This window comes from Argiope bruennichi, chromosome 1 (genome assembly GCF_947563725.1).
Source record: "Argiope bruennichi chromosome 1, qqArgBrue1.1, whole genome shotgun sequence".
NCBI lineage: Eukaryota > Metazoa > Arthropoda > Arachnida > Araneae > Araneidae > Argiope > Argiope bruennichi.
In genome coordinates, this window is record NC_079151.1 from 52,232,106 (window position 1) to 52,376,284 (window position 144,179).

Below are 144,179 nucleotides of genomic sequence, written 5' to 3' on the forward strand. Positions count from 1 at the left end.
TTAGACATTGTTTACTATGTTCTCCAGATGCATTACTAAAGCTTCCAACAAGAAGAAAAATGTATTTTTGGGAGAAAATGTCGAGTCCCGAAAAGCATGCCATTATTTGCATTGATCTCTAAAGCCATCATTTGAAATTTGTAAAGATATTCAGATTTCAATAGATACATGTCTTTGTTTGATTGTGTTTTAACTCTTTCGTATACGTTACTTGGATGAGTTGATTAAACTTGCGGTTACAGTTTTTTAAAAAAATAAATATAAAAATTTATTTTAAAAGTCACGAGCTTCAGACGGTTTATTCAAATCACATTTACTGACAGGGGATTATTATTCACCACAAAAAGGATTGTTAGAGTAATATAAGGGGGAGATATTTACAAACATGTATATTTATATTTTGTTGAATAAAATAAAGAAAAAGTATTTTCTTTAAATATATCATCATTTATTATTTTCCAGATTCTTTGCGATTTAGAGATGCTTTGAAATTTTTTTATGTTGACGAGTGAGCAAACTATTTTCGAGCTCATTTCATTATGCACACTGTAGTACTGCTCAGTTTTTGGTACAGATAGTATAATTTTGTTTATATATAATATAAACTGCTTAAAAGATTTTAAACTTGCGCTAAGATTTAAAAGAAATTTAACCTTCGACGTAGGAGAAAAATCGTAAAAGCATGAGACAAAAAATGACAGAATAAAGAAATTAAGCTATGATGAATATCATGAAACGAAAATATTTAAACATTCATTAAGAATTAAAATACAGTCGAATCTCTTCAATAGCTTCATCATTCCATTTAAAACTTCGCTAAATATAAATTTTAGAATTAACTTATAAAAAAGAGTAAACAAAGAAATGAGACTTACCAATCCACTTTATTGGATTTGACATATATCTTAAACTATAAAAAAATGAGCAATCCTTTTTATACAGATTTATTATAAATAATTCATTTTTCATAAAATTTTTCCTGCTTTTGTTAATATTTAAGCATTTCATATGTAACATTTTCTTAAATTGTAATCATCTTTGTATTGAATCAAATACTGTTAGAATTTTTTTGTGTGTGTGTGCGAAAGTTTGTTTTAACCCTTTAAAAGACCATTTTTTCTAGCCATGGTATATTAATATTTTTAGGATTGAGATTGGCTTAATAAAATTATTTCATTTAATTTACGAGATAAATTTAATTTAATTTGATTTATTAATTAAATTAAAAGAATAACTAATTAACAAATTAAGACGCATCCTTTTGTATGAGATAAGAAACTGAAGCATTTAGGATTTCATCTTATTGAAAAATTTGTGAAACTTATGCCAATCTACATAACTTTATATAAAGATTGCTGAATTTGGTGGTAAGTATACTTTCCATGGCCCGAGGAAGGGTTAATCATCGTTAGTGCCTTCATTATTCACTGTAGTGTCACAATTTTTGTAATATTTAAAGATGCCAAGTATGCTCAACAATGGTAATGGATCAACATGGGGGATTGGGAATTAATCTTCTTTAACTTCTTTAAAAGCTCCCTTATTTTTCAGATGCTGCCATTTCTTACTTCAGTCGATTCGACTGTGCAAATGTTGCAAAAAAAATCTAAACAGAAAGTCGCAGAACTTCGTTATATAGAAATAATCTTTCATTACATAGGAATTATATAATGTGTAAATGTCTCTCTTAACCAAGATTTTGTAGAAAATTTTTTTGAACAGAAACTTAATGAAAGTTTGTAAAATGGAAACAATGGATTATATTAGCTTTATAAATATAACTTTTATTATAGTAATAAATTGAGAATTATTTTCATTAATTATTTTATACTCTTCACTCTTAAATTTAAAATTGTAATCTTAATATAAATAAAACCATTTTGTATCTGTATGTATATGAGCATGTATGCACCTTCCTCATCTCCTCCTAAACAAGTGGACTGATTTTAGCTCAAATATACACACTAAGTCTTTTCGACAAGCGAAAGAGTATCGTTTACTTTTCAAAGTGGAAACGCTAGTTAAATCTTCATTTAATTAGAAATTGACCGAAATTCAGCTTTTTTTTTTTGCTGTAGCTTTGGAGAATATTATTTAAAAAGATAAATTTTTCAACTATTTTAAAATTCAAAATTTTATCTTTTTATGAAAATCAAACTCCTTTCAGTTCAGTTTTATTTTCGATTTTTATCAATTCTTTTAAAAGTCAATGTAGGCGATTTTGAAATGCAGTAACTTTAAGTTTGTTCTATTCTATCACTATTTTTCAAATTTCTATTTTATATCTTTTAAATTTTTTTTGGGTTTAAAAGAGTATTATGGAAAATTCTCCACGAAAATCTGCAAAATCAAATGACAGCCAAAGTATTCAGTGAAGTGGTTGTATGGCAAAACAGACCAACAGGTCTCAATGAAAAATAAGGATGTTTATTAAATACGAAGACATGAATACACAAACGACAAAATACAACACAAGAATAGTACTAACAACGCACATGAGTAGCTAATAGGTAGTGAACAATCACAACAGTACAAAGTGGGCCAGACAGAACACAGTAGAAAGGGAGACTTCATGCAACCATTCCCGTTCCTCCTAATGTCTTATCATTCTCCACTATATCCTTGCTTTAGCTATATTCAACTTCCAACTCACTACTATACAATTGGCTGCTCAGCGCATGGCTTGATGCTGCTTCAATATTTGACTCCAAAACTCGGAGTGAGGCTCAATTTTCAATTCACTATTCATTCGAGCGCAGCTCAACGCTTGCTCTTCGCTCAATTGATTCCACTTTGATTGATTTAATCTTGGTCTACCGGCTTTTTATGCTTCCGAAGCAGGGTACAGAAAATTCTAAAGATTAAGATCCGAAAGCAGATCGGTATGATTTGTCTCCTATTGGTTCTATCGCTAAAATTCCTAGAATCTTCCATTTTCTCTCCAAAGTCTCCAAATTCATCGCCAAGCCTAGGGGACATTGGTCAGTCATCCAATCAGCATTCATCAGAACTATCTGTAAAACTGTCTTCCTTGCGATGGATCTAACTGTGCTGAGAAGCAATATTACACATTCGTTATAATAGTTTTGTTTCAATATCAGGAGGAAAAAATGGAAAAGTGGATATACTCTTCATTTTCAAAAAATCGCATGTGACCAAGGCTCAGGGGTGTCAATTATGTAGTTTAATTAAAGTATTTGGCTTATTATGATAATTTTTACAAAATAATTATGATTTAAAATATTATACATAAAAATATTTAAATTCCCAGAAAGAAAGGTATATCAACTGATTATAGATAGTAAAGAATAGTCAAAAATTTTTTTCTCAAATTCTTAATAAAATTTAAGTATTTCAAAATATAATTACATTTATTGATAATTTGATAAATACATTCTAAACATATTATAATATTGTGTTGTCACCGAGAATAACATCATTGCAAAATTTCGAAATTTTAACGCATCAGAAAGCAAACAGGAAATCGATTATAAAATTCCATCCTTATAAACAAATTCAAATAAAAGCATGTGGCGAATCAGTATTGAATCAACCAACTTAATTCCAACAATATTGAGAATTTTTAAAGATATTTCATTTGAACTCACAATTGCGAAATTTTAAGCCTAATTTTAAGGCAGCTGTAACAAAGGTAAAATCTCGCCTTTGTAATTGTAGGATAAAATTTATTGAAGATATCTATCTGTGGCAATAGTTAATTAGTTATATAATTATATTTAGTTTAGTTTTATTAACCTCTTATTTTAGACTATCACAAGGGCTATTTTGGGTCGAACTTCGTAATTTAGAGTTGCTGTCAGATGACGAGGATGTTGCCTGAACTGGCTTCTCCTCTCCATATTTCGACCTCAACCAATATACTCTGCTTACGATGATGAATTTCGCGTTCATCAAGCTCACATATTCGACAGATCTTGAATAGTGTAGGGCTTCGAACCTTGAGCCTTCTGGCGCCGAAATAGAGAGCTTACCAAAAGGTCACACACTTGCTAATATATATTACAAAACAGAATACGATTGTCAATTATTTTATATTGGTGCGGTTCTGTTAAAAACCTAGATTTTGTTTAGTTAGCATTCTTCAAAAAATTACGAGGACTATCCTAAAATATTATCTTTTTCCAAACCCTGAGGGTAATTCAGTTAAACAAGTTAACCATTATTTTAGCAAATAAAATATATTATTTAACAATTAATGCCTTAATATCTCATAAAATAATTTCAAAATGATGAAATTTTGCAGTCATTAATAATTTTTGGTGCTGGTTGTTTAGATTATAAATGCAATGCACTTATTTTGATAATATTCTGAATAAGAGTGAAATAAATTTCTGCATTTTCAAATACATTTTTACAATGCCCCATGAAATTCTTAAAAATGTCGAATTGAACGTTTTCAGTTTTATACATTTTCTATTCTCAACTTTTGCCAATGTTCTTAATATTAGAATAAAAGAAATTGATACAAATTTTTTAATATCTAAGTATCAAACCTCTTGTAAAAATGTATCTTTTTCTTTTCACAGAATAAATATATTTCCCTGCAAAAAATATAGCATCAACATATTTTCACTGTAAAAATATTTATGTAATTAACATTTATATCTCAGCAACAGTTTAAAAATAAACACATAAAAATTTGAATAATACTGAACAATTTCATTAAAAATAACAAGCTTTTAAATATTTTCCACCTTTTTTAACAAAGGATGACGACTCGATCGAAATGCATTTGTATTTTTAATGAACTTGGATAATTAGAACTACCTGCCGTCAGCAGATGAACTACAGGAAAAATCCCGAAAATTCATGAATAATGAATTTATTGAATCTAATGCGAATCCTGAGTAACCTTTGGAGATTTTATGGGGTTTTCGGGGGCGGCACAAAAGGAATATTTTATTCCAGCTTGTTTAAAGCACTGGATGCAATAAAATTTAAATTGTCATGGAGACAAATTTTATTAAGTTTAATTGATGTGCATGATTTTGTTAAGAAGGCTCAATTGTGTTAATATTAGTAGATACTTTCATTTGTGAAGCGCATGCGCAAGACATTTTATTACGTTTGTTAGGTGTAGGTGTGAAGGGTACTGTTCAGAAGAATTAAAATCTTGATTCGAAACTCGGTTCTATTTTATCATTAAGAGTTTCGAGTATAGCTGATACAAATCAGATAATTCAAACTGAATTATCATTTAAAAGATTTCAGCAATTATGATTATACATTGAAGTTCTGTCTTAAAGATAGAAACAAATTATTATTCAAAAGAACTGTTATTAGCATTTGATATCGAATCACTTACTTATTAACATCATATTTAATTTGGATAATGATAAATGCATTATCAGTACTTGGTATTAGTTAAGCAGTTAAAAGGTCAAATCGTTTAAGAAAAGGTATGTGAAAGTCACCTCTTATCTAAATAGTTAATATTATCTGTAGAATTTTGTTCTAGACTTTAAAAAGTGATAAAAATGATTAAAGTTGAAATGAAATATTGGAAATGTTTAGTCGGTGGATTAAAATGAAACCAATGAAAGATTTTAAGATTACAGCAGATTTGTAGCAGACCTATCTTGTTGGGCTGGAAAGTTTCGAAAGTCAACTGCAGTATCCTCTCGAGTATCTGGTTCGCGATTATCCGGCTTCCTGACTATCCGACCTAGTTTTCATTTGTCGTAATTAAATGAGGGAAGCAAGGCTTGTATTGGCAACATTGTCAAGGCATTATAAGAGGGCATCTGCTACGATCCTACGTGTCGTGTGCGAAATATAAGTTGTGGCAGTAAAGGAGGAGCTCGTTGTTCATTGTTTCGTCAGTGCGTAACGGACCACAATTGCTGCCTCTGTTCCTGATTATAACTGCTCAGAACGTACAGCATTCGTAAATTGTTCATGTAGTATGCTTAATGTTCTTTAAGTGTACCACAGTGAAGATTTCAAAATGGGTGATAACCAAAAAAAAGTTGTAGTGACTATGGAGGAGAAATGACGCCCTATATAGTGACTAGACTCGGGTATAACAGCAAAAACCGGCAACTACTTCTATGATTCAGCTGTCGCGTTCACATTTTACTTGGCTTGAAATGAATGGAGGGCTTAGTACTCAATAAGAAGTGAGAAAATATATATTATAATAGTGAACTTTGGTATAAAAATTTTGTTTTCTGGCGTTGGTAGGCAAAAGAATGAGTTCATAGATCTCCGGTTTATTCGGTTTTTTTGTTATCCGGCCTACTCTTCCGCCACATTAAGCCGGATACTCGGTAGTGTACTGGACTAATTACAAATTAGAAACATCATCAGCATGAGTATTGGTAATAGCCGCCCAAGAGCCATTTGCAGAAAAAACTAGATCTGTCTTTGGTTGAAAAATAAAATAAAGTGTTTTTTTAATACCTGACAAAAAATGGTAGTTCTTATCAGAATATCTCGAAGAGGACTTGGATTTTGTGGTCCTTTTGTTGAGTCCCTTTAATCCAATCTCCAATATAGAGAAATTGTCTAATGCTAACAATGGGATGATGTGATTATCATGTATTCATCTAATCTTCAAAAGAATTGACTTTATTTTTAGTCATAAGATGTAACCTTAATATACATTATAGTTAAAAGTGAATTTAAGCAAACTAAAAAAATGTTACTGCCACTGGAAATTCATAGAATAAAAAAATTATTAGTAAACATATTATTTGTTATGAAACATATTTTAGAATCTATAAAGTGCAAAACTTGATATCATTTGCAGTCCAAAGGTTTTTATATGCTAGATAGTTTATATATTTTTATAATTTTATAAATATACAGTTTTATCTATAATAGTTTATTATCCCTTAAATATAATATTAATTTTATATAATCAAGCCGTATATTAAATTTAAAAAATTAATTTATATAAATATATAAATTAATTTTTAGCTTTTTCGTATTTTAGTGTTTACCGGGAAAAAAAATATTTTTCAAAATTTGATGAATACAGGTTTTTCCGAAAAAATTGAAACACGCTTTTCCATGTGTAACTTCCTACCTGGCACTGCACATGATTGCACTGTCATGACATCAAGCACTGCTGATGAGTAGACACTTCACACTGAAAAAAAATGTCCAAAGTAAGATAAGAAATTAGTCAATGAAATTATTCTATCATTAATTTTGAAAATATTGTGTTTTCTAAATTATTATACAGTATCCTTAAATAAAATTGTTTGGTTAGATTACTTTTATTTTGCTAAAGCTACAGCATTATAAAAAAAATAGTATTATTACTGTATTTTTAAATTTTATAGTATTATGTTTTATTGAAAATTATAGAGCCGTATATTAAATTAGAAATGAAGGTATTTCAAAATCTAGACAAAAAGTCGACAAGATATAGAATCTTATGAATTTTACCTAGATTCACAAGATATTTATGAATTTTCTGTATTTTTGTTCTGGGACAAAAATACAGGTGCAATTTTAATCGGGAACAAAATGTTTTTATTTGGGTTCGAAACCATCACAAATTTGCGTAATTGAATTCTTAGAGGATGAATTCTCAGATGATTTTTCTTTCAATTATAAAAAAAAAATTATCTCAAATAACTCGAACCCGCAAAGCATATGGAGAATATAATTGAATCAATTAATTCATTTTCACATAACAGATCTAAAATGACTGGATTTTTCGGATCTGCTGCGTGCGCATCGAACAAATTCCTTTCGCAATAGTAATGAAAAAAATGTTCGTTGATTGAAATATCTTTTATTTTATATCCTGTCGGGTAGTTTAATTTCATCTGCATATAAAATTTTAATTTAATTTTGTGGGCTTTTATTAATTCTCAAATTTTGATTAATTTTTAAAACTGATTTTCTGCATATTCCATTCGTCTCTTTCACGTAATTAAGGATTGAATTTAATTTGAACTTTATTGAAATTGTTTTAATTAAAAATGTTTAATTAATTTGATTTAATTCTTAAATAAATCAATTTTTAATTAAAAAGGTTTGTTTTAACTTATAGTGCTAATCAACACACTGGTATATAACTAAATGTAAGAGGGCACAGTTCAAATTTTACAATTCCTGGTAGAATGCAATTCAGTGTTGAATGCCACATGACATTTTACGGTGAATTGCAATTATTTTCATAAAGCTATCAGAATCCACAAAGATCATTACTGGAATTATACGAATGTAGTCACCATTATAGGTATATAGTGTCTCTATGTAATTGTAAATACTGTAAGAGTAAAGGAAACGATCTACGAGAATTGTGTGCATTCAATTGATTTCTAAGGACTCAATTTATGTTTGGTAACTTAATATAATTTTAATAAACATAAAATAACTTTTATAAACCCAACAAGAGTTCAAGAAGCACAGTTAACTCTAACAGATTAAGATTGGACATGACTTCTGGTGAATGGGTCACTGATAATTGAAGATACAATGTTTTATATTTCTCTGTTGTATAACGCAGGCGCAAATCACACAAACTGCTGTTGCCACATGATTCCTTTTTTTGTCATTAAAAAAATTGCTGTTTCCCTATGGTGAGAAAATTGAAATGAAAAATGCTTTAATCCAATTATTTTTAAAGATATTCATATAGCTGAAAATGATGTTCATGTTTTACATTGTCCTGTAACTGATCGACATTGTTGATTTGTATATTGTTCACTTATTCTTTGTTTTAAAAGGTAAAAGAAAATGATAGCAGTCAACTTGCTTTTAAATGTTATTATAATTCGGTTGATTTTTAAAATGTATATATGTATATTTCTGTTGTGATGTATTTTCAGAAAAAGGAAGGGGGGGGGACTTCTAATTGAGCACTTTTATCTAAAAGGAATATATAAAAGCGTGAAAAAGGTAATTTTTAGAGAATTAGCCTCAGGGTCACTTAGGCTAATTTTCAAACTTATTTTGAACATTTTACAATTTACAGCGCTTAGTTATTTCAAATAAGTAATGGGTTAAAGTGTATTTCAATCTTTCAGAAGACTCTGAATAAGTCTACAAGCCTAAAAGTTTAAATAAAATAAAATTAAAAAAAAACGGGAAACGATAAATACTTATTCCTTATATTGTTCTGGATTAAGTTAGCTTTGCATTTTCATATCCATCTAGCTACTTAAAACATCGTGAAGAGTTTTCGATAATTAAATTCGGATCCGTAATCTTCGGAGTGATGCATTGAACTTTTATCAGGAAGTTATTTTGATAACTTTTTTAAGGCCTGTGTGAAATGAAAAAAAAGTCTTCAACGTAATTTCATTGCAATGACGCAACAATTCAATCGAAAGGGACATTCATTCGTATTTCCAATGTCCTTGCAACAGTAGTTTTAGGTATTTCAAGACATCGTTGCCAACATCAGAAATTATTGCTTCCTTATGATGCCTTTATAATAATTACTTTTATATCATAACGAAGTCTTCAGTAAGTGAAAGTTGTTTAAAATCCCCTGTCAAGTAGAAATAGATTTGCCTTTTGCGTGAGTACTTTTATCACTCTTTCCATTCTCTCGAAATATTTAATGATGGAAAAACACTAGGAAAATTAGAGTTAAGACATAATAAACCGGGTGTAGTACGTTTAAATCTGCTAGTCAGAGATAAAAGAATCTATAATCTTATGCCGAAATCTTAATCTCTACTAATAATAAACAAGAATATTCAAGTGCTCTACAAGTTACTGTCTTAACTAGAGCTGCCAAATTTGGTAAAATATACTTTGGAAAGTCGTAATATATATTTCGGAGCGATTGTTTTAAAGTTTTAAATGAGATTTGGACTTTTCTGTGATTACTCCTGTAAATATTATTAAAAAATTTTTTACACTGTTTTAAAATTCAAAATATTATATTTCTGCTGATATCAATTTATTTGTTGTATTAACTCTATTTGTTGTAACAATTTTTTAAAAAAGATATTTGCTTTTGCACAATTTTCAACAATTTCATTGCTGTAATGAAATACAAGCCGTTTTCGTTGTTTTGTCAATTGTTTATTTAATTGCGCATTTCCACTATTATGAAAAATTAAAGAAAAGTTCTGTTTAATATCTGCGCAGTTTATACGAAGCATAAAAAGTGAAATTACGAAAAATGACGTGCAGTTAGAAGGCAGATTACGCTGACAGTTATGTTTTTAAAAGTTCACGCAGTTAGGAAGACTTATTTATATAAATAGTAATAATAAAGAGGAATGTGTGTGTATTAACGCTTTACAGGCCAGATTATTTGACCTATATCTTCCAAATCTGACACATGTATACCTTGGATCGAAAATAAAATTTTAGTTAATTAAAAATTAAATTGAATTTTGAAGTTCTGACTTGATAATTTCGAAAATATTATTGAACAAAAATGAATTTTGAACCATCTCAAAATTTAAAAAAGTATCACTAATGATACCATTTTAATAGTCATGGAAATTTTGCCTGAATGTTGGCAATTTTTTTGAAAAAAAATATTTTTTCCCTGATTTTCTACGATATTGTTACGAAATTTCCGGGGTTCGTTTGGATAGTGGGAGTTGTATGGTGTAAAGAACGCTCAATCAGCAGGCGGCAGTAGAAAATGAAACAACGACGTTTATTTACACGAAGACACACAGGACAACGCAAAGACGACAACTATATACAGCACAGAACACGATTATCTTCAGCCGAGACGTGCAGCATACAACAGACTCTACTGCAGTCAGTAGCGCACAGCTTAGTTCAGCACTAGCTTCACTCCGTCGCTTATCCCTGGAAGGCCAGTTCTTTACCGTCGATCCCGACTACTCTTCGACTCCACTGGTCCACGACTCAATTCGCGACGACTCTGGTTCACTACGACGACTACTCTTTCGCTTCCGACTACCTTCGTCTCCACTGGTTCGTGACTCAATTCACCGTCCACTCCCCGGCAGCTGCAACTCTTTTTATAGGTCTCAGGAGGCTGGACTAGAAGCCTCTCAACCAATCAGGAACGTTCGAGGCGTAACTCGGTTCCTACTGGACGGATCGGGAAAATTCTCGATGTTTCAGGTATAATCTATTTTAACGCCAAAGTCGCCAAATTGTCGCCAAGCTCTGGGACCTCCCATGGAACCAACTATGCTGGAAAGCCGCATCACAGATTCGTAACAATATATTATACTGTTGTCCTGAAAGTAAAACCTTTTGCCTTGTTTCATCGAATATTTAACGTCGTGATTTTCTCACCATTATGAAAGCTATTCTATTTAATATCAGCTTAAATTACAAGACAAATAAAAAAAATGTTACAATATCTTGAAATTTAAAAGATAAATGAACCAGTGGATATTTACCTTTTTAATAGCACTGTGAAGCTATGGGACTGTCTCCATTAGAAAGGTTCATATGTACAAAAAAAAAAAAAAAAAAAAAAACAGAAAAATTAGATTAATAAAGAAATTTCAAAAAATTCGAATAACATGGATAAATAACATTAACATTTTTACAGAATCGTGGACATAAAGTTATATCCAAATGAGTTATCCGAAATCAAATATAACCAACATTCACGGAAAACCAATTTATCACCTGAAATAACTAGTAATAAATATAATTCTATCGAATTAACATGACTCTAATTACAACTGGATGCTTGCAAAAAAGTTTTTGAGAGAAATTTAAAGTTGTAAAAGATTTAAAGAAAATTCAATATCCTTTTAAAGAAAATTAAAAAAAAGTCGAATCAATCTGGTCGTTAAAGGCGGTTAAATAGCTAAGATAAATGTAACTTAATCATGATCTATAATGAATAGAAAATGCAATACAATCAAGGAGTTGAAATTTTTTTTTATGCATACTCCGGTAGCTATGAAACATGCTGTAAAAGGAAAAGAATACATACAGCATTTTTGAAATGAAGCATTTCACAAAATTCAAGTCTATGAATAAGTTTCATGCTAAAAACTTGTGATTTATTTCAGAAGTGAAGAAAGCAGGATTAAAAGTTAGGTGCCCTTATTACGTGTCAAGAGTTCTGTGCTGGAATGGTTCCTAAAAAATTGTTTTGTTTTAAATATTTTTATTACTACACGTAAATTTGAGATAAAGAAATTATTGTGCTGTTCGTTTCAGTATCCCGAGACAATCTTTTTTCGATGATTCTATCTCACTAAGGGGTGAAAAGTGGAATGTCGTTGGAATTTTCTGGAATTTCTTTGTTAAATGTAAACATCTTACTTTCATCTTTCTTCTCATCCCTATTTTGTCGAATTAAACCGATCCTAACACATGCGCAACAGCGCGGAGGATTTTAGAATCTATTGGCAATACACAAAATGCAAATTCTCCACTGAATGTATACATTTTTATATATAGCTACTTTTTGGATATGAGGTGCTTCCTAAGAAAATGTGTTGAAAAAATTAATTTTAATTAAAATTGATCTAAATTTTTACATTTTTCTTCAAAATTTAAGAACATATAACTGCACAAAATCATGTTTACGTTAAAATACAAAAAGAAAAAAAAAACTGTATTTTTAAAATTTCTAAAAATTAATTCTAAACACCATTGTTGTCGTAAAGTTTTCAATTTTGCTGTTTCATCAAACTTTCTTTTCGCATATATTTAATAGTGTTAGTGATGTAATAAACTGCTTTTTTAAAATTAATTTTAAAACAGAATTTTCATTTTCGCATTAATTAACCCGATAATGTTGGTATCTTTCCTGTATATTTTATGATTAAAATTTGTTGCACATAGAACACAGCAGCTGATATAATTCAACCAGATGTAAACAAGACATTTGAATCAAACATAAAACATTATCACAGTACAAAGAATAAGGAGTTAGAAAAATTTTTCTTTAAAAAATCCCCATCAGAATGCCTTTTCTTGAGACAATTTATTTTCAGCAAAACAGCCATAAAAGCTATTTTAACCGTATTTTTTTCAATTTTAGATGCAAATATTAGCTTTTGCAGAGTTTCAGAAAGAGGGATTCAGTTATTGTTTATTCATATTTCATAAAAGTCATTTTAAAAAAAACTTTAACCCAAATCAAAACAGCATAAAGATGCAATTATTTTAATTTAACCATAAAATTCATTACGATATTTTGCCAACGAATTTTTCATCTAACATTATACGCGGCCAAATTCGTTATTTATTGCATTATTAAAATTAAATGTTTTGCTAAAGTATGAAAGTAATTAATCTATATATTAATTTATATTTTTATCGAATTTTGAAGTTCTTGCATATAACTCATTTATTTTATAAAAATCAATCAATTTTATGAGTATTTTATTAAATTATTTTATAAGTATTCGTGTCGAGATTGATTTATGGCGAAAGTTTTTGAATTTATTTGCTTATATTTCCCAACTTGTGCCTGTTTCTTAAAATCATAGTCAGCTCTTATTAAAAGTATTCTCTGTGACTTCTTAGAATTTTGCGCCGTTTTATATCCATAATTTATTTTTTCTTTAGCTTGTCATAAATTATTAATAAAAGTGTTTGGAGTCAATATGTTTGCAGAATAAGGTACTCTGAAAATACTTTGTGTAACAATATTTCGAAATACTTTTCTATTTTAACATCTTGAAATGTTTTATATAGTTAAAAAAAGAGAGAAAATGATTTATATAAACATAGATTTTTGGAGGAAAAAATAAAGAGAGGTTAATAAAGTGTAATTAGCAACTATATTGGTGTGAATGTTTAATACTAAATGCCAAATTCCATATTTTTTATCATTTATCTTGCATTATATTTCAATATTTAGCGTTAAATTAATTCTCTTCTTGGTTTTTATAACTCAGAAAATAATTATTTATTCATTAGTAAGCAATTTTGTTAAGTAAAAGTCAATTATATATTTTTAATGCAACAAGAATGTTAATATTTAAATAAGTATCTTTAAATAAGTTAAGTAATTATTTAAGTATGCAGATTTTAGGTATGTTTTAAACAATTTTTTCAAAGCATCTAAACTATCAACAATTGGTGATTCAATTAATTACAAAAGTTGGACGCATATAAATTATAAAATACAATAATAATTAATAAAAGCATGAATAAATTTATTTATACAATTTTTTAAAACCTCTGCCGACCTGAAGGAAGGCTTTCAATGAATCGATAAGGCATGAAAAAAAAAGCTATCAGCAAATCTCATTACTTTTTGGAAAAAATTAATCAGTACAAGTTTTAATATAAATTTTAAAAAAATCTCAAATATTATTAGAAAATAAAGCAAATTATAATTTCCTTTTTATTGCAAGAAGAAAAGAAATTTAAATAAGTGAAGAGAAGATTAACAACAACCCCCAAAAGCATATACTTCTATTAATTAAATTCTATGTATCTAACAAAAAAAAGCCTCATTAACAATGATAAAAGGATATTATTTACTTAATGCTGTGATATACAAATACAGTCGAAGCAATATCTAAATAAAATACTAATGCATTGTATAAATAAATGTATAGAGTGAGACATTGACTAAGAAAACGCCTCTCTCGATGCAAACACAATAATCATTTTCCCTTCGTTGGAAAGCTCATATTTGATACTGCTATTGAGATTTAAAATTACAGAGTTTAACAATTTCTTTATCTTTATTAGAGACACCCTTTTTATCAATTAAAAAAGGAAAAAAAAAGGAAATTTAAAAAAAGGAAACGTAATTGGTATGTACATAATACAATTGTAGAATAAAATCTCCAACTTTCTTTCAAACCCGAAGACACTCTTTTAAATTTCTACAATGATAAAAGAAAACAGTGATCTACATCTTATTAAAAAATATATATATATAATGAATTAGAATTATTAAAATGGACAAAGTTATATAATTGTAAAACTTAGCGACTGACTAGTCGAATTTTCATTTCAGTTTCTCATATTTAATATTTGAAAAATGTGATTGATGCTGATATATAAATATAGACTTTCGAAATTTGACCCTTCAAAAAGGTTTTGAGATTTTAAATTGCAATTCTTTTGGTGTACATTTTTAAATCTAAAAATATTGAATACATATCACATTTCTTTTTTGATTATAACATGATTTAACACTTTCTTTAATTCCCTTAAAATACGATTCAAAATCAGCTTTAAGAATATGTTGCTATTGGGATATTAGTGCACAAATAGTCATGGCACTTCTACTCTCATATATATAATATTACGTAGAAAAAGTATAATAAATGGCTATCCTTTGCACTATGTATGAAAAATTATGGGCTGTACTATAGCACAATACGAGACACACAGTCTTTAACAAGAGAGAAATTTTTTGGACTTGTCTTGTTCTGGCGTATGGTATCAATGAAATTAATTATTGAAATTTCATTTTTTGATTTCTATTGATTTATTTCAATTTTAATAAAAACAATAAGAATAAAGGGATATTTTAATTCGTAAGGAAAAAAAGTATTTTTTAGAATGATAAAAGAATATAATGAGGATTCAAATTACATAGCCAAACATCGCTCAACAAGAAAAACAAAGTGTGAAATAAGTGACTCCCTAATCGAGTGACGAGAAGAAAGTGACGTCGCATGCTGGATTGACTTGTGTTGAGCACTTATATGAAGGGTGCCCCTGGAAGATGTTTTGGCCGTATAGCGTTGTCGAACGCGACTATGAAGTGTTTGAATAAGTGCCTGCAGAATTTTTGTCGATGAGATTTTGTCTCTAGCCAATAATATGGTGCTGTAAGTAGTCTAGCAATGGCCTTGGCAAACTGGCCGAAGAATTTAGCCAGAATCATCGAAGATCTTATGAAGCTACATTTTGTGCCTGTCAGAAAATTGCTCAGAAGATTAGGAAAAATAATAGATGCAATAAAGCAGCAATATTGCAATGAAATAAGGGACAGGCTGAAAGCACAGGGAATTATTGCATCGTACGTTGAGATGCATCACTCCGATAGACAGTAGCCATGCGCCCTTATAAATTCATTTAACGATAATACTGTCTCAGTTTTGCCAAATTTTGAAGGCGTAGCTAAAGATAAAGGCCTTTAGACAATTTTCTCGTAACAAAAGCATGCATTGTAAATAATAAATTTAATTATTATAAATTTTCGTAAATCCTTTTTTCTGAAATGGGATACATTATCCCATTTTGCATGGTTTCCTATGCAAACAAAAAGAAAGAAAAAAAATTGAAGAATGTTTCGCAATACGAGTAAAGATTCGAGAACGAATTATGCTCGCTAAGCGAGGTTCCACTGTATCTCCTATACAAGAGTGGAAAAACTATTGAAAATCTAAAAAAAAAAAAAATGAATAGACTACTAAATAAATAAAAAAATATTACAAAAGCAAAGTTTTATGAAAGCTTGTATTAGTTGCCTTAATCATGAATAAATATATAGGAATTTAAAACTAGTTCTACAAATTTTGAAAATTTCATTTTTTTAAAGGTATTCGAAATTATATAACTTTTTAACATTACTCCTTTCGCGTATTCGAATTAATGAGTAGCTTAGTACGATAAACAGAACAGGCAGTTTTCTAAAACCTTGAAATAAAAAGGCTCTCTGTCTGTGTTTAGACTGTAGTTTCGACAGTGCACATAAACTACAAACAACCGATGGTGTGGTCTTCCCAAAACCTTCTCGCATATTCCATAATAAAGATGTTATCCCAATACAGGCCTTCAATGGAATCGTCATACAATAGTTACGAAATATTAACTTTTGGCGGGAATTTAGCAGTTTTACTTAATCTATCGTGTTAACCTTGGCGAGTTATTTGGCATATGTTAATAATATACAAAAGTCGAATTTGTGTTTTAGACATATTTTTCTCAGCCGACTGAAACATAAATCTGACACAAAACTGCTCTTGTAATTACAAAATCCTATACCATATTTGATATATATAAATCATTATATTTTTGAATTATCGTGTTTGTTTCTGAAAATACAAATCGACAGAATGTTAACCAGTTATATTTGGCTCAAAATTTGACAGCTGTCTACACTATAGATATTAAATCTATGTACCAAATTTTATCTATTAAGCTATCTCCATTTTGTAATTATCATGTCAACTTATATTCGAACAGCCGGACAGACGGATTTCCTCTGAACGAATTTCGCTCGAAATATGATAGAAATCCACAAACTTGGTGTAAAGATCTTATACCAAATTTCATCCGTCTAGCTCAAAGTGTTTTTAGTTATCTTTGTCACAGACAGACAGATAGACGTATATTTTCTAGAAATGTGTTTTTCGAACTCGGAGGTCTAAAGCGTGGAGATTCGTCAAAGTCTCGAGATCAAATTTTTTGACGATTACAATACTTTCTCTATATTACGTATACGAGAAAGTAATAAATAATATTAGTAAAGATTATGATGAAAAGTTGAAATTGAAAACATTAAATTTATCTCTTTTAGATGCCTAAGAATTTCTGACATTTTTTTGACACTGACATTTCTGACACTGACATACGTAAAAGACATATTCCTCTCAAAACGACTCTTTCATCTTTACAATGCATATTTTGAATGACTGCTTTAAAAGTAAAAATCAATAGTTGAAAATCACCATAGGTAATTTCAAGACATCAAGATTTTAATCTAGAAAAAAAAATCAAACGAAAGCAAATGGATTCATATGAGAGGGAACAAGGTGGAAATGAATCTAATATTGTTTTTAAACTGCCATAATCTGTAAATTGAATAACTAAAAATCGTTCAAAACGCTCAATAGGTAGATCATTGAAATTCGAACGATCGAATTTAATCCATTTTTCTTGGGGTGCAGGTGCTCATTAAAAAAGGGTTTTTAAAAAATTTTATAAAGCTCTTATTTCAAATTAATTGCATTTTTAGTTTCCTTCCTTCGGATTATATAATTGCACAAAAGTAGTTTTCACACCACTTTAAAAGGAAAATTCACTTTTCCATGATATTAATTTTATTTCCAAGCAAATGGGAATGGCTAGTGATATCTTCTTTAATATTAACAAATTTTTCAAAATTTACAAAGAAACGTCTATTGAAAAAGATTTTTTTTTTTTTTTTACTTTTATTTTCTATTGAAAGTTTCAGTTATATTGTTTAATTGCTGAATCGTCTTTCAGGGCATAACTTTTAGCTGAAAAAAATATCATTTTAAATTCAATAACGATATTAAAGAAAATATTATTTGAAAATAAAATTCATGTCACGGAAAAGCGAATTTCCTTTCTTTTTCATTACATTTCAAAAATATTTAATTTTCAGTGCTTGCTTGAGTACTTTTACTCCAATTTTAATGGAAGTATCCCGTGCTTTGTATACTTCCGATATAATTTTACAAAAGGCTTACAAATTTCTTAGATTTGATTAAACATAAGAAAATTTTTAAAGCATTTAAAATTTATTTTTCACATTTGAATTAGAAATAAGGGTAAAATAGCATGATAAAAATACAGACAACAAAATAAATAATGTCTGTCATCGTTATAACATTATCAAGCCATGATATTTTGTACCAAACATTGTAGTTAGTTTGCCCTCCTCCCATAATTATAATTTCAGAGTTCCAGATTAGAAATAAAATTGAATGTCATACTGATTAAAAAACATTATTTTCTTAATCAGATATCTTAACATTTTTAAGAAATATATTTAAAACATTTAAATTTATTAAAAATTTCAGCAATAATTTTAATAATTTAAAAAATAAATTGGAATATTATGAGGGTTTTTAAAAATTTGTTATACCTTATTTTTGAAATCTAATTACTGTTAGAAGTCTATAATTCATAGAGGGGAGGGGTACTAAAATAGTATAAAAAATGAATGCGTTAGCATCATTACTTCTGATTCTAAATGCATTTATTTTATATCTTTATTTATAGAGTAAGAAGAATTCCTGCATCTCAATTTTTTTTAGTGCTAAAAAGTATAACTAGTAATAAAAAAAGAATTTCAGATTTATTATTCAATTATATCCTAAAAGCACCCTATACAAAGATTTATTATATATATGCCCCTTTTTGGCAAAATAAAAATGGACGTATAATGCAGAGGATAGAACAAATCATACCAAGAATACAATAGTTTCAAAAATAACCCAGATATATTTTATCTGGAGGGCTATATAAATGGAAAAACTATTTCAGTGGGCAAGTTTGGTATATTGACAGCTAAATATTTGCTTCGAGCAATCGTTTCACTCGTCTCTTGAAATGATTTAACCCACGGGCAACAAATCACAGCTTTGCACGGTTGCTGGCTCATTTTCTGCGGGATCTTTTGCTTCATCAGAACAATTTTCTCGTGGGTGGAAAAATAGCTGAGCGATCAAACTCCTCCCACCACCTACGTCACGGGATCTGCGCACGAATCGTGCGCTCATGCATTTTCCTGTGTGACAAGCGCAAACTTTTTCTTTCTTTTTTTCATTTTCGAACGCAATTCTTTGGATAGGGTAAAAGCAACTTTCCCCGAGTATAAAAGGGGCCGATTTTATCGAGGAAGTCGCATTGATCAAAAAATCTTTAGCTGCCGTGCTTTGAATCCAAAGAATAAAGGGCAAATTTACATTTGCGCTTGATAAACGGGTTAGCCCTTCTAATTGCATAGAATACAGATCACCAGCGTTGGAAGTTGCACCAGGTAAAAATATCATTTCATTATCTTATTGCGGATGCAATCAAATTATTGTTTAGTTGTTATTAATGAAAACGTGTAGTAATATTTCCAAAATTTTGCAATTTTAAGCAGTTTTTTTAAAATAAAAAATGCTTATATAGAATTCGGAAATAAATGTTTTTAAATTTTATATCGTAGTTTTAAGTACCATGTATGAAGGAAAAAAAAAGTTTAAGCATTTATAATTTCCCTCCTAGATTTATGGAATAAGGTTAATATACCCATAAATCACGTCTTTATACATAACACTTGCACATCTTTTTGTAAATGAAATATATTCTCAGTATTTTATTCCTAAATATTCAATTTCGCAAAGTAGAAATAGTAATATAAAAATCTACTTCTCTGAGTTGTGTGTATATAAATGGCATATATAAATCAAATCGTAGATAATCTAATGGGAAAAAAAATATTAAATTCGACATTTTGTGCAATTTGGGAAAGATAATTGTAATAAAATACTAAGAAATTGTTGAAATATTTCTACTAAAAATTTTCTAGATTTTTATTGTTATTATTTAAGACTGGTCTTATACTTTTTGGACGAGGTTCAAAACGTCATCATAGTGGAATTTGAAGTTTATTTCATCCAAATTATCAACTGGCATTATTCTTAATGTTTTTTTTTAATTTAAGATGTATCAATAAAAAATCATTTTGCTCATATTTAAATCTATAAATTATAAATTTACTATAATGATTAGCTATTGATGTTACAATTTTAATATTTAAATGTCAAAGTAAAATTTTATGACTTTCATTATTTTTTACTTGTAAACAGATCCTTTCTATTGCTCCCGCGAAATATTTCATTCCAATTATAGTTTCGGCGCATTTTTTGAGTAAAAAAATATTATAACATTTATTAATAGGAGCATTAAGTTGACTTCTTCAAACAAAACTTTAATATTAAGTATTATGGATTTATTTTACTGAATCAATTGAATATCGTATTAACGCAACTTTGATTATAAGTTTCTTTTAATAGAAAAACAATTAAATTTGCACTACAAGTTTTAATAAAGTAATTTCGTTTAGTGAATTTGCAAGTTTTATTTATTATAGATTTGTATAAAGTTTTAATGAAGTTTATTATTATTATTAATGAATTTTTGTAATCGAGTGTCTATATAAAAGAGAATATAATTAGTTCCAGATCTCTCAAATTTTTCAAATCTATCTGAAAGATGAATCCTTTAATTTATTCGGTGTTTAAAGTCCATTTCAGGTCTTTAAACGATTTTTGAAGCTATTTGATCGCCAATATGTTAAACAGAGCGGAAAAAGCAGAAAAATCAGCGATGCCTTAATAAATCAAACCTGTCATATAATAAGGATGCTGAGAGAGTAATGAATGAATGAAGATGACAGCCATGGCTAAATTTTCTTTTATGGTATCCTAGTACAATATTAAACATACAGTAATCTAGATAACAACTTTATGGTTGAAATTTAATCATGAAATTGAAAATAATAACCTTAAAAATAGCAAAAGAAAGATTAATTTTACCCTGGAAGGTAAAATGAGTCCTTTGTAAAATGGGTCAAGCTCATATCTTCAAGAAGGTGTTAAATATCATACAGTAAATGTAGCTTAATTGCGGTCGGAATCCATAAACTTCCTATTATTAAAGGATTGAATGAAAAATATAGATAGGATACAGTTATTCAATACAGATCCAAATATAAACCGAGATTTTGTGACATTACAGCTACATAAATTTATTAACAAAATTCAAATAATCATTTCTTCAAAATTAATCACAGCATTAATAATTATCTGCCTAGAAATATGTTCAATGGATTTTGCATTATAAATCCATAAAATGGCAGTTGAGTCCCTGTTGTATAACAGCATTTCTTTGCATGGATCGGATGAAAATTTTGAGTTCTTAAACATGAAGGTCTTGTTTCCAATTAATTTTCTTGATATTATTTAATGAAATTAATTATAATTAAAGGTAGTTTATTCCATCACGTTTTATAAACTTTTTATAAAAAATTTACACTTTTGAGAATACTTACGATTCCTCTGTCCATTATGAATTTTTTTTTCTACCTAGAAATACATAGAATATGTTTTAAAATTATTTTTTTATAATTTTTTATTCAATTGTAGAGCTAAACCTGAAACCGAAACTAAAATTCTAAAAATAAAATAAAGAAACTAAAGGAACTTTCAGGACTCCTTTTAAAAATAAAGAAGTTAATAACATTTTGTTTTAAAACACTTTTTATTTAAGACTTAATTTATTTATATTTCATTGTTCTAAAAATTCACAATTTTTCAACATTTTTTTTTCTTAATGAGTTAAATTGTTCTATTTAGTTCTACCATTACATTGTTCTATCAATAAAAAATGCCGAATGATCCATGAATATTTTTTCTATCCATAATGCTTTATGAATTAAGCAGTTAAAAAATAAAAGTTTCTCTATTCAGGAAAAATAAATGCATCGTTTTTTAATTATTTGCTATATAATTAGAGCTTTCGCCTTCGAAATCATTCCAACTAATGAAACATCTCTATTTTCAATTCAAATGCGAAATACCTATTAATTGTAATAAATTAAATTACTTACTTACATTTTTTTAATTATTCTTATTCTCCGTTGATTCTTTTTATAAAAAAATTATAAAATATTTTCATATACATTTTTGGTTAATGAATTTTAAAGGAAATAGAATACCGAATAATAAAGTATTTTGTTCTTCTTTTGCATGTGTTTTTAAATATAAAGTGCACTTATTTCTACGAAATTTTCTTCCATCTAGTAATAATTGCCAAAGAACAATCATTAATTGAAAATATGACTAAAATCTCCTAGAACAATTTTTCTAAACTTTCAAATATAATTTTCAGGTATAAAGTTTGATTTCAATTTTAAGAGTTTATAAAGAAAATAATGTATAAATAAAAATGTTTAATCTGTTTAATGAAGAACTATTTTTTTTTATTGGAAAAATCTCATTTACTACTTTGATAATATTAATTACTATCGAACGTTTACTTCAAATTCTTTACAGAACGGAAGTTAAAATAAGTATTTTTTATAAAGAATAAACAAAAATTATTTTTAATAAACATATGAGCCATTATTTAGATATTAACAGAAAATTGATAATATTTATTTAAGATCACAAAATGAGAATTTTTTTTAATTTCATTTCCGTATCAATTTTTGTTTGATTAATTGGGCTTAATTTACACTAAAAGTTGCTTTTATATAATTGAGGTATGAAAGAACCAAGTAAAACATTTTATAAATTAGAAATTTAAAATAAAAAAATCGACAATTGCCATTTAAATCGAACAAAATCTTATACCTTAAACTTTTGTTTCATATTACCAGTAGCGATGGTCTAGCGATATTGTCTAAGCTTCGTTTTCAGAAAGCTCCAAGTTCAAACCTAGATTCCAGTAAAAGCCCGTCATACGTGCACATTAAATATGATGCCTGGAGCTAAACGTCCTCCACTGTTTGGTGCGATATATTGGAGAGGAAGTTGGCATTTCAGATGTCGCCTTCAATCCCTGACTACGGCTCAAAGTTACGATGTACTTCCGATCCAAAATGGCTCTTGTGTTGCATCGAAAAGGGACGCTAAAATAACTTAACTAAACCTTACCTTATGTTGTACCATTTATTTTATTTTCAGTTAGGATGTCTTATTATTAACAAGGCTGACATTCCTTATTGATTAAGAAAAATAATGGAATACGCATCAGATAAGTCTGAAGCAGTTTTACCATAGTGTGACATTTCAGTAATTGTTTACAATATTTTAGGAATTCCGAAATGTGACGTAAGAAATTAATGTAACATATTTTGTTTATTAATTTAGTGCTTTCCTTTATATTTTGAATCATTATCATGATTTAATATACTGCAAAACAAAAGAAATGCAGTACTTGAGAAAATTTTGTTATTTAAGTCATGCACAAAAATTTTACTACTAAATATATATATAGGTACAATCTACTATCTGAAAACATCCTTTGAAGTTAAGTGTTAAAAATTTCATAAAAAGAAAATTGTCTTTTTTAACGCTGTTTTTCTGGTGATGAGTGTTTTCTTATCGTTTATTATGTTATCTAAGATGATCCAAACATAATCTTAAATAGCATTAAATAAAACTTCAAACTTTTCATTTTTGTAATAATCCGATTAAAGTAATTAATCGTCTGGAATTTTCAAATACTGATCTCATGGTTTAAAGCACTTTATCCAAACAATACTTAATCATTTAAAAGCAAAATCATATTAATGTTAAAGCAATGAATTAACATCTTTTATTAACAGCTATATTTTTATTTAATAGAAACTGCTGCAAGACTTCGTTTTTTTCCTTTCAGAATGACCATTATACAACAATTTCAGTAAAATTGCCTTTTTCAACTTATTTTGGTAATTATTAAACGGTTAATAAATTTTTTTAATGTAATTATAGCACTTGAAGAAATTTCATGCATATATTATATTTTAGTCGCAAGAAAATTGATTATATTTGCTACAGTGTAAGCATTAATTATAAAATTCGTCGAACTTTGTTCATTTTGCAAATTATTCATTATTATGCAAATTATTCATTTAGAAGCAATTATTATTTAAAACCATAATAATGGCTTTATTTTAATCAACAAGTTTGCTTATTTTTTTGTTTGAAAATGATTTTACTGCGGTTTGAAATTGTCCTAATCTTAACTGTTAGAATGTTGTTTTAACTAAAACCACATAAAAGAACACTGAAAACAATTTTACGTCTTCTATAAAAATTCTTTTAAATAACAGCTTACATTTTTAAGTTCAGATGTAATTTTCTGAACTCAATCAACAATATATTGCAACAAATCAACAAGTAAATAATTGTAAAAAGTGTGTTTTTTCAAAGTAAATCTTTTTTTCCTCATACACTTAAAGAATGACTTGGTGGAAGAAACAAGTTGTTAGACTCAATTAAATCTTTGGAGGAAGTTGCATTTAATTATTCAAAACAAGCTCTTCCAAGCTTTCTTGTGCTTGGCGAGTTGTTTAATATTTAGATTAGTTCGTAAAAAAATGTTTCTTTAATCGAAAATATGCTTTTATTAGTATTTCTATTTTTAATTAAGTGCAACATTCAAAATTCATTTTAAGATTTCATTTAGCGATTTGAATTCTATATATTTTAATTTCATTCTTTTAAGAAATGATAAAAATAAGGACATACAACGAAATTTATCTAGAAAAAGAAACTATTAAAGCATAAAAGTTTTGTCTTAATATGGGCTTATTCTTTCTATCGCTTAAAGGAACTGAAAATATCGATCGGAAATGTTCCATTTTTTTCCGAACTGATGAAAGATAAATGATTGAAAATGGTTTTAGGACTATTACTTTGTTTTAGATTAAGAATTACAAAGTAAAAAAGGCGCCAATCATTGTATGTTGCTCAGGCTGACATTCGTGTTACTCCGTCAGTTTCTTATTGTTTTAAAAGAAATTAGGTAACTGAAATTCCTCATCCACATTTCATCATTAAACATTTAAAAGTACATTTTACTAAAAGAATTCCGCTGCGGCCTGGTGGTATGGTCTCGGCTTCGGAACCGGAAGGTTTCTGGTTCGAGACTCGATCCCACAGAAGACCCATCATGTAAACCTGTTTGATGCACATTAAATCCGTCGGGACAAATTTGCTCCCACTGGTAGGGCTTGGACATTTGGAGAGGGGGTGCCAGCTCAGATGTCTTTCTCGTCATATGACCATGGTTCAAAATTACGAGTCCGCTCAAAAATGGCTCTAATGTCGCTTTAAAACGGGACTTTAATATAACTAAACTTAACTGCTCCACTAAGAGAGAGAGAAACGATGTAGCAAATTTCTGCAACATAACTGAATTTCTTTTTTCCTTTCTCCTACCTATTTAATGTAGTGCTTAGACAGGACGAAAAGTAGTACCGATTTCGAAATACAAAAAAACACAAATGGCGTTACTTAACAAAATACTTTATCTGCTAAGAAATAAGTATGCAGAGGCTACTTTCTATGTGGAAGTTTGTCATTAAGTTGTATGCACTCCCGACTCGTTTCTCCTGGGAAACGTATCGAAAGGAAAGGCATCAAACTTCTGAGAGAGCGAATCGTCTTTCAGATCTCCAATCTAGAGATCAACAAATATTTGAGACAAAGAACTAAACCCGTCCTTCTAAAAGATGTAAGAATCATTTGAAGGCCATATATATATATATTTTTTCAAAAAGTGTATTTAACGTAATACACAAAAACTTAACTATATTCATCATATCTTTATTGAAATAAGGGAAAAGACAATTTCTATCATTCAATTTAAGCAGCGAAAGATATGAGCTTTCATGTTTTAAGAAAGTTGCTATACATCTAGTTTGTTATTATAATAATGAACATCTAGTTTGTTATTATAATAATGGTTAATTTGAGCAAGGGTATAAAATTTATGGCCAAACAAACGCATGTATGCAACGAAATTTTCAGTAAAAATTTTGCAGCATAATTTTTAAAATTCTTATTTATTTTCCTGAATAGATCAATTTTAGAAAAAATGCATTAAAACAAAAAATACAAAAAAAAAAAATAGTCTTAGAAATGAATCTGAAACAAAATCATCTTAAATTCTTCGAAGAAAGGTTTTCTTTATTTTTTTTAAATATATATCTTCTCAACAGATATAGAATCAGTAAACTTAAATTGTGCGAATGGGGGAATCGAGAAACAGTTTTGTTCAAATACGAAAATAAAATTCAGTGAAATTGAAATATCTGAATTCTATAAATATTTGAATCTCAAATTTGAAAAGATAAAAAAAAGTGGCATATGAAATTGTTTTTATATTTAGTAGTATTTATTATTGTGAATCTCAAATTTAAAAAGACAAAAAAAGTGGCATATAAAAGTGTTTTTATTTCGTAGTATTTATCAGTGTCAATATTACTTTTATGAAATAAATGAAAGAAAATTATGCTTCAGATTGCTGGCATTCGCCTTAGATAAGGTTTGAAATTATTCCTCTAGGGCAAGACATCCTTCAAAAGGCGAAAGACAGCAACAGAGTAGAGATTCTAAGTCTCGTGAAGAAAATATTAACTTTGCAATTATACTTATTTCTTATTTTTTTAATAATTATCTAAATAAACAAATTAATGCTTTTTTTAAACATACCAAATCTATAAAATAGTTTCTCCTAACCCCATTCAGATTTAGGTTAGAAGAAGTTATTTTATACTAGTTATTAATATACTAGTTTTAAAAACTAGTATATTAATTTCTTTATTTAGATAATTATTTTATCTTTTTAGTTTTGTGTGTGTGAAAATTTGCAATTGATTTTAAATTATCTTCCTTGTGAGTTAACGACATGGCATGGCGCCATCAGTCGATAATGAAAATTTTTAATCGATTGTAAAATTTGTACTGAACAGACAGACAGTACTGCATTGCCATCCAGTTCTGAGCTATGTTTGAAGTTTCCAGTTTCTAAATCATTGGGAATTTAGCTTAAAGTCTGTTGTCAGATTTGTACTGAATAGACAGACAAACAGAGCAGAAAGTGAGTTAATTAAAATGTATTAATAATAATTAAGAGAAAATGACTGTATTTTATCAATAGACAAACAGCAGAATGAAAATGGAATCTGGGATGGAATATTACTGCAACAATTTTAATGCTTTCGCTAATTATACAGATATGAATTAAGGAGATTTTACAAAATAATTTATAGACTGATTTTTTTTTACATGGATATTCTCGTACTTAGAAAAAAATTCTTTGAGTGGGAAATAATATTTATAACTGCCTGGAAACTTCCAAAACAACTTAAAAGAATTATTACCTTAATTATAGATTTATCATTATCGTGTTTCCATATTTTTCTGTCATTTATGTATTTTTTCTAGAGAATATTTGACACAACTGCTTTTTATATGTAAAAATGACTTCTTTGTAGTAGAATAGCGAAAACGGGAGTCCGTGTTGAGCCAGAGAAAACTGAAAGCAAACTATTTTTACGTTAACTGTGTTTTAAGCTGACGATTATAACAAGAAAATAAACCGGAAATCAAATGTTAAGTGGCATTAAATAATATAATGGTCATTTTCAATGGTCAATCTAATGGTCAAAATATTTTTGACGTATTTTTCGAATTAGAGAAGAATAATAAATTAAGAAAATTAAATAAAACCAAAAAAAAAAAAATCCAAATAATTTTCGATGCGAGATCAGCTATACAATTTATATTGGAATATCGATCTATATATAGTCTATATTAGAATTATAATCTATATATTAATCTTACTTTAAATTCGATTTCTATATCAAGGTTAATATCCTACATTATAAGATGAGAAGCACTACTGCTTGTATATCACCTGATTATTAGCTTAAATATTCTTAAAAATAAATGACAATGACAAACAAGAAATAAATCAATGGAATCGATTCATATTCTCTTGATTCAAATTCAAGTTTGTTGATGAATTTATAAATATTTGAATTTGAAAAATATTTAATGAAATTTGCTTAAATGGCTTTCAAACTGCCATTTTTATAAGTTAGATAAGGATAATGTACACTTATGTGTTGGGAAAAAAATGCCCCATTTCGAATGATAATTGAAAGAAAAGAAAAACAAGAAATATATATTTGTTGACTAATTGTTTTAATTTATTAATATTTTAAAATTAATAAATAATGTAAATATTAATTGATTGGTTTCAAACCAAGGTTGAAAAATTTTTAAAAAGGACAAAAACGAAACTCGTGTGAAATCTGCGAAAGAAAAACTATTTTTACATTTGAAATCCATTTTCAGCATTAATGTAACTAAATGGCTAATTAATTTATGTCGTAATGTGAAATACTATCACTTCTCTATAAATGTTATTTCATCAGTTTTAGAATCATTATATTTAACTTGAAATTACTAAAACTCTGTATATTAAAAATTATTTTAATGTAGTTAATTCCAAAAAATATTTATCTTAAATTTATCAGCAAAAATTGAAACATTTTTTTTATTAATATTGATCTCGCCGATTCTAAAGCTGATTGACTGATTCTCTAATGAACTGGATGCAAACATATCCCTGCTACCTGACAACTACAGACACGTTCGTTTTAATAAGCGAAACAAAGCTACTCGTTTCGTGCTGGTAACATGTAATAAACAACGTCACGCTGGAATGCCCTGAAGAATTCCGTTGTTTCGGACTAGAGTCTCGTAACAAGCACTCACGGGAAAGGTAATTTATTGCGTAGAACTAGTATCGGAATAAAATGATACAACGCACTTACTAGCGAATGTCCTAGTAGTCAAAATGTATTTTAGATCTAAGCTCCAACAGAATCTCTGTTAAAGAAGTATAAACGCTCCTCTCGCAGCAGATAGGTAGTTATGTTTCAAAAGAAATGTTTTTAAACTTTCAAATTCGTACAATCTTTATTTTTCGATATACTTAAATTTTTATAAAAATGAAAATCAAAAATTCCCATAAAATTTAAAAATATATTTGCTAAAACTTTTCGAGCTCCTGTATTTTCTGACGCTATTTGTAAGTTGTTACTTAAATTTACTGTAAAATTTCTAAGAGCTTACAATTTAACAGTCTAAAGCTATAAGTCAGAAAGATGATTCCTTCATTTAATTAAAGAAACGACTATAAATAATTTTAGCACCTTAATATAAAAAAAAGTACTTTGATTTTATAAAAAACACCTTCTAATGTTTTTTGAAAATATTGTATGTACTATATTCATATAATATTCATTTGTCTTATACTAGTAACAATCACTTTATATTCCCGAAAAAATTCAAATAAAATTACTCCAGTTTTGTTTAAAATTTAATAACAGAATTATAAATTAAAATAACTTTAACATTATGTATAATTCTAAACACTTAGTAGATATGCCAGTCTAAATGCTTTTTTATCGTATTAACAATATATTAGATATGATTTAATATTTCTTAACTTTGTCTCATCTTCCATCACTCAATTATCTCTCTTATTAATCTGTTTCCTTGCAGTAAGATCTTCTTTATAAATGATGTTCTTGAATATTCAAATCTAAACTAAACTCTAAAATCAAATTAAAAACAATAATAATTCTCTAATAGAAAATTGCAAAATTAAAAACCAATACAAACTCCAGGTGGTCCGTGAAATGAAAATATGACCAAGCATAAATAAATTGGGCAAATAAAAAAACACCAAGAAAAAAAAAGGGGGACATAAGAGTTAAAAAATAATCGATGCATAACAGTTACTACGTAAATGCGCTCAAATAAATGAAGAAATTGGATCTAGAACAGTAAGAATATTAAAAAAATAATATATATAATGGCTTTCCACACATTCTTCATTTTGATAAGAATCAGCTACTGATTTTTCGCGTGATGTTGAACTCGTAGAGTGAGGTACTAGTTCCTGTGTTGTTCTTATTATTTAATCATAGTTAATTTTTTCTTCAATATTTAATGAATCTCTTTAAACCGAGTTTGCTATTAGTGATTGATAATTCCCAGATAATTTAGCAGGCCATATGGAAATACCTATAGTTGGTAGTAACTGGGAAGGAACCTACATCTGCAATTTCTGATATATTGAGCATTTCCTTCCAGACTATTCAGAAGAGAAACCTGTAAGAGATAAAAATTAAAGTTGAGGATTCAAATATATAATTACAATTACAGATATTCAGTGTAAACCTAATAAGTAAGTAGTAAATATAATAAAAATAATAGTAAAATAATAGCAATAATAATAATAATATAATATAATATAATAGAAATAATAATATGGTAAATATAAAAGAAATTTACATTTTAATATCAAGCTTATCAAATGGGGTATAAGATTAATATTTTTAAAATTTTAATTTATTCCCTTGGAGAAACTTACTGCTATTTAATCAAAGCTTATAAACAGGAAAAAAAATATTAACCTACGATAAGTTTGAAAATATAGATGAAATTTATTTGGTTTATTAAGATCCAAAATGATGCTCATATCTAAGTATATTTTAACGGATATTTTAGTTTAGCATTAAACTTAATGAAAACCATATGCGTTGATTACTGGCAATGTGCGAAAACGAATTTGCGAATAACTGTTAATAATTTTTATTCACTTACCAACTTCTTAAAGTCAAAATGTGACAGAAGTCACTAAATTTAATTCGGTTGAATTAAGTGATTTTCAATAAAACAATCAGATTTACAATATGAAATAAAATCAGCTGCTACTCACATGTCGATGTGTCATATCAGTTGAATTTTCAAACCACTTTTTATCTTTGCTGAAAATGCAAGGCCAAGTTGTTACACCCCATTGCAAGAGAACGAGCAGATAAATATTAGTAAGAGAAATTGCATTAGCTGAGCAACGAAGACAGGATTTTATTTGCTCGCACTTTGCGGGTTGATCAGGTTTCTTTATTTTGGATATTAACTTTATTAAAAACTCGTTTTCCTTTGGAAATAGATTACAGAAAAACCAAATCATCAGAAAGTTCTGCAGTTGATTTTCCCGTTTCCAGGGCATTTTGAGTTTAGAATCGTATTGCAATTAACCTAGTATATTTTGAACCTCAATCAGTTGGCCGATTAGGCTAAAGAGTTGACGGCGTTGTACAGTTTCAGTGGTAAGATCCCATACTACTTACTCGTTCTTTTTTTATTATCGTGTACAAATATACGGATGAACAGACAGTATTAGACAGATTTAGTCCAAAATTAGACAAATGTCCACAATTTTAATGTTATGTACCAAAATTAAATCATTTAACCTCTTATGGTTTTGAGTAATCGCATTCAGATATGTACAGATAAACATGTCAACAGGCAGTGGATCTCTTACAGGATTAACACAAAACTTCTATTCTGGTAATATAACTATAAAATTATACGCTAAATCTTATAATCCTGTTGAATTTTTGAGTTGTTGAATTCACTCTCTTATGATCGAACAAATAGACATATTTCTCCCAGGTTTCACCTCGTAATTTGATAGAAATCTATCATTTTTGTGCAAAGATGGCAAGTCATCGTGCAGTTCGTTCTATTTTTGTGTAATAGTGCCTATAGATTTTCCAGAATCTTAAGAGATCTAAAACATGAAAATTCATCAAATTTAAGTGGTCTAATTTTTGAAGATTAAAATATTTTTTTTTATTTACTTCGTATAGACAAGATGTAGACAAATAAGAGCACGATACTTTACACTTTTGTATTAGTGTACTTTAATAACAAAATAAATAAGTAAATAAAAGAATAATAGATTTTTGTGATTAAATTAAATGAGATGTTATTATCAATAAAAAACGAAATTTACTCAGAAAATTTTAATTTTCAAATAAAATAATTCAGAATCAAACTAAGTTGTACAAATGGTGCTTATCTTCTTTCTACTTTCTGACACCTAATTATATAACCAGGAAGGATTTCAAGGCCAAAATTGCATTTAACAATATTTTGAAAAGAAGCCAGGTGCAGAGTGAACAAAAGTTTGTTACTGTAACAGATTTTAGTTTTGCAAAAACATTCATTAACCTGTTCCTCTCAATGACAAAAAATGAAACTAAGTTTGGGGATTATTATGGTATTGAAAAGGATAATTATTTATATTTTTGTAGCAATTTTTCCTTTTTAGCTGTCCTTTTGATATAAAACAGTCAGATATCTGGACATTTTTGTCAAAGTTTTTCATCCTATTCAATAATTTTAAAAACACATTTCTGACAAGCATATTGGATATTTTTGTTGTCACATGTAAGTAAAAATTTGTATTCAGTATATCAATATCATATAAAGGTTAAAAAAAATTTAAAATGTTGTAAAATTTTGCGTCTGAAATTAATAACAAAAACTAATTTTAAAATCTATTTAATACAATAGAAATATTTTCAATTAACTCTTTTTCTTTTTTATAAAGGGAAAAATATTCCGCATCCATCTTCTTTAAATTTATTAATAAAGATTTTATAGATAAAAAGAGAGGACAAATAAAAAAGTTTTCGGTTTGAATTTTAGCCGAAATTTCCATAGAATATTCCTTGAAACCTTAACATGAGTTATTGAAGAAATTAAATACGCTTTTGCCCTCCAATTCCTGAAAAGTAGACGCAAATAACATCGTCATAAAATTATGTATTAGAAGTTATAACACTGTTATAATACTCAAAGTATGGAACATATATTTAGAAACAGTCTCAATTTTTTAACAAAATAACTTCAGTTAAGTTCAAGAAATTTAGATAACAAAGAGTAGTTTGATACTTATATAGTAGTAGTCGAAATTGTGGAAATCTTTTGGAAAAAGCGTATTTTCGGATTGGCGGATCATAGCAGCAATTATGTGAAGAGAAAAATCAGGTAATGTATGATTTTTAAAATAATTTAATCAAGAATTTAAAAAAAATAATTTTTACAATGAATATTTTTACTGCAACATCAGTTACAAAGAAGAAAATGAAGCATAGTAATGATGGCATAAGTAAAACTTCTCATTTATGGTAGTTAGTATTTAAGTGGGTAACCTATAGCATCAATTACGACTTAGCAGTGCCGTCCCATGGAGTTCAACGTTTTTAGTTGCTCAGCTTTATAATATATCGTGAATAAATTGTTTCTTCAATTAATTGGATTTTATTGCTGGTTGCTTCTGTATAGCAAGTCTCTTTAACCTGCTCCATTGCTTTTCATTGGATTAAGTAAGGCCTAGGCTGTTACCAAACCATTCCAATGATACTTGGATTATCATATAGTGCCTATTCAAGATAAAAGAGAAGTGTGGCGTCTTCTTTTTGTCCCGCTATTCAGGATCATTTAACGTCATGTAATTAGTGCAGCGGCCTCTTTTAAAACTGAAGATGAAGGTGGGATCAGATAAGTGGAGAGCCCTAGATAGCTTTATTGAATATTCAATCCTTCCAAAAGTGGGTGTTAGCATTTTGTGAATATGGAAATCAGGCAGAATGTAATACTTATTTGTATATGACTGTGTGTATGCTCATTATGTTCTCTAACTGGACATTCACCGAGAGAATCAGAAAGATGACAGAGCATGGAAGTCAGTGTCTCTGCTATGTAGATGGGTTAAAAATCGAGTGCCATGGAGCGATCGGGATTAAATGGCCTTGGTCAAGCTTCCTTGGACATCTAAATAGTTCCCGAGGAAACTGACTTAAATAAGATATGCATGAGTAGAGCTTTCCTCTGAGAGGACTTTAAGAAAGGCGAGAATCTAATGCATAATTTTGCTTCGTTTGATAGTTTTTCATCGGATAGCAAAATTGCAGGAAGCAATTTGTTGTTGAAGTGGACGTTGGTTTACTGTTTTTGCTTAACTTTGGTGAAGAGTATAGCCGAAAAACAGACCATCTAACTTTTTTCTTCAACAATGCCACGCCTTAACTCCTATGTCACTATTGGTCTAAGAAATAAATCGAATAAGCAATTTTTAATTCTTAAATGGTTTGTTAATGATCAATAAATATTCTAAGACGGTATTTCATAAACCAGAAGAAAAAAAAATGCGAATGGGAAGAGGAATGTTATTTACATTCTTAAGTAAAAAAAAAAAACTTTCGTTAGATGAATTTTTGAATTTTAAGTGCACGCAGAATAAATATTAGGTTTCCGTGATCGGATTTTAGTGACTAAATGTTCTAAGCTTGAATGGTTGTTTATTTTTCTACTGAAAAGATTAAATTGCATTTCATTTTTTACTTGAAATACTATATTAGAATACAGTATTTATATTGTCTGAAACTAATTTTAAAATATATTAAGTTTCTTCTTATATACTGGGTGAATAATTAAAACTTTTTTTTTCCAATTTATTTTTCTCTGTTATTTTAAAATAATTGGATGTAATCTTAGTAATATATAAAAATAAAAATATACTAAAATACGCCTTTATTACTACTGTATTAAAAAAAAAAAATATTATTTTATCAGTAGTCGAAGTGGAAGTCGAAACAAAAGCGTGCTATAACGATGAAAATATTTTAATTAAACTGATATTTTAATCTCATCTGGGAAATATTTTTAATTTTTAATCATGATTATGATTTTTTTCTCATTCTAATATTCATTGTGCTTCAATTTCTGTGTCGTATTGTTTTCAGTGCTTCAGATTTTTTTATGATCCTTTCAATCTCTAAATTTTTCATATAAAAATTATTTTCGACTTTTCAGTCAGCTATTAAAAAATTGCCTTAAATTTTTTAATTACTTCCTTTTTTTAGTCCTTAATATGTTTCCTATAGAATCTTAAAATCCATCGGAACTGAAGCTCGTTACGGAAATGACAGGGAAAAAAGTAATTTTTCTCAAATTTATCACCAGAGTGCCATTCTCAAAAGTAATAAATATGTAATTAAAGCTAATCGATTCATTAATAATTAAGCCATGAATATATTAAAAATTTTACTTCTGAATATATTTAAAAAAATCGGGAATACACAGCTGTACAAAATTTCGGGACTCATTTTTTTAGTACATAGGGTGAAGAGAGCAAAATTAGATTACAAAATTCCATTTCTACAATATGAAACAAACCAATTAAAATAAATTCTTGTACAAACAGAAGCTCAAAATACAAATGAAAAAGTGTAAAATTATTTTTTAAACAAATTATTAAATTCAATTTTTTTACAAATTAATTTGTTAAAAAATCTCCCTCTTGGGAAAAATATTTAAATTAGTAAATATGAAAACGGAATTACTTAAATTATTGTTATTTTTTAGGCTATGAATGAAAATATAGTTTTTTATGCATGCATGCATGTATGCTAGTATAAACATAATGAAATACCAAATCCTTAAATATTCTAAAGTGTTAAATTCTTAAATAATTTTTAGAACATAGAGAATTACAAATGAAAATGAGTAGAAACCCAAATAAATTTTCGGAGATAAAAACTATGCACATGGATAAAAACTTAATAATATAAAAGCAAAAATGAAATCTACGATCGCAAATTTCACGTTATCATGTAAGAACATTATTTTTTAAGTTATTATTTGTCTTAATTTATTTAAGTCATTAACCAGTTTAAACCGGTTTGAAACAATCACGAGGCTTCTCTAATCAGTCTCTCTCGCTCTCTCCCTCTTCATATATATATATAATATGCTATTTTCAAATGAGAAACTATTTACCAATAAATTCTTAAACATACTAATTTATATACAATTTTTATGAAAATGAAAACAATATTTTTGTGAACATAAATTGCTATTTTCTGATTTCTCAGATCATAAAACATTTTCCATCATAAAGGATTAATCTTAGAACAGGAGTCAAATCCTTCAATGTTTTCCACTTAAGAATGAATGAAGTGATATTTCCCCACCGGGGGAAAGAGAAAATACTTTTTATCAAAACTGTTATTAAACGCGAGTGGAATTTTTTGAACATATTATAAAAATTAAATTATTTAATTTCCTCCGAAAAAAATTACATTCTATGACGATAACAGCTATGATGTCATAGTTCTACGTCAACCTTTTAAAAACGCATCTGCTGTCAAAGAAGCATACATAGTAATAAAGCAATACTGGTAAAAGCAGGGCAACCTTTTAAAAACGCATATGCTTTCAAAGAAGCATACATAATAATAATGCAATACTGGTAAAAGCAGGGCAACCTTTTAAAAACGCATCTGCTTTCAAAGAAGCATACATAATAATAATGCAATACTGGTAAAAGCAGGAAAAAAAATATATGCGATTAAAAGATGATGATGAATATTGCCATTTATGCTTTATTCATTGCCTATGTGATTTCTATCTTCAATTATTCATTGAATACGCGATTTCGAGCTTCAAAACTCCCTAACCAAAACAATATCATGTTCTCACATGGTAATAAAAAATAAATTAATTATATTAAAATAATAAAATTTGCATACATATGGAACTATAACTTTTCATATGAAAATCACATAAGCTCAAAACTTAATTTTACTAAATATCTTTAGAAAATGGCACAAATTCGAAATCTTAGAGCCACTAAAAATACCATTTAACATTATTTCATTCTCTGGAATCAAAATTGAAAGCTATAACAATTCTAAAAGTACATAACAGAACATAGCAATTATAATTAATAGCATAGAATATTTGTTTTAGAGAAATATGCACATAAAATAGAGTAAAGATAAAGACTTTTGATTGTTTTATTCATATAAAAAAACGAATTCTTATTAAATTCTGAAGTTAAATTTTATGTTTCATGAATAGAAAAGAGAATAAGTTCTTTTAACTTGAAAACGACTTTCTCTAGTTTGAATGCAGCCATGAAAATAAACTGATATATAATGGAAAAATTATCCTAAAAAATTATCATAAAAGCAGACAATAGTCTAGTAAAGAGAGTTTTTTTCATAATAATTCCGATTTATAAACAAAAGAAATAAAACGTTAAGATTCGATCTCAAATTTTGCATTTTTTTAAATATATGAATAAACTTTTATAAATTTCAGTTTAAATTGTCAAAAGAGAATATATTTTGCTGATAAAAATCAAAGGTAAAATTTTATTTATAAAATATCTTTTATTCAAACATTTGAAGTGAAATCAAACTGCAAAATAAAAGGAAGATCTAAGAAAACTTTCCTTTTATCAACTTATTGATGAAAGCAAAACAAATATTTATATTAAAGCATAAACTATTTTCGAGTTCCGTTAAGAGTTTATCAACCGGAAATAACTTTTTTCAAAATAGGCAACAATGGAATAAAGGAGATTGATAAAGGGAGACAACATTGGAAAATGTTTTTTTTTTTTTATTTATTTAAAACATTTCTAGCAAGATCTCATAAATATTTCGAGAAACAATGTTAAATTCTAATACAGATCTGAGAATGTATCGAATTTTGATCCTATTTTCGTACATCATATACTTTTCAATAGTTAATTAAATCAAGAATTCTATCTGAAGAAGGGAAATGTTTTCTCTGATCAGCGAAATGAAATTTTAAATATTTCAATGAATGATAAGCAAACACCTTCAAAGGGTTTGAAAGACAAAAATCGAATTGGGTTCTCAAAGGAAGACGAGGCCCACTTTTAGTGTTTCTATTTGACATTCGAAATCACAGAGGTACTGCAGGCAGACATATACGAAATATCTTGCTTTGAAGTTAATTTAATTGGAGGGCCTAACATTGGGAAGAGAAAAGAGAATTTTTTTTTTCTCCTTCATCACTTTGCATCGAAGGAATACGAGGTTCAGATGATTATTTTTTCTTCTTCACTGCATAAAATAAATTTCAATTTAAGGTTTAAAAAAAATAGAAGCAATAAAATTGCGCTCTGATTCTCCAAGAAATTTTCGTCTTTTAATTGAGATCCTAGACTTTTTTCTAATTGGAAAATGTTGCTATACATATTTCTGTAAAACGATTTGATTTATTCTGTGTGTTTCAAAAAAGAGTGACTAAATTTTCAAATGATTTGTGTGCAATGATTGTCGAATGATGTGGGAGTATAATTTTTTTATCATCGTGAATTATAATATTATGTGCACATAATAATATAAAATTCAAATTAAATATAGCAGCGAAACGAAAATTAAAAATATTCTTGCAATTTCCATAAAAATAAAAGGTATAAGGAGTCAATAATATAAAAAAATCCTTAATAATAGCATTGGGATCTTTGCTCTTTAACTTTGACAAAAATCTTTTATAAGCATAGGAATAAGTAGATTGTTCTGTGTCGATAAAGTTGGCTTAGAAAAGATAATTATGTTTGTATGAAGAAACATCTATTATCTTTAACTATAGAATAGTATGGCATGACTGATAATGCTGATACTATTTTTAATACATTTGTTTTAATTTGGAAACATACTGAATTGAATAGAGGAACATAAAACGGACTCTGTAAAATAGCTTCCAACGTTAGTTAATATCCACTTCCCCTGTAAGATATTGTTTTAATAGATCAATCGAATGATTTTATATTACATACATTTTTTAAAAAAAAAATTGATTGTATTATTTGTAAGTTGGTCTCAGAAGGAAAATTATAACTTGTATGAGATGCTAGCGATCTCAAATAAAAAGAATACAAATAGCAATGTAATTCCATTTTAAGTGTCAATTTTTGCTTCTTAATATTTAAAATATTTATTATGGTAATTTCGTTAAGATTAAAGCAGAATAAAATTTTTGTTGGAAAAGTGCGTTCGTAATTTCATTTACTTTAAACAAAACTTTTGATATTTGAATTCATAATTTGATTCAATTTAAATTATTTCAAATTCAGATTATGCAAGCTCTGAAGTATTTTTCTTGTATGCATATACTTTAAATAAAAAAAAATAATTGTAAAGAGGGTATTTTCTAAATACGAGTCGTTTTTAAATGTTTCTACATTTTCGGTTAAACGAATTACTCAAGAGATTATTTTTGGAAGGATAGTATGGTCATTTTCCAGTTTTTTTTTTATTCTTTATAAACTTTATGTAAATCGTGATATATTTTGGTTAAAATTGTACTTGGTATCATCAAAAATGATCAATGAAAATATTTATCCATGTGGAGAAAATTTATTTAAAGTACATTCTTTTAATAGCTTTTACTATTTTTAATCAAAACATTTTTTGCTAAGTATTACATAGAATTTTCTGTTAATTTGGTCATATTATAAATATTTTTCTCAAATTTACTGTTAACTACAGGAATAGATCCAAAAAATATCTTGAAAATTGTATATTGGATGAAATTGGATAAATTAAGGTCTTTTTTTTTTCTTTCTTTTTTTTATACAACTTTTTTGTACTGTCGGAAACATTTCAGGAGGAGAAAAAAAATTAAGGCATGCAAAAAAGTATTTAATCAAGTATTTTATGTTTTGCGTGATAATTTATATCAATGAATGTATTAAGTGAAACATTACATTGAAATATTATAAATTTTAATATTCTTTATCGAATATAAATTATTTTAGTTCTAATAATTCCTTTTAAACGAGCGGAAACTGTTTAGTGCATTAAGAACTGACATATTAGATTTGTTGCATAATATAAATTTTATACAGTCGATAAAACATTCAATACACAATAAATGCCGTATAGTTTGAAATATCACAAATACGTCACACATTTGTCGTATGAATGGAAAAAATGTAGTGAAATAATTTCGTTCACATTTTATTTTCATTCTGTCATTCTCAAATTCAGAATAAATATATTATTTTCTTTGTATAAAAATTGTTCAGCTTTCTTTGTTGTTAATTTACATTCATTCTTTTTAGAAATCACCTTTTAAATAAGAGATAAAAATTTCATGCAATAATGAAAGGGGTTTAAATCAATTGATTTAACTTTTTCGATGAAAAATGAAGATCTATAAAAATTTTATGGAGCTATTAAGAAGAAATTAATATCAAATTAATCAAATCAAATTAATATCAAAAGAACTTACTGTATATTTTTGCGGGTTTTTTATAGAAGTCTGAAAAATTCGGCACTTCAGTATTGTTTTGTTAAATTCAGAATATTACGAAAGCAATGAATATCATGAAGGTGTTAAATCAATATTTTTAATCGCGCTACTTTATAAATTTCTATTCCGAATAATCCTAGAAAGAACTGCTCAGAAAATATTAATAAGAAATAAGAACATATAAACCACAAAGGAGAAAGTCTGCTCTTTTCCTTCCAGAAACTATTAATTTAAATGTTTTCATCATATAAAGAATTTAAATGCATGTTGCCATTCTTGTAATAATGATTCGAAATTTTATGAAAGTTCTTTTAAATCTTTTTAATTTTATATTTATCTTGAGTATAAAACAGAAGAATAAGAAAATAAAAATTATAAGCGGAAAGAAATCGTTTTCAATAGTATCTGAAGAGCGATATTGATTGTTCAATTTTCTCAAAACGGATACTAGGAAATGAATTCTTCGGTAGAAATTCTTCGTTTTCGGAAACAACTGGATTTAGCTACGTATCTTGATGATATGAAAATTCAAATTGATTTATATTTAAATTATTCTGTGCCATTAGGAATGAAAACAAATTCTAAAAATGCTCAAAACTCTTCAATTCTCTCCAGTTCTTATACAAACGATTTTTAAGATATAAATCTCACAAACTTGAGATTTGAATTCATTTTACTGATTAAAAAAGAATTCAATTGCATAATGCAAATCATTTATTACCCGTTGTTGAGAAATAAAGGTTTATTTCCTTTTTTTTCTATTTGAAGACGCGTAGCTATACTTTCGAATTAAATGAAACCATTATATGTTCCAAATATTTTACTTTAACTAAGTTGTGAGCAAATGAAAAAAACATGCATACTTTATCGTTTATTCATTTCACGCTATCATTGATCATAAATACGTTGAATATTTAGATGCTGATTGATATCACAGTAATCGTTGAAAGGTTTATTCGAATTGGAAAAATTTATAAGCAATTTCAAAATCCCAAAGAAATTGATTTCTACTTTACATTTGATTTGCATTACCTAAATTTCTTTTCTCATTCAAATATGCTGCATACGGTTGATATTAATAAATGAAGAGCTTAGTCTGTAATAATCTTTTATAAGATAAAATGACTAATTTGAATGTAATAAGTTATATATTTTAAAAACATTATTGTTTTTTATGTTTATTTAACGGGACCACTTAAGACTATTTAATGTTAATAGAGTTTCAGTTGAAAACTTCCTGTACTTGTAGTTAGTAGAATATCACAAAGTGGCTGTGAAGACGGATTTGAATTGAAATAAAACGCTATGTGTTAATGATATAATATCAATTGGTCGTTTTTGAATATTTAAGTATTTTTTTTTCAAAACACACAGATTTTTTTAACATACTGATTTTTCTTATAAAAGCTGTTGGTGTATCACAAAATGATCCATATTTTGACAGCTGAAATGTAACTAACCCTCAAGATTCCATAAATATAAAATTTCTTAATTTGATTTTTCTACCTGAAACAATAAATGCGCAAGAAATTGCCAATTCAGTATAAAAATATTTACTCTGTTTAATCTTAAAAATGTAGAGTGCTTAATAAATTCATATAAACTCCAAAAATTCATAAAAATAAATACAATACTCGGAAAAATTTAGATTGGCGCGAATATGAGCAGAGGAACTTGCAATTTTTTTTCATTTCATAAAAGAATTGTTCTAAAAGTAGCCGAAAGAGGGCGCTTACATGTCATACTGAGAAGTTTAATACAATTCAGACAAAATGACTCTGTAACATGAACTGTACATTTTTTTTAAAGTAAAAGATGTTCAAATGACTACTACCAAGAGGTATTAGGCAAGTAAGGCGCGTCACAACGTCCATTCAAAAGGGTGTAACATATCAGCATCGGTGCCACAGACAGTCCGTCAAATAGCATTTTTTAATAATGCCAAGACGCAGTAGAGTTTCGATTAAGATGAAAGTGTGCGCACGAATATGTTTAACATGTGTTACTTTAATCAAAAATTTATCGAAGTCAGGTATTGATGATTGTTAGGGCCACTTATATTATACAACCTCGACTTATCACTTGATCTTAGGTAAAAATATTTCACAGGAGAATCTTGATATCACGTACAAAGTAGGACAGGTTACCTTCTTACATGAAGGTTCGTATTCCACTTGAATATATCGATCTGAATTAATGCTGTCCCTCCTAATAATGTTCTCAGAGTTGGTTTTTTAACAGTTTTCCTTTCATTAATTTCTTATGTAAAGAAATATTTCCATGTGATTTTTGACAGTTTCATATGATTGATGATTTCTGAAATCGAAAAACATCGTTTTTAGTGACATTAAGTATTGACTAAAATGCACCAGCTCACTCACTAATTTATTATTTAAAGTAATTTAAATCATTGCTTTTTAAAGATCGTCAATCCTTTTCTGGTAACCTTGTATTTGTGAGCCTGTGTAAAAATATACATACAAAAAATAAACTAAATATTGAACGGAGAGCTCGAAAGAGAAAAAAGAAAACTAAACTGGGCTATCTCGTTATTACATCAACGAAAAAGTGCCTGTTCGCACTTTGTTGTTGCAAAAAAAGTATTTGTTAGAAATTATTATTTTACTACTTTCAATAGATAGTTATTTTCAAGCATTCGGTACATAATGTAAAAAGTAATGTCTATTTTTTTATCATCTGACTAACCATGAGACAGAATCGTTTAGCGTTTCATTTGGAAATATTGCAATATCATTTTATTATGTCAAGTTATGTTACAATACAATTTACAGTTGCCAACAACTGCAGCGAATATGAAGGAAAAATACCGTCACCTGCTGACCTTCACTTCTCTTGACCCTCACATCTGAGTATGTGAATGTAGAAGCAACACTTCTAATTGCCGTCCTCTAGGGAAGAAGTAAAAGGAAAGGGCTAATTCTGTGCTGTCTAATTAGAGGATTCGAGCATTGAAGGGGATGACGCAAGGGGACTGTACAAGCTATAGGAGGAAGGAAAGGGATTTGCTACGTTGTTTCGGTGGCCGACTCTCTGATTGAAATAAATGAAGCTTTGAGGATTTTGTTAAGATAGGACACCGGACAGTAATGGAATAATGTCATTTTAATTAGTTAATTCTTATAGTAACTATATAGCCTGAAATCTGATAAAATTGTGCTGTGGACATAGTTAATTGAGTAGTTGTTTTATGTGAGACTGAAATTTATATCTTGATACAGTGAAGGAAAATCAGCATGGTTCATGCTTTATTTAAAAAAAACTTGAGAAATAAAATAAATCGAAATTAAATATGATCTCTAACGATAAATGGTGTACAAATTGTGAAAGATGAAATGTATAAAAAAGAAGACTGAATACAGAAATTTTTCTAAACCTTACATCAAATTAAACCAAAACAAAAAAATTATCAAGGCGTTAGTATAATAATCCCTTAACAGTTTATTTGTGAACTTGCTTTCAATAAGTTTAAATACTCAAATGCCCATCGATAAAGTAAGTATATTTACGTAACTTGTATATAAATTAGATTAGAAATGATGGTTTTCAATTAGTCGCGTGTAGAGATTGATTTTATCAATAAACATCATGGATTCTTATCCCCTGATCGGATTTAAATGGTGAGAGATGAAATGTATAAAAAAAGACTGAATACAGAAATTTTCATATCCCAGAATGCATATATATATATATATATCACAAATCACCGAATTTTATCTATCTAGCTCTCTTTGTTTTGTAATTATTGTGTTAACTTATATTATAACAGTCGGTCAGATGGACTTCCTCAGAATATATTTTAATCAATTTGACAATATTCTCAAAATTTGTTTTAAAGACCATATGCCAAATTCCACCCGTCTGGATCAAAGCGTTTTTGAGTATATTTGTCACAGATATACAGACAGACAACCGGATATTTTCCAAAAATGTGTTTTTCGAATTCAACGAGGTCTACATCGTAGAGATTCGTCAAAATCTCGAGTTAGAATTTCTAACAATTACTGTATTTTCTCTGTACTACATATACATGAAAAAAAACTCATGATGAGCCTTTATGTAACTGACATAATCACAAATGTTATTAATTAGTTGAAACTTTATGCATGAAAAATTACATGAGAAACAAAGTCAAATTAAAAGCCTAGCTGTAGTTGCTTTTTTCAGATAATATGAAATAATAACTGCAGAACGAGAGTTACAGCTGGAAAAATAAACTCATCATCCAATTACACCAGTTAACGGTCTTCAGTAATTCTAGAACAAATCTCGCTGCTTACTGTCTCCCATTACGAAAGAAAAAGAATCCGTTGTTGCCGGAAGTGGCGAGATCCTGAAGATCGGATGATGAAGCCTTAGCACTGCCTGAAATCAGAAGCTAATCCAGCTCATGCGTGGTGAAGTATTAGGATTTAGGCTTAAGCTTCTTACAGGCTTCGTATTTAGTAAAACTCGAATGAAATTCGGCCTTTTGATGATGGCTGGTATAACCAGAATTTGTTTTCCATTCACTTCATAGAAAAGTTAATTTCCAGATTTAGTTCTCGTTGAGACATTCGAGATGCGACAAAAACAAGATCTTAAAGATTTTGGCAACCATTGAGATTATTTTTAAAGGGTATTAAATATATCATAGATGATGATATTAATTATACATCACGTAAGATGGATGAACCTTGTAGTCAGTATTTCTATTCTTCAAATGTATGAGATATTATTAGAGTTTGCTTTGTATGAGTTCAAAAAGTAATGAAAGGATTCTTTTCTGTAAATATTACGGAATTATATGAAACGCACATGAAAATATGGAATTAAAAAAACATTTTCATTGTTTCAATGAAAAAATTAATGTGTTGAAATTTTTTTTAATATTAAGAAATAATGCAAATATTAAATTAAAAAATAAAAAAAAATAATTCTTTAAAATAGTTCTTGAAAAATAGAAATATATCTTAAATTAATAAAAATGAAGATGTACATTATTCTGATGTTCCGAAGATTTTCTTTTACGTTTAATAATTTTGTTATCTTCATAAAGATTTATCATTTTTTGAACCTATAAAAAGTAATTGCAGCTTTAAAAACGTTGAAATTTTACGAATTTCACATGGTTTCAGTTTTTTATTGAGGTTTTTTATCATTTTTGAGGACCCCAGGGGGACACCTCATAATGGAGGATGATAAGTTTCCTGTATGTTGGTTGATTCTCACCTCCCCTTGTGGGTAAAAAGATAAGGGTCTGGCTCCTTCCATCCATGATAGGGCGCACTTCCTTAGGGAAGAGTTGTGCCGTGGCTGGTGATGACCCTTAGGACTCAACCACAGTTCATGTCGGTGTTGCTGTTGCTGAGGTCCGGACATTCAAATTTTTTCAAGTGCCTTCTGGCAAGTCGGAGTAGACGGTTTGTGATTACCATTTTTGAGGAAGAGTTGTACTGGTTCTATTAGATTTATCTGATTTTAGAAACACAGATTCAGACAAATGCATTTAATAAAATTTGTATATTCTGTTTTGCCTCTGCTATAGGCGTCGACCTATGTAAACTTTTCATTTTGAGCTTCATGTGTGATATGTATTAAATTATTTCTACATTTAGATATATTAAAGTAATATTAGATACTACAAATTAGTATCTACTTAATTATTAAAATTATGTAAATAAGAATTATATTAATCTGATATAGATTTCATAAGATTCTGTAAGAAAATATTAAACGTTATATATTTTATAGATAATTTATTATGTTGTTTTGCATAATATGTTATAAATTTTTGAATTATTTCTTAAATAATTTATGAATTGATGCAAAATAATTTAATTTTCATTTTCCATGATAAATACTTTTCGTAAGAATTAATGATTTAAACCCCTAGCGTTCTAAAATGTAAACAACGGTTGACTTTCTAACGCTTTTTTTTCTTTGTGTGTGTGTGTGTGTGTGTGTGTGTGTGTGTGTGCGTGCGTGCGCGCGCATTGAAAATCATACGCCAGTGAACCTCAGAAATGTGCAGTACATACGAACTAAACAAAGGAATGTAACAAAAAGAAGATGCCATTAGTCACTCGGATCACGATCTCATAAATCGAATAAACAGTTCATTGCTACTTCATCGCAAGCTTTATACGTGAGTAATTCAATACCCAGACAATAAAAAGCGCACTAAACGATGATATTTAAGACTCTTGGGAGTTTAATAAACTTCTAGGAAAACCTTGAGGAAGCATGAAGCTGTTCGACATTACACTGAATTTCTCTTATATGATCAAATAAATTTCGACAATTCATTATATGTTTATTAAATTCATTTGAATTTATGCACGTGGCAGTTATGAAAAAACTTAAAGTAAAATCTATGTTTAAATAGCTATGAAAAAAAAAAAAAATTGAAAAAGAATTTTCTTGTAGCAATGCAAAAAAGAAAAATATAAAGCTGTAAAAAGAGCTTAAAAGGTGCTTAATTAATATTAAGATCTCTAAATATTTGTGCTAAAAATAATAATGAGAAAACATAAATTTGGTAGAAACTGGCGAATCATCTTTTCTAAAAAATATTTTATGAATAAATTAATCCAAATGGGTTTCCAGTTTTACAATTTTCTTGTTTATTTTTTAAAAAGTATATTCAGTTTTTTCATCCTAATTATCAGTTAATTTCTAAACCATTATAGATAAGAATATTCTATCAAAGCTTGAAAAAAATGTCTTTAATGGCGTAAGAAATTTTATTTTATATTGTTTCGGTGAGTAAATGCATGTCTGCAAAAAATAAAGAATTAAATTTTAATAAAGTCCTTATCCTATTAATCACATTTAGGAAAATAGCCTTATCACTCGATAACATTTTAAGCAGAAAAAAAATCAACTTTTCTGCGTATCAAAACTGTCCGTATTTTGATTATATGATATTCCACGAGGCAACTGCTGAAATGATTTAAAGTTTCTAAAATAGTGATATTCAACGTTCCATAACTTGGTCTGTTTTAGTCGCATGTTAATGTGTCACGAGTAATTTATTAAATGTTTAATAGGACCATAAAATTGTATAAAAATTTAAATTCCCTTAATTTTTTAACAACACACTTATTAAACTAGACAATATAAAATATAATCCTTTGACATTTCAAGTGTTTTTCTCAACTCGAAATTTGCATATTTATAACAGTTTAGAAATCAGCTATTCAGCCTCATTTAGAGTGGATACTTTGTTTGCACACTCGTAAGAATCAGAAAATAAGTTAAAAGATTCAAAGAATTCCTTCTAAGTTTCAAAATATTGAAGAAAATTTCGAGTAAATTTAGAACAGTCATTCGAAACTTTGCAACTCAAGGAATTCGATTTGAAAAATCCCATAAGAAAATCCTTTCTAAAAAAGGGGGAGGGGAAGCATCGCACGCGTTCGATGTTATCGAAAAAAAGCGAATCGGCCAGACCCAAAACCGAGTACTCAGAAGGTAAACAAATTCGTTCAGTTACTGATAAAGTTGTTTGTTTTGGAATTCAAAAGGACATTTTTGTGGTTTGTCGAATTTTCCGACGAGTATCCGAGACAGCAAACCGTTGTGCTTGCTGTAATTCAACTCGAGATTTCATGTTGCAAGCGCTTTCTTTTGAAAGAAAGTATTTTTGGTGAAAGGAAACGGGTTTGATGCTCTCGTATTTTATTTCAGCCATTGTGATGCCATTTGGAGAATATATTGATTTTATTTAAAAATAGAAAAATAGTAATGAACTCTCAATGTTTATGGGAATAATATGGGAATTTTAAGTAAGAAAATCTTGTTTTCATTTTGAAATCGTTTAGAGAAAAATAAAAGTACTTATTATTTCAGATTTATAATTAGTTATGAGTATTTGAAACAAGAAAGAAAAATATTTGAATCATAAATGTGTAATTTTTCAGCTAAAATTACTTCAAAATCACTTAAATGAATATTAGAAATATAAAATAAACAAATGTGTATAATGTATGAAACTTATGAAAAAGCTTATAATTTTTATAGTAACTTTGATTTTCTTTTATTAGTCAACAATACAAGTTGGCTGTAGTGTCAGTTGATCTTGCATATCAAGCCAAGTTCTAACTCCAAGGACTCATAATAAAGCACTTTCTATTAGTCAAAGCAGTCTTAGAATAGCAAAGTGGTTTCAGATGTAGAAGTTTGACTTAGTTTAGTTTTCTTTATAGTTTCAAAAGATGCTGGGCTATATTTGTATTCCGAGTGGAAAAAAATGTCCAATAACCAAAAAGACCGCAGCGGGGATTCGTTACTCAAGCCAATGATAGTTTATCAATTTTTGAATAATGCTATTTGAAACACAGGCAGAAGATGGAACGTATAATCATTTGCCTATTCATGTTCTTCAGCTGTTCCTTAATAAGTCGATAGGCCCATCCAAAGTTTCGCTTTGATGCTTCATCGTGTTAAAGGAGTGTTCCTGTACGAAATGGTGAAGTACTTCAGGTGTGCATACTACTCCTGATAGGGTCATTCGAAACGTGAAGGCCATTCCATGTCACCGATTTAAAAAGAGCAGTCTCCTTTCTCTGGTGTCCAGGTCTTCAGACAAATTGAAGCTGCTCCTTTCTCATTGCTATGAAACATTCTTTTCCTTGACTTTCTTCATGAAGACGATCAAACAAAACTGGACGTTCTGAGATCAATAACAACATCAACATAATTAGCCACTGCTGGTCCATAATACATGGCAATTGGTCAGTTTAGTTAGTAGAACACAATAGGCTCCTCCAAGGTCTTGCTTTGCTTCTTCATCGTGGTGAAGGAATGTTCCTCATCGAAATGGCGAAGTAACCATCTAGGATTAGTAACAACAACATAACATGCCACTGCTGATCCATAGTACATAATAATTATTTTATATTATGAAATATTTAGTTTAGTTAGTAGAACAAAAACTCCAGTCTTTCTTTGATGTATCATGTGTTCCTGTGCGAAATGGTGCTGTACTTCAGGCGTATATATTCCTGGTAGTCTCATTCGAAGCGTGAAGGCCATTCCACATCCCCCATTTAAAGAGAAAAGACATTTGGGACTAAGCTAACCCTCCTCTGGTGCTCGGGTCATTGTGGAGGTGGTCAAGTAAAGCTGAACCATCTGATCAGTAACAACAACACAATAAGCAACTGCTGTGCCATAATACATGATAATTATTATGTATTATGAGATAATTATTTTAGTTGCTCACTGTTCTTATTTAATTTTGTAAACTAATTAAAAAGCAAATAATTTTTAAATATTGTGATGTACCACAAATTTAAATAGACTATTTTCAATAAGACGTGGTTAGAAATAGCATTACAAAAAATCTTTATAGCGGAAAATGCTCAACTTTGATAATAAACGCTAAAAATATTTAAAATAATAGCAAAACTAATCAAACAGAAAAATTTTAAAAAATTTTCTTGATGCATCAAATGAAACAAAAGTATAAGAATATGGGCATATTTATTAATTTTATTTCATTAACATAATAATTTAAGTTTAAGTTTTGAATTCTATTAGTTTCTAAAGCCCATAGGGCATTTACGGCAGAAGGATTAGCATTAAACTGTCTGACTACTTCTTTTTGATTTTAATTTCTCTTTAATCTATCAATAAACTTCCACTTCAGTTCTTCTTCAAAAAAAGTCTTGAGGTTCTTTTATGGCTAATAAATATTATATCTGCTCCTAAAGAAATTTAATGTACAATAATTGCTTTATATTTCTCTTTAGCTTATGGAAATTTAATATACATATTGTTATAAACTCAAAAAAGTTTCCTTATCTTAAGTTTCCCATCGTTAACATTCGTTTTATTATAACAAGAGTATCACCATTTACTTAGTAAAAATAAATGCAAATCTTTCCAATTATGATATCATTTTTCAGTAGCAAGAGACGTCTTTTTGCTTAAATTTATGCATTTGTTTTTTGACGTATTTGTTTTAAACCTGTGATGGATTATACTGAATAATGACCTTTTATTCATAAGTGCTTAATTGAAGTTGATTGTTGAGTCCCCTATCTGTAATTAATATTTTTAATTATTTAAGTGTTAAGCAATTTTAAACGTATTTTGGAATTAGTAGTCTTCTAAGAGAGCAATTGATTAATATCTTTTTAATTGCATACATTGTAGCGATATATACTTTTCTAATGAATGCTAGTAATATGTATTTTGGTTTTTTTAAGTAAAACACAAACAGACAAACAAAAAAAGAAACAGGATTTTTTTTTCAAACGGAAAATTTCTCAGTGCACATGTAGATCGTGCAAACCAACTTGATTCAAATTCTCTTATTATTTACAGTAGAAAGAATTTTGTGGTAGAATTAAGTCGAATTCAAAATAACTGATTTTATGAATTAAATCTCTGATTATCTATTTTTTACCGGATCTAAGGATATTTATAAGAAAGTCAAGCTTTTATTGAATTTTTGGATGATTTTTAAAATAATTGAAATTTGCGTTTCTCAGAATAGACTTCCTTTTTTCTTTTACTTAACAAAATGCAAAAAGTTTATTACAACTTGAATGAAAAGTTTTATTTCATAAAGCACAAGAATCTCCAACAGATGGTTCGAAAATATTTCGTAGGCATTTCCATGAAAAAAAAAAAATAGTTAAAAAATTTTTATGTAGAAAATGCTGACAAGTAAAATTAAATACAATCATTTGTTTAAATTAGTATTTCAATAGATGCAAACAGAATTTGATTTGAATATACAACCAATCCATTTTTATTTATAAATTTAGCATGGATCTTAAAAAATTGTTGCCCGTCATCTAGCCACAGTTCACACTAACAAGTTATGTTCTCAGTTATCTTCGTGTAGATGAAAAACCCATTCATTCAACAAATAAAAACGTTTTTAATAGCCGCTATCTTTTATATTTCTCATTTTCATCGATGGATCTACCTGAGAAAATTGTCTTTATCTTATTTGCTATCGTTTTTATCTGAAAGATAATAAAAGCATAAATATACATTACCACTATTTGATTGGATTCTGAAAAACAATTGCCAAATTTGAATTGAATGTTTTAAGAGCATAATTCCAACAAAACAACAGGTTACCAAAGTCGGCTATTAAATAAATAAATCGAAAAAATTGAACAATTACATCGACATGGATTTTTTAAAATAATTTTTCTGTTCCTTTTTTTACTATAAAGGGAGTAAAAACGCTTTTAAAATAAATTTTGTAACTTATCTGACAAACAAAATGATACAGATTTAGAAAACTAATAATTTTATAGATAAGAATTCAAAACCTATATAAAAATGTTCAGAAAAGCACCCCAAAAAAACGGTTTAAAATTTGTGGAATAAATGCATTTAAATAATGAACTGTTTTATATATTATTTATATATAAATAGCGACTCCATTTTTCAGTGCGGTAGGGAAATTATTTAAAAATGAGGATTTTTAAGAAAGTAATCGTTTATAAGGTTATTTGTTTTAAAGAAATATTATTTTAAAATATTTATTTAAAAGTTAAAAATTTATAAATTAAGTTATAAATGAGAAATATAAAGTAAAAAATAATTTACTTTATCTGCAATTTTGTGAATCTTCATCAAGTTACAAATTAATCATTTCAACAGTTTTTAAATTATTATTGAAAGATTCATCATAATAATTTGAAATTAATCAAAATGTTTTATCGAAAAATTCTCAAACGCTCGGTTAAAAATAAATTTGAAAAACTAAATTGTACTAATTTTAATTGTTTTTTGCCATCTATTTAAAACAAATGCAAACTGTGCTCGAAATTTAAAATTCGATTTATTCTTATTCCTTTTCATTTTCTATTTGAGCCAATTTCATCGTCATTGCATTATGTTTCTTTTATTTCAAAATGCATTCCGCCATAATTCTGAAGCGTTATCGTCTGCTGTTATTGTTAAGAGGCAATTGGGTAGGAAGTCACTTTCCATTTCGTTCCCCAATGACACCTGGACGAGGTATTTGCATGAAAAGAAAAAAGAAATTCAAGAAAGTATTCCAAACTTTTATCCGTGAAACAACACGTGCTTATCTTTTCAAAGCCTTGACCATTCAGAGGTTGCCTTGATTGCTTCCTTCTTCCAGATTTTCAGAACTTGCATTTGATGTAGAGAAACAAAGAAGCATTAGTGAAAAGAAGTAAATCGCAGTTTGAATTGAAATAGCTTCTGTTGCGGTATTATTGTAAAGTATTAGGTTTTCTACTTTACAATAATGCCGCTCCAAGTATTCACATATAAAGGAAGAAAAAGCGTTTTATCTCTTTGAGTGAAATGGTAACACTACTTGTAATAACTTATTTCTTCTGATCATGCTACAAGAGAATATAAATTTTCGCAATAGAAATTTTTTTTTATTTTTCAATTTATTTTTTAAAAATTTTGTTCATACCTACTTGTAATAAAATGCATTTTAATAAATTCGATTATTTTCCGGGAACGAGTTCCCACTTAAAAAAAATGTATAGTTTAAATTATTACTGTATTTTATTTTTAATAAATAAAATTTATTAAGCTATTATTTTAAAAATTAAAAGGTTAAATAAGCAGTGAGACAGAAAAAATAATAGAAATTCTACTAATTAAAAAGCAGAAAAAGTTTTTTTAAAAATTTATTTTTATATTATTCGATTACGTAATTTATCAATGTTTAACATAATATGAATTATTTTTCATTCACTTACAGCGAAATTATTGAGAAACTGTATACTGCTTATGTTTTTAAGTAGTATATAAGTAGTATAAATGTAAGTAAGTACAAGTTTAAATGATTGATTAAAATTTTGTTTATTTTGGACATGGTTATCTATTTTGTACAATGCTCAGAATTGTTCGGTATTAGTTTTTCTCTAATAAAAAAAATTAGCAATTTAATTAATTTTTAAAAATATTTCAATAAAACCTAGTTTATATATATTATTTTAATTTGACTGCACAATTTTAAGTATGCATCATGTGCGAGAAAGTTAAAATCTAACGTTGGGGTTCAATATAATTCTAACGAATCCGTAAAGAACGCTTTTTAAATAACTTATTTTAATGCAAAATATTATTTTAAATAAAACATTATAATATACAAAATCTTTCAATCATTCTGTAACTTTACTTTTTACTAGCCGCCTTTGGCGACCAGCCGGTTCGCCAATCTTAATGTTCGTTTAAATTTTAATAATTAAATAGGTTGAACCGGAGTTTAACCCCTTTCTTCGCCAAGTTGCGATAACGACCCAAAGCTGGCAATCTTTATTATGCACTATAATTGAACATCTGCTCCTTTGCTTTTGAACATTTCGCTAAGCCGTTGTTGGCGATTTTAAAAAATTGTGCCAAGCAGGGGGTTAAACTCCGGTCGTACCATTAAATATTTTACGCAATTCCAACTTTAATAGATTCTTCAGCAAAATATTTTAAAACTTCAAATTTTGATAGTCATATAATTCACTCATAATATTATAAAGGCCTTCAGTCATAACGTGATATGTATCTCTCTCATTTTCTGTTACCCCTCGTAGAATTTATGCTTTAAATTAAAGTGTAAAGGATTAATCTGCAATTAATATAATAATATTTTTTTACTGAAACAAAGCATTTTTTTAATAATATGATTACTGATAATAGAGTCACTGAGCGTTTAAACTTTATGGGCATTAAAGAATATCTTTCTTAATTTATGTAATATCTCAAGAATTTGTCAACAAAATTTTCTCAGATTCATCATGAACGGATCGATTCATTAACAATGTTTCATTTTAAATGCATCAAACACTAAGAAAATAAAATGAATCGTTTAAAATAATCGGTAGAAAACAGGTTTAAAAAAATTACTTAAAAAACGATGTACTTGAAACTATAAGCATATACAAAAAATATATATAACTAACATAAATACAATTTAATTACAGAAGCATGCAACTAACCTAAAAATAATTTAAATCATTGAAAACAGGTTAAAAAAAACTAATTAAAAAACGATGTACTTAAAACTATAAGCATATACAAAAATATATATAACTAACATAAATACAATTTACTTACAAAAGCATACAACTAACCTAAAAGTAATTTAAATCGTCCGTTGATAATGGTTGCCATGCCAACATCAGAACACAGTGCGCATGCGTGAATTTTCAACGCCAGTTACGTAACGCAAATACGTGATTTTTTTTTCTACGCCAGTTGGGGTAACGCTATGCGGATTAGAAATTTTTAATTTCCTTTATTCTGTTTTATTTTAATTCAAAAGTACTTCAGAATGAATCTGAAGGATCGATTAATTAACAATGTTTAATTTTAAATGCATCAAACATTAAGAAAATAAACAGAATCGTTTGAAATAATCCGCCTAAAAATACTAACCCTAGCCTCATTACTGTTGGGAGAAAAAAAAATGGAAGCCTTACTCATTTGGCGGTGGCGAAAATGGAAGATTTTTTTGGCGGAAAAGTTGGCGGTGGGGAAAGTGGAAGATTTTTTTGGCGGGAAAGTTAGTTTTTAATTAATAATTAAAATTCTAATTAAAATTTCAAAAAAAGGGACCCCAGGTGCACATTCCCGACCTTTAAGGTATACATGTACCAAATTTGATAGCTGTATGTCAAATGACCTGGCCTGTAGAGCGCCAACACACACACACACACACACACACACACACACACACACACACACACACACACACACACACACACATTGAGCTTTATTATAAGTATAGATTAAAAAGATAAAATCTTATAGATTTTCCCAAACGATTTTTAAAAACTTCAGAAAATAGTTATTAATAATTCCAAAAGTTTGATACAAAATTTAATTACATATTGTAAATGGCAATTCTAACAAGATTACCATATAGAATATAAAGATAACCATTTTCAGCAGTAAATATCAATCTCTATCGATTGTTAAAAAATAGTAGTTAAATTTTAAATCAATTTTTAAGTAAAATAATACCCTATAACAATTTTCAAATTAAAGTAATATTTTTGGCATCAAAAAAAGCAAAATATGTTTTAATTATTTTAAATTCTATTTACTAGATACATTTTCTGAGTCATCTTGTTTATTGGCATAATACTGTGCATACAGAAACGCACAGTTTTCAATTAATAAAAATCTGGCTTTCTTTATGCTTCACAGTATTTTCAAAAAAATTTGGACTAAACTTATTAGTAATTTGGTGAAACAAAAAGAATTGCATTTCAGTTTTATTACTACATATAAACACATAATAATAAATATGAGAGACTTTTTAAATGAATAGAATGAATTGTGGTTGTTTTGAAAAAAGAAAAAAATATGATTGTTCGATTTTTACGAAAAAAAAAAAAATGTTGCTTCGTTATCCAGACCCAAATTTTATTTAAATTCAAATCATTGATTTTAATTTATAAATGTAAACATTTTAAATAATGAATGTTAGTGAAAAGGGAAAATTATTTAATCATAAAGAATGTCTTATTACAATACTATTAATTATTCAACTTTTATTAATAAGAATTTAAATTAAATGGAAGAAATTCCTTATAAGTATCAAAAGAATTTCGATTTTTTTTGAGGTCTCGTTTTTAAGGTTGTTGCTACGTAATAAAAAGCTTTTAATTAGATTCATAAATAACATTATTTAAGGGAAAGCGGTTTAAATTTTTTATTATTAACCGGCATTTTGCTTTCATGAAATTGAGATCATAATTTTAAATGCCATCCGGAATTTTAGAAGTGTAAGATTCGAAACAAGTTTCTGAATGTTTTGAAAACATAATTAAATGCTTATTTGTAAATCTAATTTATCTAACTGGAATCGCCATGGAAGAAATAAATCATTTTTATGAAAACATGAAAAAGGAAATATGAGAAATGAATTAACTTTTATATCGTCGAGACAAACAAAAAAAAAGCTGCTTAAAAATACATATAGATGTATAAAATCTTTAGAATAAAAAGTAAAAAGAGAAAAATAAAATGCATATAAGAAATTGACCTTCAAATCTCTATATTTTTGACCTACTAGTGGTACCAATGTTTCCTGGTGGTAAGGTTTCGATTTCGAACGGTTCCAAAATCGAAAAGACGCGGCGTAAGCAGGCCTAGTGTACGCTAAATCCGTCGGGGTTAAATATCCTCTCGCCAACATGCAGCGGAAATTAAGAGAGGGATGTTGATTCAGGTGTCATCCGAGTCATCTCACAACAGTTCATAATTGTGATGCCCATCACAGAGTAGTCCTCATGTTACTTCAATAAGGAGCCTAACTATAATGAGACTTACTAATGTTCGAAATGAACATAGGACTCAAAAGAGCATAAATATGAACATGAACATAGGACTCAAAAGAGCACAAATATGAACAAATTTAATGAGACTTCTTAATATTTGAAATGAACATTTTTAGACTAACTTCTGTCTGTTAATACGATAATTCATAAATGGTATACGTAAGATCACTAATTGAGATGAGATCTTTACCTCGAAATCGAAAATGAGAAGGAAAAAATATCCGTACTAGTCTTCATTGCACAAGGTATTAAAGTGATAACGTCTGGAAGACACAATAGGAAAGTACAAGTCTTACCATGCGAATACATCTACATGTTTATTCGTCTTAAAACAAAAATTAGCTTTAAAAAAATTGATTTATAATCACGTTAATTGTTTGTAAAATATAATTATCTCTAATTAACAGTAGTTCTTGGTGGAATTTCATACGACAATTCATTTATTTTTATCTTACAAAATGATACCATTAATACAGCGGGAATAATATAATATTATTAGAAATAATGCAGAGTGAATAGTAGAAAATCTTTAGAAATATAGGTTAAATATTTCTGAAAGGATAAAAGAGTGTTAAAATATTACTAATTAATCAATGCTTAATTGTAATCAAAACACTTGTAATTAAATCAAAATAATACACTAAATTATTTATTACACTCATTTAATTATATGCACTTTAAATGTTAAGTCGGTGCACAAAATTTCATCTATATAGCCTTCTACTTCTTGTAGTTATCTTATTTACTTGTATTCGGACAGCCAGACAAATTACTTAGAATATTTTTTGCTCAAAATTTGATAAAATTTTACAAATTTGAAGTAAAGATCATGCACCAATTTTTACCTGTTTAATTCAAAATATTGTTGAATTATCGTCAAACTTAGAGTACAGACAAAACTTAGCAAATCTGTTTTTCAGACTTTAAAAGGTCTAAGACATGCAGATTCGTCTAAATCTCGAAGTCGAATCTTCACTTTATATACTACGTATAAGAAAAAGTAAGAATAGAAATAAATTTATTTCAATTTAAATGATGAGTAAGTTTAAATTCATAAAAGTTGAAAGAAGATCGATATATTGAAAGATTACAAATGAAAATAAATTATATCATTAAAAAGAAAAAAAAATGATATTATTTACTTTCAAGAAGCATTAATATAACAATTTTAAAAAAGCAATAATTTAAAATCTATGATATAAATTTAAGTTAAGGACTCATTTGTTGTATTCCGTTTTTATGCATCTCTTGAAATGAAGGAAAAGTCAAATTTAACGAGATATTCTTCCGGAAAGTCCATCATAAATTGTCATTTGTTGCAGAAATAAATTATTTTTGGGTTGAGCACTGCAAGCTTTGTATGAATCGGAATTTTCTTCAAAGAGAAATGAAATCTTTTTCAATAATTCTAAATCAAAACTCGCCTGATAATTTAAAAGTAAAGGAAATATTTTATTTTGTGCAGAGAAAAAAAAACTACCATTGAGGAAAATTATTGACTGGAGAAAGTGACTTCGATGGCAAATACAGAGGCATTACTATAAGATGAATTATTTAATAAATAGAAAGAATAATAATAATTTTAGACTTCAAATGTTATATATTTATATTTTTATCTTTTTGCTACCGAACTTAAATTATAATCCATGCAACAAAATCTACAAGATGAGGCTTAAATCTGTAAGAATGTTAGAAAATTCATTTTAATATATTCAAAAACGAAAACTTATTAAATAATAGAATAATTAAAAGAAATAATTTTATATTATATATACAAACAATAATAAACCAAAATAGAATTGTAAGAAATGAATTGAATGAAGCATAAGTGTAGATTTTTAATCCATCCGTGGGATTAATCATCTGACAGTCCGTACTTTCTTATATATATAAAATAATTCAAAAACGCTGCGATGCAACGAAAATTTAATAATTCTTTGATTCTAAAATTAAATCTTTACTAACATTAAACAATTAAAGTTAAAAGTGTGTAAAAGCAATTGTGAAATATCATTCGAATTAGTAAAGGTGATAGTTCTTACACAGCGGTACCTCGTTTAATAAACATATGTCGTTTCCGAATATTATTGTTAATGCGAAACACTCGTTTTCCATAGGAATCCATGTAAAATAGGACGCCTTCCGTTCCGAAAAAAATGCGTCAGCAAATTTATATCAATGTAATTTATTATTTATAATGTTCTCTTTTCTTATAAAAAAAATTCTTAGAGAACATTTGTTTGTGGCTACGCTTCAAAATTTGGCGAAAGTGAGACCCAGCATTAACGTTAAACGAATTTGTTGTGCACATAGCTACTGCCTTATTAAGGTGATGCTTCTCAATGCTTCATACAAAAATTTCCAATGCTTTCAGCGCCTTCTTTATTTTTCTGGAAAGTTGTAGCTCTCCGAGTCTATTATTTCCTCTTGCGGCTGCTTGCTTTGATACAGAATATTGTTTCATACGCTCTTTAGTAATTCTTGCTGTATTCTTCTACCAGCTCATTAACGTCTTGCTGTCCACTGCATCCGCATAAATTTTGCCAGATTATCCCTTTCAGAACAATTATTACGCGAATCTCCCTTCATAGCTCACGATATCATACATATCTTTCCGTTGAAGTCGGAAACGCTGGTTTAATATGTGATACCGTGAGCCATGAAGGGATAATCGAATGATCACAGTTTTGAACTGGTTAAAGCTTCATATGCACTTGCTCAAACCTCTGAGTCACGTTCGACAACGTTATCCTACCAAAACTTTTTCTATGTAGATATAAGGGTTTTTCATTAAGCAAGCAATCAGCACGTACTGATACAAACTAATCCAGCATGTTATATCACAATTCCCCAAAGTCACTCACAAAAAGTAAAGTGTGTTTTAAATTAATTCTCTGCTGAGCAAATAAAAATAAACATTTACAAATATTTTGAGCAAGAGTCTTCTTTTTATGATCTCCTTCTTATTCAAAAGAGTTTTAATTGTTGGAATTCTTCGAAATAGCGGCTTTCCATTTGATAAAATAAAAATCTAAATTTATCGTATTTTTCTTTTATTGTTAAATACTTCTCTTGATGATGCATTAATAAAAATAAAAATGAAGTAAAAAGTTATGTACAAGAAAATTGAAATACTATAAATTTAGTTCCTCTGTTGACAATAAAAAGTCTAATTTAAATGTCTAAAACTCATAAAAGACGGGAAAAACAATCCCCCGGCGTGTCAGAAACAAAGATTAGTGCGTAGGACTTTTCCAGTGTAACTAATAAGGAAGAACGCTCACGCTGAAAAGCAAACACCATCCAATTCATAACAACGGACAGTTGAAGGCGACCAGCAGAAGTTTCCATTCGTTTTGTTCATTGTGAGGAGACAGGAAATTTAAGGCTGAATATGTAATTAACAGCGCTCGTCAACGCGTCCGACGTAATTAATTTTCCCATCTACCTCATCATTCTGCTTGCAAACCTCTGTTATGAGAATGATCGTGCGTTACGAACAAAATCGAACTGTTCAAACTGCCTGCTTTAAGACACTCATTTATAGACTTTCCAGATTGATACACCGAAATTAAAATATTCTTTGCATTAAGTATATTTTTGGAATAAAACTGTTGGAAAATTACGACGTCTTTTGAATTTGTGTTTTTGAATAATTCGTCACATCTATATTCTTTTCTTTCTCATTGCAAACTTGTTTTCTAATCTTTAAACGAGCAATTCTTATATAGATAAATTTATTCTGTGTATTTCGGAAACACACAAAATAAATAATTAGAAGAGATTTATTTCGGAAACAACTTTAATGATTTAGATCCAATTTTATATTTATATGATTTTGCTTTTTAAGTTGATCTATATAGATGCTTTTCCTGAAAAAACGCGATCTTGCATACAATTTTTTTTATAACTATGATATTGCCATAGGATGATAGGGTCGCGGTGGCCTGGTGGTAAGGTCTCGGCTTCAGAACCGGAGGGTTTCAGGTTTGTGTTCCAATTCCACCGAAGAATCGTCGTGTAAGGGGGTCTGTTGCACGTTAAATTCATCATGGCCAAACGTCCTCCCGCTGATGTGGCGTAGTGTGGAGAGGGGGGTGCCAGCTCAGGTGTCGCCCTCGTCATCTGACCGAGGTTCAAAATTACGAGGTCCGTCCCAAAATAGCCGTAGTGTTTTCTTTGAAAGAGACGTTAATATAACTAAACTAAACTAAACCATAAGATGATAACTTACTGATGCTACAAAATTTTGTGAAATAGCGCTATATGACATTATACGAATAAGTTCGGCTCGCATCCAATTGCAACAATGCAATTATTGTGTTAGCCAATTCGAATAATATATTAAACTGCATTCTTGATTATTTTTTTTTATTTAAATGACCAGTTCATATGTAGTTAGGATTGAAAAATATTCATATGTAATCAGTACATGATTCATATCTAAACATCTCCAAAAATACATGATTTTACAACAAAAAAAATGCCGGTCTAAGCTTGGTTACCTTAGTACTACAAAGTTAAGTTTCATATACAATTAACTATGTTTGTTATTTTGCTGTAAATTTAGAAGTTAAAAAAATTTTAAATACACACTAATCTTTCTTGAAATCAAAAGTTATGATTGTCTAGTGCTAAACTGTGTGTTTAACATCTTCTGGGTATGGATCGGAACTTCATTTAAAAATCAATTGTGTATACCAGCCTCATGCACATTAAAAATATAGAAGTCAACTGCCTCCATATCAATTTAGCTCCGAAGCTTGACAAATAAGTGCTGTTCAAGGGACCAACCTTATTGTCTGAACAAGGTTCAAGGCTGCCAGGTACGTCCCAAAATAGCCTATGTATTTAGCACTTAATTATTATGAATCTTTCAGTATTTAATACATTTCATTATTTATAAGAATGTCTTTGAACATTTTTTATGATTCAAATCGATTAAAAATTAAATAAATCTCTTCTGAAAATAATGTTTTAAAGAGAAAAATAATTTAACTTTTTAAAAAAAATTTATAAACAATTTTAGGAATGGATTTTTCAGAAATCTGTATTTTAAAGACCTTGAATATATCAGAAAGTTTCTTCAGAAATTATTACAAATAGAATATACAATTCCTACAAAAAGTATACATCTGAACATTAATAATTTTAAATAATTTTTCATTCGTGCTTTTACATAATTCAAATAATTTTAAATAAAAATTTTTATTTTTACATTTAAATTAATTTATTGTTAAAATATCTATTCATGAATATTAAATTAAGTAGTCAATGAAAGATAAAAGTTAGCAATTATTAAAATAATTTCGAAAAAAATGTTATAATTTGTGTTTGTCATTTATATGATTTGTCGAAATTTGAGAAGCCAAAATTATTGAATCATTTTCATTGACATAATCTAATCACTCGCTCATCTTTAAAAAAAGAATTGGAATTTATTTGGAAGACAGCAATCAATCAAAAACCTAAATGGCATAAAAATCTTTCGAACTTCGAATCAAGAACTGCTGTTTTATTTCCTTTCTTTCATTTTTTTAATCCATTACAAATCTTTTGTGTATGACAGATGAACCTTGACTACCTCCTAAGAGTTATTTTTAGAGTAAAGATAATGACTTTCCCTAGAAAATAAAAAGAAATTGATGTTTGAAAGTGAAGCCTTTATCAATGATCAAGCGAGTTCTTACGGCGGTCATTAAATCTGGAAAGTTTTATTAACTTTTGCGTACATTGAAGCACAAAACTATCTGAAAGCCATTATGATACATTTCTTGATATTGTCAAAATATCATTTTAAATCACGTGTATTCCAATAAATTGTTTTTCCATGCCAAGATTTGAAGTTATTTGGGCATAAAATGCTAGTGAATTTGAAACTGATGTTTTTCACATATTATGGGCCTGTTCTCACTTTTTATATCGCCTATGACATAACACTTGTTAGGTTTTATATGAAATTACTACTAATACTACTAATTACTAAATAATAATTACTAAATATGATTGCCCTTGCTTTTAAGTATCATTGTACTTTTTTACTCTCTTTTAAGTTAAATTTTTAAAGTCACTATATAGTCGAAGCTTTTGTAAAGAAGTTCAGATATTTTAAAACGACACAAACTGTTTTTCTATATCATCTGATAATAGCATGCTATAATTAAAATCTGTAATAAATCAACGGGTATGGTCTCCTCGAAACTTTCTCACATACTCTTCAATAAAAAATGTATCCCCCCCTTTCTATTGCATAAATTTGGGGACCTTGGACAAGGTTGCCTTATAATGCTGAACAATAGTTACGATATATAGATGACATGGCATGAATATAACACTTACTGAATTCTATAGTGCGGATATGTTTTTAGATGACTCTGAATTTTGTATATGAATTTGGATGATTATCATAATGTGATTTGGAAACACTTTTATTTAATTTATTTTTATTAATAACTGAGAAAATGATTTCCGAAAAATCAAACATTTTAATCAAATGGTTTCTTACATATTCCATTAAGAAATCACTAAACCATTGCAAACAACTTCTGTATCATTGCCTTTAATATATTTTTTTTATATAACGAATTTCAAAAGAATTAAATTTGTTATTATTATAACGTGAAATTGTATATAGTATACTCTCTTTAATAATACTCAAGCGAGTAATTTCTAAATTCCTACAGACAGGCTTATATCTCCAATTGTAAAATGTTTTAAATGGCATTATGAAATATATTTTGTTGCAAAATTTAAGAAATCTACATTTTTTTGCAGTTCTGTATTCTAATACAGTTTAGTTCCTTCTAAATATTCTTTTCACACTAACATCTTTTAAAAAAGAAAAAAAATCCATTGTTCTGTGACTAAAACTGACTGAGCTATGAGAGTTTGAATACCACTATTTTGGAAACTTTTAAGCAATTTCAATGGCTGAAGATTAATCAATCAACTTATAGTTATTACTCTGGAATGTCATTAAGTTCTTTAAAATAATCAAATTGGAAGATTTATTATTTGATCAGTTTTTTTTTCTGTAATAGTGGAACTTTCCTGTTTAAATTATTAGCATCTCAAGAATATTTTACTAAATCTGATTAATAAGATCAATGGCTTGCAATTTAGATTTTCTAATTATTTACAGCAGAAAATTTATTGGTGCATTCTTTGTCATTTAAAACATTTTTTTTCAATTGAAAGTATATTCCAATCTCTAGCGGTTTGCATAGGACATAATTACTATGGACACTCTACAAATATGAGAATAGGGTGAATATCAGGATAGAAATATATATATATATATAATATGATTTTTCACTTAAAACAAATCTTTTAAGTCTAAATCGTAGATTCAACTGCATGCATTGTGTGGCGTATAAAAAAATTTATTTCGCTGTTAAATCTTTCACTGTTTTAATTATCGATAAAATACTTTCTTTACCGCATTCAAGTGTACTAGAAAAGAAAACATTTAAAAGAAGTGCCTTTTTAAGCTGAATTTTGACTAAAAAAAGAGTGTTGCAACTTTAATGGCTTGGAGTCGCTATTTAAACCAATTTAAGACATGTAATTTTAAAAATACTTTTTTTTTTTTGTAGAAAGCAAAAAGTACCAAATTTAGGAGTAACTTAATCGAAAAAACATTAAAGTGAAATATATTATAAAAGATGCAACACAGATGGATTAAATAAATAAATAAAAAGAAAGATTATATATGCTAATAAAAGTAAATTTTTGTATATGCTAATAAAAGTAAATTTAATGTGTTTTTTAGCAAGAAAAATTGTTGCAATTCTATCGATTGTGAAAATGGAAATTTAGAAGGATTGCTAAACAACATTTTAATAAATTTGTTTCTTAGGGATATAAAAATCTATTACCTTGAAATTGAATCTGTTTTAAAATTACATTATTGTAATTTTATTGCTTGCGATTACATGAAGCTTAAATATAGCAGATCATGTATGAGTTACTTCATATATAATGTTACTTAAATCTTTCGGTAGGTGTATGAGGAAAGAAATCATACATGTTAGAAAATTGTAAACGATGCATGAAGCTTAAATATAGCAGTACATGAAGCTTAAATATAGCAGATCATGTATGAGTTACTTCATATATAATGTTACTTAAATCTTTCGGTAGGTGTATGAGGAAAGAAATCATACATGTTAGAAAATTGTAAACGATGCATGAAGCTTAAATATAGCAGTACATGAAGCTTAAATATAGCAGATCATGTATGAGTTACTTCATATATAATGTTACTTAAATCTTTCGGTAGGTGTATGAGGAAAGAAATCATACATGTTAGAAAATTGTAAACGATGCATGAAGCTTAAATATAGCAGTACATGAAGCTTAAATATAGCAGATCATGTATGAGTTACTTCATATATAATGTTACTTAAATCTTTCGGTAGGTGTATGAGGAAAGAAATCATACATGTTAGAAAATTGTAAACGATGCATGAAGCTTAAATATAGCAGTACATGAAGCTTAAATATAGCAGATCATGTATGAGTTACTTCATATATAATGTTACTTAAATCTTTCGGTAGGTGTATGAGGAAAGAAATCATACATGTTAGAAAATTGTAAACGATGCATGAAGCTTAAATATAGCAGTACATGAAGCTTAAATATAGCAGATCATGTATGAGTTACTTCATATATAATGTTACTTAAATCTTTCGGTAGGTGTATGAGGAAAGAAATCATACATGTTAGAAAATTGTAAACGATGCATGAAGCTTAAATATAGCAGTACATGAAGCTTAAATATAGCAGATCATGTATGAGTTACTTCATATATAATGTTACTTAAATCTTTCGGTAGGTGTATGAGGAAAGAAATCATACATGTTAGAAAATTGTAAACGATGCATGAAGCTTAAATATAGCAGTACATGAAGCTTAAATATAGCAGATCATGTATGAGTTACTTCATATATAATGTTACTTAAATCTTTCGGTAGGTGTATGAGGAAAGAAATCATACATGTTAGAAAATTGTAAACGATGCATGAAGCTTAAATATAGCAGTACATGAAGCTTAAATATAGCAGATCATGTATGAGTTACTTCATATATAATGTTACTTAAATCTTTCGGTAGGTGTATGAGGAAAGAAATCATACATGTTAGAAAATTGTAAACGATGCATGAAGCTTAAATATAGCAGTACATGAAGCTTAAATATAGCAGATCATGTATGAGTTACTTCATATATAATGTTACTTAAATCTTTCGGTAGGTGTATGAGGAAAGAAATCATACATGTTAGAAAATTGTAAACGATGCATGAAGCTTAAATATAGCAGTACATGAAGCTTAAATATAGCAGATCATGTATGAGTTACTTCATATATAATGTTACTTAAATCTTTCGGTAGGTGTATGAGGAAAGAAATCATACATGTTAGAAAATTGTAAACGATGCTTTTTTTTCTATAAGAAAACATCGAGCGAAAAGTAATGAAGCACAGACAAAAAAAATATACAAAGAACAATTGAAATAGAATTTAGCAACATAGAAGCAGACCTCATGTAGCTTCCTAAAAATAGCAGAAGCATAATAACGCTCTGCGCAGGAGCATTGTGATCAACACTCTAAAAAGAGAATTCGTTCCTCGTGTAGAGATGCATAATCCACGATTTTTTGAATAACAAACAATATTGCTATTGTTATTTTTAAATATGCGTTCCAAATATCTGTTATTTCAATCATATTATTAATTAAAAATTATTACTTAATATTAAATATAAAATTTACTAATTTAATTAACGTGTGATTGAATTAATTTATCTGTTTCAGCTTACTTCTTAATTTTTTTTTCTCAAAACTATTTATTTAATTTATTTATTAGAGTGAACCATTTTCTGGAAAAGATGAGTTAAAAATATGTCATTTCTTTAAAATCTCTACTTTAGTCCTATATTCTACCAATAGATGGTGCTATCAGTAAACAGAGTACATGTAATCAAAGTCAATCATGTCACGAGCAATTAAAAATGATCCGTATGGAATAGCGCATCATCAAATACGAATATCGGTCACTCCCGTAAAGTGGAGTGGTGGTGACTTCGCACTTTCCAGTGAAGCCTCGCACTTTTCGGTGAATCACCGCTCCGATAAATTTCAGTGATATGCAATTCAATGATACGATGCGATAATTCCAATAACCGGTCCGTTCACTTTTCAATCCAATCACAGATTTCTTTCGAGAGATTCCATTGGACAGATCGTATCGTCACCGCTCCGGCAAATGTCAGTGATATCGTATCGATTGTTAGTTTCTATCGTGATCCTAAACTTGTAATCGAAATATCACCAGTAAGATCGTATAAAGGATTTGAATCACACCCCTCTTTGAAAAGTATTGATCACTTGTATTTGTGACTTTTTGATATTGGTTACGTAATAACCGCTCTGAAAATATTCGTCATCCCTATCCTCGTGTGACCGTCTCACTTTATATATTTCCCAACAATACGTGACATCGTATGAAATTTTTCGGAAGAAATTTCAGATCTTGGCTTCTGTTAGAAATAGGGCCATAATCCTTGCATTTTCCAGAGCCTTCATTTTTATGGCAAAGTAGCAAAAATCGGAAGTCATTGACTTGGCATCCATTAAGAATATCATTAAATCTCTTTTCAATGATGAGACAAATATTGCAAAAAGTCAGTATTATAGATTCGTAACATTATATTGCTTTGTTTCTTCAGTGATTTGTCTTTCTTGTATATTTTACTTTGAACAAAATAAATTTCGCCATTATATCTGAAAATTACATTTGTCTTAAAACTCAAATGATTTTCACTATTTTGTTGATAATAAACATTAATAATGTTTTAATTTGCAATGGAAGGGTCATTGAATTTCCCTTTATTGGAAACATTGAATCTAGCTGATTGTGTTTCAAGATTTTTTTCCATTTTGAAAACGTCGAAGTATTATATGAATTAAAAACTTATTCAGATCAATCTTAGCTAAAATTATTCTGTATTTCTTTCTATCTCTAGCTATACATTTTGTAAATCTATATTTCGATTAAATTTTCAAATCTCAATCATTTACGATTAACTCTTTTAAAAATAGTCATTATTATTGCTAATAATACTATTTTATTTTATATTCCCAATCAATTCGATTATAAAATATTCTGAAGTATTGAACCATTTTCAAACGTTCCTTTTCATTGTATTGCTATTTCTAATCTCTTTATTATTCATTAAACGCCTTTGGAGACCAGTTTTTTTATCAAAAAACGTTCATAAAATTAATTTAATCGTCAACCAACTTTGATAAATTATATATTATCACAACAAAAGATATTATAGATTATTTTAAATTGTAGATAGATAGATTATTTTAAATTGTAGATAGATAGATTATTTTAAATTGTATTTTCACAATAAGTTCAGAGTATTCAAATTGGTTAGTTATGTTTGCAAAGTGATTAAATTAATTGGCAAAAAAGTTCTTGATGCTGAACCTGGAAGCTTTACTAAAGTTTTATTTTGCGATATCTCTTGAAGCTAGAAGATCGTGGGAGCCAGATGAACGCATTCTTGGTATATCTAGGGATGATGGACTTTAATATGAAATACAAATTGGACAAAATTGGTTAATGTTTAGGACTCGATCTTGGTTTTGGATCATGGAGAATGTCGAATTCATTTTTTGAACTCCTCGAAAACATGGTGTGATGGGCAAGTACAGGTGACCATCGAAGGGGCCTAGACCCAGGGTTCTTGAATTTTTATACGAAATAAAAATTGACAAAATAGGGCAACTTATTGAGATTGTTATTAATTTTTCCTAATTAATTTAAATATTTATTAAAATCAACTTATTTATTCTGCATGTTCAATGAAATGCATCATTCAAAACCAATAAATGATATAAAGTTCTAAAGAGAGAATGTGAATGCATATTTGTTTGAATGATGAAGAATATTTGTTTTTTTTTCCAGAATAGTGTAGAACAGCTCAGGAATGTACTGTATTTTCCACATTTTCACATTGCTGCTCCTCTTAGTGTGCTGGTTCTCCAACTGCGAAGGAATGAAAGAACCAGATTGTTCGTGAGTACCCTTTTCTCATCGCTATTTAAAAATATAATCATTTTTTAAAAAGTGATTAAATTATTCAAAAGTTATAGAGTTTCAAGTAATAAGGAATAATTCAGTAGACACTATTGATGTCTCCATAATGTAATAATCATAACTTTTTGCAAATGTTAATAAGGCATAAGAAGGGAATGCAACTGCATTTGATAAGAGAAATGAAACTTTTATAAGAAACATTCCAAATATTTTTTCAAATTCCTATAACTTGGTTTTCTGCAACTGAAAAACCTTTTTTTAAAATTAAAGTTTATGGTATGCAAGTTAAAAAATACTTGTAACAGATGTTCACAATACACCTTATGTCGTTTATTTATCAAATTCTGGACTGAAAGTTTCTGTAATGATTTCAGATATATTTATAGTCCAATATAACTTGAAATAATTTTTTGATTATAATACGATAAGATAAGCCTGTGTTCGAAATAGTTAAAGGCCTTTTTTAATCTGAAAAAAATCACTTCATGTTCAAAAATTGAAATAAGGCAAAGTCTTTGAGAAATTTTAGGATTTTTTTTCAATATTTAACTTGATTCAAATCTAAAACGAATAATCTAATTTATAAGAAAGATGAACATCCGAAGTTAAATTCATAATTCACTGGCCATTTCATATTTATATTCTCGTAAGATACTAAAGAACACTATGAATACTGATGTACATTTTAGTTAAATCGACCCTCCATTTCAAAGAAAGCTTTTTTTAGAACAGATTGTGATTTTGAAATTGTTCACATGAGAAAAATGATTGCTAAGAAACGTCCCACCACTCTCAGCTCTAGAATCGTTTTCATAACGGATCATTGACAAAATTGAGTTTTGATTCGTGACCATCCAGCTTCGAAACCGATGCTGGTACCAGACCACTTCAGCTTTAAGTATCTATGAAATTTGAAATAATTAAAATTTTTGGATAGATCATTTGATGATTTCATTGTAGTTTTCGTACATATCAATTTCGTTACATATCAATTATTGTATTAATATTTTCGAGGATGAAAACAATACATTTAGTTGCCACTAATTTATTGACTATACTGCTATGTAATTAAAAACTTCCATTTTCCCCAGATTATTTCTTTGTTTATCATGTAAACAAATAATTTAGAATCCAAAATCCATTAGTGGATAAACAATTTATTCATGAGAATCGAATCGTAAATAATACCAATTAAACTTCTTTTTTTTTCAAATGTATTGAAAGTAAAAAACTATTTAAATTCATATGTTATTTCATGCTTGTAAATTGTCTTATTACATACTAGATGAGAATTTCAATAAATGTATGCCTTTATATAAATAATTATTTAATACGTCAGAAAACAATAAACAAGATACTTAGCGAAAAATTTTCAAGCATTTTCTCAGTAGAAATTTTAATATAAAATGAATGTATGATGCAAATTACTGTTAACTTTTTATGAAGTACGGAATCGATCAAATGTTTTAGTATGTTTTTTCTTATATGTTTTAGAAAAAGAGTTACTCAGCATAAATTAATTTTGCATATTAATTATTATGTTATTTAATTTTAATATATTACAATTTCTCAATGAAGAACGTACACAAACTTTAAAAAAAAATTCTAGAATTACGGCATTTTGGGAATGTCAGTTCATTTGATTTGAAGCTTGTATATAAAATACCATGTATTTTTAATTTATAGCAAATCAATAAAGGTATCCAATTGGATACACTATTTTAAAAATCGACCTTGAATGAGTAATTAAAACTCTCCAACGTTTAAAAATTTTCTGTGTACAGAAATTCGTATTCATAAAGGTTCATAGAGCTGAAACATTAGACTAATTTGCTTTGAGAAACGAGCAGGTGCGATTCAAACAATTTTTCTTTTAATTTTTTTGGTTTAGATTTTTAATTATATTATTCATGAACAACATGAAAAAGATATTTAAGAACCTTTACTGTTTTTCCCCTATAAGATCTGTTACAAGTATCAAATAATGCATTTTTTCAAAAGTAGGTTGATAAGCCTTAGAATTAAATAACGAAATTACTAAAGTTTGCATATAAATATACTGTTTTTGAATAAATATTTCTTAAGAATTAATTCATAAGTTCGTAAAGAATATGAAATAAAGTGACGAATTAATACATAAGTTCGTAAAGAATTAACCCTTTAAAGGGCCATTTTTTTCTAGTCATATTATGTTAAAATATTTTTAGGCTTGGAATTAGAAAAAGAAAAGGGATTCATTTAGCTTATTAGATAAATTTAATGTGATTAATTAATTAATTTGGTTAATTAATAATTAAGTAACGAATCAAGACACATCATTTTGTGTGAGATAAAGAACTGAAGCATCTAAGTTTTTGTCTTTCTAAAAAAATTTGTCAGAACTTACACCAACCTACATAATTTCATACAAATATTGATAAATTTGGTGGGAAGCATGCTTCCCACGGCCCTAGAAAGGGTTAATATATAAGTTTTTTTAAAGTTTTTACACAAATATATATTTAGATTATATAGTATATATAACTTCAGATATTTACGTATACTTCTTTTTCTCATTATTGATGTTTTTGCTACAATTATTTTTAAAATCAATCATTAAAATTTAAGTACATTAGTAATCATATATTAATATTTTACTTTAATACGTCATTATATTGTTTCTATTACATTACTTCGATCTATAAAAGTTGAAGCTTGTAATATATGAAAAATGATCCTTATTTTATTTAGCTTTCAAATCAACCTTATATTATCAAATTATTACCGAATATTAATTTAAAAAATTTTCTGGAGATTTAAATTTTTTTTCATGACATTGGTTTCTTGTTAAATAGTCTGAAAATACTTAATTGCTTATAGCTTTTAATGCAGTATGTCTATTCTTTTATTGCAATTCAAAACATTCATGCTAGAAAAATACTGAAAGTTCTATTTTATTGTTCTGTTATTAAACTTTGAGTGCTGTATACAAAATTACATTTTGCTATGAATTTGTTCCTTTCCTTGCTTTTTTGGCCAGATTTTTTTATTAATAATAACTGGTTTCAAAAGATAGTTGTCTTTACAGAAAAGCTTGCAATATTTCATTAGCTTTTAATCATATCTAGTTTCCTAGAAAACTTTTTAAAATACATTTCCCCACATGTAGTTACAATCGCAAATTTTTTTTCCCTGCTGTCTATTTTTGTTAGTGATTACATCCAAAAAAAGTTCTCCTATATCATAGCAATCAATTTATGAAACGGGAACAAAAATTTGCAATAATAAAACAATTATGAATGGAATAAGTATTGAAACGAAAATTAATGCTTAGATATTTATTATGTAATTATTAATGACTACCTACATCTTTTGTGGTGATTCCAGGAAAAAATTGTGAAGAAAGTCATTGAAAAATAAAAATAATAGTAAAGTATTGAATCTTTGAAAAAAAAAGCCCTTAAGCAAAACCACAACATCCTGTAAATAAGATCGTGACTTTGTGGTTGGACGTTTAGAAACTTTTTTTCTGATATAGTTCCCCCCCCCCATTTTCCAGGGTTTGCTCTAATTTAAAATTACCTGGAAATACAAATACGGATTGGGACCACATTGTCTATCCAAAACCGCAGTTGATGCGATTTATAACTCGAGAATTAAAATGTAATGCAAACCTGAAAAGGGAAGTACGAGCCGTAAATGATCATGTCGGAATAAGAGAAACAAGTCGCCTGAAACATTTCCAGTTTAAAATTAGAATTTTTAAAATGCAATAATTAAAATATAAATTTTTAAAAACATGTTTATTATTGCACTAATTGGTAGAAAAGGAATAGGATAAAAACACGCTAATTTTAACCACATGTATATTTTAATTTTTAATGAAATTTTAAGTCTTGTTTCCCGAAGCTACTCAAGTGGTTGAAATTTTTATAATGTTATTTTCAATGCTTCGCTTTTTTTTACGTTCATTTTTTTTTTTTTTGCTTTGACAATTATATTTTTAATAAAAAAATATTTTCCATCTTTTAGCGTACTAATAAAAACATATTTTAAAACTTTTCTTTTTATCATTTTCTTCTTTTTTATAAAAATCATGGCATTTATGAAAGATATTAATCTCTATATAATGAGATTTTAAATTCTGTTAAATTATTCGATTAGCTGATAATTATGGTCTTAAAATATTAAAATAGTGTTTTGTAATCAAGTACATGCATCTGTATAAAATTTCAAAATTTTATCAGCCCTTTTAAATTATTTAATTCAAATTCAATTTTTTACTCCAATCAAAATACGAGTGAAAAAATGACTATGATATTTTACCTCTATAATAATTATTATTATTAAATGAAATAAGTGAAGATCAATAAAAACATACAATAAATATTCAAATGAATGTTAAATAATATTTATGTGCTGCTGTTTATTTTTAAACATTATAAAATGACTTATTTGGAATGCTGTTATTTTTAAACATTATAAAATGACTTATTTGGAATGCTGTTATTTTTAAACATTATAAAATGACTTATTTGGAATGCTGTTATTTTTAAACATTATAAAATGACTTATTTGGAATGCTGTTATTTTTAAACATTATAAAATGACTTATTTGGAATGCTGTTATTTTTAAACATTATAAAAGGACTTATTTGGAATGCTGTTATTTTTAAACATTATAAAAGGACTTATTTGGAATGCTGTTATTTTTAAACATTATAAAAGGACTTATTTGGAATGCTGTTATTTTTAAACATTATAAAAGGACTTATTTGGAATGCTGTTATTTTTAAACATTATAAAAGGACTTATTTGGAATGCTGTTATTTTTAAACATTATAAAATGACTTATTTGGAATGCTGTTATTTTTAAACATTATAAAAGGACTTATTTGGAATGCTGTTATTTTTAAACATTATAAAAGGACTTATTTGGAATGCTGTTATTTTTAAACATTATAAAAGGAATTATTTTGGAAAAAAAGTCAACATTAAATATAATCAATTAAGGCATCGCAAAATATATAATTCCTCTTCCTCAGTTCAAAATTTTTATTTGTATTTATTATTTGCATTTATTTCTCGTAATTTTATTTTTACATTTTTCTTTATTATACTATTATAAAGTAAGCTTAGTTCAAAGAGAAAACAGCTAAAATTTTAATTTGGATATTTCATTTTAGATTCAGCTTATTTATTTATTCAGATTATGTTCAATTCGAAATTTGTTTTGTGCAAAGAGTTCATTGCCTTTCTTAAAAAATTTCTTAGAATAAATTTGAGTTTATCGTTTTGAATATATTTGTCAATTTCGAAATTATTTGTAATCAACTCTCAGAATAGAAAATTATTCATCCAAATTATCAATTCTTCCTACGCAATAACATCAAAAGAAATGCAAGTTAAATATATTAAGACAGAATATCAAAGCGAATTCGGAGAAATTTAATTCTAGGTTTAACAGAAGAAATCTTTCAGGCTGAGATATTGTACATGTCTTTTCGGTGATAGGAAGCTGTAAAATCATCTGAATCACGACATGTTTTGTTTGTTCTGCTGCTCGCACATTCCAGAATTTTCTCTATCGGCAGAAACATGGAAAAAGAATAAGTATTTCTTAAACATGACGCATGAATTGAATGAAGTAGAAAAGATTCGAAAATGAGTGTATTTTCTAAAACATAGGTACTTTAAATTAAAGTTGCAATGCTAGAGACGGTTTGAATTCATGCATTTTGTTGGTATAAAAACTATACTAACCATATAAAAAAATGTGCCAAATATATGATGTGAATTAAAATTCTGTGTTAAAAAATGATTTAAAAATTCTATCATATGCCATAATTAGTCAACTTGTATAATTTGGTATAAATTTTAAAACATGTAATCTCAAGCAGTTTATATAGTAAAAATCAATCAGTTTTAAAAAAGACTGATCCTTGATATTTGGCTAATAAGTAATTTATCTAAATATCCTTTCAGCAATTCAAATGTTTTGCCATCATTTTCCTTAACTGACACAAATTTAAATTGGTGAAAACTGCAAAATTTGTTTACGTTATAATTTTTTTTTAATTTTATCAAAATTTTTACCTTAATTTATTCATAATATTTTTTCATATGGGGATTCATTTGATAACGAATTTTCAGTTCTTTCGAATCTGGTTTTTAAGTAAATATATGCAAAATGCGTTATTCTAAATTTTATGCTTTCCTTGCCTTTAAATCGAATTACTCTTTTTCTATTTATAATTAGAAGAAATTAACTCGTTCAAACTTATTTTAAAATAAAATGTCGCAAGTTTTATGAATATATTGGCATTTATAAAGTAGACTAAATGAGTGGGGCAAGAACACGATACATTCGCATTTGATTTTAAGATTTTTCTAAAAATATTTTGAATTAAAATATTTGCTTTAGAGATCATTTTTTTTTCGAATAAATATCACATATATCGTCTTTTTGGTTGAATTCTATTAAATTATCTCAAAAAGAGAACTTTGAAGATAAAAAGATAATTATATAAAACAAATGTTTTTTCAAACAACATCTACAATAAGTAGCAATGAATAAAAAAGTATTAATAATGTGTATTTATATATTATCTTATATGAAATTTAGCTATCAGAGTTTAGTTCAATTTAAAAAAAAAGGAGAGAGAGAACTCCATTAGAAAAATAGGAACAGCTTTGGATTTTATAAATAAAAATGTTTGAGAAATTTAAGTGAACTTCTTCCCTAATTTTCTATTCTCTTTCATCAAAGTTAATCATTGTTCCTTATTTTGAAACATACTCAACTTGGAAAAATAATAAGAATCTTCTTATTTTCGTTGTAAAGATTTATTTCCTTACTTATTACATTCAGATTTACCGATGGTAATATAATAAAAATTAAAAGATCAATAAATCATATTAAAACTGCCAAGACTCAACCTTCGTGAAATATGTAATATTGATCATTTAAAAAAATTTCCTTGTTAATCAAATACTGTAAGGCAGCTCAACAGAATCACTTAAAATACCTGAGTACTGTTTAAGAAGTTTAATTATGCCTGAAAGAATCAATTACATCCACGGAAAGCAAATTCATTAACGTAAGTGATGTAGTCAGTGTAGAATTATTTACTTGAGTCTTTCTAAAGAAAATGCAGGGTAAAAGTCCAATAACATACCCACTTCAAAGTTTACAAACTCGCTTAAAATTAATGATCATTTGTTTCTGTTTAAGATTCCGGTGAAAACTTTAAAGTAATTAATATCCTTCTAAATAGATTTCTTTACCATCAGTCGTTAAGCAAGTGCCACTAAGATTGAAATCGATTTCTCGTAAACTTATGATTATAGAAACGAATTCAAAATGGCAATGTTTGTTTAGTACTTTAGATAGGCTTAAATTTCAGTATTCTGAAAAATTTTAAACCAGTATTTTGTCCATCTGCACATAATTCTTCATGAGATCATTTGTTCGTTATTAAAAATTGTTACATTTAAATCTTTAGATTTTTTGACTCGTATATTTGGAAAAAAAGATTGCATGTTTCATTCTACATTTCAATTTACAAAATATCATTTTATTTTATGTATAATATTTAATTTCATATAATTTTACTTTTCAGAATGTTAAACAAAAATTGCCCAAATGTAAAAATGTTGAATTTTGAAGAATAATGTATTTATAAAATGAAAAGTTATAAAAAAATGTGTGGATATTAGTTGCCTGTTGATTGGTGTTAATGAATTTTGAGAAGTATTCTTAAAAATTACTTAAAACAGAATCTTCTACATTAAACAGCAGAATTATTTGCGTACATTCAGCGTATAAAGTGTTAAATAATTTATAATTTTCTCATAATTTATCAAACAAAGTATAGAACTTTGTGAATCAAATCTCTGATATATTCATTAAATTATGGTAGACTATAATATATCTAATGCAATAGGAGGTTTGAAAATCTTGCTCCATGAGATAATGATCGCTTTCTCTCACTCTCTTTATATATATATATATATATATATATATATATATATATATAATATAATGATACTTCCAAAAGAATAAAAATTCAAGAGTTCTTGAATTAAAAACATGCAATTTGCTTTATATTCAAATATTATTTTCCAATTAAGTGATTATAATATTGTTTAATTTTTAAATTTTAAATCGATTTAAATGGATTTTTTTTGATTTCTTAATATAACTCGCAAAACCAAAATGACATTTTTATTATGTGTTAAAAATCTCAATATCAAACCATAGTATTCTATTGAAATCATACACACACACACAAAATGCAAATAAGTGTTTTCAAAAAATTTAAAAAGCATTCATGATAGAATAAATTTTCTAATTTGTTGTTTTGATTTTATTTTTCTAGCAGTTCTTCAGCAATTTGTGGTTTAATAAAGTTTAAAAACTCTTATAAAAGAATACCAATACTTGTAAAAAAAAATGAAAGATTTGTTTCAAAACCAGCGATGAGCAACCCGTAATTGATTTGAATTCAAATAACGGGGTAGAAAAAAAAAAGAGAAAACTAACAATCGAAAACTAATTGGTTGCTTTAAAAAAAAGGAGGATTTTATGAGATGAAAACTCGATTTAATTCATTAACTTAAAATTACTTAACCAAACTTAACTGATTAACTTAACCAAAAATCAAAATAATAATAAAAATGATCAAACGATTTTAAATAATAAACAAGATGGTTAATTAATAATAAATTATCAATTCTTTCATCTTTTTAGTTAACTTGTTTTTTTTAATGCCACCTGCAAACGTTTATATATTGACTACGAACATAGTAAGTAGGCGTCGCATCTTTTTTATATACTCTTTGAAGTAGAATTAATTTTTTCTTTCAAAAATATAGCTAATATATAAAATATAGCTAAAATATTTTTAAAATAGTTAAATGAGCAGAACCAAATATCACAAAAAATCTCCTAAAAATAAATCAAGCTTTTTAAAGTGAAATATCTTTTTAACTTTAATTTTTTTTTTTTCCTTCTTAAAGTTCTTAAGTCAACAGTTTCTAATTATTTGAAATAATGAGTTAAGTTTTAGATTTAATCTTATTAAGCCTTTAAGATATTTTAAGATAAGCTGAATAAGATTGATATCAAGAACATAATTTAAAAGACTTTGGAATCTCTTTGTTCAAATATTGAGGAATCCAATAACTGTTATATTAATTGAATTTTTATATTTTTGGTATGCCTTTTTCTTTATTTATTCTTTTACTTCTCTTAATTATTTTTAAAAATGAATTTTATTTCTTTTTGCTTTGTTTTAATTATTTAATTTTTTATCGTTATATTTTTTACTAGACTTTCTGATTCATAGGCGATGCCATGATTGTATTTGATTTCAGTTAAATCTTTCAGATCCAACTTCTTGTCTATTATTCTGTCAACAAATGATCTTTGAGCCACAAATTAACAAATATGTTAAAGCTGTGATGTTTTAATAGTCTCACATATGTTCTGCTAATTGTGTGCATGAACCTTTCTAATGCGAGCATATTCCATGACATCATTAAAAAAAGTGATTATCCGGTCCACTTATATTCTTGATTTGGCAATATTGTAACCAATTTTTTATTGGTCATGAAAACTACACATGTATTAAACAGAATCCTTTAACTTTCAACAATAGAAAAAAAAAATATGAGATCAAATCCTTTCCATTGTTTCATCAAATATTTAAATTTCAGGTTAACAATGTAATCAGTTGTTGAAAATTTTTAAAAAGTATGTTTAAAAGATTGTCAAAATACAGGAAAACTTTGAGTAACAATTAAATTAATATCATTAAAAAGGTAATTTTCCAATCTGCTTTATGCAATAATATCTTCAGGAGTTATTGTGCGATAACGCCAATTTCGCCCTTAACTTTTAATTAAATTTCCATTTAATTATTTAAAAAAAATTGCTGTGAGGTGCACATTTTTATCATCCAAAGTATATATGTGTCAAATTTGGTTCCTCTGCTATTTACTCGGCAAATATAATCAAAATGTTCACAGAACTGAGAGAGAAAATAACAATAAATTATCAAAATACAACTAAACTTCAGTGAATACAAAAATAAACATAAGCGATGTAAAAGTGAATAATAGTGAAAGTAAGTTAAGCAAAATTCAACCATAGTTGTGATAATATTAACCCTTTTAAAGGCCATTTTTTTCTAGTCATGGTATATTAAAATATTTTTAGACTTTAGACTGACTTAAGAAAAGTGATTCATTTTGCTTATTAAATAAATTTACTTTAATTAATTAATTTTGTTAATTAATTATTAGGTAACAAATCAAGATACATTATTTTGTGTGTTATTAAGAACTGAAGCAGTTTTTTATCTAATTGAAAAGTTTGGCAGAATTTATGAAAATCTATATAATTTCATACAAAGATTAATTTGGTGGGAAGCATAATTCTCATGGTCCTAGAAAGGGTTAATGAAGATTGTAAATAGTGTAATGAAGATTTTAATTAACAGATAATGTAATGAAGAGTAATTAAGCAGTGTGTAATTGTTTCAGTCTCAAAATTTCAACTGAATGCAATTCATTAAATTTATTATATATGTATATATTAACAGAACGTTTGACTGAAGCCAGTTAATTCAGAGTGTATTGAAGATTGTTAAAGATATAAAAATATTTTATTAAAATAAAAGTTATATTAAATGTTGCATAATTTATCTTCAAAAATAAAGAAAAGGATAATTGCTTGCAATATTTATACAAATGAATATTATAACACTATTGAAGAATAAAAATTAAATTACAAAAATATTTTCTTTTAATTTCGAAAATTGTGTAATGAGATCTAGATTTATTATTTTAGATGGTTTGTGGAGTTTCATTTCGAAACAATACATATATATATTTGGGATTTCATTATTGATATCATTTTTAGCTTTTACTTATAACTGAAAAATGTGTGCATTTCATTCGTACGAAAATTAAATTTTATTTTTATACGATTTATGAAAAATTTATTCCTACGCTCATTTTTCAATTACATTTCAAATGAATATTATCTAAAATTATATTAAGCGGAAAAAATATTAGAAATTATTAAAAAATCACGAAATCAAATAATTTTAATTAAATTTTTAAATAAAAAAATATTTTCAGAAGAATGAGATTAAAAATTCCTTCACTTGTTGCTTCAAATTTTAAATTATTATTTTAATATCTAATGATATAAAACCTTTATTGAGAAATATCATGATATAAAATTTCTGCTTTTAATTTGAAAATAATCTATTATGAATTATTAATAATTTCTTCCTATTTTCTTTGAGCAATAAAATAACTGAAGAATAATTTGTTTATCTTGTATTGTTAAATATGAACGAATGAAAAATGAAATTCTAAAATGCAATTGAATCATAACAAAAAATAAATGAAATGAAATAAAATAAATGAAAAATGAAATTCTAAAATGCAATTGAATCATACAAAAAAAAAGCCTAAGAAAAAATTTCACTTGTATAATTATGAATTATAAAAATTTCAATAGAAGCCAACAGCATATTTCTTAATGGAAAAAATACGAATAAAGAAAATAAATTATTTGTTAATATAATTAACGCTAAAATTTTATTTCTTAATAATGTAAATAATTAATGAAAGAAACCATATCCTAATGAAATTCTTCCTATCGGTATTTTTCTATCCAGTTTTATACAGTTAGCATTATGTTACACTAGTTTGTAAATATCTGCAAACGATAATAATTCTTAATTCTTATAATTCTTATTCCCTTTTTAAGCAGTGATTATTCGCAGATTAATATCTTTTACATGATGCTTATTCGAAAATTAATTTCTTTTTTTGGTGCACGCTTATTTGCAAAATGAATTGGAAATTTTCTCTATGTATCACTAGGATGCTATTCCGTATCTGAAAAGCAGCATGATCACTAGTTAGAGAAATATAAAATTTCAGCTTTTAGCGACGTATTTGGAGTAAGTGCAAGAAACACATTTATTATTTAATTAGTTTCATTTGACATTTATACGGTAAAATTAAACTGACTGTAACAGTATTAAATTTATAGAAAATAATATAAAAAATACATTATGAAAGTCGTTAATTTTAGTAGTCTCCTTTAATCATTAATCTTTTAATTTGTTCAATTATATACATGTAAAACATATTTTAGCAGTGACGTGGTCGAATAGAAGAAACTTTTATTTTTAACTTCGCTTTATTTCATTCCGGAGGCATAGTTTTAAAAATAAAAAACGGTAAAAAATACGTCAGTCTACATCGCGACACCAGAGCAGAAGAGACGAAAATTTTTTCCTTGAGTGGTTTTTACAACGAGATGTTGATAGGGATTTATTTGAAACTTGTAATCTTAAAAAAAGGAAATTTAGTTATCTTTAAAAGGACGTTGTAAACATTAAGGATTTTTATTCCTTTACTCGGAGCATAAGAAAAATGTTGAAGCGAGTCGTTTTACTGAGCGCGTGTAAAATTAATTAAATAAAAGAGTAGGAATTGGATCAGGAAATAAGAGAACATTTTAGAATAAAGTTTATATGATCTAAATCAAGATAAAAATTAGGAAATTAATTAAGATTTAAATTAGATTTAAAAAATATTATTATAAACATTCGTTACAAATAGGAAAGAATTGTAAGTATATATATTGCTTTTTTTATTGACAAAGAGTTACAATTTCCAAAGACAAATCGTCTTTTTAAAGTAAATTTGTAAGTTAAGCAAGAAGTTTAAACATCATAGCAATTAATATTTGAATAAAATTAAATCTAAAATGTACTAAAGAATCGGGATAATTTATTTTTGTAGTGGAATTCCATTTGTTTCCCATATGTTAAATTTGGGTAAAGATGTATAAATAATATTTATTTTTTATTTTCTTTATTATTTATGTCTTCCATTTAAAGTTTAGTTTTTAAAGTTTTATTTTGAATATTTCTTTCCTTTAAATTATTGATTTTATTAATAAATAAAAATCGTTAAGTTGTTGTCATTAATTTTTTTTTGTTGATAAAAACGTGGAATTTCTCTTTATTTAGTGCTTTTAAATTTTACCGGAATCGTTCAAAACTTTTCGATTACGAACATCATCGTCGAACAATGAAGACTTTATCTGCCTTCATTACAATAATTTGAACATTTCGAATGCAGCAAGCAACTAAATTGCCAACAAATGTGACATCACTTTTTTTTTCGTTGTGTTCCAAGAGAAAGAGCGGGAAAAAATTTCTTCCGGTGAATGTCATGACACAGAAAGGGACAGTACCCAAAAGAAAACGAAATTACACTCTTTTAAGTTTCTTTCTTTCTTTCTTTCTTTTTTTTTTTTTTACTTTTTTTAACCCGACTTCAAATTCGAAAGAAAATTTTTTGGAGAAGTGTGGCCCTCCTCCTGCATTTTTCATGTTCGTGATTTTCCTTGGAAGCGAAAATAAAATCTCTAATGTTTTTTTGGTTCCAAGCTGATGGGGAATTGCCGGCACTAATGTCGGAATCTGGTTCATTCCACAAGTCAGTAATGATTCTGAAAAGTAGCTTCTTTTTTTTCCCCTGCCTTTATTATGTGATCCTAAGAAAACCGCAACTTTTTTTGTTACATTTTTGTGCGTGTCTCATCAAAATTTAAGTTCTGGTAACTTATTCTTAAGTCTCTTAATGTAAAATTAGTTTCATTTTGTTAATTTTTTTCTATTAAACAACTGTTTGTTAAAATATAGATTAATAAAAGAGAGATCTGAAATGTTAATCTAATAAAATCATGCTTAAGTGGATCAAGTCTTTTCGATTTCATCAATTACGTTCCGGAATCTATTTCGCAAATAGCAAGAGAAAATTGCTGCTCCCAGAACAGCTTGTGGCATCGCGGTGGTGTGCTAATGACTTGAGTTGTTGCATATGTCATGTGATTGTGAATCACGTGAATTGACTCCATAATCTTAAAAAGAATTCCACTATAAAATGTATACAAATTTGAAGAAAAAAAAATCATAGAGCGATATTTAAAGAAAGTGCAAACAAGGTAAAATATCAGTAACAGCTCTGATCTGTAAAAATGTGGACTTACTTCTTTTTTTTAATTAATTCGCTATATATGTGAAACATGATTTTGAAAACCAAACAAGAAATAGTTAACGATTTTTATTCTTTATGACTTCAAAGAAATAATACAATTTTTAATTTTCGTCAAGATTTATTTTTCCAAGATTAGAAAGCAGGAAAAGAAAATCCGTAAGAAAGTATTCGGAGCTTATATAGTTTTGAAAAAGAATTTGTCGATTCAATGCTTTAATTCCGTGGGTAAATTATTAACACGCACAACTCGGAAGTTGAAGTTGCAGCAGGAAGAAAAGCAGGAGTTCAAGCAATTAGGATATTTATTAAATTTGCAGAGCTGATTAACTAGAAATTTTATAATATTAGCCTCATTTACGCAATCAAAATGTTTTTCAAATCCGCTCAAAATTAATCTCCTGTCGATTAATTAATTCTACTTGGAAGAAAAACGCTTAAAAACTATTTATCCTGCTCTTAATACAACTGCATATATATAATTTTATTATATATAATTTATAATAAACAGGATATAAAATATCTTAACACTTTTTAATGTTGAAAATAAATTAATTTGAGAATTAATATAAAAATTTTTTTTGACTTATACGAAATTCAAACGCACCATTTAAACACAAATTACTTTGTTAATAATACATTTTATGACAGCATTTGGCTGTTTTCATTTTATACCATCTGTAGAAAAAATAATAATGCGCCATCTGTAAAAAATTAATAATAAAGCGAAATTTTGTCTAACCAATTGTTAATGCGTATTCGTATGTCTTGTTTTAAATATAAAAAAGGACAATTTGCTGCTAAGACATTGGTTCTTATTACCATGCATATAGACAAAATGGTGCTCATGTGCGATTTTTTCAGCTTGTAACTGTTTCATATATTTAAATAATGATGTCTAATCCTGCTTCAGATACATTTATTTGAAATTGATTATTTTTTGTGAATAAAATGCTACATTTCTCGTATTTTATTTATCACGATAAATTTCCTTTAGAAAAGTTCTATAGTTTTTTGATTAAGGATATCATCGATGAATAATGAAGACTATATATCGATTAAATCGATTTAAGTTACTATAATTTTAGCATTTTGCTGGCAAGAGCAAATTAAATTGGCAATAAACATTATTTTTTTATTACATTTTAAGTGAAAAAGAATGAGACGAAATTCTTGCAATGAATGTCGTGACATAGAAGGGAGCAGTATCTAAAAAATACGCTCTAAGGATTTTTTTTTCTTTAAAAAATTTGACTTCACATTCGAAAGTAAACTTTATAAGAAATGTTGCCCATCTTTTTTCTAACTTGTAATCTTGTTTGCGAATGAAATAAAAACTCTAATTTCTTTTCATCTGAGTTGATGGAGAATCATGATACCAAAGTTCGAATCTCTGCTTCATTTCACAAATATAGTGATAATTAAAAAAAAAAACGCTATGAGTTTTTTTTCAATCCAATCTTCACCAAGGAAACTTTTTTTTCTGCATTTCTTTGAATATAAAGTTTAGTTCTACCTTTTTAAAATGGTAGCTTTAACTTAAAATTATATGTATAATCTTAAATTGACATATTTCTTTGGCTAAATTCTATTATCTCAAAAATTTAAATTTCATTTATAAACGTATTAAAAAATAAAAATTTTGATAATGAAAATATAGAAATTTAAAGAAAATGCAACATGTCTTTATGCTATATAATTCATAAAAATGCCACAAAAATGTATTATATTACCTCCCTAATCATAATTTTGTTGACATTCATTCTACTAATCTGAATAGAAACGATTTCCATCTAGCTCATATTTATAATAGAAGATATTTGATAAATTTTATTGATTTTGAAATCTTTCCATTAAGAACAGAAGTTTAGCAAAACACTTTTCATATGTCAATTTAATTATTTTTTCTCTTGAAACTTTTCAAATGATGCCTGACATGTGCTTTCTTAAATAAAATGTTTTGATCTCCGAATGTCTGGCAAATGTTTTGAGTTGCACGTCAAAAGAAGTTTTGATTAATAGCTTTAATCACAGCAATTATCAATCATTTTGGATTAAAAAAAGGTAGACCTTAAATCAAAAGATAAATACAATTTTGAGCTCCTAGTATGTAACATCATCGTTTTAAAATTTTTAGCTTTGATTCGCCCGATTTGATTGCATTTATGTGCAGCAATTGTAATCCGTGCATAATGATTTTTATATCATATAATTTACAGAAAATTTTTCTGTCCTTCCATTCATCTGTTTTACAATATTTTTATAGCATTAGTTTGTTTTCTTTTATTTCTTTTGAAAGAACGATTTTTCCCATAAAGCATCCCAAAATTTATAGACGATTTGCTCAAAATATGCAAATTTAAATTTGCATGTTTGCCAGAATTAATAAATAAGAATTCTCAAAAATAAATATCCCTGAAAGGCTTATTAGTTCTATGTTCCTCATCTTTATGAAGTTGTTCTGTATTTTGATTCTGTTGCTGTTTTCAAGATATGCGTTTTTGGTCTCAAGATGGCACGCTAAATTTCATTAATCTTTCTTATTGCATTGCTGAATTATCGCGTTTTCATACATGATAGCATAGGAGAGAAAGATGATTTCAGAACAACCATTTGTTCAATAGCTTTAATACTAGAAATGTACAATTTTGGTATAAAAATCATTTAATAAATTCATCCCTCTAATCTAATCTAATTGCGTCCGCTTATTGATGTTTTATGTATATGAATGTACAGAAGAATATATAATCAATTTGATGGCGGATTTGGTCTTAAGTTCGGTACAGATCTATAACCATGATAAAAACTATAGACTTTATTTCAGGCTCTAACTTGCACCTTTTTGAATTCTTATGATTATATGTACACAGACGGAGAGATAGACAGACTTTTCGCGAACAGACCTTGCTTTCAGTTTGTTAGAATTCGACAATACATGTATAAAAATCAAAATAATTTTGGCTGATTTAAATTCTAAATTTCTCATTAAATAATTTTTGGGAAAAATACGGTCATTACCACAGTGTTTGCATGCATTATGACAAAACTGAACAATTGAATGAGCATGAAAATATCACCTTTTATAAGATATCACACATACACAATAAAGACTTATTACATTCTTTAGGAAATGCAAATGAAAAGAAAATCACACTAATACAGAAATAAATCTAATAACGCAGCAAAATTTCAGAATATTTACTGCTTTTTCTCTTTAAGTGGGACAATAGATTTAAAGAAAAAAAAAGTTGATATGAGTTTAAACACTGAAAAAAGCAAAATTAGAACTAAATGAAAAGTATCAAAAGGAATACTGTGTTTAGATTAACAGAGAAGGAAAAATAATTAAAATCATTCATACGCACGAAAGCAGAAGTTATATTCAAAGTCATGCTTCTTAAGTCCATTTTAAAAATTCATCATTATAAAAAAATAATAAAAAGAAAGCCATTCAATTCTTAGTCATGACTCTTGAGAATAAAAAGAAGTACTAGACGGTAAATATTGCTCAGTTCCAAATCTTGGTTTATGGATCAGATCTGCTGAGACTGTTTTAATACCATTACTTAACTTTTCTTTGGAGAGAATTGAAAATAAAAACTTGAAGATCTTTTGCATAGAGCAAAGGAGTATTAAAAAAGTGCTATGTTTTGAAAACTGAAATTAACTATTTTACGGATTCTCCGTCTAGAGAGGTTGTTAATTCATATTCAATGCAAAATGAATTGAATATAAGTTAATTATCTGGTTAACAGGTTAATATGATTTAGATAAAAAAGAAATTACGGAAATTATTGTTTAGAGGAAAAGATAACAGATATCTAGTGATAAATTCTTAGCGAATTAAAAACAAAAAGAACATAAAGATCTATCAACCATTCTTGCATCTTTCGATTGGCTGAAATAATTCCTCGTTCTGACCAACTTTGATCGTCAATAATAATTCAACCAACTCCTACCCGAGACTTCTCCCTTAAATCTTATTTTCGAGGTCTTCAAATGTATTGTTGACTTGATAGAGTCCAATTAGGGGCTCGGAGCGTCACATTTTCACCTAAATTGTCACTAGGTGTACACATATGGAGTCTGAAATTCCCTTTTCACCTGAGGCGTGAGGGATATTTGTCCCGTTGAGGCCTCTGATTGGTCCGCAGCTCTGCCTCCAGATTGAATTTAGGGTCTTCGTTTGCGCTCGTATATCTGAGTAAGGCCGCGAGTCGTTTTCTACTTTCCACCTTATTTTTATATTTCTTTGTGTGTGTGGCAATACTTGTGCGAAAAACATCCCCTGAAATTAATTAAATAGAGAATTTCAAAATTCTGATGCATTTAGAAATGGTATTTCTGAGGGAATATAATTTCATTGACTTCCCGGAAAACTTCATAAGATGTTCGTCATATTCTTTTATAAGTTATCGCAATTAATTATATTTCCACAGTTTTCTTGATTGGTTCAAAATATAAGATGTACGAATTTAATTATCTTTTATTGAATTTGAATTATTTCTCGCACATCATGAATTTACAAGTCGGAGTTTACTCAAAGAATTGCATTAAATATCCCAATCAATGTACGAAACAATTGCTTTTCAAAAATAAATAAAAGAAAAATAGGTGATAAAAAAATAATGCATCAAAACCAAAATAAAGCTATTATATGAATTATATGGTACTGGTAAAGTTTGAGATGCGGCGTTCTATAGATTGTCTAAGCATTTTTCAACGAAACATAGAACTATTAATATTTCACATTTTCTTTAAGTATTTTATGCAATGACAAAGCTGCCAAGTATGAAATATGAGAAATGAAATGAAATTCAATTCAAAATAAAATTCTTTCCTTTCCTAATGTTACAAGATAGATCAAATTACCATGTGAGAACATGTTGTTTTGGTTAGGGGGTTTTGAAGCTCGAAATCGCTTAGGCAATGAATAAAGCATAAATGGCAATTTTCATCATCCTCTTTTAATCACGTATATTTTTTACGTGCTTTTACCAGTATTGCATTATTATTATTATGTATACTTCTTTGAAACCAGATGCGTTTTTAAAAGGTTGACCTGCTTTTACCATTATTGCATTATTATTACGTATGCTTCTTTGACAGCAGAGGCGTTTTCTAAAGGTTTACGTAGAACTGTGACATCATAGCTGTTGTTGCTACTGGCGATAAGCGAGGATCGAACTCGCAACCTTTGGGTTCGTAGCCGAGTAACAAGACCACTAGACAAAAGAAATTTCTCATGTCTCGTAGCTGTTATCTGGCTTATAAAGCGTCACCACATTACTCCCCCTTCAGTTCGTCAGAGGTGAGACGAACGATTTTTTTCCTGTTTTTGCTGTTATTAGGGGTGATATATTGGCTGTTGCGCCTTATCCATTTTTTTTTTGGCTGATTATTTATAAGCTGCATTTTTTATTGGCTGACTATTTATCAGCTTCATTTTTTTTATTTATTTATTTCTGGTAGAGGGCGTCACGACAGTTGTATGAAGTTTGCGTATTTTCGTCATCGGGTCACCAATGTTGCTACTGGCGATAAGCGAGGATCGAACTCGCAACCTTTGGGTTCGTAGCCGAGTAACAAGACCACTAGACAAAAGAAATTTCTCATGTCTCGTAGCTGTTATCTGGCTTATAAAGCGTCACCACACTGTCATTTCATCTCAAATTCGGTCGAGCTCCAAAACTTTGTTTGCCAGCTAGAAAAATTGTAATGAAAGTTTAAAAAAAATTATTATTAGAGAGAGAGAGAGAGACCGATAGAGAGGTCTTGTGATTGTTTCAAACCGATTTAAACTGGTTAATGACTTAAATTAAGGCAAACAATGACTAAAACAATAATAATGTTTTCACATGATAACTTGAAATTTGCGATCGTAGATTCCATTTTAATTTTTTTATTTTGTTTTCTTTAATAATTAAGGCATTAAGTTTTGTCTGCATAATTATCATTTTCCTCAACGCATTATGAATAAAAGATTTTTAACGATAATTTTTTTTTATCGGCTGCGTTTGTGTTTTTGTAAAAAGCATGCCTTTTAAATAAAAGCCTCATCATGATATTTTTTCATATTTTTTCTTCTTGATACTTCTTTCTTCATTTTCTAGTACATTTTAAATTTAAAAAAATTAATCCAAAAACGATAATTTTTTTTAAATAAAAATTTTTATGAAACAAATTGAATTATTTCCTTAGGTATATATTGTAACAAAAAGCGTTTTTTGTTTTAGTTATTTTCTATTTTTAATCTTTATTCTATAATCAACTTTTTAAAAATTATTTTGAGAATTTGAATACATTTTTCCTTTCGAATTAAATACAAGGTAGCTCAAATCAAATTAGGGAATCATTAATTCAAATAGCTTAATTAACTGATACAGAAATTTTGAAAATATTAAATGCAATATTTTCATCGAAGAAGAAACAATTTCAGAATGAGCGCATCAGGAAGTGAGAGTGTAATCAATTATAAATCTATCTCCAAAAACATGAAGCAAATCAAACGGATTTAAGATATGTACAAAGTACTTTTGAAATAAATTAGAGAATTTTTTGCAAGGATTTAAACTAAAACAGGCACAAAAAATATTTCATTTTTTGGCAATATACTTCTCTCATTAGCAAGGTGAGTTAATCATTAATTCACTCTTAAAAGAATAATAATTTTGGATACTAACTAATTGAAATTTTAAGATGAGAAATCGAGTAAAAATTTAGTATAACGAAAAATTTTGTGTTACAAGATACAATTTTTATTTATGAGTGAGTAATTATTTTTAGGGTTTATATATTTTTGATGTTTAGTTTATATACATTGAGATATTTGTGACATATTAATGAATCAATAAATGGAAGTTTACTGAACTCAAACATAGTGGCAACATCTTGATAAAAATGAACTTTTATTTTAGCTCTCGTATCCTCATGAATTTATTCTAATATACAAAATCAAATGCTGATTTAATTTCTTTTGATATGTATATAAAAAAACAAATTTTACTAGTTGAAATAATATCTGAATATCTGTGACAGCAATGTGCATTGTAAATGTGATTAATAAATTCAAAGAAAATTAAAACAGGAGTTCATTTTAAAATCTATTTTCAAAATTTTTATATCATTAACTTGTTTGCTATGCAGAAATATTGTGGATTAAGGCATTTTCCTTCACTGTACAAAACTTCAACTAGACCTTAGATTCATATAAAAGTGAATTTAAATACGCTAAATATTCTAGTAAAAAAATTCAGCGTATTTGAGAAATATAACCATAGCATTTTAAATAACTCATGTTTAAGTGGTTTTATATAAGAATTTTTTTTCCCTAAATGATCAATATTTAAGAAAAGATTTGAATTCTAAATTTATTGGAGTTATATTTACTCTTTTATATGTGTTAAAGGCAAGTTATAAAATTATAGGAATTATTTGTCTTTTAACTTATCTCTTTAAATATTTCGAAAAAAATCTTTATCATTAATATCTTGAACAGACTAATTTTTTCTCAAATAAGAACTATAAAATATTGGCCGTATTTGAAGAAATTATTAAGAGCTTCAGTTCTCTCTTCTTAATTTCTTGTGATACATCATTAAATTGAGTTTTAATCTATTGATGACTTTTAATGTAATCTGTTTCAGCGACTTTTCATAACAGCGAAAGCACACGTTCCCATATTCTAGATTTCAGTCTAGCTTCTTTATACATGAGTGGTACCACAAAACAGCAACACTCTCTCAGACTCGGCTCTCAGAATAATAAGAATGATCGAATCGCTCTGACAGTAAAATGGGTTTTAAGGTTGAATGCATTATTGCACTCATTATTCCGCAGCTTATACATTCAGACCTGCCATCGAAACGAGGGTAATTCCACACCACACCATTATTTTACCCACCAGAAAGGCGAGAACCTATCGCCATGGAATGGTCATCAAATGTAGCATCTGAATATTTACGTATTTTCGTTAGAAGGAAATTTTAAACTCCATTTTAAAAATCTTTGAAAACTTGGGATTTTTTTTTATTTAGTTTCATTTTACACTAATAAATCGTTTTTTATCAAATCATTTCTCTTTCAAAGAAAATTTTTGTGATTTTTACTGGTCTTTACTTGATTGCTGGTTTTTAATGCTCTCAGCTAGCCTTATCAGAATGTTAAAACATCTATATATAATTCACAGCATTCCAAATTTTCATTGCGTCAGTATTCCTCGCTTCAAAATTGCATCAAAAATTACCTCATTTGAATTTTTTTTCTTCTTTTTATTTTTTGATCCTATCTGACACAACACACAGTTTCGCACTTGTTATTCTTAAAATATCATGAACTAGAATCATTCAAATATTTAACCAAAACGCCGAAGTCCTTTAAAGACTCCCAACTAAAATGATTACCTAAAATTCCTTTCAGTTGAAGTTAGTCCTTTTGCTCCTATATTTTGGTAAATCATTTTAGTTAGAAAGTCCTTTTAGTTAATTAGGTAGTCCTTTAATCCTTTAAGCTAGTTAACTCCTTTTAGTAAGTTAGTCTTAGAAGTTAGATATATTAATCTTCAAACATCTCGCAGAAATAAAATAAAAAAGCTTTTACTATTTTTTGGTACAAATGTTATTTTCTTCAAAAATTATCATTGCCAAATCTTGGAAAATTATCTCTTCCTTCTGATAAATTTTGACCAGAATTTGATCTTGATATACAATTTTTTCATTTACATTGGAGATCAGTATGATTTCCCTTTTTTCATACTCTGGGAAATCTAAAATGTTGAAAATTATCAAAATATATGATATATCGATTCTTTGAACAAAACATACGGAAAAAAAATAATAAAATCAGCATTTAATCGCGGAAACGAGTGGAATGTAATGTTTTAAATTTCTGGAAGTTCATTTTAACACCACTTCTGTTTGTTGCATACTTAAAGGATCGATTTCTACGTATCTTTTTATGCTTCCATTTTAGCTGAATGCCTTTGTAATTCGACAAACATTTCTTGCGCTGCGTGTATTAGAGCAGAATCTTTTCCATGTTTTCCTTTACCCGGGGGAAGTTGCATAAACATGAATTTCAAAAGGAGCACAGTTTATGGATTCGCTACTGGCTCTAAGAAGTTAAGAGCAGAATCTTACCCCCTCTTGCATTAAAAGAACTGGAATAAAAAACAATAGAAGAATAGTTTCAAGTGTTTTTTTTTTCCTTCATAATTTCGCTATGGATAATCTTTGAAATAAAAGAAATGTCGTATAATGCTTTTGCGCATCTTTGTAAGTATCTTAAAAAGAGATTAGCAGCCGTTTTTATAACATTTGGGTGCAATGTAAGGGTTCATAACTAATTCAAAGGTTTAAAGATAGAGATTTTAGCAATGTAGGGCACAGTGTGGAGGTTTAAATAAGAAGATTGTAATTTTAAAAATCCTTTATGAATATTTGTGGTGGAAAATAATTCAATACTTAAAGCTATTCATTTTGAAAAAGAAGTTTGCCCTTGCATTGAAATTTCAATGATAAATAAACAAAACTGTGTATTACAATTTAGAAAATTTTCTTTAATATTGGAGCAATTAATTCTGAGATATTACAAATGAATTATAAAAAAAATTCTTAATCTATCGTATTAAATTAACACTGAAACTTGGTATTATTTCTGACCAAAGAGGGAAAATTGCCTTTAATGCTATGAAAAAAGTCTTAATAGGATTATCACCTACTCCACTAACATCTGATTTAAAGTCTGTTAACGTCTGTTTTGACGAAAGTTCTCTTTGTATTTACATACTTAATCGAAGTGTTTAATCACAATGAAAAAAGTAGGCTCTTTTACTATGTACTGCACAACTATTTCTGTTAACTGGTTTGTTTACTGTAAATCCACTGACGTGCTTTTATAGGTTAGCATATGTTTAACAGAATTTTTTCCATGTGTGTTATATTCATTGGCTAGCGATATGCATATTCCAAAAGTTGCATTTATCAATAGGTTTATTCTCCATCATTAACCAGTAAATTGTTTTGAATTATTCTATGTGGTGTAGTAAGATGCAGAAAATATTACATTTTTTACAAATTTGTTTGAATCCACTTTTTAGAACACTAATAACTGTTCTAAAAATTTATAATTTTTATATTGCAACTTTTTATTCACATTGCAAGGCTGCACAATTATGGAATATGTGATAAATGGTTTTTCGCAAATTCATAACTAGATGGCACCTCACATATGAAAAAAAAATAATTAAAATTTATCAATTGATTGATAATTAAGTTTAAAAAAACTTTACACTTTTTATCCTAGTTGGGGATACATTTACGCAAAATTCTAGAAATTTGCCACATCAAAAAGTGAATTAAAAAAATGAAAAACACACACACACACACACACACAAAAAAAAAAAAATCGGATTAAATCAGCGGGAGTAATTTGCCCCACCCTTCCAAAGTTCCTAGCATACTCATCAATAAATGTGTATTTATGCATTGTTAACTTCATGCCATTGATAAACAATAGTTACGACAGAGCTTTTTAGAGTGTGATATTTGGCGATTACCCCTGAGATGTGATTAATATAAAAATACCAGAAAAACGAATGTGCATTCTGGAAGTCTTCTGTTTCGGATAAAACCAAGATATAATACGAAATTACAATTGTAGTCATAAAATCACATACCAAATTTCATATAGTATTTAAGTCATTACGCATTTTGTGAATTTTGAAATCGTATTTTAACCGTCAGATGATCCACTCCTTGACAGATTTAATTTAAAATTTGACATATATCTACACTTTAGTTGTTAAATTTGTGAATCAAATTTTATTCATTTAATCTTCTTCGTTTTGTAGTTATGTTCAATTATATACAGACTTTGGGAAAGATAGATTTCCTCTGAATGGATTTCATTCAAAAAGTGATAAAAAATATACAAGTTTGGTGTACAAAATTGCCACCAATTTTGTCCAAAATTTTGTACCATGTAGAAAATTTCATACGCCTAATTCAAAGCGTTTTTGAATTGTTGGGTTCACAGACAGGGAAACATAGTTCCAGATATCTGTTTTTCGAATTAAAAATGCCTGAAAAGTGGAGATGTTAAAATTTTGAGTTCGAATTATTTGGCAATTACAATATTTTTCTTTTGTGTACTTTGTATACGATAAAGAAAACAAGGATAAAAAGAAATATTCTTAAACAATTTTCAATGTAAAATATATTATATAATTTTTTGAAGATTGAAAATTACTACAAAAATCATATATAAATTGCACTTAATTAAAAAGGGGCTTTTAAATTAATTTTTTTCTCTCTTTTTTCAGAAAAATGGTATTTCATCCCAAATGCCGAGGGATAAGTGCGAAACGATCATCAAGACTGCCGTAAGTATAAATCAATCATAATTTTTCATACTAAAGATTATAATTAACAAATTTGCTGTTATAACTCTTTCGTCACTTACATATCATTAGTTGTTGCAACTTATTAAAGCGAATAAATCATCCTTGAGTTGTTTTACTCTGATTTTTTTTCAGAATATTTGACGAGACAGAAGAACCTTATAACACAGACGACAGCTTGGAGGAACCCTACTGGAAAAGCAATGTCGACAGTGACCTAATGGTAAAATATAGTTTTTATTACGCGTATATCCTTAATTATAAACTGCAATAATAATTAAGCTAAGAATGGCAAATAATAAACCTTTGTTAACCTTGGAACTGAAACATCTTTTACTTATCAATGGAAATATGTATTCAATTTAAAACTTGTTCTAAATCCATTTTAAAAATGTAGGATTGTTTTATGAATTTAAAGTAAAGTAAAATGAATTAAAAGTAAATCTTTTCTTTATTAAATTATTTTTATTTTTTTAAATCATAGTATTAAGCTCTATTTATCTCTACTAATTGCATTAGTTGTCAATTTCTAACTTTGTTACAATTATTTTTTAATTATAGTATTAGAAAGCATTGTTTGTTTCAACTAACTGAATTAGTCAAAAGTTTTTAACTTTGTTGCTATTAATTTTAAATAACTTTCAGACGTGACATTTCTATTTGATTTCTTTATGATTTCAATCAAAGTGTTTTGAAAAATTGCAAACGATCTGTACGATACTCTTTCATTTGACTAAGTTTAATGCATATTTAGAGCCAATATATCTGACAGTTTTCATATCATTACCTGTTAATTGAAGATGGTAGACAAAAATCTCACTCAAGATCTATAGAAAGGAATTGGAGATTTTCCCTCTCTTTTCAATGGTGGAATCTGGGCTGTGACAGATGTTTTATGTATTAAGGAAGTGAACAATGGTTCTAAACCTTCGCATCTGCAAAATTGGAAAAGTAAACTCACGCCAGAGAATTTCAAAATCATAAGGATATCATTAAGCAAAAAATAAAATTCTATAACATTAAGGTGCTTTCTGCTATTGTAAGTGGAGCTACTGTGACGTCTCATTTCCATTCAAGAATTAGTAAAGCAAACTTATGTATTTCAAAATGAATAATTAATTTTAATAATAAATTAAATAAAATCAGTTTTTAAAAACAATATTTTTTGTTGATAATGATTCAAAATATCAGTATAAAAACAACTAGTGATAAGAGAACCAAATCTCAAAGTCAATTCTGAGGATTGGAAAATGAAGATTCATTCAAGTTCCAAAAATGAATGAAAGTGAGATAGATGAATATTCAGTGCTACAAAATTAATTCCATCGTTATCATGTAATGATTCAATCTTAATCAAAAGGCATATTAATTAACCACTTAACTGGACGATTTAAGAAAATTCTATGGCTAGAACCCGAGTTATTTGGTTTGAATATATTGCTAAGAACTCTTAAACAGTCAAGTAATGTAATAGAAATCAATTATAGTAAATAACACTCAAATTTCAACTTTATCAATCCCAATATGGCAAATCAAAAGTAAACATTTTTACCAGATTTTCCTTTTCTCCGTTTTTTTTTTCTTTTTATTTTTTGTGGTATTTTAATCAATGAAACTTGATATTTTAATAATAGCCTTTGAGCTTTTTCCCTACCCTACGGTTTTTGATTCCGAGTGTTATAATCTCACTTAATTTTGTACTCTATGATGCATAATTTTTATATCAATGCATTTTTACCAAATTTATTATCATATTCTTAAGTTGAATGAAATAGCTATAAAATCATTAACTAGACCGACATTTTATGATCTGACATTAACGTTAGAATATTTACCGTTGCAACCTTCGATTAAATAGGGATAGATTAAAAATTATAAATAATATAGATATTCTGTAAAATTGAAATAACATCACAATATTTATCAATAGTTGTCTATCAGTGAAACTGCAAATTGGAGAAAAATTGTGAACTCTTCAAATATGAATGAAAATTCAGAAATGCTGCAAAAGTATATATTTTAGATTTTAATGGAATTTTTAGAGTCTAGATTTTTATCAAAATTTGTTCAAAAATAATTTAATACATAAGGAATGTTTTAGTGAAGGCTTCGTAACAATGGATTAAATAGCAAATTCAAAAAAATTATGCTTCTATACATAATAAAAATTTTCTCGTTAATGTTGCCATTCCTATTGAATGAAATTTTTTATAAATATTTAATTCTTTATTTCTTTACTTCCGAGTTGCTTCACGAAATGCTTCATAAAATTTCTATTACTCTTTAAAAAATGACTAATTTAAGGGGGGAGCAGGAATGTGATTTGGATGATTTCCAAAAATTGCTTGATAAGTTCTGCCATTTTCCGGAACTTTAAAGGTATTTTGATGCAACTGATATTACACTTGAAACTCAGAAGTAATCTATCATCTGTTTTGAACTGAAAATGAGTGATTAGATACATGACAAATAAATTGCGCTTAAGATTGGTAGGGAGTAATTTTTAAGTCGCTTTAACGATTTTGCATGCATCTCTTATCTCAGAAATGTGAAATGCCATCTTCCAAATTATCGAAAAATAATAGATTATAAGTTTCAGAAACATGGCTGTCTACTTCTACGAAACTATTACTTTTGAGTTTTCCTCATGAAATTAGTCTTTTTCTTTTGCTATAAATATGTTAAGGATACCTTTCTACAAAACTCTTGTTCGTTTAATACTTTCTGTTTATTTGAAAATGTCAAAAAGTTTACAGAAATCTTTAAAGAAATTTTGCTGCTTCTACAGATTTGTTCCATTTTACTAGTTTTCAGAAAATGCTATTTGTAAGAGAAAAAAATCAATATTTTAGAACCAACATAAGAAAATTTAACCAAATTATCTCAATTCCCGAGAATTTTAAATATAAAATTTTCCTAGTACATGTCATTTATATAAACTAACAACAGAAAATATATTCATATAAATTTTTGTTCCTTTGTTATTCTGCGTTTACTAAATACTAAACACACTCTTTATTTTGTATGAACAAAACCTGTCAAAAATTTGCTTTAAAAGAATTTTTTGTCATATGTAAAGTATTATTTTTAATATAACTAAAAAAATTAAGTGATTTATCTTTTCTATATCCTATTGAAAAACCAAGATAAATTAAACTTTACAAAGTTTATAATCGGAACTTATTTTCTTACTTGGCATGTTATTTTGTTCCAAAGAACACAATATCTAAAAGAAAAACTAAATTCTTGTTACCCTGAAAAACAATTGTTCTTTAGGGTTTTTTTTTTTGTAATCAGTATGTTAACATAGCCTTTGTTTGTAAGTACTTACTGAAAAAAATATTAAAAATAAAGCACGATGATCTTTCTCTTTCATTTCTTCAAAATTCAAACCAGCATCAAAATTTCCTCGTTGTTTTGATACATCAAACAAGAAAAGTAATTATTTCAAACACATATGATATGTAAAAATAAAAGGAGATGAGAAATATCTTTTTTCCAAGGAAAAAAACAGCACGTGATTGATTTCATGGGTATCAATTTTCTCTCGTTATCTCATTTATTATTAAAAGAAAATATTATTCATTATTTGTGCTTTTCAAATGTAAGTAATCTTATGAAGTGATTTTTTTTTCAAAACTTGTAAATTTTTATCGAATATTTCAAAGGCTTCATTTTCAATTTGCATTTATCATTATTACAAGTAAAAAGTATTCTTTTAAATTAGTGATAAAGAAAAAAAAAATAATAAGTTCCACTTTTCTGTGATGGATTCTCGTACTTGTAGAATAGACCTCTGAAATACCATCAAATTATTTTTTTCTACTCTTGCTGAAAAATATCATAAACAAATTCTAATGCATTAGTTTTATTTGAGCAAACTTGAAAATAATCAGATTTTTAAAAGATTTCAAATTTCTTTCTCACTCACTGTCTGCTGTTTTTATATTATAAAGGTTTTTTAAGAAGAAAAAAAATATTTGTAATAATATTTTATCATTTTATCATATTTATAATATAACTGTATGAAAAATATTTTTTTTTTTAAATTTATGTCATTTTATCATAAAGAAAATTTCAATTTTTTTCTGAGTTGTTTTAGTTCAGACCTTTGGCAACCAGCTGCTTTGCCTTGTATATTCATTGTATTTAATTTCAATTAAATCTTATACATAACTTCATGTTCATGATTTATTAACCAAACTATTTTTAAGTATCAAATTGTGTTAGGCATCAAAACTGTGCTATTTTAATAGCCTCACATTCTGGTTTTTGTGTGTGTTTGTACTTAAGAAATCATAATGGTGTTTAGTCCTATGGTATCATAGTGCATTAAAAACTTAAGAAACTCAATTTTTATTTTAAAACTTAAATATTTGAATAAAATATATAAAGAAAATGCACGTTGTCTTTTCCGGTCACTTTCTGACTCGTGGTTTAAACTGTGATATGGCAGAAAATTACAAGATTGAATATTTGATTAATCAATGAAAATGGTTTGCGTTTTATTACAACAATGAAATCTAGTGATGAAAATTAGACAAAGCCTTTTTTTTAAACAAATTGACAAAATTCGAGAAAATTCTGTGCAGCAACTACATGAATATCAATAAATAGAAAAAATTAATTTTAAAGCGGTAGAAAAAGATAAATTTTGTGCACTAATAATTTCGAGATTTATTGCAGAAATGGGCATCTATTGCAATGATGATGATCATTAGGACTCATCCTTAGTAACCGTTGCCACCGTTGCCTCGACAATGTCATTCAGCTATATCTTATGCTAAGGAAAGGGGGGGGGGATTCCATAATAGTTATTTATCAAAGTATGTCTAAATTTAAATAAAAGAGAAATTTCATGATTACTTTGTATGCTATAGAAATATAAACGATTGAAAAGATTTTCTTCACATTTTGCTCACAAGTAAGTACTTGAAGTAACAGTAAGTTTTCTAAACAATTAATTTATTAAAAGAGAGATTGTCTTAAATAGAAAAAAGTATTATTTTATTTTCGATCATGTCGTCACTGTTAATTGAAAATTTTACAGATACTTTTAATAATTTATTTGCTTTGGAGTTACCATTAGCATTGATCAAATAAATCTTGTCAGCTTTTTTATAATTATTAATTGTTCAAGTGATTTATAAGCGTCCGCAGATAGAAAGAAAGTACGTATCATTTATTATTTACAAAGAGAACAAATTTATATACATGATGGATCGTACACATATACATACATAGTAAGTAGAGATTAACTGATCGCAGAAAAGTGCAAAAAACAAAATCAGATTACGTAATCAGCAATCACAAAAGTTATTTTCGAATTATGGATTACAGAATGAACAAACAATAATTCTCAATAATAACTTACATAAAAAAAAATGTTTTCATTAGTTTTAAAAATATCGTTTGGCGAAAACAACTTTTTTTTTGAAGATCTGCAAGTTTAAAAATTCTTTTTTTATGCAAATGATATTCTCATTTTCATTAAAAGTAAAATTGCAGACTGTAAGAAGACTTTGTGTATCATAATATTTTTAATAAAAATATTGAATGCATTAAAATATTTAAATACGTGAAAAAAATTGAATATAAGCATATTTCTAAGAAATACGTTTATTTATGTTGTGACTTTGGCATTACGTCGAGTGCCAATTTTATATAGTATATTGCACTCAAATGACTTTCTCTCTACAAGATCGTCAAAAATCGTTTTAGTTTGTGACAAATGTAAATTTGCTATGCTCTAAATAATGTAAGTTATGGTCACAATACTAAAGCATGAAAAAAATTTTATTGAAGTTTACATAATATTTAATTAAATATATGTTTTTAATAAATGGCATAAAAATATTTCGAAATATTTCTTTCAAATGCTTTTTTAATGAATGAAAAATGTTATGATTAGTATTTCTTTATAAACAGACATATTTTATTATTTTTATAAAGTTTATTCTCTATTTACTTCTATACCTTTATTAACAACAGTAATTGTTGCATTCAAAGTTCTTTTCTGAAGGAAACGTATTTCTTTAAATTAAAAAAAAATGCATACACATTTTTGAATAAATGTAGTATATGGAAATATGCAAAGTGTTTATTAATAAAAGATGAATTAGAATAAAAAATACATTTGAACAGATTCTTGTAAATTACAAAATGAGATATAAATAAATGAAATGTGGAATACATAATTTTAATTTAATCTCGCATATTTACGATTTTTTAAAGGAACTTTCTGCGAAATTAGACAAAACTGAATTCAGCCAGCGACATTCAAGAAAGCTTTTAATCGGAAAATGTAAAGTTTTACCGATGTGACGTATTATAGAGCCAAAAATGTCCCAGTTTCATTTTTAGATCTCGGGATAAAAGGTTTCTATCCGAATCAGTATTGTAAATTAAATAAAGATTTTTTCCAAAATAGAACTATATTTACACAAAGGAAAGGTAGATTAACGAAAAAATTTCAAAACAAAAGTAAATATTCAGAGTTCGGAAAGGGATGCATTATGTAGTTATCTTTTGGTTGTAATATCAATACGGAAGTGGTCTCTTGGAATCCATTAGCCCAAACTCAAGAATCAATACTGCTTTTAAAGTAAAAAAATAAATAAAAAAATTGCGTTTTTTGATTCTGAGATTTTTTTTTTTTTTTTTTTACTGAGAATAATTTTTGCATTGTACTCATTTCAAATGCATAATTAATTTCTAAGTCGTTTCAACAAATGTTGTAGCATCATTTTGCAAATAAATGGATAAAACAAGATATAATTTATATGCTTAAATCAATTTCTTGCTTTTTTATAATTTCAATATAAAATTTCCTATCTTTTTAAAACAATAATTTAATCTTTTATCATTGGAATACTCCTATGTTTAAAAGTTATTTGTTAAACAAAAATTTACTATAAGTCTCTGGAAATGAATATTGTGGATAAAATTCCTTTTTCTTTCATGTTTATTAGCCATCATTGGTGACTGACTTGTTTGTTCGAAATATAACTCTATTCCCTTTCAGTTTAGTCTCACTTGGTTTAAAAGTCAGCTATATTTAGCAACAAAGAAAAGTCCCATTTCATAATTAAAAAAACTTGCATTAATCAACAAAATTATTGTAAAGCTTAACCATTTTAAGCGCGAAATTAAATTTGTTAATTTCTATGAGATTATTTTGCGAACTCTCAAATATTAGAAGCTCTCCAATTTTTCCCCCCTTTTTAACACCCATATCGTTTTATTTCATTTTTTAAAAGATATTCTATATTTAAATCTTGATAAAATGTGTAATTATCGTTCTAACGGAATTTACTTAAAATAGTTTGCACTGTGGAGAAAAATTTTCCTGTGTAATTTTTTTTTTTTTTTTTTTTTTTTTTTTTAAAGTTTTGTTGCGACCGTGATTTCTCCTTGAAAACTGGTTGATCAAGAATGCATTTTTCGTTGTCTCGTGAACTTTGCCACTTAATTGTATGTAACAGGTTTCCTTCACTTTCTTTTTTTGATTCTTCTCCATCCTCCCTCGAAATGAATTCTTGAATCCATTGCGTGATTCTTATGTACTTAGAAACAGCAACGTTAAAATGAGCATTCTCCTGACACATTTACAGTAGTGGTACTGGCTTTTTTTTTTTAACTGCAGAACTTCATTTAAGGAACTTGGTTCAAAATCGAAACGTTTAAGGAAAAATAAAAATTGCTGAAAAATAATTATTTTATAATTATCACAAGATTGAAAATTATAATTGAATTATAAATTAGAAAATCAAAAGTAAATCAATGGATTTCTCATGCAAAAATTATAACAATTAAAAAAAAGAATTACTTAACCAGAGAGACGGTAATAATGATTTGAATTCGCGACACGATAAATTCTGCTTTTTTGTTACTCCAGTTTCTTTCTTTCTTTAACTATACAGTAAGGCAAATTAGGTACAAATTCTAGGTAGTCTAAATTGTAGGTTGGTATGTTGAAAACGTTTTTGCTGTAACAAAATAAAAAGAATATTCAGAAATTACTGAGAATTACTGAAGATTTCTGGATTAAACCTACACTGAAAAATGCGAGTTAAATAATAATTATTATTTTGAAAACTAACAAATAGGAAATTTTTAACTAATGTATATTTAAAATCTACAGACAGTAATAAAAACATTTTTTTCTGTTCGAATGAAGGGCAATATATATATATATATATATATATATATATATATATATATATATATATATATATATATATATATATATATATATATATATATATAATATAATCTTGTTCAAATTTTCACTCATTAATAAAATACTTTTTTATTCATCCACTGAAATTCAAATACATTTTTTTAAACTTTTAGTGGATGACACTTGATGTTAATACAGTTTTTTTCAAATATTAATTAATTAATTAAATTTGTCCAGTAATTTCTATTTGGTTGCCGAAGTCGCCAAATACGTCGCCACATTGCCAAATGGTCGCCAAGTTTGTCACCAATTTTGTAATTATTTAATTAAAAGTAACTAAAATAAAAAAAATGTTGATCTAAGTAGGAAGTGACTTAAAAAATTTTGTTTTATATATTATTTGTTTTTATCTTAGCAATCTTGATATTTAACAATTTCGATTACCTAAAATAAAACAATTTAATTTTTTCTATGGAATCATTGTAATTAATATAAAAACAAAATTTTTTTGAAATATTTTTTGTAAAACTAACAAAAGTGTGTTCTTAAAAACTATTTTTATTTAATTCAGTTTATATTCCCATGTGCAAAGATCCTCGACAAACTTTTATGCCAGTTATTTGGGAACCGACTTATCAAAAAAATTTTAATCTGGTACCCGTTCCTCCTAAGGCTGCCCTGCCCTGATTTGATGTAGGTTTGTAATGATGGATTTTTGAAACAAAATTTTTACTCATTTTTTAGTATTCTAGCTTTCTTAAACTTTACAAAAGTGTGTTTTCGATGACAATACACTATTATAATATTTTCTTAACTCACTTGTCAGTTAATCGAACAATGCAATTATATCTTCATTCAATATCAATGGCAGTAGCTACAAGAGAATTTGTGAAGAAATGAATTTCAAGATTACACAATAATAAAGAAGTATATTAAAGAATAGGAGTAATAAAAAATAATTTCAAAAATCCGCATTTTAGAAAGCTAATGATAGTATATTTTGATAAATATTTGCCCCTAAATTTGTTTTTTATTTCATATACTTAACACAGTTACGTTTTTAATAATACAGGAAAAAATATGTTCTTTTTTATTACGAAAAGTCTACGAGTTTACGTAATGATAGATATGAAATTCCCAAAACATCATGATCTCTTGACCCTAATCTTTCCTTGAGCAGCATGCATAATCAGCTTTTTATTCTGAGTACTTGTATTCCTGCGTACTAACGTACAGTTACAGTGAAACGTTTTCTGAAATGACCTTCAATGAAGAGCAGTTCCGGATTCGTCTAGCGTGAAAGGAAAATATATTAGGTTTTAAGTAGAATGAATCTAAATTTCTTATACATAACACTTTATTTTTGTTAAATTATCTTTAATAGTTGATTATTTTTTTCATCTCAATTCAACGTTTCTCAACTGTATTAATTAATGTTAAGAGGAGTATTTTTATAATTAATTTCTCCGATGAATCATTATATGTTTACATCACTTTAATAGCATATATATTTAGAAAACTTTTATCTCAAGGTGAAATATTCAGTCTCTCAAATGCGCTGTTTTGGTTCAAAGTCTTTTCTATGTCTACAAAACATGTAAACAAAAATTCTTTTTGTCAAACTTGGTTTTTTCAATTACTTGTTTTCAAAAATTCGCTTTCACTTCCTCTCTCTCCATATTATTTACAAATTTAAATATTCAATTTTTTAAAAGCCTCTATGAAAATTTTTTGATGAAAGCTTTTAATTTTTATGAACTCAGAACTTTCTTTTTTATTTAAAATTCCAATCAAATTCATGCCTAAACAATTTTTTTTTTCATATGGATGAAAATGTTTTTTTTTTTCATCTGGATGACTTTATATGGTAATATGACAGTATAAGAACTCTTTCTGTTCTACGCTGGAATATTTTCATTCAATAACGACATTTCAAAAATATTTTTATTCTTTTTTTATAGGAAAGTGTTCAGTCAATAACACCATTTCAAAAATATTTATTCTTTTTTAATAGGAAATTTTCAATCAATAACGACATTTCAACGATATTCAATGGACTAAATCTCAAAAAACAAAGGAGCATTAAAGGCTAATAAATCTGTCATATTGATATAGTTTGGTTTTATGTTCTTTTCTTCTTCTTTTACAAAGTTAAAGATTTTGTTCGTTTTTTTTTAAATTTGCAGCACGCACTTTTCAAGACAAGAGGGCGATTATTGTACATTTTTCAAAGTCCAAAATTTAATTAAAATATAATTTAAAATTAAATTCTTGGTGTTTTTCAGCTATATAGTACGAAAATATTATCTCACAAAATTGATTTTTATACTTCCTTTATAACTGAAAAAAATACGTATTTAATTATACTAATTTCATATTCCGTGCTATTTTTTTCTAATATTCATAAAGATTTAAAATTTAGTTTGATATACTATTTGTAACAATGAATTTCACAAAAATGAGTTTTTCCATCGTTTTCCAAATATCGACGAATTCGTAATCTGATAGTCATGTGGTTGTCACAAATCAGTTTAAGCTGGTTAATGATTTAAATTAATTGAAACAATCAATGACTTAAAAAATTATAATATCCTCGCATGAAAACATGAAATTTGCGATAGCAGATTTCAATTTAAAATTTATTTTTCAGGAAAGGATAATGAAAGACATCATTTATGCCAATAAGAAGTATAAGAACCACCCGAAAGCCTATTATGAGGAGGAAATATGATAGAGTAAGCTGACGAGATGAGAAATGCTGGTGCCGAAATATTCAACTGAAATTGGAAAATTAGAAGTTATTATGTGTACCCCTCTGTATTAGAAGCATATATTGTCTTTGTACCACAGCACGCATGAAATTATCTATCACAAATAATAAAGACTTCTCATGGATACATTTTATTTTTGACATTTTAATCAAATGGAACTAATAAAGATGTGTGATTGTTACTTTGCTTAAGAGAGTATTATTTATCAGTAGAGTTTATGTATATTTTTTCCAGTTTTAGTTTGCAATTAAAAACATTGTAACACCATTTTTCTTTTCTCTTTGGTTATCTAATTTTATTATCAGACTGAATCAGAGTAAGCGGTATACTAACAATTTTTCGCTTACTCTCTAATAAATATGTTTTACTTGTGTATTATTAACCGCAAGCCATTGGAAAAAAATAGTGACAAAAGAGTGTATTAGCATGCCATTTTGGGGATTTCTTTTGCCGATTAATGGCTGCGATACGGTTAATACACAAACACCAGAAAACGTCAAATTCGTACTTTTCTCCGATCGACTGAAACCAAAATTTGGCATATTACCAAATTTCATGGATTTCCATCTATCTATCTTCCTTAATTATGTAGTTATTTATTAATTTATATTCAGACAGACAGATTTTCTCATAACATACTTCGTTTAAAATTTGATAGAAATCTACAAATAAAGCGTTTTTGAGTTATTGTGTTCAGATTGACAGACATAATGCCAAAATTGTGTTTTTCGAATTCAAGAAAGTTTGAAACGGGTAGATATGTCAAAATCTCGAGTTCGAATTATTGTATACTTCGCATACCAGAAATTAAAAATAAAATTAAATGTTATTTTTACAATATGAAATCAAATCTTCAATTTTTTTTTTAATTTCATTATTCTTAAAAAAATTAATGAAATTTCCCAGATTCTTCATAGAGCGAATAAATTGCAAATAATAGAATATATACTAATTCCCATGGGCTTTGAAAGGTTTTAGTAAAAAATTAATAAAAACAAAAATGGTAGGGAAAGAAGATTTAAATTACTTCAAACTAACTACAAACTTTGTATGTCTTCAATATAAATTAGTGATTACAAATTTGTAGACTTTTCCTATTGTCCAACATTCGGTAAAATGTTCAAAAAAATATTGATAAATTCTTTAAAACGTGAATATAAAATAAAAATTTGTAATAATAAGAGCTCTCAAAAAATATGTAAGCATGTAATCGCAGCAAAAATATTATTAAGGAAACTCCTTAATTTCATAACAAGACATAAGTACATAAATGATTTTTCAATATCAAATCAATTATGTATAATTAAACATGTAATTCATTTATTAGAATGTTTCAAAAGATAATTACATTAATAGTAAACTGATCAACATTTCGGCCTGCAAACTATAATCTAATATTTGTACAATATAATTGAACTTTATTATTTAACTAGACGCCTTTGGCGACCAGCTGGTTCGCCAGTCTTAACGTTCGTTAAAATTTTAATAATTAAATATTTTATGCAATTCCAACTTTAATAGATTCTTCAGCAAAATATTTTAAAACTTCAAATTTTGATAGTCATATAATTCACTCATAATATTATAAAGGCCTTCAGTCATAACGTGATATGTATCTCTCTCATTTTCTGTTACCCCTCGTAGAATTTATACTTTAAATTAAAGTGTAAAGGATTAATCTGCAATTAATATAATAATATTTTTTACTGAAACAAAGCATTTTTTAATAATATGATTACTGATAATAGAGTCACTGAGCGTTTAAACTTTATGGGCACTAAAGAATATCTTTCTTAATTTATGTAATATCTCAAGAATTTGTCAACAAAATTTTCTCAGACTCATAATGAACAAATCGATTAATGAACAATGTTTCATTTTAAATGCATTAAACACTAAGAAAATAAAATGAATCGTTTAAAATAATCGGTCTAAAACAGGTTTAAAAAACTACTTAAAAAACGATGTACTTAAAACTATAAGCATATACAAAAAAATATATAACTAACATAAATACAATCTACTTTCAAAAGCATGCAACTAACCTAAAAATAATTTAAATCATCCGTTGAAAGTGGTTGTCATGACAACAATCAGAACAATGCGCATGCGTGAATTTTCTTCGCCAGTTAGGTAACGCAAATGCGTGAATTTTTCTACGCCAGTTGGGGTAACGTTATGCAGATTATACATTTTTAATTTCCTTTATTCTATGTTATTTTAATTCAAAAGTACTTCAGAATGAATCTGAAACATGGATTAATTAACAATGTTTAATTTTAAATGCATAAAACATTAAGAAAATAAACAGAATCGTTTAAAATAATCCGCCGAAAAATATTAACCCTAGCCTCATTACTGTTGGGAGAAAAAAGAAACTGAATCCTTACTCATTTGGCGGTGGGGAAAATGGAAGATTTTTTTTGGCTGAAAAGTTGGCGGTGGGGAAAATGGAAGATTTTTTTGGCGGGAAAGTTAGTTTTTAATTAATAATTAAAATTCTAATTAAAATTTTAAAAAAAGGGCCCCAGGTGCACATTCCCGACCTCTAAGGTATACATGTACCAAATTTGATAGATGTATGTCAAATGACCTGGCCTGTAGAGCGCCAACACTCTCACATTGAGCTTTATTATAAGTATAGACTAGAAAATGTGGAATACAATTTTAAAAAATCACAAACTATTTGAATATATTTCCCTCGGATAGTATCCTATTGAAAAATTCCCAGTTAGTTTTAAAAAATATATTGACTTTTTTTTTTTTTTGGTATTAGAAGAGGATTATTGTGTAGTATTAATATTTTTGTTTTCGTCAACATGCTAATTTCACGGATAGCATAACATTATTATTTATGATTCTAGCTGCTTATTTGTAGAATGTATATTATAATTATAAGCATTATTTATCGACTTACTTGTGAAGCGATATAAAATAACTGGCAATAATTTTAGGCAAAAAATTCAAAATTATTATCGAAAAATCTGTACAACGACTTGTAATTATACTGATACTTCTGAAATTGAGTTTTCAAAACAGAGAATGAAAACACTAGACGCATTATCATGATTAGTCAACGAATGAAATATACGTCTAAATTGCTAACCCTTTACTTGATGCTATTGTTTGGAAACACGATAACCATTGTTAACTGTTTTTAGAAAAGTCTAGGTACATCAGATATTTTTTCATAAATGATATATACATTTTCCTTTTCTTTAGAAAATTATTTTTGAAACTTCTCTAATTGATTTTATCTTTTACTTCATAATAAATAATTTTAGGACCTCTTAATTATTTCATCATTTCAGTTAAATCAAGCCACTAAATTTAATTTTCGAATGATATGAAGTTTCGGAAGGAAAACTGAAAACTATGATTAATTTTCAAAATAATATCCTTAAATTGGTTTATGAGTAAGTTTTAGGTTCACTGAATTTCCTTACTCATACCTTTTTTTTTCAAGTTTCAGTCTTTAGTTAATAAGTTGTGAACGAAAGAATGATGTGTGTATGCTCCAGAAAACGTATCTGATACCTTTCTTAATCACAACGTGCCAGCTAGCTTAAATGTACAGCTAAAAAAACATAGAAACGCTGTCTACACTCTTGGTATAAGCGAAATATCTTCTCAATCAATAACTTTGGTAATGGATTTCGTACTGTTGCTCAATTGACTTTCATAATCCTATGTTTGAATCTTCAGTAATCAATCCGCAGAAGTGAATTAAGAAACGTGGAAGCCTATAGGCAATATAATTAGTGGTATTTCTTCTCTAACTGCTGAAGTCAAATGTTTTTTATGGATTTTATTTTAATCCTCATACAAATAATTTTTAAGCAACAAATTATATGACAAAGTGAAATTACAAAATATTTAATAGTAGATTTCTTTCAAGTTAGTTAATTTCAGTATCTAACGTATTAAGTAATTTAAATTAAAATCAAATTTTTAATAAAAACATAAAACTTTTTAAGAAAGTCTAAATATTCTAACATAAAGTTCATCAATGCTGCAATCAATGTTAACTTCTGAGGCAAGTCTGCCAATCCTAAAATAAGTTGGAGGACACTGATATGGACAGAATTCGAAAATATGAAGAACGATTAAATTTTGAAATTTAAATTATGCTCGAATTCAATTGAAATAAGTCCGAATACATTGTTCTTGTAAATCAAAATAAAGCACGAAATTCGATTACTTTGAGAATAATGCAAACAATCAAACAGAAAAATCTCTGAGCTCCCAAAAATTACGAGGTCCTGAGGTCTACTTTGTCTATTTAACTCGAGCCTGACAGTGTGAGAAAAAAAATGATTTATTATGAATTAACCAAAATTAAATCAATAACTTTACATGATCCAAAACTTAATTCTTAAAATGCCGTTGTTTAAATGGATTTTTTTTCTATAATCTCACTATAGAACCATTACAGTCTCACTTATTTTTGTGAAGATCGATTTATATTTTAAACAAATGGTTAATAAAGTTGGCTGATTGTTTAGTTTAATTCAAAAAGTTCGTTTTAAAGTTTGAAAAGAGTTTAAAAAACTACAATTACATTCGTCGTATTGAGTGTTTTGTATTCAACCAGCAACCTTTCATTTAAATCATTTGAAAGCAAAGACTATAATTTCTTAGAAAATACGTGTCTGATTACAAGTTTGAAGTTTAAAGCACACATTATTTGATATTGCATGACAAATAATAACATATATTAACCGTAAAATTCCCAATTCTCACAAAGAAATGAGAATAAAAGAAAAGGTCGTGAGATAATCGGCAATCGCAAATAGGCGGTACAACAATTTTATTTCTTTATTCATTTTTATCATGAATTCAATTGGTTCCCAAAGTCTGTATTATTTAAAATCCTTGAATATATCCTTTGTGCATCCAATATCCTTTGTATCCATAAGCATCAAGGACTCAAGATAAAAAAAAATATCATAAGTATAACGGATAATTTTAAAATATCCGTTGGTCAATTTCGCATTAGAACCACCACTTAAGATAGAATTATGGCTTAGTTCCAATATATGCGAATTGGCTACTTTTCTCTAGATTTTTCAGGAAGAACCTTTATATCTTTAAAAGCCACTTAAAGAAAAACTAGGAATATCTCCAGCATTGAATTCATTATTAACGTTCATTTCTATCTATGAATAGTCATAGTAAACAGACTTTAATCACGTATTTTAAAGAATGCCATTTTAGAGCGCAATAAAGCTTAGAGATTCCTCTGATTCATATATTTCAGCCATATTAAGCTAGACCCAGCCTTAACCTACAAGATCATTGATATACTACACTGTAAGTCTAATTCTTAATGAATAAGAGAGAAAGAACACTTAAAAGTTGAACAGTCATTTTTTCATCGGTTTTAAAAATGATAAAGAAACTGTATCGGAACTATAAAATGTAAATCAATTTAAATAATAGAATTTCATCCATAAACGACAAAGCATTACAATATCATCTTTAATCAGCTTAGGCAGTATAGTCTAAAACATTTTTTGTGGTACGAAAAGAAAAATAATCTAACTAAAATTAATGTTGCCTAATATATTAACTGGCAATAAATTAAACTATGAAACTTAAAGAATATATTAAGTGTATTTCGAAATATCAAAAAATTATACAATGCCGATTGTCTTCTGCTTTCACGCTGTAGAAGAAAATGGTTTATGATTCTAAAGAAAAATTGAATACTTTCTCATTGTATGCATAAAAGTATGATGCCAAATCTCTATTTAGATGACAAAGTTTAATCAGTGATGTATTCATATTTGAACAGCAGATTAATAAGCGTTTGTTCTTCAGCTTATATGAAAGAAACGAAGATAATATTTCTTTTCGGAAAAAAGAAGAACTCCCACTTAAAAAAAATCGATATTTTTTTCTCTTTGATAGTACAAATCTTTTCTTACGCAGAGAGTTTAAAAATTCTCTTTATGTTCAGATGCTTACAACTTGTTGAGATAAGAGCAAATAACACTTTGTGCATCCGAATTTCAAATAAAGTTACAGCTAAGAATTAATGTTAAAAGAAATGGAACGAATTCCATATTAAAAGTAGCTATAGCTTTTAAAGGAACTACTACTTAAAAAAGATATCATACTAAGAATTCTAATCACAAATAGTCTTTTCTACAGTGCAGTTACTAAATATTATAGCATTTCAAAAAAATAAAGATTGATTTTAACGCCACTTTTGGTAAGACAATTTATTTCTATATTTCTGCAATCGTCAACTTTTTATTCGTGCAAACGATTTTTTGCAGAAAGCAAAATTTTAGAATTCATTTAAAGATGGAAGTCAAAAGAATAATAAATAACTTTTTGAATGTGATTTTTTAAAGTAAAATCTTTAATTAATTAAAATATCTTAATTAAATCCCTTTATAAACATAACTAACTATAAAGAGATTATTGGATACTACTGACTGTAAAAATCGACCTAGGGATATCCGTTCATGTTGAGTTCATACAAAAGAGCGCATCAAATGAATTCATGGAAAAAATACGAATAAATTGACAACGCTTAGTAAATTAAATGGTTGTATCTGTAAACTGTGAAACTATAGAAGTTGCCCTAAATAAAAATTTGAGACTTCAGTCTTATTGCAAAAGAAAACAAACAATCATTTTAATTGTCACACAAATTTTAAAATGATTGCAAAAATGTCAGAAATTTATGACACAGTATTAAAACTACTAACAGGCTAATATTTTCCAATAACTAACTATTTCGAGATAACGATGTTATAATACCAAAAAGGATATATTTTATTCAAAAAGCTTGGAAGATATACCTGCAAATTTATGTTGTGGTTTAGAATATAATATCAAACAATAAAAACTCTACTTCAAAAATTTATTGATAAAAAAATTAAAAATCTGTGGGGAAAATTATTGGATGCATATTTTTTGCCACTGATTTTGCATCCCGAAAAAAGTTGGATGTTTCTGAAAAATTCTGCGCCATCGCATCAGGTCAAATCAACACAAGATTAACTCTACGTCAATTGTACTGAATTTATTAAGTAAAACGTTGTTCTCCTTCTCCGAATCTTTTAAACAATTACAGTTAAAGGATGTTATAGGCTAAAGTGAATGCTAAACAGCACGGAAGTATATTCAATACTGCGTGAAAAGTTTAGATTCTATCCCAAAATTATTCATACCGTGTACAGATAATGGTATAAAAAATCTTTGAATCTAAAGCTACTAAATGAATTAAAATATAATGTTTCCTTCGGTAATTGCGAAGCGTGTCATTTTTCTAAAAATCTTTTCTTATGTCACTTCAAAATTCAAAAAAATACTTTTCAGTGATACCAATTTTATTTACAAACATTTTTTTCCCTAAATTTAATAAATTTTAATATTATTTCTAACTAAACTTTACAGCAATAGTCTTCATTGTTTTGATTATTGGATTTACTCGTACACGTTATTATGATATTAAATCCATTTTAATGAACACATTATCACTATTATATAATTAAAGTAAATTTTAAAAAAATAGAGAAAATTAAAATTTAGTCATTATCACTCTATGGTGTTTCAGGTTAGACGTCCGAATTTCCTTTAATTTTTTTTTGTTTCAAGAAGACCGTTTGAAGGAAGAATTAAGATCAATCCTTTTTTCTTATACTGTAATTTTATCTCGCATTTCTATTCGTTTATAATTCATCCCAAAGACTTATAAAAGTTTCGATTTCCAAGAAATTATACCTTCAGAATAAATAATAAGAAATTACTGGAAACTTATACAAGCATATAAGATTCATATTAGCTTGAAGAATTTAAAGACGTAAGTGAGAAAAGTTTAACGTGGTGATTCTCAAACTTTAAAATGATTAAAGATAGTAACTGAAATTTTTTGAAAAGCCCCTGAAAACATAAACATCTAAATATAAATAGGATATTTATCCTAGCCTTTTAAGATAGAGGGACATAAAATATTGTACTTGCTACCGATTGCAAACATAGCTGATTTTATAGCATCTAGTGCCATGATATCTAAAGATAAAATTAAGATTTTTAAAAAGGAAAAGAAAAGAAGACTATTTCTGGTGAAGAATAAGAATTTATCCTGTAACGGTGAAATGCATTTATAAGAAATCCAGTCAATTCTTTGCCCGTTCTTCAACTTTTGAATATTAAAAGTTATAAATATAAAATTAGTGTCTTGGGATAGTAAAAAGGTTAGTCGATGCTCCCTTTCTTAAAATCAGGATCTAACATATTATTTTCAAACATTATACGCAATAAAGCAAAATAGTAGAGATAGAGATAGATACTAAAATAATAAAGCCATATTGATTTAGCACAATAAAATAACTTTTTTACAAGAAAGTGAAATTACTCCCGATTGTTTGTTAATTACTACAACTTATTTCATCAAAAGCCACGATCGAAATCAGCAAGTAACTGCATACAATTACTGTGATTATATATAATATGCATACATATACTGTAATTATAACTGTGACTGCATACAATTACCATCGGTACTCCTTTTGTTAGTCGCAGCTCATCTGTAGACTTTAGACTGAATCTCACGATGACCAATTTGTTAAATGCTAAATGATACTTGGTATAAACAAGTAATAATTACACAATGTCGAAGGTCCTCGAGGTTGCCAGAGGAATCTCATGCACTTTCTGCTTTTAGACTGACCAAGAACAATCTAGTGAAATAAGGTCCAGTGAAAGTTGAGCTGACTATTAGCAAGTATCAAAACTGGCGATTTTATGACTGGAGATTCTTGAGCAGGTTATTGTATTCTTCCTCTCTCTCTCCCCTTCTTTTTTGCTACAAAACGATTCTTTGATTCTTATCAAGGAATTTTTAAAAAAAACTGTATTTATAATTGCAACAAATTGTCTTTCCAGATATAAAAATATTAATAAAAGAGAAATTTAGATTATTTTTGCCATTTAAGAGTTATAATTATAAAACTCAATGAAATGAAAAAAAATGCAAAATTTATTTCTAATATAAAATTTAAATTGACAATAAACCATATAAACATTTATTGCTTATAATATTAATATATCAGTCTTAGTTAAGAAATAGAAAAAAAAATTTATGATACATAAAATTCATGAACAATTTTTATTTTTTTAAAACAGCCATTATTTATTTCTAACAATAATCTATATCTTCATTTTCTAAATTATTTATTATTTATATGCAATTGAATATAAGCTACTCCTCTTGCACCACAATTATTTTCTTAATTTGCTTTATAAAATATTTGAAATCGAGTTAAAAACTTCTTAATATACTATAATTATAAAATCTGAAAATATTTAAAAATTATAACCTCGAGAAAAGGCATTTAAGATGGGGCGGGAGGAGCGCTATTAACTGTGGCTTACATAATTACTTATGATTTCTACCTTAGAGTTACAAATTAATTGAGTTAAATTATAACTCTACCTTACCTAATTTACAACTTAACTCTTATTACTTAAATTATAACTTAACTTTCTTAAAATTAGAGTTAAATTCAATTTTATAAAATGGAATAAATATTCAAAAATGTTTTTAAGAAGTAGAAGATAGACTTTAGATATTCGTGTTTCATAGAATGATATTTTATTCATCCAACTCAATTGCATTTGAAAAATTTCTAAAAATTAAAAAATAATTTTATTAAATTATTCCTCACAATTCCACGAAGTGCTATCAATATTTCCTTAATATATCGATATTACATTTTAAATTTTTAGAACAATGTGGGAGTTTTAAAATTAATTAGAACTTGACATTTTCTCCGGAAGGAAAAGCTTTCGCCAAATTACTACACGAAACAAGATATATATATATATATATATATATATATATATATATATATATATATTGTTCGGAAAGCATCTCAGATGACTTAACGGTAATTGTCATTTGATACTTTCTAATGCCATCAAAAAGATAAAAAAAACTAACTTATCCTTTGAATTAAGAATTCCGGAAATAACTGAAGTAAAAATTTATTTTTATAAGCTTAATTAGTTCGTGATACTGTGCGAAATTAGGAACTCGAGATAAGTGATCGAATATAGTGTGTTTTATAACTTTATTTTTCTTTTCAAATCTTTTTTAAACTAATGATAGATTTCAGCAATTTTTTTTATATAAACTTTCTACCTTAAATTGGCCTTACTTAATTTATTATTTTAGAAGTATATTTCTTAACAAAATTCATCTCAAATAGTTTCTTATAATAATAATAAATATTAAAGGCAAAATAAATATATTATTAATAAATATTAAAGGAATATGATATAATATGGCATGTTTATTTAAATAGATTTGAATATGATTGTAATATAATTAAAAGTAATGTGAAATTTGGTTAATAATGTTTTTAAATATAAATAATTCGGCATTCGATTTTTTTTTTCCTCTAGCCCCTTAAATTTCAGAACTGTAATTTGGACTCAGTAGAATTTGGCGACTAATTAGTTCGGTGAAATTAATACATACTAAAATTTTCAATTATATTTTTTTTATATCTTGGTTTTAATGATTTTTACATGAAAATATTTTTAAACTTCCAATTTTCTTATACATATAACTCATAATATTTTAGAAGCCATAATCCGTTCTACTCACTGTACTATGCGTTCCCTCATTTTCCTTCTATATTTTATACACCCTATTATGTCATGGAAAAGAATAGCAGCATGTAAAAATGGACGTACTTCAAAAATTTACCACCATTGTTTGATACTAAAATTAAAATTAAAATGTAAATGCAACAAAATTTCGAAAATTTTATTAAAAGCATGATTTGTACTGAAACTTACTTATCTTGAAGAAATAAACCGAAATCTTCATATCTTGATCATGAATAAGGGTGAAAAAACAAAAACCAGGATGAGATATTAATATCAATAATAAAAATTATTTGATTTCACAATAAAATATATTGTAAAATATACTTAAAACATTCTTTTAAAAATTGATTAAAAATAGAAAAAAAATGCTGTAAAGCACTCATCTTTTTGAAACGATATTTATTTTAAATTATAAGATGATATAAAAATCATTTTTGTGCTGAAGTATTTTCGAAGTTCTTCTGGAAAAAAGAAAAAATTTCACTTAATTAATTCAAATTTCAAAAATATCGCTTTGAAATGCACATGCGCATTTTCGTCCGCCAAACGATATTTTGCCAAACTATTAGAGCCGAGTTTGGTTGCTCTAATTCAGCGACCTAGCCTTAGAGCGCCAATACACATACACACTCAAACATTCATCTTTATCAGTAGTAAACATAGAGATGGAACTCGTTAGAATTTATTTTGATTAACTAAAAAATTAGAGAAACTTAAAAATTGTTCTGATTTCACAATTCTAATTTTTTTAATAGTTCGATTACTCATTCATTATTCTTTTTACAAAACACATTTAAATTTTAATTAAACGTCAATGAGAGCTGTTTATACAACTTATTATTATTTTTTAGTCATGCAAATGATTAAAAAATGATTAATAATGTCACTAATTAAGAATAGATTCAATTGTTCATTAATTATTTTTTTTTTATTATATACATTTACATTTTGTATAACATTTAATAAGAAATATTTGTGCATATTATTTTTTAAACTCATAAAACGTGTACCCCAAAACTTTTTATATATATCTGAGCAAAAATTTAGCAGATGTGTAGCCGAGAAGAAGAAACTTTCGAAATGTAACTTCGCTTTAGTTCACTACGGGAGGCATAATTTTCATACAAAGAAGAAGCGATGATAAAAGATACGTCCGCCTACATCGCGCCACAAGAGCAAAAGAGGCAGAGATATTTCCCTTCAGTGATTTTACTACGAGGTTTTGATAGGGATTTCTTTGACATGTGTAATCTTAGGGGAAAGGGAATCTTAGGTGTCTTTAAAAACATGTTCTAAGCATTAAGAATTTTTATCTCTTCGTTTGGAGCGTGAGAAAATGCTTAAATCTGCAGTTTTATGGAGTGCATCAGGAAATAAAACATTTTAGAAAGAAGTTTATATGGGTTAAATTAAGATAAAATTAAGAAATTAATTAAGATTTTAATTAGACTTTAAAATATCATTACATATATTTTTAAATTAAAAATCCTAATTTTTTATGTATTTTTAAAATTAAATAATCGCAAAATTTTTAAGTATTGTTAAAAATGCTTAACAAAAATAAATAAATAAAGCAATTTCCACCATCTGATTGCTTTGCTTTTGATCAATATGTAATAGTGCTATCACCACAACAAAAAAATCCAGAACACCTCTCCAAAAGGTTATTTATTTTACCCTTGGTCATTGTTAATCGGAAAAAATTTTAACCCTATCTTCTGTGATATAGCAATCGATGTTTCAAATGTTCTATAAAAAATAACCAAATAAAATTAGCAGGCCTAGGTGGTTTATTACAATTTATTATTTCAAGTATACTAAATTCTCCTTCTTCTTCTTTTTTTTTTAACATTTTAAGGAATCTTAAATTTGTTTCTCCATACAAAATTATCATTAATTCTAAATTTCAGATATCTTCTATCCCATTAATCAAAAGAATGTAAAAATTTAATGATGACAATTTTTAAAAAGTGAAGAACAGTTAAACTTGCGGAATTTGATTTTCAAATTTCATTACAAAATCCTGATTCAAGAAACAGTGATATAATCAATTTTAGAGGTCTTGGAGTGTAATGTAAATTAAAATTGTTTTTGATGACGATAAAAATTTTGAGAAATTTAAAATCGTTGAAAATATACGAAATTCTATCAATGAAAATGAAAACGTATGAATCGAATGTATTTCGTAAATTTATAGCCAATTATTAATTTTAAAAATAAAAACAAAATCTAAAAATATCTTCAAAATATTTTCATTTAATTCAAATAATTAATCGTTTAATACCTAAATTTTGCTTAGAAGATGTGGAAATTCATAGAATAAAAGAAAAGAAATTATTTTAAAATTTCCCGTTAACTTTTCGATTGTCATTTTAGTGCAAATATGCAAGCTCATTCTATTAATTTATTATCTAACGTTTTCCGCCTATCTTTTTGACTATTTTAACAACATAGAAAAGCGTAGAATGAAAAGTTTAGAATTTTGTTCAACTTAAGGAAGAATAATGCAGTTTTCTTTCGGAATATTTGGGTAATCCTTTTGCTTATTACTAATTTTTCATAAATTTCTCAATGTGTGGAGGTTTATTTCATATTGATTTATTTTACATTACATAAAAAATTGATCGTCATTATTGCTTTTCCAAAATTTATATGTATTTAAAGTAGTTTCATTTTTTCCTTAATTAAAAAATATTTCTTTTATATTAAACGAAAAAACGTTTTGAGTTATTAAATTTGACTTAGGTTACCTTGTATTTAATTTGTATGAATATTTCAAAGCATCGTGATGAGCTCTTACATTTGATATTAGATGTTATCGATCAGACCTGCTAATATAAAATAACTTTCAAGAAAAAAATCCAATTGCCTTTTAGAAATGTAATCTTGTTCTATCATTATTATTTATTCCACGAAAGTTAGATGATAAGTTTTCATGTTTCTAAAAGTTTATATGTGAATTACACTTATCAGCATCCGTTATCAAGAATATAATCAAAAAATTCAATAGTGATTACAAGTAATCACTATTGAACTCAATCCTGACACTTAGAAAGAATCGAATATTTTGTAACATGCAATAAAACATATTAAAAAAGAATATGTCTGAAATTTGTATCAACCACTATTTTATTACACGAAGTCCTATAGAATATTTAAAGAACAAGCACGAGTTATGAATATAATTCCTAACGTATTTTTGACTTTTTGACAAAATTTCGTCATTTTAATGGTATAAGCTGAATTTAATCATTTAAAAACATTATTGTTTGATAGAGAAATTATGATGAATCCGTAAGCATTCTAAATATTTTCTGGATGAATCAAAAGAAAAATTAAAATGCATACTTTTAAATAATATGCAGGGGCAGATTAAGCTCTGTGTAGGACATCAGAAAACTTTTATAACATTTGGAGACACTTTTGCCATCTTCCCATTTTCTAAAACCAGAATTTTTTTTTATTGATTTTAATTTGGTCTCCATACGTCCATATATTTTTCTTGCTATTTCGTCATAATATTTTAATTCTGTCATGCATCACTCTCGAAACAGTTGATTTTAGCACTTGGCATTAAAAAAAAATTCAATAGTTAAAAGATATTCTTGATAAAAGTAATTTTCAAAATTGCAAATTTCTTACAATTATATAAGCATTTTAATATAAAATTTTCTAAAGCTAGTCAGTTACAAAGAAGAAAAAAAAAGATTACACAAATTTAAATGCATTTAAAATATATGAAAAAAAAAAAAAAAACTAAACATACTGTTCTGAAACTTGAATGATTTTAATTCGATTACACGACCTTTATGAATAAAATGAAGATACAAGATTAATTTACTCTGTAAATATTACAAAAATAAAAATAAATATGGGGACTCAAGAGTATATGCAAGTCGAAATTAAATTAAGATTGTCACCAAACTGATATTGTGGGCTTGTAAAGTATTTTTCCACAAAAGATTTAAAGAAATTTTGAAATATGCTCTTAATATTCTCAACGCTTTCTTTTATCAGATTCAAAATACATAATTCATGTTATCATATTAAGAGCAATGTTTATTTCAATCTGTTATAGTATTACATAATAACTTGTAATGTATAGGGATATATCTGTCGTTTCTGAAAATTTTAAGATGATAACTTTAACCCGATTGTCGACTTTTATCAATGCATGGAAATATATTTTTGTGTAAAATAAAAAATAAAAAACCTATTATTCATAGTATTATACTTGGTGATATTAAACGTTATAGAGTTTCATTTTAAATTGCATGTACACTGAATTCTTTCATCTTCTGCATCATGCTGATCTTAAGACAGTCTGTCAGATTTATAAGTGGGTAATCAATTACATAGTTTCGATCTTTACAGAAGTCTGTTAAGCTGCAATTCTAAAGTCGAATATTTACTATCAAGTCATCTCCTACAGTATTCACGAAAGCAAATTCGTACTTACATTTACTGTTGCTCTCTCATTAAAACAGCAATAAATTTCGACTCATTTAACCATGCTTTCTTTATTCGTACTCCGAAAGTTATTTATGAATGAAAATAATATTTTCACAACCAAAAAATTAATCCATGCCACAAAAGGAAGAATGCAATTTTAGAATTTGATTTCCTCTTATTATTTTCGCTCAGAGGTATTTAATCATAAAAATTATATTTTATAAAATATAATGTTTTAAACCTCTACTTTTAATTAAATGTGCATAGCTGATTAAATGCTTCTGATAGAATTTTGGTTTCAGAGTGAAGGATTGTAGGTTCGAAATTTAAATTTAATTAAATGTTTATATACGGTTTGAAATTTTGGAAAACTGATAGATTTCTTTGTCATTTGACCAAGATTCAATATTACGACCCTCATTCCAAAACAACTCTCGTGTAGTTTTGAAATAGCTATTCGATACATTTTTTTTTTTTTTTTTTTTTTTTTTTTATTGCAAGTGAAAAATATATTTTGGAACAGAAGCAGTCTCAGATTATCAACTTTATACAGTTACCAATAAAAATCCTATTCATTGTGGTCAATTCATTTTCATAATTGCTGTTTATCAGTTTTGAGTATGTAACTTGACTAAGCTGGTTAAATTTTATTGGCTGTTATTTTATAAGATTATCTTAGAGTATGATCATTACATAATTGCTGTTGTAGTTTCTACCATTATTTTTTCGCTTTCATAGTCGGAACACAGAATAATTTAGTATGACGAAATAATACTTTTTCATCAATGCGTATTTAAAACAAAGTGTTGCACCTAACACTAAGATTCATATAGGTTCCATTTTCTATATTTTTTTTATTGTTTCTTTCTTCGAGAATATTTTGAGTTATTTTGGTACTACCGCTTTTTATTATCTGGCAATCGATTTAGCAACCGGAAATTTAAAATCGGAAGTTTGGCAGGTAGAGCCAATCCCTCCGTCTGTTATGTTTATGTTGTCGCGAAAAGACATGGCATGGGTTATCGCCGAAAACTGATAAGCTTATTAAGTATTAAAATATGTTTATTAAAAATATTTATTTATTTTAGTATTACTTAAAAGTAAGTTATTTCAAAAGCTGGTTTTTTCTGTGTTGTTTTTAAGACTTTGAATTTTAAAATAATATCGAGTCGTTTGACGTTTTCTATAGCTGTAGGAAAGAAATTGATTTAAATCTAATTATTGTTATTTTTAGATATCATGCACTCCCAATTATAACAAATAGTTAGTTCTTTAAGTATGAATAATAAACCTGTGCCATTCATACGAGAAAACAAATTTAAAAAGGTAAATGAATCTCCTGTTGCTGTAAAAGCAAATGTTAATATTAAAGAAATTCGGAAAAGATTTGAAAATTTATCAGATGAAGTGAATAATGAGTCTAATAAAGTTCCTGTTGTTCCACTTAGAAAAAATAAAGTTATTATTGATTCAAATGTAAAAAAATTAGAAAAAACTCACGTCCCTGAACCAATTTTGAAACCTAATAATTGGCCATCGCAATCAAATAATGAAACAACACATAAAAAATGTATATCAGTTAAAGAGAGAACTAAACTTTTTGAAGGCAGCAATGAAATAAAATGTGATAGCACAAATAATACTGTGACTCATGCAAATGCAAGTGTCAATAATATAACTAGTCAATCATCAGATATGTTTAGAACCAAATTATCAAATTCCACCAGCAGAAATGAGTTTGTAACACCACCTGCCAAACCACCCAGAACATTTGCTAGCACAGATAAATCAATACTTCAAAATTCCACAAATGGTTCTTTGGAAAAAAATGATGTATATAGGAAACATTCTGCATCTGATTTTGAAAATTCTAGACGGAAACAAAATGGAGAATTTTATGCTGAAGCAAAGCCTCGGCCTTGTTCTTCATTTAGTTTTGAATCTAATTCATCTAAGAATGTGATGAATTCTCCTAGGCTCATGAGTGCACCTGAAATCCCTACAAGGGGTGGATATGGGGATTTAACTCCTAAAACATCAAATCAATCTAGTAAAACTCATGGTCTTCGCAATTACTTCAAAAATCTATCAAATACAGCAAATACCATATGTGAAAAAGTGAAACAGTCTAAGATGTTTGTTGATTTAACGCCAACAACTGTTAGTCCTCCCAAACATTATGGAACATTAAAAAAAAGTCGAAGTGAAGAACACATATATGCAGAACCATATACTGAGATGAAACAAAATGGTAAAACAGTGGAAGGGACAAAAAAGATGGATGAGCTTCATTACATGGTTAGTATAAATTATAAATTTTATTCCCTTTTATATTGCATATATGATTGATAATAATAATTTTATTGCGAAATTTTAATTAACTAAGTGCTTTTTTTCTTCCTATTTCAGATGAGATAAATTTTTTTTAACTCACTATTGAAACTTATTTTTTGAGCTTTTCTTCCCTTGATATTTGTAAAAATTATTTGCTGTGTTCTTTTTATCTGAAAAAAAAAATATTAAATTTGTTCATAGAAATGAAAATAAACTGATAAAAACAAAATTAAATATTAAAATAAAATCTTTATATTTGATTATTTTTATTTAATTATATTTATTTTTTTATTTTTGCTAGTTTTTAAGATAGTCTTTTACATTTTACATGCTTTTTTATGGTCCTACTTTCCTTCTCAAAATAAGCCCTTAGTGTAAGATGCTCAAAAAATAATACCCCTTAATTATCATTATTTATTTGTTTTTGAAAATTAATGTGTATATTGGTAAAGACTTACATTTTTTAGAAAATTTATTTAATTCATTGCAAAATGTTGCTTTATGTATTTGAAAATAAATATGAGCATTGTTTATATAAAAAAACAATACTCATGTTTGATTTTATTAGTTCATTTTATGAATTTTCAGTTGCTCAACTTTTTCGAATTAAAGGTTCTTTTTATTATTTTATCTCATCAAAATCATTTTTCATTTTAAATTCTTATAATAAGTGACTCTAAAATATATTTATCAGATATTTAAACCATGAGTCTTTTTCTGTAAATAATTATAATCTTTCATTTTAAATATTAATGACAATATTTATCCAAAACCACATATTAAAGAAATAATATCATTGTAATATTTCAAAACAAACAGTGTGTTCTTATCCAATGCAGTTAAAGAATTTTATTAAAATTAATGAAATGTTAATATATTGAATTTTTTTCTTTGCAAATTGTGTAGGATTAAAGTCTTCAAATGTATGTTAGGATCTTAAAAAATCATTCACATTAGATCACTAAGAACAAAAAAAAAAAAAAAAAAAAAAAATTAAATTTCTGTAAAATTAGATGTAATTCAGATGTAAGGGTTTGAAAAGTTTAAAATTGCTTTGCTTTTTTTCCCCTCCCCGGTATTCACTCTCAATCTTAAAATTTTTGTAAGAATTTTTTTTTTTTTTTTTTGCTTATTAAAAAAATTGTTTGCTTCATATCCTTCTTTGAAATATAATCTGTTTATTACATATAAATACTTTAATGAGAAATAGCTTCAATATACATTCTAATTTTTCAGTGTACTCCTCTTATTAAACCAAAAGTGCCTGAGAAAAAGGTGGAAAAGAGTGTTTTTAATCGACAATGTGTAGGTGTAGTTTTTTTATTTATTTAAAATCAGTATTTGCTTTTGAAGAAAGTGATTTTTATCAAAAGTGCCTGCAATATATGAATGTACTTCTATTTTTCTTTTTGTATATATTCTTTTTATATTTATTTACTATATTATTTATGTTTTCTTTTATATTCTTTTTGTATATATTTTATTTTTATTATTTCAATTTATGTATTTTCATTTTATTAGTATTTAATTATAGATTGGCATTACTGCATGCATTTATACATCAACTAAAATATTTTATTTTGAATATAAGCATTTAAAGCATGAGAAATATTATTTAATATGTCTAAAACTAAAATGAATTTTAGCATAAAAGTTACATTTCAATACATAAATTCAGGCTTACTAAATGTGTATAGGGAAAAAAAAAATTAATATCAGTCTTTTTCTTTTTTTTTTAAGTATATTTATATGCTACTTAGGTGATCAGATTTTTTTTTTCTCTGTTTACATTTTTAAATGGATTTTTGTTCTTTTTAGGTTAGAGATATGATATATGGTTCATTTGCTCCTCTTAGAACTGTGCCAAAAGAAAATCAAGATTCAAAAATTGAAGGTATTTAATATGTTTATTCAAAACTGTTGCATTTTCAGTTGTAGTTTCACTGCATTATTGTGATTTCATATTTAACATTTTATCATAATTAATAATATACCATCTGTTTCTATACTTTTTTATTATTTATCCCAAATCGTTCTTAATAACGTATATCGGTTCGTGATTTTATATATAACCTGAATTATCTTTATTTATCTTTTAAGTAACATATACAGACAGTGTTACAATGATCTTTTGTTAATGTATTATTCAAGATTTAAAGTAATGAATTTCTAAATTATATTAAATAGCAGTAATGTTTTATAAGCTAGAATTGTGATTTTAATATTTTGTCAATTTTTATTAAATTAATATAATTCTTGATTTTCATTCTTTTTTTTTTTTCCAGATGCTACTGAATGTGATGTATCTATGAAAGCTATCCAAGATAGAATTATTTATGTGAAATCTGTTAGACAGGTTAGTTTGAATTAACAATTAATAAATACCCAATTTACTTTCAATATATTTTCAATCTTGACCGCTAATTATTTAGAATTAATCAAATTTTATGACAATTCAGTAATTTTTATTTGATGTTCAGTAATTTTTATTTAATATAATAATTTACAAAAATTGGGTCATCTTATTTGTCAATTTAATTTTATCGCTTTTTCATTAAGGTACATATCCTGAAAGAAAAGTATCTATCAACCAGTATATGTTCTATTATTTTATACACACATGCACCGCTTTTAACATGCAAACACTTCTTTTTATAAGTATAGATTACCTTTATTCAATATTGAGGAAAGGTTTTATTCAGAAAGTTTTGTTCTATTTGTTCAGATAGTTTTATCCCTTTTTTAAATCCTTCAAAGTAAACTAATGTCCTTTAAATATTTGAAATTTTATTTTCTTATTAAGAAAATTTTCTGAAACATGGAAGAAATAGTACCCGAAAGTATAATATTTGAAGTATATAGAAGATGAGGATCAATATAAAATGAAATGACTACTAACTGCTTAAGTGCTAACAGTTGTTTCAGATCTTATATTGTCATTATGAAAATTATTTGGCATCTTTTAATTAATGCAAGCTTTTTTAGAGCAATTTCTTCTGTTGTAAATATTTGCTAGCTATATTCTCACCTAAATACATAACTAATTTCTTCAGGTTTTATTTTTATGTACTTCAATGTATTTATAATTTTAAATTATAATCAAATTGAGTTCTTTCAATTTATTTAAAATTATTTCTTAACACAATCTAATTAATCTGTTTCTTAAAACATTTTATTAAATTTTCATAATTTTTCCTTAATAATAATTTTTTAAATATTTGAAGTAAAAACATACATTAATGTAAAATTTTTTGGAACAAATATTTTTCATTAAACTAATTCTTAAGCTAAAATATTCTAATTTAACTAGCTGCTAAAAAATAATTTTCTTTCTATTAGTTTTCAAATTTAATACAGTGTTTTGCAGGCATTGTTTCTGCAACAAAAAATGAAATTAAATGAGTTAATTTATAAAATTAAATTAGGTAATATATCAAACTGTTTTAAAGCTTTTGTGATTAGAATTAATATAATTTTAAATAATTTTTCTTGTTTCCTTCACTCTATATTTTTTCCCCCTTCAAATAAAAAAAAGCAAAGAAAGAAATAATGCATTTTTTTTTTCTAGGTTTCTCGCAGTAATATCTGTATTGCACCAAAGTTGTATGAAGCCTTATATTTTATAAACATATCTGAGTCTCAACCTGAAATTAAACATTCTTTTCCCCTGAAAGTAAGTTAATTTTAAGTACTTGCTTCAAATCAGAGCAATCAATGTTATACAGCATTTTGCATTTTCTGTATTGCTAAATCTTTAAAAGCAAATATGTATGATATTTCATATTGAATCTTTTTATTATTATTATTATTACTATAACTACCTTATGCAGGGCCGCCGCGCGAGGGTGGCAAGAGTGTTCACTGCACAAGGGCGCTTGTGTCGGGGGGGCGCCAAAATTTATAGTACTTATGTTTTTTAATTTAATGTTACTTAAATAAAAATTGTTAACTATACGCTTGCAATTTTTAAATCTAATAATTTGTAACATGTAACAACAGGAATTGGGAATGTTTTTATCGACATATATTTATTCTTTATGTGCTGTGAAGCTGTTGCAACTCAGCATCGTTGTTTAGTTTGCTTTTTTTTTTTTTTTTTTGGAATGATGGTGGCGGTGCCGCCGTCCGTCTGTGTCCTTGAATTAACAGAAAATACCCTTATTTTTAATCATATACATAATCGTTGCTCATAAAGTGTGTACATTCTGTGAATTGCTTCGCAAGCAAAATACTATGATTAATTGTTTTCAAATCGTTTTTTTTTAATAATAGCTCTAAGAAATAGGATTATTATTTAGAGGTAAGTGAACAATCTGAATATAATATTGGTATTATTTTCGTAGCAGTAAAGATTCATAAAAAGAAATAATTCATTAAAAAAAAACTTTTATCTTTCAAATTAACAAAATAATTCAAAAACAACTTTTTATTTATTTCTCTAAAACCCAGATAAATCTTACCCTTAATTGAGCAGAATTTGATTTATTAATTTCTGATATACAATTACAATTTCCGAATAATAGAAAAAATTCTAAAAAAATTACTAATGATTATAGCTCTTTTTCATTAAAAGTTTATAATTATTATGTACCTGAGATGTTTTCAATATTTCAATTGCTTATAACAAATGCTTTATAGTCATTTGTATTAATACTGGTTTAATTTAATTAAATATTTTGAATCAGCAGAAAGAAGAAAAAAATCCACACTAAATTCTCAGAAATAAATTTTTCACAAAATAAATAAAAAAAGTTTCTAAATTTTCAGTCAAATCAGTTTTTTTTTATCTGAATCTTTATTTAGCAGCAAATGACATAAATGGGCTTTCGACTTTCAAATAGTATATTGAGAGAAATTCATATAATGGATTTTGTATATGGAATGAAAATTAAATTTTTTTTATTTAGTGCAATAAATACTTTTTTAGAAACATATTCTCAAAAAAAGAGAAAAAGTCTGGAGCACAAAATAGAAAAAGGAAATTGCAACGAGAGGAACCTAATCAGAAACTGGCGGGATCTCTAAATAAATATCTCAGAAACACAATAGGATTAGCCGGACAAGCAATTGTACAGGACCATTAACACCAACATCTGGTTTGGAATTTCATAATGAAAATTTATTTCAAAATGTAAATTCATCAGAATATGATCAAGAAGAAGCCACGATTGTACCAACAGAAAATTTAGATGTTGACGTAGAAAATTCGCCTGGTAATAACGTAGTATCTCAAGACTAAGATTTTGACTTCAGCTACCTGGCCTGATACAATTTCTATAAAAATTTGAGATTATTTAATTGAAAATGGCTCTTTCCGCTTGATAACCAAACATTTTCCGAGAGATAATTCTGGCATAAAGTTTTCAGAATCGATCTATTATAGAACATTACCGAATGGAGCAAAAGTATTTAGAAATTATTTAGTATATTCAAATTCCCGAAACACAGTTTTCTGCTTCCCACGTAAATTCTTCAGACAGAAGCATTCACAGCTTATTAAGGATGGATGTAATGTTTGGTCACATTTAACCCACATTTTGAAAACACATGAAAGCAGTGCATCTCACCTTAAACATAATTCAAAATGCAGTGAACTCAAAATGTCTTTGTGTAATTTATGTACCATTGATTAAGCTCAACAAAGACTTTATGATGCAGAAAAGGTTTACTGGCAATCAGTTATTGAACGGCTTATTTATCTTATTCAATATTTAGCCCGGCAATACCTTGCATTTAGAAGTTCTTCAAAAGAGTTGTATCATAGTGATAATGGAAATATTTTGAAGTTGGTTGAAACCATATCAAAATTTGATCCAATAATCACTGAACATCTCCACAAAATTCAAACATCTCAAAACGAAGGACATTGCTCATTGCTTAGGGGATCAAATTCAAAATGAAACTATAAGCATTATTTCAGAAGGAATTAAAAAGCATTTATTACATATTATAAAATCGTCAAAATATTACTCATTAATTCTGGATAGTACATCTGATGTCGGTCATACCGAACACTTGACTGTTGTAATTCGATTTGTTTATAAGAACGAAGAAACCAATAAAGCCCAAATTGAAGAACATTTTTGAGGATTTTAATCTGTTGATGACACTACTGGACAGGGTATTTTTGAATTCATAAATGGACATTTAAAATCGTTAGAACTAAATTTATCAGATTTACGAGGCTAATCTTACGATAATGGTGCTAATATGAGAGGAAAGCAAAAAGCATTGCAACAAAAAAATTATTGAAAATAATTCAAAGGGCACTCTATATCCCCTGCTCTACCCATTCTCTAAATTTGCAGAGAGAAAAGTTTCCTAAATGATGCAGCTAAAATTTCCTTCGAAACAGTTAATTTCTTCAGAGTAGTGCAGGAGCTTTACAACTACTTTTCTTCATCTGTTAAACGTTGGTCTATTTTGCAACAGTATCTTGAAAATCTAACTTTACAGCCACTCTCCAACTACAGATGGAGAAATGCAATTCAAGCTTTAAGACCGTTGAAAAACGATTTGATGGGTATTTTGAGAGCGTTAATAAATATTCAAGAAGATCAAACAATAGACATGGAGTAAATAACTCGAGCAAAAAATTTGATTTAGGTTTCCTCGTTTAAATTCATTTCCATTTCCATCTGGCACGATATTTTAAATTTAGTAAATGTGGTAAATAAAATAATGCAAAATTCTAAATGTGATTTACAAATCGTGACTGACAATTTATAAAATCTTATATTAGAACTAAATAATCGTAGATCAGATGAAGCGTATGAACATGCAATTGCCATTGCAAGTATCGTCGCTGATGATTGGGGGTGGATACTGATTTTCCGCAAACAGGTTTAAAAAGAAACTATTTCAAGATGAACAAACCAACGAGACAACCAACAATACAAGACAAAAATTTAAGGTTGAATTTTACAATACAATATTAGACACTGCTATTTCTTCAATTACTGAAAGATTCATTCAATTAAAAGAACATTACAATTACTTCAAGGTATATATACCTAACTATATACCTAATTAAAAAAACTGAAGTGACAATGAAATTTTAAAACATTGTAAAGAATTAGAACAAAAATTAAATATGATAATAAAAATGTTAATGAAAAGCACATTGATGGATTAAATTTGCTTGAAGAAATAAAATCTTTCGATGTTTTACAAAAGAGAATATGTCACCTATTGATGCTTAAAATTATATTTAAGAAAACAATCTTACCGATACATTTCCAAATATTACAATAGCTTTACGGATTTCTTTAACCCTGCCAGTTTCGGTGGCTACTGGAAAAGGAAGTTTTTCAAAACTTAAAATTATTAGAAATTATATAAAAACTACATGCTATCTACCATGGCGCAGGAGAGATTATCGGGCTTGTCAATTATATCCATAGAGAGCGAAATTTTGGATAAATTAGATATAAAGGAATTGATACAAGTGTTTGTAGCTGCTAAAGCTAGGAGAATCAACATTTGAATATATTTTCTAATTTTCATATTTTACTTAAAAAATATTTTATCATTGTTTTGTTTTTAAAATTTATGAAATAATAAAAACAATAAGACAAACGTGTTTTATTATTATAATTTTAAAGCTTTTCATTTCGAAAGTCAAATTTTGAATACTATAAAAGTGTATTTCACATATAATTTGCAGTACTGTATAAGAGTGCAACAGAACAGAATTAAGGGGCGCCAAATTTCAATTTGAACAAGGGCGCATAATACCCATGCGGTGGCCCTGACCTTATGGTTTGCTTTGTGGCATTTATTTGCTATCCATACTAATATTGAATGATCTTGAATATTGGTAACACTAATTTAAAAAACAAAGTGATTGACTGAAATTCAAATCACCATTAATTAATTTCCTTTCATTTATAAGATTTTATTTTCTAGGTTCCAGAAGAATATAAATTTTCTTTGCTTCCACATATTTGTTTTCCTGATGCTGTTCATTTTAAGGTTGCTTCTAGTTATCAAAGGTAAAGTAGGATTGTCATTTTGCTCCTTCAGGTTCTATAATTTTGTATGCTTGATTTGAATCTTAAACTAAAATAGTGCTAATCTTTAGATTAATTTATATTGTTAATTTAAAAGAATATGAGTTAGATATTCTTTTAAATTCCGATTTTTGTGATGAAAAAGTCTTTAGATAAGTTGTGTGACTTTTTAATAACTATGATATTATCTCTTCATCTTTTTCCTTATAATCACTATAACAATTTAATATATAATGATGTAACAGAACTGGGAAATGAAAGTAGCTTCATGTGATTGTAGCTACCTGTACATTAGTTCCATGAAGTAGGGTGAACTGTAATGACTTAAGATATGACTTTAGGTTGAAAAAAAAAAGTCTTATAATTTTTATATCACATAAGGAAAGGGTTAAATTATGACTGTAAGTATTTATTTAAAACATTTATTTGATTAGTAATTAAGTAATGATGGAAATTATTCACTTTGTTACATTTTACAGAAAAGTATGAATTTTCTTTTTATGAATAATGAAATATAATTTGTTAAATTGAATTCTGAGGCATCTCTTAAGAAAGGCGAAGTGAATGATTTATAAATTGCTTATTCTTTGTAATGCATTATAAAAGCAAATGTATCAAGAATTTGCTGTGCAGTAATATTTAAATAGTGAATTAGATGCTTGTTTCTTTGTTTTATTTCTTGTTACATGATATTGAAAGCAAAGCATTTTAATGGTTCATTTTTTTAAATTGCATCAACAAATGAAAGATATATTACATTTTAGTTTATTCAACTCTTTCATTTTAAACAGTATTTTTATTTGAATGTATAAATTCTTTTTAAAACTGATTGTTTGTTTGAAAAAAATTAACAATTGTGATAACATGTTACATATACAGGGTATTTGTAAAGTCAGTGATCGAATGTTAAAGGTAGGTCAGACATAAATAAATTTTTATAAAATTTAATAAATTAGTTACTTATTTAAATTTTAAAATTATAGAATTTACATATTTTTATATGTAAGTAATACTTGTAATTTTAATTTTATTATATTTTAACAGAAATTATAATGATTGCCTATTAACAATTTCCGTTGTAGCAATCATTTTTTTTTTTTTTTTAATTCTAGTGCAACATTCCATTTTACTCTTTTTGATAAAGGAGAAAAGATTTTTGGTTACTGTCTCAGAATTATGGTGAGTATTATTATGCCTTTGTACTACTACTCTACTTATAGTATGAAATGTATATATTGCAGTAAATGTCAATATAGAGCTTGAGGCATGCAATTCTTATTTAAGATTCATAAAAATTTACAATATGGCTTTTTATTATAATGTTCATTTCTTTTTTACATTTGGATTATCTTTTACAAATATTAATATTGATTTTGTAATGATTGAAAAGTTTGCAGTTTGGACTTTCAAGTAGATATTTCTAAAATATAATTACTTTGGTAAATAATGCGACTAAGTCTGTATAATATTAGGGCATTTTGTTTACTTAATGTCTTCCATTTAATTATATGTCGTGTATTATTATGTGATGTTCCTTAGGAAATATTACAAAATTTTTACAAGTGTTAAAATATTAATAAGACATTAAAACTGAAAAAGCATACACAATTAAAAAATTTGATTTGAAGCTAATTAATTTTCCTACTTTGTAATTGTTTTGTCAGTATGGTTAGAAGTTTATATATCATTATTTTTTTTTATTGATAAGAATAATTTTGTTGATTTGTGTCTTGAATTGTATTCTTATTTTAAAATGTTCATATTTTTTTTCTTTATTACCACAGATGTAAGGATTCAGACAAATTATATTTTATGGTATGTTATTGTGTGCTTTTGTATTGTGTGTTGGTAGCTTAATGTGTGGGAGTAGTGAGCAGATTTTGCTTATGCGTGATCAAGTATTGAACAGCATGGTTATAATTTATGTTGAATGTTTTTTTATTTAAATGAAAATAATTTTCTTGATCTGCATGTGTGTGAAACTTAGTTTCTGCTTTAGATGTATATATAATGTCATCTTCCTTGTCATAGACATAATCATAATGGTAGCTTATTTAGTCACATTTTTATTTTCTTAATTCATTAATTTGAAACATTTTTTACTTTAAATTAATAATCAATTAGACCATATTAGCTATACTTAAGTTTATTACAAATTATGAATACAAATCTTATCTGTTAGTTTTACAGTTATTTATCTTCAGTATGGTGAAAGATCAATATTTGATTATATTTGGTACTTTGAAGTTTTTATTTTTATCTGAAGTTTTAAATAATGTATAGTTTTACAATTTTGTTTTCAAATCATGAATTATGCTGATAAAAATATTTCATGATACATTTTGAAAATAAGATAGTTTTAGAATTTAAAATTAAATTTTATACAATATTTAACTAAGAGCATTTTTTTTTTAAAAAAATTTCATTTGAATGCAAAAATACAATTTTTTTGAAATTCAGTTGTTGTACATAACAACTACTGATTTAATTATTTATTATTGAATGCTATCTTTTAAAAAAAATTATTGATGATATGCTGTTTGTTGCTTTTATAATGAACCTTAGAGAGGCCTTTTTTTAAAGGTTTAGTTTTCTTTTAAAATTCCTTTAATACATTTATCTGTTATGGATTTATTCAGGGTTGGCCAAAAAATGAATTGGGAGAGCATCCTCTGTGTGTGAAGCTTCCAGTTGCCATCTGCATTTTGAGTAAATTCAATGCTCCCTTGTTCTATAACAAGGTTGGTAATATATTTTAATTTTGCATGAATAAATTCTAAATACTTTAAACAAGCTATAGAAATTTCTGCTTCATAGCTAGCAATTATGATTAATTTATGAGATAATTATTTTCCTTTCAAAATTCTTACTATTCATTATGCTTCCTTCTCCAATCTTCCAATATATGATAAAAAATAAAATTAAATTAGTTTTATTTGTATAGAAAATTTATGTGCGTGTGCGTGCATGTGTGTATTTGCAATAATTTTCTTTCTACATTTTTAGTTAAATCTTATTTATTTGTTTTAAAATTTTTGACAGCTTCTAAGTGAACTTGAGAAACATCTCACTTTATCTAGAGCACAGTGCTTCAAGTATATTAGGTCACTTCAAAAACTGGGTGTGCCAAATGCTGGTGCAAGTATATCTATCCCTGATTATTCTGAGGTAATTTACCTATTATTTTTTTAATATTACAAATGTTTTTTTGCTTCATGCCTTAATTAATTGAATACTTTGATTAATTTATAATGATATATATGCTTGGATTTATTTTTAAATTTCATTAGCCTTTAATTTAAATAAATCATTAATTAATAATACTATTGATATAATTTTGCCTGTTTTGTTAGCTAACTTTTTTGTTGCTATTTAGTGCTCTGAAGAAGACAGAGTTGTAATTGCAAGGCCTTTGGATTCTCATTCAGTTAGTGTAAGTCAAATATATATTTCTGATTTTTGTCCATAAATCTTATTCTTTAATAATTAATTATATCCATTTTTGAGTTTCAAAATGATTGTAGAAAAAAAAATATGATTGTAATTGAATGTCAAAAAAATTAACATAATATCTAGTAATAATAAAGATGAAAGTGTGTGTTTGTGTGTGTATTTTGATGCTCTGCAGCCGCTGTTTATCCTAAATCTATCAAATTTCGAACATATGTATACTTTGGAGAATAGGAATGTGCATCTTGAAGCAGTTTCCTTTAATTTTTTTTTTTTAATTTTAAGTAGAGTTTTAATTAAATATAAATTTATCCGAATTTTGGTCTTTTTCTGCTGTAATTTCTAAAATATTAGTTCATAAAACTGTTTTAGACAGCATTTTAAAAATTATCTTTTTAATGATATCTGTTTAATAGTTATGTGAATCTTTCCAGTCTGTTGGCAACTTTTTTTTTTTTTTTAATTTTCAACGGTGTATTACATTGTTATCCTAAAATTCAAACTGTTTTCATTGTTTCTTCAAGTATTTGATCATATGATTTTCTTCTGATGTAGCATAAAGAAAAAGGATTCTGTTTAATATCTGTGTTGCTTACAAGATAACTAAAGTGAAGTACAATATTGCCAAATTTAGAAGATAGATGAATCAAACTTTGATGCTTTTACAGCTTTATGATGTTGTGAAACGTTTTCATTATAATAGTTCAAGTACACAATGAAGAAAACATGTTTAATGCTGACAATTTAATGGAATCATGGACTAGAAAATATATTTAAGCAATTTTACTGGAATTAAATATAATTATATATTTGGTGAACCAGCCGTTTGCCAAAAGCAATTAGATAGAAATAAAAAAAAATTTTGATAAATTCCAGAAACTTGAAAATATATTTATTCAATAAAGTGCTGAAAGTGCTTCCAGTAAATATAATTTTAATAAAATAATTATTTATTTCTCATGTTACTTGAAATTATGTTTACGTTTTAAAATTTTCTATTTACCTTATTATTATTAACTTAAAAGCAGAATTTTGGTGTGAAGCTATAACTGATTTTAATTACTGTGTGCTGTTGTTATATGTAAAAAAGATTTTAAATGTTCTTTTCTCATTAGATTTTTTATTTATGACTATATTTAAATATTTAGTTAAATTTATTTTGAATGGATTTGTTTTGCATGATGAAAATCTGAAGCAAAAAGCTGATTGTTAAAATTATTGATACTTTTAAGTGCTGTAATTTTGTTTTGCTATATTTTTAGTTACTGTTTTTATATGGGTATATTGTAAAAAATTATACATTGGAATTTTTAATAAATTTTAAAATATGTTAATCTTGTTTTTTTTTTTTTTTTTTTTTTTTGTTCTAGTGTGATTTTACCCGAGCCTTGCAGTTATTAGATGTAGAAATTCTTGTCAAAGCTGTTGCTTCTTTATTACTGGAAAGAAGAGTTTTGTTGTTTTCTTCCACTACTAGGTATGAAATTTTTTAGGCTATGATTTTACATTAACAGTATTTTTTTTATTTTACTGTCATAGATGAAGCATTCAATTTTCCATTTTCCATATTAAAAATTCATTATTATAGAAAATATATTTTTAAAAAATTAATAAATTGTAAGGTTTTTTTAAATAAATTTAAGCAAAATGTCTTAAAACAATGAGTTAATGCTAATATTATGTTTAATGATTGAAATCTTGGCAAGAATTTTATTTATAGCAGTAATTATCATCAGAAATATATTTGGAATGTAGCACTAATAGTCATTTTAATTTTTCATTTTAATACCTTTTTACTCTTGATCATTTTTATATAAATTATTAATCTCATGTAAATTATATTATAGTGGGTCTTGTTTACTTATATTGATGGGGAAAAATTTCATTAATGTGTTTAGTTTATAATATATACTTGCTTTATTTTTATAATTTGGTAATTAATAAATGATACAAAAATAAGAATTAATCAAATCAATATTCTTATGTATTTCAGTAATCTCTATGAATGTTGTAAAGCCATTTCTTCTTTGTTGTATCCATTTGAATGGCCCCATATGTACATTCCAGTCTTGCCTTCTTGCCTGACAGTCCAGTGTTGTTCGGAAACACCATATATTTTAGGACTTTCAAACAATAATTACAACTCAGTTTTAGAGCTCTTAGCTGAACATGAAGTGAGATTTTCAAATTTTCTTCTATATAAACTTTTCTTCTTCACTTATTAACTTATCTTTTCAATTTTTAATATTTCAGTAATAATGTGTTTTATTTTTTAGTGTACAAATATTAGACTTAATTATCCAAGTACAAAGCAAAAAATTGTGTGTAAATAGTGAATGCTATATATTGTATTTAGAATTTAAAAATTTGTTTTATTTTCAATTAGTTATCTTTGGCAATTATTAATTCTCAAAGAGTATTAATTATGTAAATCTCTCATGCATAACTCGGTGTTCATGATTTCCCCCAAGGAATTATTTCTAACCATTAACTAGTGCTAGACCTTAAAGCAGTGTTATTTTAATAGCATTACAAATGTTGTGTTAAATGCATACAAAAATACCCTTATGGAGTTTAGTCCAATGGTATCATAGTGCTATTAAAAACATAATTGAGTAATTTTTTTTTTTTCAATTGCATCCTATCTTTCACATCACTGAAATTTCAATTTCTGTTGCTACATGTGAAATGAGCAGATAATAAATTACTTTTTTAACTTTGCTTTTAATAATGGAAGAAATTCTTGAGATTAAATATTTGATGAAACTAAAATAGTCTGAAGTCTGTTCATAATTGAATTGTAGAATAATGAATAATAAAAAATGTTTTCAAAAAAAAATGTTGAAATTTAAGTAAAAAAAAATTATATGATTATGTAACAATGAAGTTTACAAAATATTTTCAGAATTTAATACTGAAGAATATCAAAACCTCAATTAATTCATAGTTAAAATTCTAATCAAAATTTCAAATAAATCTGCTCAAGGTGTATGATTCCTCCATCCAAAATATAATTCCACTAAATTTCATAGCTCTCAGCCAAGCAGTTTGATTTATAGTTTGCCAATAGACAAACATAAGCATACTTTTCCTTTATTACTAGTAATAATACTACTAATTTGTATTTTGGAAATAAGGTCTTCTAAATATTTCAGAAAAAAACTTTTGATTCCATAAAGCTTTGTTTGATGAATAAATCTAAAATCTCTGATATTATGATGGGAAAAATATTCTTATTAAATTTTAATTTCTCAGAAAGACAGTAATGCTTCAAATATTTCCCTCTCCTTTGAATTTCAGCTATGTACTTAATTCCTCATTTTTAAAAAGTTACTCATTTAATTTTGTCATTTATTTTGAGAAAACTTGTTAGTAAACAATTGGCTGAAATATAATTTGTATGCTAATTCGATAATTTTATCTTAGAAATGTTTCATAAATTTAAAACTTCAATTTATTTAACTTTTTCCTTCTTCTAGGTATTGATTATAAATATTGATAAAGGTTTGATAGTAAAATCCTATGGTGATGAAGACACTATTTTGCCAAAGAAAATCCAGAAGGCTGTGATCACTGCATTACATCTTGCAAAAAACATGACAGGTTTGTTTATTGATTGTAAATTCTCAATAATATTGATTCAGATCCATTTAATTGATTTAGGTTAATCAAAATTAATTGTATTATATAGGGTGTTTCAGTGTTTAAGGTAGAAATTTGTAGAAGAGGTATCGTGCTTCTAAGCTAGTCAAACCTATAATGGTAGGATTGCTTTCTTTGCAGCAAAATTGCTTGTATAAAAGAAGGACATTTATTTTTAATAGTGAAAGACTTATATAATACCAGAGACAGAACAATCAAGATATGAAGCTTATTATTATGCATCTAATATGCAGATCTAGAGTGTGCATTAGACAAACTGCACAGATTTCATTTCATTTCATTTAACCTGTTAACCGAAAATTAATTCATATTCAATTAATTTTGCATTGAAATATTTCGTCAAATGTAGTTAACAGATTAATTATGTGTTAAGGCTTATTCTTAATCATAAAATCTCTTTGGATGCTTGCACCAAAGGCTATGTGAAATGGGCTTAATTTGAAATAGGGATGACTCATGAATGACCAGCACAACCTCCAAATTTTGATGGTAGTGCTGCATCCTGCACAGAACATTTCTTAAATTAAAATGCAATTCCCAATAGTAGTAATTCCCAATAGTAGTAATTCCCATAGTAGTAATTCCCAATAGTAGTAATTTCCGTAGTAGTAATTCCCATAGTAGTAATTCCCAATTTATAGCTTCAGCTCCAAATTGGGAATTACTACTATGTGCTGAGGGCCTTTGTACAAATTAGATGTATCTTGTGACAATGTTGGTACTTAAAATTACATTATTTATCCCAATTAGTGTCTAAATTTAATGTCAATAAATCTTTTATTAACAGTCTCTAAATTAAGATAATATTTCTTATGTACATTTCAGTTATTTCCATTAAAAAAAATTCTAAAAATATAATTTTCTTGCTCAGTTTAGCCACCTTTTTTATCAACCTCTGGAAATCTACTTTCGTTTATTTTGATACTTTTTCTCGGTTGTCGACCTCCTTCCCCCTTCCTTTATTTGATGAATCTTACTATGAGGGATTTATTTGATGAATCTTACTATGAGGGAAAAAGTTCCTTTATCTGGGTTGTTCACAATTATCATAATTTGCATCAAGTGCAGCATACTCAGGCTCTTCAATTCAGTAACTTCTTTTATACAAATGTTTCTTCAACATAATTTTACAATTTTTCTGCTCCTCTTCTATGTTAATCGTTTCCCAAGCAAAGAAATCTTCAACTTTAGGCTTTCTCTGGGCATTGGTAAAAATTTCCTATGTAATATAATATTATGCAACACAGTCTTTTGGAATGAATATTTGGACAAACATCTTAAAAAACTATTATGTCAGACTTACTTCATGCATTTTTATTTATCTGGAAGCAGTTATTTCATATTTCTGAAGGAAATGTTGCTGTAACTTTTGAAAATAAATAACTCTTGGCAGAAATGTTTCCCTCATTGCCTTTCCAGCATGGTAGTGCCCTTTCACATTTTTAGAATTTCTATTCTGATCACCATATTTAAATGACAATGGATCAGGGTAGTGATTTAATACAGTGACCTGCTCAATCACCAACTTTCCATTACTTCTTCTAAGAGGAATACCAAAACTCATACAGTTTTTGTTAGAGAAGTTCAGAATCTTTTAGGATGTTTGTAATTCAGTGAAGCAGAGAAATGTGAAACCTGTAATACAGTTTGTGAATGATACATCAGGCATCTTTTTTGATCCTGTAAAATCTTTTAAATGATTACTTATTATTGAAATTTATTGCAGACACTTTGGATGTTTGTACCCACCACTTCTTGCAGAAATAATTTCTGAATATGCATAATTCCAGGCTGTATGGATATACCTTACTTTTTGATTATATATTTGATCTGATTCTTTTGAAATTATACTGAAACGCCTTGTATATATTAATTGCTTTAAATTTGTTGAAAATAGTTGGTAAATAATGAAACTTCTGATGATTTAATTATAGAGCATATATTAGATCAAAGCATATTTTAAATAATCAGTTAATAATAATGAGTTATGATAGCATTTATATGAATTTTGAATTAATCAGTTAATCTATTTAATTGTTTATTAATTTTATAGATCCCACAGAAATGTTGAGAGATGTTATGATTTCTGAAGCATTTGTCCATTTGTTTGTTGAAATGGTGGGGCATTATGAAAATCATTTAGTCCAGCAGAATGACAAACTTACATTTCAAGTAAGTATTTGTTTTTACTGCTACATTTACTTTTACCATTAAAAGAATATAATTATATTAACTATAGCTTCTTAGTTATTTTAAAAAGTCAGTTTAGTATTTTTTTAGCCTAAATTAATTTCCTTGTTAATACTAAATATTGTTTTTATAATACTTTATGATATTTAGACATTTGAACAATAAGAATACTGATCAAAGTAATTTTTTTTATGAAGTCTAAAAGTTTGGTATAAGAACAAAACAAAAAAAAGTAATATTGATAAATTCTGATTTTAAAACTTTATTTTCATTTTTAGAAAGATCTGAAATTTTTTGTATTATTTTCAGAAATGCTAGAATTTAAAAAATGTTTTTTAGAAATGATTTTTGATCTAACTTAGAGCATTAAACTTTGCACCCATAACACTGAAAATATTCCAGAAATCTAAATTAGATTACAAAACAGAACACTGAAGCAGTTAATATATATGTGTGTGAATATTTGAAGTATGATGTATATGTAATATGAAAACATTCCAATCTCCAAGGTATATATGTGCCAAATTTGGTTGTTATAGGTCAAATGATCTGGTCTGTAGAGTGCCAACACACACATGCTCATCTCGATTATTATAAGAGATAACTATGAAATTCTTTTGATATTATTTTATTATTATTGTTTGATATTCCAAATCACTATTTTCATAATGAATAAAATGTTGATCGGGCAACAATGAACATAGCAAATTTGTATGTTCATTATTTTAAAATGATTAATATTACTGATAATAGATATAAATAATTACAACTTGGAATTCCTATATACAAGCAATCATTTTTTTTATTTAAATGTTAGTAATCTTATAAAAGTACAAACTTTAAATTATGACAATAATCAAATTGCCAAAAGTTTTCTTTTAGTTGTATAAATCAGAATAAATTAAGTATTCTGAGTTAATAAATAATAATGAAATTATTTATCAGTTTCATGTTTAAGTATTCTTAAATGTAATTGGAAAGTAAAAATATTTGATGTGTCCCTTGATTTCCCTTTTTAGTTTAAAATGACTTTTAATTCATAACCTTGTCAGCTATTAAATGCTTGTGTTAAAGTTAATTTATTATAAATTATGTATATTGTATATTAATATAAATTATTAACATAATTTTTTTAGAATTATCATACATGAATTATGTTCATTATTGCTTCTTTTTATAGTCAAATACAAATTTGTAGGAGTATTTTTAATTTTTCCCAGTTCTCGAATTATTGATATTTTAGGACAAAACTTGTTTAACTAGGGGTCCCTAAGCCATATTGAGTTGTTTTGCATGAATTTTTGAAGTTGCAAAAACTAGCATGAAATATTTTCCTTAAAGATTCTTCTATACTAATAAGGAAAGATAATGGAGAATGCTAATTTGGCTTGAAATATTTAATTAATTTCCTTTGTCATTTAATAACTGCCTTATTTCCTTGGCACACAGAAGAATTGTTGTTTATATAATAGATTATCAGTATTTTTGTTGTTTAAATGATTTTTCTTATATAAAATATCCTGACTTCAATTATTGCTTAATGATTTACGTGGGTGGGTAGAAATGTTTCCGATTTAATAAGGAAAATAAGAAAAGTCTGTTTAATGATTGCTTTATTTTTCAACATAGTCCCCTTCCAAAGCTAAACACTTGCTTCAGCGGTACGGCAATGCTTGGATCCCCTCTTTTTAAGGGGCGGTGGTAAGGTCTCAGATTCGTAAAGGAGGGTTTCAAGTTCGAGATCCGATTCCAGCGAAGAACCGTCGTGTTAGAGGGTCTGGTGCACGTTAAATCCGGTCCAAACCAAACGTCCTCTAGCTGGTGTGGTGTGGTGTAAGAGGGGGTGTCAGCTCAAGTGTCGTCCTCGTCATCTGACCGCGGTTCAAAATTACGAGGTCCGTCCCAAAATAGCTCTGGTGTTGCTTTAAAATGGGACCTTAATATACCTAAACTAAACCTTTCTTTTTAAGAGCTTTCGTCTAAGGGCTCAAAGCAGACATTCGTCCCTGCGATGACTTCAGTATTCGAACAGAATTTTTCAGGTTTGGGAAGAGGCTGCAGTCCAAGGGGGGGGGGGCATATCTGGAGAATAGGGTGTATGAGGAAGAATTTGAAACTTCAGTTCATGAAGTTTTGCCATCACAAGAGCATTATCCTGGTGAAACCAGACTTTCTTCTTGATCCAAAAATATCTTTTTTCTTATATTTTGGAATGCAATTTATCCAATAGATTAGCATAACATTCAGAATTGATGGTCTTGCCTTTTTGTAGATAATTCAATTATAAAATTCTCTTAGCGTTCCCAAAAGCTTTTATCATAATCTTTCCAGTAGATGACACACTTTTTACTTTTTTTGGTGCTGATTCGTCCTTTACTGTCTATTGTTTTGATTGCTGTATGGTCTCTGGAGTATAGTGATAGATCCATGCCTCATCCACAGTAACAAAACGTCTCAAAAAATCAACTGGGTTTGAATTGTATAGCTCCAAATATTGTTCCTATATCGTCATGCGTTGCATTTTTTTCCCCAAGGTCAGCAAACGCGGCACCCACCTTGCTGACAACTTTCTCATACCAAACTATCGATTAAAATATGATGTGCTCATTCTTTGAATATACCAACATACTCAACAACCTCTGTCAATTTCAATCGGCGCTCATTCATAATATTTTTGTGAACTTTTCTAACGATTTCATCTGTAGTGGCTGATTTTGGTTCCAGAGTGCTTATACGACCACGTTTAAAGTCTGCAACATGTATTTTAACAGTTGTAAATGGAGGAGCCGGCTTCCCCAGAATGGCATCTAGCTCAATTTTAATACTCGTTGGAGATAATCCTTTTCTAAAAAAATATTTTATCACCGCTCGCACTTCAATTTTCTCCATACTCGGCTAAAAACAAGAGAACATTTTAAAACATCACTGTATAAAAACAAGCAAATACAAATCTTTTAAAATGTGCAATAAGTATTAAACAAAAATGACACTTTGAAGTGCTTTAGTCAAAATAATCCCGAGAGCCCTACGTCTACGTCAGGCCAGGATCTTTTCATCCCATCCTCGTATTTAAAACACCACTTTTTGTTAAGTATATTTTATGATATTCATTATTTATTGAAAGAGACAAACAGAACTTCGTTATTCCTAAATGGGTGAAAATATCTTTGTGTAATCTAACGAATATTACTAATACATATAGTTTAGTCAAATTCTATGAAAAAGCATTGCCTGACTATGATTGCTGTCAAAAGTGGTATCAGGGCTGCTTTAAACCTACTTAGGGAGCTCTTAGACAATGCAAATCTCAGACCTTTCTTTCCTTTTAAAACTTTCAAAACCAAATTCTTTTTATCGACTTTAATTTTTATATAAGCAGTTGTAAGTAGCAAATTTTGATAAACAAATAGCAAAACATTGAATTGCAAATCATTTTCTATAAATTTGCTTTTTAGTATATTGCATGTAAAAAAAAAGATGAACTATGAAATTTAAAAGTAATTTTAAACAAAATAGTAATGTATTGATAATGCTTAATTATAGAATTGTGCATTTTTTTTAAAGTATAAAGTACCTAATTTTCTTAGAATTATAAAATATGATTTGAATCTTCCAAATGGTAATTAATTAGTAATTTATCTAGTAACATGCTAGAATAATGTTCCCAAATTTATTTAAACAATACCTGATTGTAACAGCATTTATAATTAAATAACTTACAAAATATCATTAAAAAAATAACAAGAATTTGTTGAGCCTGAAGAAGCCCTAAGCTTACTTTACCTATTTAATAGTCTGGTCATGAGCAATATGAATACAAGAAAAAATTAATAGAATATTTTAACATGTAGATTTTTTCTAATTATAAATAATTCTTAAAGAAAACAAATTCATGATTTGAAAGCTTACTCCATCAGGGGTGTTTGTGCTCCGGGGAAACCCCGGAATTCCGGGGATTTTGAACTTCGATACCCGGAAATTCCGGGGATCGTCGTTCAAAAGGAAGTAGGAATAATAATGAATTATTTATTTTGATCTGGGTAATTTTGTTTGCTTTGAAAGCAGAAAATGCAAGGTCAGTGTGTGTGGTGAAAACTTTTCCTTTCTTTCTCCAAAGGCAGTGATAATGCGTGAAAAGGGGGAAAAAACTTCTTTTTTGTTCTTTCCTTATTGCGAGTTATGACTCATTCCCCCGGTTCTCGGACATTCTCTTCTGGATTCTTTTCGGCAAGTAGGCGCGGCAGAAAAAAAAGGGAGAGACTTCGTTCGACCAGATGTGCGATCACGTGACCTGGGTTCAAAGGTCTTAATTTTGCAAAAAAAGTAATTCATTGAACTTTTATAATTAGGTCATTCAATACTTCATAATCGTAATTTTTCATTTCTCCCCCCCCCCCCTTCTCGAAACTCCAAAATGTCGGTAGTAAGTCCGTAAAAGTTTCCGGGGATTTTTTGGGGTCCCACAAACACCCCTGCTCCATGCATATTGCTT

General features: G+C 27.3%; 2 protein-coding genes across 5 annotated transcripts in view; both read left to right on the top strand.

The window, feature by feature from the left end:
* The first annotated feature begins 9,377 nt into the window (after positions 1 to 9,377).
* Positions 9,378 to 105,132, top strand: LOC129971164 (uncharacterized). Of its 4 annotated transcripts, none has more exons than XM_056084692.1 (5): positions 9,378 to 9,505; positions 68,396 to 68,506; positions 93,921 to 93,980; positions 94,134 to 94,221; positions 104,831 to 105,132. In XM_056084692.1, exons 2-5 carry the CDS (start codon positions 68,418 to 68,420, stop codon positions 104,909 to 104,911), a joined length of 318 nt encoding a protein of 105 aa, XP_055940667.1. In that variant the 5' UTR covers positions 9,378 to 9,505; positions 68,396 to 68,417; the 3' UTR covers positions 104,912 to 105,132. The 4 variants fall into 4 exon arrangements, with proteins under 4 accessions (XP_055940667.1, XP_055940685.1, XP_055940658.1 ...); XM_056084710.1 differs by having other exon boundaries at positions 9,418 to 9,505; positions 68,401 to 68,506; XM_056084683.1 differs by lacking the exon at positions 9,378 to 9,505 and adding an exon at positions 19,448 to 19,603.
* Positions 105,133 to 121,005: 15,873 nt separating this feature from the next.
* The window catches only part of LOC129979772 (DENN domain-containing protein 2B-like), a 27,347-nt gene continuing 4,173 nt past the window's right edge, over positions 121,006 to 144,179 (top strand). Inside the window, exons 1-14 of the mRNA XM_056090742.1 lie at positions 121,006 to 122,336; positions 123,609 to 123,677; positions 124,191 to 124,266; positions 124,658 to 124,728; positions 125,941 to 126,045; positions 130,281 to 130,366; positions 131,497 to 131,563; positions 133,024 to 133,125; positions 133,427 to 133,552; positions 133,761 to 133,817; positions 135,205 to 135,311; positions 135,828 to 136,008; positions 137,314 to 137,437; positions 139,551 to 139,669. Of these exons, the coding sequence (XP_055946717.1) occupies positions 121,317 to 122,336; positions 123,609 to 123,677; positions 124,191 to 124,266; positions 124,658 to 124,728; positions 125,941 to 126,045; positions 130,281 to 130,366; positions 131,497 to 131,563; positions 133,024 to 133,125; positions 133,427 to 133,552; positions 133,761 to 133,817; positions 135,205 to 135,311; positions 135,828 to 136,008; positions 137,314 to 137,437; positions 139,551 to 139,669 (2,310 nt within the window). The 5' untranslated portion in view covers positions 121,006 to 121,316. The remainder of the gene's footprint in view (positions 122,337 to 123,608; positions 123,678 to 124,190; positions 124,267 to 124,657; positions 124,729 to 125,940; positions 126,046 to 130,280; positions 130,367 to 131,496; positions 131,564 to 133,023; positions 133,126 to 133,426; positions 133,553 to 133,760; positions 133,818 to 135,204; positions 135,312 to 135,827; positions 136,009 to 137,313; positions 137,438 to 139,550; positions 139,670 to 144,179) is intronic.

Bases quoted from the DNA above. Each gene is read 5' to 3' on its own strand.
- LOC129971164 (XM_056084692.1), top strand. From the start codon at position 68,418: ATGTACTGTATTTTCCACATTTTCACATTGCTGCTCCTCTTAGTGTGC. The intron at 68,507-93,920 runs GTGAGTACCCTT...CTCTTTTTTCAG, and splicing joins ATGAAAGAACCAGATTGTTC to AAAAATGGTATTTCATCCCA. The intron at 93,981-94,133 runs GTAAGTATAAAT...ATTTTTTTTCAG, and splicing joins AAACGATCATCAAGACTGCC to AATATTTGACGAGACAGAAG.